The sequence below is a fragment of the Carcharhinus amblyrhynchos genome, chromosome 16, assembly GCF_965287045.1.
Source record: "Carcharhinus amblyrhynchos chromosome 16, sCarAmb.v2.hapA, whole genome shotgun sequence".
Classification (NCBI taxonomy): Eukaryota; Metazoa; Chordata; class Chondrichthyes; order Carcharhiniformes; family Carcharhinidae; genus Carcharhinus; species Carcharhinus amblyrhynchos.
In genome coordinates this window covers 3,970,710-4,114,888 of record NC_137339.1, presented here as the reverse complement: position 1 = coordinate 4,114,888, position 144,179 = coordinate 3,970,710, and the positions used below count along the sequence as shown (strand labels likewise).

General features: G+C 43.0%; 1 protein-coding gene across 1 annotated transcript; it reads right to left on the bottom strand.

Moving 5' to 3' along the window:
- Positions 1-45,648: 45,648 nt before the first annotated feature.
- Positions 45,649-104,763, bottom strand: psmf1 (proteasome inhibitor subunit 1). Its single transcript, XM_080204598.1, has 7 exons — positions 104,626-104,763; positions 99,656-99,808; positions 96,405-96,487; positions 86,382-86,585; positions 62,111-62,164; positions 50,656-50,814; positions 45,649-46,407 (listed from the first exon to the last, which is right to left on the bottom strand). The coding sequence occupies exons 1-7, from the start codon at positions 104,752-104,754 to the stop codon at positions 46,356-46,358; spliced, it is 834 nt and encodes a 277-aa protein (XP_080060724.1). The 5' UTR covers positions 104,755-104,763; the 3' UTR covers positions 45,649-46,355.
- Positions 104,764-144,179: the final 39,416 nt, after the last annotated feature.

The window sequence follows — 144,179 nt, the reverse complement described above, 5'->3', positions numbered from 1 at the left end:
CATGTCTTCCACAAAGCAACCATGTCTACCCTTCAAAACATTAATTTATTGGTTGTAAAATGATACTAAGGTTAGTAAAGGAACAAAGGGACCTTGAATGCATGTCCACAAATCTCTGAAGGTAGAGCAGCAAATAAACAAAATAGTTAAGAAGGCATATGGAATTTTACTTTAAGAACAGGGAGGATATGTTGGAACTGATCCACTTCAGATCAGCCATGATCTTGTTGAATGACGGGGCAGGCTTGAAGGGCTAGATGGCCTACTCCTGCTTCTATTTCTTATGTTCTTATGTAATTATGTTCTTATACGTGAGAACTATATGTAACACTTGTTTGGCCACAGCTATAATATACTGCATACAGTTCTGGTCACCACACTATAGGAAGAATGTGATCACATCAGAGAGAATACAGAGGAAATTTATGAAGATATTGCTAGGAAAATAAAAGTTTGCTATGAGAACAGAGTGGATAGGTCGGGCTAGTTTTCTTTAGAACAGAGAAGGCTGAGAGGAGACTTAGTTGAGATATATAAAATTACAATAAGCGAAGGCAGAATGAATTTAAAAAATCATTTCTTATAGCAGAGAGGTCAGTAACCAATAATCAAGAGATCTAGGCTTAAAATAGTTGACAGAAGGCTTAAAGGAAGTTGGAGAAATATTTTCACCCAAGTTATGGTGTGGATCTGGAACTACATAAAACCATAAGATATAGGAGCAGAATTAGGCCACTTGGCCCATCAAATCTGCTCTGCCATTCAGTCATGGCTGATATTTTTCTCATCCCCATTTCCATGGCCTGAAAGGCTGGTAGAGGTAGAAACCTTCATCATATTTTGTAAAAAAGAATGAATGTGCACTTGAAGTGCTGTAACTGACAGGATTACGGACGAATAGTTAGGAAGCGGGTTAGGCTAGATAACTTTTTAATGTCCAGAGGAAACATGATGGGCTGAAATGCCTCTTTCTGTACTGGAATTGTTCTCCATTTCTACGAAATATATTTGGATAACTTGGAGATGTGAAAGGCACTAGAGAAGTGCACTCTGTCTCAACAGAGTCGGGGAATCTAATCTGCACCAACTATCACTACATCTGACCTGGTGAGGGAGTGTGTAAGGAGTTCTAACTCTGCTCTACCTGGTATGATCCTGGGTGACAAAAATAATTATTTTTTCCATTTCTCAACACATAACAACAGCTGGTACTTCAGCGCAATACCGACAAAAAGCTAAGATTGGATGTTGGATGCTCTGTGCGTCTTAGGTTGTTCAGGGTTAAAGAGTCAAGGCAGTTTTTTAAAAAAAGCCAGATTTCCTTAGGTACCCTGACCAAGATTCTTCTGTGCAACTAACACCCTCAAAGTAGATTTTTTTGATCATTTCGATCATTATGGTCCCACAAATAGCACAGTGGGCAAAATGACTGCTGTCCTTCCCTACATAACAAAATGATTTCTTGAAGTACTTAGCACCTTCTTACATCGCAGAAATATTTCTATGTAAATGTAAATTAGTTCTTCTTACCTTCATCTTTGTCACATGCCCACTTCAACTCAAAGAATATGAACCACCTCTTATTCAAATATCAGAAAAACAGAGAATACTCATATCAGAAGCTGAGAACTTCAGATCCATGTGTTTAAGGGTTCAAATTTCACTTTTCTGTTTACAAGCTGAGGTTTCCTTTCTCAAACAGTCTGTGTCACATCTGAGGTAAATATTTTGTTTGAAGCAATGATCTGGAGGAGGGAACCGAGTGCAGGGTGTCGAAATTTGCTGATGACACCAAGATTGGGGGAAAGGCAAATTGTGCGGAGGGTGTGGAGAGTCTGCAGAAGGATCTAGATAGGCTGGGCGAATGGGCCAGGAAATGGCAAATGGAATTTAATGTTGGCAAGTGTGAGGTGGTCCACTTTGGTAGGAAGAATGGTAGGAAGGACTATTACTTACGTGGCGAAAAACTGCAGCAGGCGACGGTGCAGAGGGACCTCGGGGTCCTTGTGCATGAGTCGCAAAAACCCAGCTTGCAGGTGCAGCAGGTGGTCAGGAAGGCCAATGGGATGCTGGCCTTCATAGCGAGGGGGATTGAATATAAAAGTAGGGAGGTCTTGCTGCAGCTGTATAGGGCATTGGTGAGGCCGCAGCTGGAGTACTGTGTGCAGTTTTGGGCGCCGCACCTGTGCAAGGATATTTTGGCCCTGGAGGGAGTGCAGAGGAGGTTTACTAGGCTGATACCGGAGTTGAGGGGATTGAGCTATGAGGAGAGGCTGAATAAACTAGGCTTGTACTCGTTAGAGTTTAGAAGAATGAGGGGAGATCTCATTGAGACGTATAAGATGATGAATGGGATGGATAGGATAGAGGTGGAGAGACTCTTCCCGCTCAAAAAAGACAGTAGGACTAGGGGGCACAGCCTCAAGATAAAGGGGAGGCGGTTTAGAACGGAGTTGAGGAGGAACTTCTTCACTCAAAGGGTGGTGAATCTCTGGAATTCTCTGCCCGTTGAAGTGGTGGAGGCTGCCTCGCTAAATATTTTTAAGAAGCGGGTTGATGGGTTCTTGATAAGAGAGGGGATTAAGGGTTATGGGGAGAGGGCGGGAAAGTGGAACTGAGCCACAACAGATCAGCCATGATCTTATTGAATGGCGGGGCAGGCTCGAAGGGCTAGATGGCCTACTCCTGCTCCTATTTCTTATGTTCTTATGTTCTTATGAATTCCATATATTTGAAGCCTAATAAATATTTATTATGTACAGTACAATGTTATATTGAACAGTGAATGTATTTGGAATTGATCGCCGTTGTGGGGTTTTATGGTTGTAAGTGAGTGGACCTTGGGTTTATGCTTAGAACTCCCCATGAGCTGGGGATAGTTCATCTCAATCTTACCACAGGGAATGGGGGTGGGGGTGGGGGTGGGGGGGGGGGGGGGGAGAGTTTTTTGTGTGTGTGTGTGTGTGTGTGTGTGTGTGGGGAGGGTTCATAGGAATATAGGCATTGGAGGAGATCTTCAAATAAATAGGTCCTACCTGATCTGAATCTGAACTCCGTTTATCCACACTGGTTCCATGATCCTTTATACCCTCACCTAACAAAACTGTATTAATCATAGTTTTGAGGTTTTTGGCTGATCCAGTCTCAATAGCTTTTGGAGGAGGAGAAGTCCACATTTCCATTAACTTCGGCAAGGAGATTTATTAGGTCTGTCATCCTGGGTTATTTTCATATGTCCTCACTCTATGTATTGAATAATTGGAGGTTGGATGCGGACATGAATAGTGCTATGCACTTATGAATGGGCAAGTGTAAAATCCCTTAAATATTAGCAGGGAATGAGAGTAAGTTGTTTAACATTGAATGTGTAAGAATGAAGAACAAGATCATTCTGGATCGTTTTCAAGCCTTTCGTTTTTGTATATCACTCAATTAATTGAGGATGTTTGTTGAACAAAAACAAATAGTGCGACAATAGAAAAGCCTGTTCAGAACAACATTGGAAACTTAGTTGGTTAAGACTTGGCAAGATTTCATCAACCTTCAACTCAATTGAAGTGTATGTGTGTGTCTGTGTGTGTTCATGAGTTTGCTAGGCAATTGTTGAACACAGATAGTCTAAGGAATCTATTGAGATATCACCTGCTCCAGTTTGCAATATATTGAGATACACTACAAAAGTGCCAATTTTGTCTCTGATATGTCTTTGAAATGACAGCACAGCATTTGAAATAAAAGGAGATTGAGGCAGATCTGATCGAGATGTAGAGGATTGTGACAGATTTAGCTAAGGTTGACAAAGAAAATCTTCCCATTAGCAAATGGCATTAGGACTAGGAGATTCTAGGAGAGACTAGGAGATTAAAATTCTGTCAAACAAATTGGAGGGCAGTGAGAAAAACTGATTTAAAATTTAATTTTATTTATTAGTGTTGAAAGTAGGCTTACAATAACACTACAATGAAATTACTGTGAAAATCCCTTCGTTGCCACACTCCGGGCCTGTTCGGGTACAATGAGGGAGAACTTAGCATGGCCAATGCACCTAACCAGCACATCTTTCAGACTGGGAGGAAACCAGAACATCCAGAGGAAACCCACGCAGAGACAGGGAGAACATGCAGACTCTGCATAGACAGTGGCCCAAGCCAGGAATCAAGCCCAGGTCTCTGGCGCTGTCAGGCAGCAGTGCTAACCACTGTGCCACCAATTGCCACCGTGCTGCCCATGCATTGAGGGTTAATGATATGGAACCTGCTGCTACCAAAGTGGAGACAGTGAATGATTTAAAAAGATATTGGATTAGTACTTGAGGGAAATAAAGTTGCAGTGCTATAGGTATAAGTTTGGAAGAATAAAGCTGAACAGATTGCTGTACAGAGAACTGGCATGGATTTGATGGGCTGAATGACCTTCTGAGTCTTATGACTCAATTACACTAAAAACAAAATGTGCTGGAATTTCAACAGATCTGGGAGCATTTGTGGGGACTGAGAAACACAGTTAATGTTTCAGGTCAATGATCTTTTGTCAGAAATAGTTTGAGGTTAGGGTTTTGCATTTCTGTTGTACAATGTTTTCTACTGGTTTAAGCCCCTGGTGTAGATGGATCCTGGGCTGGAAGTTATTTGAATCTACTCAATTGCAAAACATGCTAAGACTATAGTTACGAAAGCCCCACCAATGCCTATACTTCCTTAGAAGGCTAAGGAAATTTAGCATGTCAGCTATGACTCTCACTAATTTTTACAGATGCACCATAGAAAGCATTCTTTCTGGTTGTATGAGAGCTTGGTATGACTCCTGTTCTGTCCAAGACTGCAAGAAACTACAAACGGTCATGAATGAAGCCCAGTCCATCACGCAAACCAGCCTCCCATCCATTGACTCTGTCTATACTTCCTGCTGCCTTGGCAAAGCAGCCAGCATAATTAAGGACCCCACGCACCCCGGACATTCTCTCTTCCACCTTTTTTGCAAAAGCCTGAGGTCCCATACCAACCGACTCACAGCTTCTTCCCTGCTGTCATCGGACCTTTGAATGGACCTACCTTGCATTAAGTTGATCTTTCTCTACACGCTAGCTATGACTATAACACCACACTCTGCACCCTCTCCTTTCTCTCTCCTCTATATACTCTATGAATGGTATGTTTCATCTGTATAGCACACAAAATATAATATTTTTCACTGTATTCTAATACGTGACAAAAATAAATCAAATCACATCTTTTTCCCACTAAAACAAAACCAGATCCGTGGTTTCACCTATGCTTGTGTTTACGTTCAACAATAGTCTCTTTCCAACTTGTTTTATCTTACGCTGTCATAAGATTCCCCATAAGAACATAAGAAATAGGAGCAGGAGTAGGCCATCTAGCCCTTCGAGCCTGCCCCGCCATTCAATAAGATCATGGCTGATCTGAAGTGGATCAGTTCCACTTTCTCGCTTTCTCCCCATAACCCTTAATTCCCTTGTCTATCAAAAACCTATCTACCCGTGACTTAAATATATTTAGCGAGGTAGCCTCCACCACTTCAACGGGCAGAGAATTCCAGAGATTCACCACCCTTTGAATGAAGAAGTTCCTCCTCAACTCCGATCTAAACTACTCCCCCCTTATCTTGAGGCTGTGCCCTCTAGTCCTGCTATCCTTTCTAAGTGGGAAGAATCTCTCTACCTCTACCCTATCCATCCCCTTCATTATCTTATATGTCTCTATAAGATCCCTTCTCATCCCTCTAAACTCCAACGAGTACAGACCCAGTCTATTTAGTCTCTCTTCATAGTCCAAATTGAAGGCATGTGTGCGCATTGCACATTCTAACCACTCCCTGATAAAGAAGTTTCTTCTGAACTCCCTATTGGATTGATTAGGTACAGGATTATATAGACCTCCCTGAGTTTTTAATTTTCTTGCCAGTTGGAACCCTTCCATAATTTTAATGACCTTTCTGTCTCCTTTCTAGAGGAAAAGGTCCAGTCCTTTCTAATAGTTATAATCTTTCAATTCTAGTATCCTAACATATCTTTTTGAACCCTTTGATGAGGATATCAGTGCCTTGATATCCTCATCAAGACAAGTTGTGTGCAGTTGAGAAATGTTCCCTTGGCATCGTATACCAGACTAACAGGTCAATTAGCAAGTGGCTAGAACTGTCTGCTGCCGTCTGCACACTGCAGTGGACTGAAGATGAAGCTAGCAGAGGTTGAATCAAAACTCATCGACACATTGGCTTAAACCTTAATAAACTCATCGCCTCTCATTCAAAATCAAGCAAGGTCAAAATACAAGCTTAATTCACCTTACTCCTGATTGAGAAATAGACTTGTGTGTCACAATATTTATGTAATTACCGAGCGAGTGGAACAACCTCTTTAACTTCATGTAATGAGACACCAGGCTGTTTGAGAAGTGTGATTTATTTCTGGATTGTTGCAGAAGGATTGTGATAAATCTCTCCAGTTGCTTCTCAGAATCATATTAAGGCGCTGCTGAACTGCAGGAAAATCTAATTGTAACTCGGGGAAGCGGCCAGAAATAATTTGACAGCCGAGCTTTGCAGCTTGACAGCGCCAAGCTCCCGTTGGAGCAGTGTCATCAGGCAGAGTCAGACCGAAGGTAATTGGATGAGGGAGAGGAGCTGGTAATCACTCACTAATTGTACATGCAGCAGGAGATGCAGAGTTAGAGGCTGAGGCTCCACTAGGGCGGTGGGGAAAGGACGGGGGGGAGGGTACACAATTCCCAGGCACTACAGCAGCTTTCCATTCTCAGGAAACAATATTAGTCAGAGAGGGGAAATATGTATCTTTATTTAAACATACAAAGGCACGGTGGTTAGCACTGCTGCATCACAGCTTCAGGGACCCGGGTTTGATTCCTGGCTTTGGTCATTGTCTGTATAGAGTTTGCACATTCTCCTCGTGTCTGCGTGGGTTTCCTCCGGGTGCTCCGGTTTCCTTCCATAGTCTGAAAGATGTGCTGGTTAGGTGCATTGGCCGTGCTAAATTCTCCCCCAGTGTACCTGAACAGGTGCCCGAGTGTGGCGACTAGGTGATTTTCACAGTAACTTCATTGCAGTGCAAGTCTACTTGTAACTAATAAATAAAACTTTAAACTTTAAAAAACAGTACAGCTTTATAAATTACCTACAATTAGCCTGATTATTAGCAACAAAAAAAGTAAAGAGGGAAAGATTGTAAAAGAAACAACATTTACACAGCACCTTTCATGACCTCAGAATGTACCTCAGAGCTTTACTACTGATGAAGGATTACTGAAGTACAGTCGGTGTTATAGAGTCAAACCTGTCCAGTTTAATATCCTTTCTACAGCAGGCTGACCAGAATTGTACTAAGTACTGCAGATGTGGCCTTACCAATAACTTAATATCCCAACTCCTGTACTCAGTGCTCTGACTGATGAAGGCAAGTATGCCACCTGTCTACCTGTGACACCATTTTCAAGGAACTATGTACTTGCACCCTAGGTCTCTCTGTTTGACAACTCCCCAGGATCCTACCATTAACTGTGTAAAGTCCTGGTGAAAGCAAAATAATGTGGATGCTGGAATCTGAAACAAAAACAGAAAATGCTGGAAAATCTCAGCAGGTCTGACAACATCTGTGGGGAGAGAATAGACCTGACAAAGGGTCATCTCGACTTGAAATGTTGGCTCTATTCTGTCCCCACAACTGTCAGACCTGCTGAGATTTTCCAGCATTTTGTGGCCTTGTGTAAAGTTCTGCTCTGATTTGTCTTACTAAAATGCAACACCTGGCATTTATCTGAATTAAACACCACCTGCCATTCCTCGGCTCTCTAGGCCAGTTGATCAAGAACCCGAAGTATTCTTAGTACAAAATAACTCTGACCTGAGATAGTATTTCAATCCACTATGACGCTGTGGCACCACGGGCAGTACAGTAGCACAGTGGTTAGCACTGCTGCCTCACAGCACCAGGGACCTGTGTCTGATTCCTGTCTTGGGTCACTGTGTGGAGTTTGCACGTTCTCCCCGTGTCTGCGTGGGTTTCCTCCAAGTGCTCCGGTTTCCTTCCATTGTCTGAAAAACGTGCTGGTTAGGTGCATTGACCTGAACTGGCACTGGAGTGTGGCGACTAGGGAAAGTTCACAATAATTTCATTGCAGTGTTAATGTAAGGCTTACATGTGACTAACAAATATACTTTACTTTTACTTAAGTGCTGGCTGGTACATATGCTTCATACTGCAAACTCCAATTCCGGGCGGGATTTTACGGCCTCACTCGAGCGATTCCCACTCCTGTCAAACTTTTGAATAGCCCATCGCATTTACCAGCTCCACCCTCATCCCCTCGGTGAAGGGGCCATAGGATTCCACCCCAAATCTGACATACTAAAGTGAGAGCTGGATGATCAGTGAAGCAGAGAGAGAAATTGAGGCTCTGGAGCTGTGACTTTTGAAGCCAGTAATGATGATAGCTTGGACAAGTCACATGACTAATGTTGAGGGATGAGTAAAGAACTTTGCTGACCAAAATCAGGAAGACAGTAGAAATTGCTTGGGCTTGTAACAAGAAATCATGATTTTTAAAAGTCTGATGCTGAGGTGAAAAATCAATAGGTAAAGAGATCGAGGTAGACAAAGAACGATCTTTCTAAACATCCTCACAAACTGGATGAATGTACCACCAACAAAGATGATCCTGCCCTCCAGGCAAGATTAACATGGAGATCCATAGTACCTAATGCTCTCTTCAGGCATGGTTCCTCAAGAGAGAGAGACTAAAAATCATGAGGGCTCTGGGAGTAGTTAATACAGAGAAACTGTTCCCATTGGTGGAAAGGTTGAGAATCGGAAGACACCGGTTTATGACGATTGGCAAAAGAAGCAGCAGTGACAAGAGGTAAAACATTTTGACCCAGTGAGTGGTTAAGATCTGGAATGCACAGCCTGAGGATGTGATGGAGGCAGATTCAATCATGGCTTCCAAAAGGGAATTGGATAATTATCAGAAGAGAAAAGAAATGCAGGACTATGGGAAATAGATGGGGAGGGTGGCACAAGTTGAGTTGCACTTGCAGAGAGCCAGGATAAATATGATGGATTGAATGGTCTCCACCTGTGTCATAATGTGCTGTGATTCTACTGTGGGATAAATGGAATGGAATAGTAGGGTCTGACCTGGCGTATAAACACCGGCCTGGACTAGCTGAGTCGAATGACCAGTTTCTGTGCTGCATATTGTTATGTAATCCTATGAAACTAAAACTTAAATAAGGCAATCTTTCCATTTTAGACAGGTAATACTTTCTGAGCTATCAAAGCCAAGAGTGAATTAGTTAAATTCATCTCATCTCCTCATTAGAGTGACATTTCCGGAATTGAAATGCTTGCATTGATTATCAATGTTACACATATCCCTTTCCACAGATGGACTCCTAATCAATATGAGTCTATTTGGCTGAGATGAGTTTCCACTGGCTGTAACACATGAGATTACAACATCATCACACAATGAACAATTATATCTGATTCAATAGATCTGTCAGATTAATGCTTATTTCTATCTTCAGGTGTGAGCCAATACATAGCAAAATAATACAAACACAATCCCTCAGTATACCATCCACGTAGTCCCTCAGAGTACCATTCACACAGTCCCTCAGCATACCACTCACACAGTCCCTCAGCGTACCACCCACACAGTCCCTCAGCGTACCACCCACACAGTCCCTCAGCGTACCACCCACACAGTCCCTCAGCGTACCACCCACACAGTCCCTCAGCGTACCACTCACACAGTCCCTCAGCGTACCACCCACACAGTCCCTCAGCGTACCACCCACACAGTCCCTCAGCGTTCCACCCACACAGTCCCTCAGCGTACCACTCACACAGTCCCTCAGCGTACCACCCACACAGTCCCTCAGCGTACCACCCACACAGTCCCTCAGCGTACCACTCACACAGTCCCTCAGCGTACCACTCACACAGTCCCTCAGCGTACCACCCACACAGTCCCTCAGCGTACCACCCACACAGTCCCTCAGCGTACCACCCACACAGTCCCTCAGCGTACCACCCACACAGTCCCTCAGCGTACCACCCACACAGTCCCTCAGCGTACCACCCACACAGTCCCTCAGCGTACCACCCACACAGTCCCTCAGCGTACCACCCACACAGTCCCTCAGCGTACCACCCACACAGTCCCTCAGCGTACCACCCACACAGTCCCTCAGCGTACCACCCACACAGTCCCTCAGCGTACCACCCACACAGTCCCTCAGCGTACCACCCACACAGTCCCTCAGCGTACCACCCACACAGTCCCTCAGCGTACCACCCACACAGTCCCTCAGCGTACCACCCACACAGTCCCTCAGCGTACCACCCACACAGTCCCTCAGCGTACCACCCACACAGTCCCTCAGCGTACCACTCACACAGTTTCTCAGTGTACCATTTACACAGTCCTTCAGTGTACCACTCATACTGTCCCTCAATGTACCATCACAATATGCTTTTCATAAATGGTCAAAATATTTTACTATTTAAGTATAATTTTAAAGAGCTCCGAGTTCTCCACTGCTCCCATACAGTGATCTGAACCTTTAATACTGAATAGGAGGAACATTCAACAACGATGGAGGACTTAGAATCTTCCAGCACAGAAGGAGGCTAATTCTTTAAAAGAATCATCTAATTAATACAATTCCCAGTCTCTTTCCCCACGGTCTTGCAATTTTCTCACTTGCAAGTATTTATCCAATTTTTGAAGTTCTTATTTAAGTGCATTCTTTAGATGTTAGCAATGCTGTCAAGGTCAGAATTTATTTGCCTTCAGAAAGCAATTCCCATTTAATCTCCTTTGCTGTATGAGAACAAGGCCTCTCCCCACAACACTTGCTGAATCATTGCCGGTAATTTATGTTAATTACTGTGGGGCGAAGATGACCAGCAAAATGCACCTTCCCATTCGTTAACCTGGAAAGAAAGTCAAGCAGCCACGAGAACATGAATTTCAGAACCCAGGAAAAAAATCCAGGCTTAACAGCGCTGATCCTTCAATCTGGAAACCCACTTTGATCCGCTGACTGAGGGGGTTTTCTATAGAAAGGGTTACTCCCAGATGAAGCTTTGTGTGAGCAAATTCTTTGGAAGTGTATTTAGAATGTAAAGGCTAACAGCTGACCAGTCAATGAGTAAAAGAAAGAATGACTTGTTTTTATATGGTGCTTAATGACCACCAGAGAATATAGTCACTGTTGTAATGGAGGCAACATGGCAGTCATTGTTTGCATGGCAAGATCCCACATACAGCAATGTGATCATGGCCGGGTCATCTATTTTTTATGATGTTGATTGAGGGATTGGCAGGACAACAGGAGTAACTCCGCTGCTCCCCTTTGAAACATCCACCCGAGGAGGCAGATGGGGTCTCAGTCTAACATTTAATTTGAAGAGCAGCACCTCAACCACTGCAGTGTTCCCTCAGTACTGCACTGGAGTGTCAGCCTGGATTGTTGTGCTCAAGCCCAAGAATGCTTGAGTGCTTCACTTTGTGAACTGTGTGACGCAGAGATTAAAGGGACACCAACTGAGCCCCAGCTGACATGAAACTCTGTTAATATATTGAATCCTCAAATTAGATGAGGTGATCACTAAAGATATTTAATATACAATCATTTGTGACTTTTAAGAACATTTCTCCTGAATTCCTGACTGGACTTATGAGCAATAACAACAAAGAACAACAAAGAAAATTACAGCACAGGAACAGGCCCTTCGGCCCTCCAAGCCTGCACCAATCAAGCTGCCCGACTGAACTAAAACCCCCGACGCCTCCGGAACTCATATCCCTCTATTCCCATCCTATTCATGTATTTGTCAAATCGCCCCTTAAGAACATAAGAACATAAGAAATAGGAGCAGGAGTAGGCCAACTAGCCCTTCGAGCCTGCCCCGCCATTCAATAAGATCATGGCTGATCTGTCGTGGCTCAGTTCCACATTCCCGCCCTCTCCCCATAACCCTTAATCCCCTCTCTCATCAAAAACCCATCAACCCGCGTCTTAAAAATATTTAGCGAGGCAGCCTCCACCACTTCAACGGGCAGAGAATTCCAGAGATTCACCACCCTTTGTTGTTCTTTGTTGTTATTGCTCATAAGTCCAGTCAGGAATTCAGGAGAAATGTTCTTACCCCAGAAAGTGGTGAGTATGTGGAATTTAATTACAGGGAGCAGTTGAGCTGAGTAACATAGATACATTTAAAGAGAAGCTGGATAATCATGAAGGAGAAGGGAATATAAGGATTCAATGTGATAATGAGGTGAGGAGGGTGGGAGGAATGTCAAGCGCTGCATAAACAGCAATGTAAAGCATTTGGGCCAAATGGCCTATTTATGTGTTGTAAATTCAATGCAATTTGATGTGAATGTTGAAGCAAGGCCAGTATTTATTGCCCATTTCTATTTTCCCTCGATAAGTCAGGAAGATAGTTGCACTATTCACATCTGATAGATGAACCACAGATAAGTAGATTTATTTTTGACCTTCTTCCCAATGAATCTGATTATTATAATTGATCTTTCACACTGTCATAAATTCACAAACTGTAAAAAGAGCTGAAAACATAGAGTTTCTAGCACAGAAGAGGAGTTGGTGATCTGTATCTGTGCTGGAGCTCTCTCCCCATAACTCTGCGTCTGCTTCAAGCACTTATCTGCTTTTCCCATAAAATGCACAATGGTCTCTGCCTCAATCTCTCCCTGAATTAAAGCAACCCACATTCCAACACTTCTTGAATTTTATATAGATACATATATACCCTTCTGTTAAGAAATATTCTCTTAATTGATTTCCTCACTTTCTTAATGACCATTTTAAATTAATGACTTTGCAACCAAAAGAAATGGGAATGCCCTTTTTTATAACCATTTGCAGGATGTGGATGTTGCTGATTCTAAATTGTATGCTTTCTAAGAATGTATGCTCATTCTAAGTTGTCCCGGGGAAAAATGTCACTTTAGAGGACAGCTAGGAATCAACCACTTTGCTGTGGGACTCAAGGGATATAGGCCAGGCCAGGCTGGGTCAGTCCAGGGGTTGCCTCCCCTAAAGAGCTTTACTGAACCAGTTGGGTTTTTCTGACAATTTAACAGCTTCATGTTTACTTTAAGCAAGACCAGCTTTTTAAAATTGGATTCAAATTCTTCACCCTATTAATATCCTTCATCATTTTGCAAAGCTTCACAAGAAGTTCTTCTAGGCTTCTTTACGCTAGCCTAAACAATCTCAGTAATTAAGACTCCCCTCATTCTTGGTATCATCAACTATATACTCTCTATGGTTTAACATCCTTTCTTAGTGGGAGGTCCAAAACTGTACACAGTACTCTTAAATAGAATCTAACCAGTGCTCCTCGATATTCAACATAGAAACATAGAAAATAAATGCAGGACCAGACCATTCAGCCTTCGACCCTGCACTACCATGCACTATGGTCATGATTGATCATGAACTTGCAATATCACACTCCCACTTTCTTTCCGTACACCTTGATCCCTTTAGCCGCATGGGCCGCATCCAGCTCCCTCTTGAACATATTTACTGAACTGGCCCCAACAGCTTTCTGTGGAAGAGAATTCCACAGGTTCACAACTCTGAGTGAAGAAACTCTTTCTCATCTCAGTCCTGAATGGCTTACTCCTTATTCTTAGACTTTGAACCCTAGTTTTGGACTTCCCCAACATCAGGAACATTCTTCCCAAATCTTGCCTGTCCAGTCCTATCAGGATTTTATATGTTTCAATGAGATCCCCTCTCATTCTTCTAAATTCCAGTGAGTACCAGCCCAGTCGATCCAGTGTCTCTTCGTATATCAGTCCTGCCATTCCGGGAATCAGGAATCTCTGCTGGACTCCCTCAATAGCAAGAATGTCCTTCCTCAGAATAGGAGACCAAAACTACACACAATATTCAAGATGTGGCCTCATCAAAGCCCTGTACATCTGCAGCAAGATATCCTTATTCCTACACTCAAATCCTCCTGCTATGAAGGCCAGCATGCCATTGACATGCCATTAAATTGATCCCAATTATATCATATCCGTTAATGACTGTCTGCACAGTTAGTTCATCCACCTTATTGCAAATGCTCCTCACGTTGAGACACAGAGCCTTCAGGCTTTTTTTTGGCATTTATTTCTGTCTTATAATTATGATGAAATGTGGCCTTTTTTTATCTATGGTTTCTCTGCTTCCATTTTGCCCCTTACTGCCTTTTGTTTTTGTCCCCATTTTACTTCCCTCTGACGTCCTGCATTGGTTCCCATCCCCCTGCCATATTAGTTTAAACCCTTCCCAACAGCACGAGCAAACACTCCCCCCAGGACATTAGTTCTGATCCTGCCTAGGTGCAGACCATCGGATTTGTACTGGCCCTACCTCCCCCAGAAGCGGTTCCAATGACACTACAATCACTCTCTCTGCCATTATCAACATCCTGGGTGTTACCATTGACTGGAAAGTGAACTGGACCAGCTATATAAATACCAAATAAATACAACATCAGGTCAGAGGTTAAGAATTCTGCGGCGAGTAACTGACCTCCTGACTCCCCAAAGCCTGTCTGCTACCTACAAAGCATAAATCAGGAGTGGGATGGAATGCTTTCCACTTGCTTGGATGAATGCAGCTCCAACAACACTCAAGAAGCGTGACACAATCCAGGACAAAACAACCCGCTTGATTAGCGCTCTATTCACCAACTAAACATTCACTACTTCCACACCAACACACAATGGCAGCTGCGTGTCCCATCTATAAAACGCACAGGCTCCTTCAACACAAGTCACCAAGGCTTCTTCAACAGCGCCTTCCAAACCTACAACCGCTCCCACCTAAAAGAGCATGGGCAGCATCTGGAAGCTCACCTCCAAGACACACGCCATCTTGAATTGAAACTATATCATTATTCTCTCACTGTTATTGGGTCAAAGCCCTGGATCTCCCTCCATAACAGCACTGCAGGAATAATTACGCCACATGGACCTGCAGCGGTTCAAGAAGGCAGCTCAGCACTATCTTCTCAAGGGCAATTAGGGATGGACAATAAATGCTGGGCCTAGCCAGCGATGCCTGCGAAAGAACATAAAAAAGCTGTGGCCTCAGGATTGCCTTCTACAAATTTATTATTAATGCTTTCCTTTACACCTCAGTTTTTAAAACACAAAATGCTAATGGGCTTTTTCTTACAGCTCTACCTCTTCACAATTAAAGTGAATGCTTTAAATATGTTAGCATGTATTTTAAATGTGCTAATGTGTTTTAATTGTCAGATGTGCTTCAAATGTGTTACTGAATATTATTTGAAACGTCATCTTAAACACAGAAGTACGCAGTATGATCGAGCCAAATGCTTCTAAACAGTCCACTTAGTAACAGTTGTGAAGTATGAGATGATGTGGGAGCAGAAAGCTATTTGCAGTGAGGAAGGTCACAGCACATCGTGTTCGTATTTAATGCCTTTTGGAAGCTAGCAATGGAATAAATGTTGTGTCATGAAAATGAGGCAATTTTTAGAAAATGCAAAAACTCATTATCTCCCTCAAGTCAAGGGATTAAATCAATTTATCAACCTCTGCATTCGGGTATTAAGTGATGACACTCCACACAGCCTGCTATTGAACTGTTCCCATCAATTTTACACAATGTCTGTACCTATTGGTGACCTTGACTGTAGACACTATGCAAATAATGAATCATTTTTTAAGTACCTATTTTACTAGATGTTTAAGTCTCTTTTGTCATTGCTTTTTTTCAGAAATATATCTATTATTACAATACAATTGACGCCAGCCGTGCATACAGTCTGTGCTTGTGTGTGTACCAGGTATAAGGTAGCGGGATGTAGGCTGCGATTCTGCTGTCTTAGAGACAATACTGATTTCAATGCCAACGAAAGCAAGTTAACCCCTCATTCATGGGATCTTGCTGTTACATATTGGCTGTCAGTTTACCTTCAAGGAAGAATCCTTTTTTGTTACACTCTGAGATTGCTGCACTCTGCCAGATTTGGCTTCTTGAGTGACCCTGATTTTAATGGATCCACTATTGGCAGCAGTACCTTCAGCCACATAGACCGAAGCACTGCACTCTCCCCCTTTCAGACACCTCTTAATTAATGCCTAACACTTTGACAAATCCTTTAGTCACCTCTATAAAATTGTAATAATGATAGGAGCACTTGGCACGCCATAACATTCAAGGCCAAGGACCAAATGCTGGTAGATGGGATTAGGAGGGAGTTCAGGTGTTTCTCGCATGTCAGTGCAGTCTTGATGGGCCAAATGATCTCTTCATTACTGTATGGCTCTATGATAATAAATAGCAGCAGAAATAGTCTGCTTTAGAACATTATGGATGATCTTCTACCTCAGTTCCGCTTGCCTGTCATAATCCCATATCCCTTATAAAATAGAATAGAATCCCTACAGTACAGAAGGAGGCCAGACAGCCCATCGAGCTTGCACTAACACCAACGCCACCCGGGCCCTATCCCTGTAACCCCACATATTTACCCTGCTAATCCCCCCTGACACTAAGGGGCGATTTTAACATGGCCAATCCACCTAACCCAGACATCTTTGGACTGTGGGAGGAAACCAGAGCATCTGGAGGAAATCTATGCAGACACATGGATTCATAGAATCCTACAATGCAGAAGGAGGCCACTTGGCCCAACCAGACTGCACCCACCACAATCCCATCCAGGTCCAATCTCCATAACCCCATGCATTTACTCTAGCTTGTCGTCCTGACACTAAGGGGCAATTTTAGCATGGTCAATGCACCAAACCCGCATATCTTTGGACTGTGGGAGGAAACCGGAGGAAACGCATGCGGACACAGGGAGAATGTGCAAACTCCACACAGACAGTCACCTGAGGCTGGAATTGAACCTGGGTCTCTGGTGCTGTGAGGCAGCAGTGCTAACCACCGTGCACCGTTCTGCCCTTAATTCTCTTTGTATCCAGAAAACCAGCTGTCCTAACAACTGCTGGTTTGCTGTACTTTAAACGCAAAGTGTTGTGTTATTGTCGAGCCATTTCACGTTGTCATCTGTAAACACTCCTGAGATATTCCTCTCAGCATTTTATTGCTCACTCAATTCTGATTGAAAACTATTTATCATCTCAAGGAAATGTGAATAGGAAAGCTCAAGAAATTCCTTCATGGAAACACTGAATTAAATGAACAGTTATTGGGTAGGAAGGAGTGAATTTGCTCCAAAATATAGAGTCACATTTGTTCATTTTTCAGTTTTTCATGAATATCTATCAGAAAAGTTGATTTCTATCCAGGACTTCATGTTCAGTCCCTAAATTACCTGGATGGCAGAAACCTGGAACTTATTACCTGACAGGGCAGAAGTAGCTGCAACTCTCTATAGAGTATTTGGACATCTACTTCAAGAACTATAGCTTGCATGGCTACACACCTAGTGGGATTATGCTGTATAACTTTTCATTGACTGCATGGACATGATGGGCCAAATGGCCTCCTTCCATGTTGTTGATTGTTAAGAAATTCTGTGATTTCTCAGGTCCTTCTGTATAACCCAGTTTGAAAAATCCTTGATTTGTTTTTATTCAGTAAGATTTTTCAACACAGAAAGTAATCAATATTAACTGTGATTGATCTGAATCACAGCAAAGACTCAGACACACAATAGCAACACGAATGCTAATTTAAAAAAAAATTCTCGGGTGTCACGGGCATTTTCTGCCCTTTGTGAAGGTGGCAGTGAATCACCATCTTGAATCAGTGCAATCCATGCAGAGAGGGTGAAGGTCAGTGCTGAAGGGGAGAATCCAAGATTCTGACCCAATGACTATAACAGCTAGATTCACCAGAATTCTGAATGTCAGCTAGTATTTGTGACTATAGACATTAGAGCAGGAGTAGCCACTTCGCCTGTTGATCCTGCTCCTCCATTCAATAAGATGATGACTGGTCTGATTGTAACTTCAATCCCACATTCCTGCCTACACCCCTTGTTAATCAAGAATCTATCTCGCTCTGCATTAAAAATATTCAAAGACTCGGCTTTCACTGTCTTTTGAGGAAAAGATTTCCAGAGATTCACCGCCCTCTGAGAGAAAAAAAATTCTCCTCACCTCTGTCTTTGAATGGGCGAGTCTTTATTTTTAAACAGCGACCACCACCCCTCCCCCTCAGTTCTAGATTTCTCCAGAAAAGGAGACATCCTCTACACATCCACCTTGTCAAGACCCCTCAGGATCTTACATGTTTCAATCAAATCACCTGTTATTCTTCTAACCTCCAATAGACAGATGAATAGCTGATATACCTTTTCCTCATTAGCTAACCTGCCTATTAATTACATCCTTAAATAAGGAGACCAATACTGTACACAATACACCAAACGTCGTCTCATTGGTGCCCTGTGCAACTGAAGCACAACCTCCTTATTTTTGTATTCCATTTTCGTCGCAATAAATGCTAACCTTCTATTAGCTTTCTGAATTAGTTGCTGTACCTGCACGCTAGCCTTTTTTGATTCATGCAGTAGCACCCCTAAATCTCTTTGCCTCTCAGAGCTTTGCAATCTCTCACCATTTAGTTTCCTTTTTTATCCTTCCTGCCAAAATGGACAATTTTCACATTAGATGCCATTTGCCAGATCTTTGCCTACTCACATAACCTATCTATATCTTTTTGTAGCCTCCTTATGTCCCCTTCACAACTTACTTTCCTACCTATCTTTGTGTCATCAACAAATCTAGCAACCATCCCTTCGATCCCTTCATCCAAGTCATTTATATAAATTGTAAAGCATTGATCCCCTTGCTAAACCACTTGTTACACCTTGCCAACCTGAAAAATACCCATTTATGCCTTCTGTTTGTTTCCTGCTACTCAGCTAATCTTCTGTCCATGCCGATATGTTACCCCCTCTCAGATGAACTTTTATTTTCGGTAATAACTAGTAGAGTTGACCACGGAGAACTGATGAATGTGGTTCATTTAGACTTTCAGAAGGCTTTTGACAAGCTCTTACATAGCATAATATTATGTAAAGCTAAACATAGAAACATAGAAGATAAGAGCAGGAGGGGACCATTTGACCCTTTGAGCCTGCTCTGCCATTCATTATGATCATGGCTGATCATCCAACTCAATGGCCTATTCTTGCTTTTGCCCCATAACCTTTGATCCTATTTATTCCAAGTGCTATATCTAGCCACCTCTTGAATGCAGTCAATCTTTTGGCATTCACTACTTCTGTGGTAGTGAATTCCACAGGCTCACCACTCTTTGCGTGAAGGAGTGTCTTCTTACCTCCATCCTAAATGGTCTACGTGAACAATAAAGCACATGAGATTACGGGTAATGTCTTGAGATGGATAGGAAACTGGTTAGCAGACAAGAAGCAAAGAGGTGGAATAAATGGGTCTTTTTCCGATTGGCAAGCAGTGACTAGTGAGGTATCACAGGGATCTGTGCTAGGACCCTGACTGCTCACATTATATATTAATAATAACCACTGTACCTTTCTGAAAAGCTCTAATTATTTCTTCCTTTATGTTCTACCCTGCCACATGGTTATTGTTATCAGGCCTGTACATGACTCCCATAAATGACAGTCTTTACCATTCTCATCTCTGCTGTTATGGACCAGATCAGAAACTTGAAGTATATTTTGAAGTTAATCTAGACTCCAAACTTTACTTCTGATTTTGGCAAGCAGGTGAGTATAAGTTGTTTCACTTCAGGTATGATCCAGTGACCACTAGGAAGCTTTTATCAAACTAAACTTTATTTAAGAACAGAATTAGAATATAACAAAAAAGAATTGGCATACCTTTTACCAATTAAAATACTTAAACATGACAAAATATAATTTTTAACAACAAGCAATCTCTATACTTTAAAGCAATATCTCCATAGACATATATCTTTCTTCAAAGTTAGTTAGCACAAGTATGATCACATGGTGTTAGATTTCCTGACTTTTCACACTTCTGTGTAGAGATGCAGACAGCAGTTATCAAAAAAGGATATATCCTCAAACAGCAAAACATCAGGAGAAGTAAACCTGGTCTCTGGCAGCTCCCAGTCTCCAGATTTCAGAGACAGAAAGAAATATTTCACTTTCTGCAGCTTCCAAAACAGCAACTCTCAGAGAAAAATTCACTCTCATAAGGCAGAAAGAAACTTAGTTTCTGGCAGATTCCAGTCTCCAACTTCAGAGAGGGAAAAAGAGGGGCAGCATTGAAAAAGCAACCAAGCTCACACACATACTCACAGAAACATGCACATTCAGAGGCACACACCCTCACACAAATGGACGCACACACCCATACTTACACAGACACACCCACACAAACACCTACACGCACCCACTGAGACACACCTTCACGCAAATAAACATGCAGACCCACACTTATATAGTCTACAAACATCCACACACACGTACACAAAAGTATAGATTCAAAAGCTTTCCAGTGTTTATAGATTGCTAATAAAACAAAACCTACTAGCTTGGTTTATAAGGCAGCAGATGATAAGGTGTGGTCATTTTTCATGCTTTCTAATTTATCAGTGACTGCACCTCAGAACTTTGTCACATTGCTGGCTGATTAGTTACTTCAAGAGGAACGTAAGGGTTGATGGGCTTGCAAATAGGACCCTGCATTACTTGGTGGGGGACGGGGTGGGATGGTTGGTGGAGGTGTTGGGGGGGGGAAATGGTTGATGGGGGCCCCGGGGGGTGGGTGGGGGGGGAATGGTTGGCGGGGTGGAGAATCATTGGTGGAAGAGGGGTGTAGTGTGGGTTGCAGAGGGCTGCAGACTGGATTGGACTGGACTATCCCTATGGGCAGATTTAACCCCATGAACTGCAGTTGCAGAGAGGGTTGTATATACAGAGGTTTTTAGATGAGCCCCACGGTTAGGTTCATTGATGGCTGCATAAAACAAATCAATTTTGAGCACTTCCAAAAAGCAAATCTGAGGACATGTCAAACCAAACACCTCCAAACCGTTGTACAGAATTATTGCTGCAGAGTGACTGAAAATCTATTTTTTAAATATGAAAAATTCCAGGATATTTCTGGTGTTCATAAAATAGTACGGAACAGAAGCAAAGCATTTGAAATAGATACTGAATTAGTGCCTCTCCTTGGCTCTTTCTAATTGTTCAATATTTTTTATTCTTTTTGGATATTTATCTAATTGAAAATTATTGTTGAATTTGCTTCCACTATCCTTTAGTCAATGTGTTCCAATTCGCAACAACATGCTGTGTAAAAACATTTCTCCTCATCTCTCACGGCTCTTTTGTCAATGATCTTAAATCTGGTTTGAAAGATTACTGATTCTCCTTCCAAAGGAAATAGTTTCCCTCTGTTTACTCTCCTGAAAACCCATTTAACAACTCATTAAATCTCCCTCTTTGTTTTAAGGAAATGGAACCCTACGTGTTTTTGCTGAACACAATCTCAGAACAAACTGAAACCGAATGGTCTTACCTGTAACAAGTTGAAAGAAATAGCAAAGAAAGGAAGTATCTGTGAAACATACAGCACCTTATTCAAGATGCACCAAAATATTTCCCAACCAATGTACTAAATACAGCCACAGCTCCTATGTTGGTAAAGAGACTGAACCTGTCGTGGGGTAAGAGCTCAATTACATTTGTGATTAGACTACACCAGTACCATAGGAAGAGTCACAAACATATGGCCAGTATTTAAGATAATTGACAGAAGAGCCTTGAGAGATGAGGAGAAATGTTTTATACAGTAAGTTGTTGCAAATTGGAACACATTGACTAAAAGGACAGTGGAAGCAGATTCAACAATAATTTTCAATCGGATAAATATCCAAAAGGAATAAAAACTGTTGAATGATGGAGAAAGAGCCAAGGAGTGACACTAATTCAGTATCTATTTCAAATGGGTTGCTTCTGTGCTGCATCATTTTGTAAAATCCTGCCCGAGGCCAATGAAGAATTCCGTTCTGCGAGCCTTGCCATCGATTCTAGGGCGGGTGTGATGATAAAATTCTGGCCATACTCTTTGAAGATGATAGGACGATTTGAGATAGATGTTAAGTAGGCACATGGAATTTTTGGCATCAATAAGAGATTAAGGATGGAACTTTCACCCCAAAACTCAAGTGTCGTAACAGTGAAAATAATGGAGCAATTTGCATCAGTCTGTCGGATGTGCTCTGTAATCGTCCCACACAATCACTTTCTTGGAATACACTGAGATGTGTGCCAGTACTTGGGGGGCAGCTGAACATATTGGTGAACCCAGCTTCATTTCGCCTGAGGGAGTGCCTCCTTAAAGGGGCCACACCACCACAGTAAATAACCTTGTTCTATAAAGTAGATAACCTGCATTTCTGTAGCCATCTTTCTCATTTGACCCTACAGATCTTGGGGTTAACAATCAAAATTTTGCTCAGAAACAACTCGCCTTCAGGTCCTACGGAAGGCACGTGGACAAAACACTCAAAGTAAAATCGATGGGAAGAGTCTTGGTGGATTTCCCATAGGCATTACATCAGCAGTTCCAAATGAAACCACAGACAACCTGGCTAATTCATTTACTGTCTGTCTGTTTCTTTCCTGAATGCCGTGTAGCACCACCTAATTTGAGACCCTGCTTTGGGTGGCTGGAGATCACAGCTGTGGCCAAGGATATCACAGCTACAGGTGGGTGGTAAACAGAAACCCCTTTTCCAGGCATTTCTAACACTATTGCTGCTTTCTGCACAAAGCAGAGGTTGCTCATAATTACCATGCATGGAATTAATAATTAATCTGTTCTGATTCAGTCTAATTGTTAACGAATTACAGGCATATTTTTGCTGATGAATGATTTGAGGGTGTGTTTTTTATTGTGTGACCACAGCTTGGGTTTAGCAAATTCTAGTATGGAGGGGTGTCATTAAACCTGAAAATGCTGCATTTGGATAAGGAATTGTTCAAAAAACAAAGGCTGCCCTGTTTCATACTTAGTGATAACTGGGACACAACTGAAAAGCAGATTGGGCGGCATGGTAGCAAAGTGGTTAGCACTGCTAACAGGGACCTGGCTTCGATTCCCGGCTTGGGTCACTGTCTGTGTGGAGTTTGCACATTCTCCTCTTGTCTGCATGGGCTTTTTCCGGGTGCTCCGGTTTCCTCCCACAGTCCAAAGATGTGCAAGTTAGGTGGATTGGCCATGTTAAAATTGCCCCTTAGTGTCCTGAGATGCGTAGGTTAGAGGGATTAGTGGGTAGAGATATGGGGGTAGAGCCTGAGTGAGATTGTGGTTGGTGCAGACTCGATGGGCCGAATGGCCTCTTTCTGCACTGTAGGGTTTCTATGACTCTAAGCACAGTCACCATCTTGAACGCATCCAAAATGGATTTTAGTAAAGCATTTAATAAGGTCCCTCATGGCAGGCTGGTGCAAAAGGTTAAATCTCATGGGATCAAAGGTGAACTAGCCAGATGGGTACAGAACTGGTTTGGCCATAGGAGACAGAGGGTAGCAATGGAGGGGTCCTTTTCTGATTGGAGGCCTGTGACTAGTAATGTTCCGCAGGGCTCTGTACTGGGACCTCCTCTGTTTGCGATATATATAAATAATTTGGAAGAAGATATAGCTGGTCTGATTAGTAAGTTTGCGGATGACACAACAATTGCTGGAGTTGTGGATAGTGATGAACATTGTCAGAGACTACAGCAGGATATAGATCAGCTGGAAAATTGAGCAAAGAATTGGCAGATGGAATTTAATCCAGATAAATGTGAAGTGATGCGTTTTGGTAGATCTAATGCAGGGGGGAGCAATACAATAAATGGCAGAACCATCAGGAGTATATACACACAGAGGGATCTGGGTGTGCAAGTCCACAGATCCTTAAAGTTGGCAACACAGGTGGAGAAGGTTGTGAAGAAGGCATATGGCATGCTTGCCTTTATTGGACAGGGTATAGAGTATAAAAGTTAGCATATGATGTTGCAGTTATATAGAACATTGGTTAGGCCACATTTGGAATACTGCGTCCAGTTCTGGTCGCCACACTACCAGAAGGACGTGAACGTTTTGGAGGGAGTGCAGAAAAGGTTTACCAGGATGTTGCCTGTATGGAGGGTCTCAGCTATGAGGAGAGATTGAGTAAACTAGGATTATTCTCCCTGGAAAGACGAAAGTTGAGGGGCGACCTAATAGAAGTTGATAAAATTATGAAGGGCATAGATAGGGTGAACAGTTGGAAGCTTTTTCCCAGGTCAGAAAAAACAAACACAATGGGTCACAAGTTCAAGGTAAGGGGGGGCAAGGTTCAATATAGATATGCGGGGACATATTTGACGCAGAGGGTGGTGGGGGCCTGGAATGCACTACCAAGCAAGGTGGTAGAGGCAGACACGCTGGGATCATTTAAGACTTATCTAGATAGCCACATGAGCAGACTGGGAATAGAGGGATACAAATGGATGGTCTATTTAGGAACACATGATCAGTGCAGGCTTAGAGGGCCGAAGGTCCTGTTCCAGTGCTGTATTGTTCTTTGTTCTTTGTTATTAATCACAACGTTTCTGGACCTGCATTTAGAAGCTGAATATGAGCATATTTTCATACTTATGGCCTAGATTTTAGATGGTGGCACAGTGGGTGTGGGCAGTGTCCCTGCCTCTGAGCCAGACGCTTTAGGTTCAAGACCTACTCCAGGACTTGAGGCGAAGGAAGAGCTGTTCATAATGTGGCAAAACAGGTTGAGTGTCAACTTGTAAATCCTGCTAACATAAGCCAATGGCAGGCAGTTAGAGTGGGTGGGAATGATTCCTGGTCAGCCAGGTGATGGAAAGAAAATTCAAGCTCCTATCATCACCATAGGTCTACAACACACATGTCACAATACATGTTGTGATAGCAGCTCAGACTCCTTAGGAAGCTGGTTGGCTCAGTTGTCTGATCAGCTAACGTAGATCAGTCCTAGGTTTAAAACCATTCACACTGGGGTGGATCTGGGACCTTTATCCTTGCCCTAGTCATGCTGGGGATCACAGTGCTGTGGGCCTGACCTGCCATTAGGCAGAGAAACTCGATAATGTAGATTTTGAGGCATCTCTATTCAAAACTAAACTATAGAAATAATATTTCAATGAATGGATGGTCAATCCACAGAATAGGTTCCCAAGGAGGACAATAGAACCAGTTAGTGTTGGTTCATTAAAATACAAATAAGAGAGACCTATTTCAGATAATAACAATTTGGGATACAGAAAAGAAAGGGCTGCGTGGGGGTTCTTAATTATGCCGGCTTCTTTTCCGAGGCAGCGGGAAGTGTTGACAGAGTCAACAGATGGGAGGCTGGTTTGCATGATGGATTGGGCTACATTCATGACCCTTTGTGTTTCTTGTGGTCTTGGGCAGAGCTGGAGCCCATGCCAAGCTGTGATACAACCAGAAAGAATGCTTTCTACGGTACATCTGTAAAAGTTGGTTGAGAGCCATAGCTGACATGTCAAATTTCCTTAGTCTTCTGAGAAAGTAGATGTCTTGAGACGTCCCAATGAAAGGCAAAAAAATTCATCATGCTGACATACATGAGGCCAGTTCCCAGCACCTTTGACAGAAGGGTGTAGAAAATCGAATGGAATTGATAACAACAACTTGTGTTTATATTGTCGCTTTTATCAGCACAGGACTTCACTGGAATTTTATCAAACTAGATCTGATTCTGTTACATATTAGACCAAAAGATTGGTCACTGAGGTAGTTTTATAGTAGTGTCTCAAATAAAGAGAGAGGTAGAGAGATGGAGAGGCTTGGGGAGAGAATTTGAGTGCTTGGGGCCCAGACAGTTGTGTTCCTTCAATTCTGGCTTCTTATACATCACAAATCTCCTCCACCCTACCATTGGTGACTTTAGCTGCCTAGATTCCAAACTCTGGAGTTCTCACCTGAACCCTCTCCATCTCTTTCTCCTCCCTTAACAACTTCCTCCAAACCACATTTTTATAGCTTAAGTCAAATTTATTTATTAGTCACAAGTCGGCTTACATTAACACTGCAATGAACTTACTATGAAAATCCCCTAGTTGACACACTCTGGCACATGTTTTGGATGCACTGAGGGAAAATTTAGCATGGCCAATGCACCTAACCAGCACGTCTTTCAAAATGTGGGAGAAAGCAGGAGCACCTGGAGGAAACCCATGCAGACATGGGGAGAATGTGCAAACTTTGCACAGACAGTGATCCAAGCCAGGAATCGAACTTGGGTCCCTGGCATTATGTGGCAGCAGTGCTAACCATTGTGTCACTGGGCCTCCCAAATGGCTTATGGCCATCCATCCTAATAACTCCTTATGTGGCTTGTTGTTAAATTTTGTCTGATAATGTTCTTGTGCAGAATTTTCCCAATATATAAAGCACTATATAAATGCAAGTTGTTCCAACCCACAAAGGCAATGAGAACTCAATCTATTTTTGAAAATATTGGTTAAGGAAAAGATGTCGTCCAGGAATCTTTGTTATTTTATGACTAAAATGGTGGAAAGTTTTCGTGCCGGCAGTTTAATATATCATCCAAAAGACAGCACTCCTGACAGTGCCGCACTTCCTTGGTGGTGCACCAATTCATAAATCAAATCCTTTTGTGAGGCTTAAACCTTCAACTTTTCTGACTCAGATTGCTAGCGCAGTGTCAAATAAGCAACTTACATTGCTAGTGTGTTCATCAGATAGTGAGACACATGTCAGAGAGCTTTGTAATCTGAAGAATGAGAGATGACTCATAGGAGGCAAAGTAAAATAACATTTAGGAGCGGAGCAAAAGCATTGGGCACGGTTATAGTGTAGTGATTACAGTATAGGCCTAACACTCTAGGGAATACAAGTTCAAATCCCAGCAGTTTGACAATTTGAATTCAGCTAAAGAAGAAATGAAATTTAAAAGCTTATATCAGTAAAAGTGACCATAGCAGCCACTTATATCCAAAAGATTCACTAATGACCTTCAGGTAAGAAAACCTGTTTCCCTTACCCAGTCTGGTTTATTTATAAATCTCACACTGACATGGCTGATTATTTACTACTTTCTAATGTGGCCGAGCAAATTATTCAATTTTATCAAACCTAGGCAACTCGCATTGGGCAATAAATACCAGCCTTGCCCGCGAACAATGAAATAAAAGAATGTTTTTCAAAGGCTGTTGCAGGATTTAAGGATGGAAGGATGTATTGGCCTTGGAGGGGCTGCAGCAAGTTAACACCTGCGTTAAAAGGGCTAAATTACAGGTTATATAGACTAGACCTGTGAATTGAATGTAAAGGAGCAATCTACTGGAGATGTTTAAAATAATTAAAGGATTTGATAGTTTCTCGCTTTCTACATGATTCCCTTCAGTGGGAGAGCCCAGAACAAACTGCTGCAACCTTCAAATACGAGCTTGGTAATTTACGAGTAACGACAGGAAGCACTTCTTCACATAAAGGGCCAAGGAAAGCATTAACTTTCACACACACAAATGCAGCTGGGGTGTCCACTGAAAATTTCAAAACTGAGACGTATAGACGTTTGATAGATAAGAATATTAAGGGTTACAGGACCTATAGCAGGTAAAGGCAACTGAGAAACAGGGGAGCCACGATCTAACTGAAATGATGCAGACGGCTTAGGAGCTGCATGGTGCCCTCTTAAAATCACAGAACGGTTACAGCACAGGAGACCATGCTGTGTCTCCTAGCCCTTTGATAGAATGACTCACCAAAATACCACTCCACTGCCTGTCCCCACAGCCCAGTAAATCTTTCCTTTTCAGAATAATCCAATATCCCTGTGAAAGTCTCATTTGAATCTGCTTCCACCAGATTTGCAGGCAGTGCGTTCTGGAGGGGGATGGTGGTCTGCCAGAAGGTTGGGGGGGGGTGGGGGCAGGGGTTCAGTCTCCTGTCAAAGGGATGTGCCCCTGGGGGGAGTCAAAAGGGGAAGGGGACCTGCCGGAACAAGTTGGGTGTGGGGATCGCCACTGCTGGGTGCAGGGGGCTGGACATCGGAGAGCTCCGGGGTGGGGAGGGGTCAGGGCTGGCCCGGGAATTGTTGTGGGGGCCGTCAGCAGGTTGTGGGGAGGGGGGTTGCTGGAGGGGCAGCACTGTGGGGGTCCCAGGCTGGCTGATTAGGCTTGTACTCGTTAGAGTTTAGAAGAATGAGGGGAGATCTCATTGAGATGTATAAGATGATGAATGGGATGGATAGGATAGAGGTGGAGAGGCTCTTCCCGTTCAGAAAGGATAGTAGGACTAGGGGGCATAGCCTCAAGATAAAGGGGGGGCGGTTTAGAACAGAGTTGAGGAGGAACTCCTTCACTCAAAGGGTAGTGAATCTCTGGAATTCTCTGCCCGTTGAAGTGGTGGAGGCTGCCTCGCTAAATATTTTTAAGACGCGAGTTGATGGGTTTTTGATGAGAGAGGGGATTAAGGGTTATGGGGAGAGGGCGGGAATGTGGAACTGAGCCATGACAGATCAGCCATGATCTTATTGAATGGCGGGGCAGGCTCGAAGGGCTAGTTGGCCTACTCCTGCTCCTATTTCTTATGTTCTTATGAGTCTGATAGATCGGGGCCACTGCGCATGCGCAGAGTTCCAGAACTGTCAGACTCCGGTGCAAATAGCGCCCCCACCACCCCTCAACTCCCCCGGGGTTTTAATGATATTCACAACCGGGACCTCTGTATTGCACAGAGTGGGGATATTCTGGTCTGAAGTTGTGTTGAAAAAACAGTCGTGATCTAGACCAGTTTTGCCACCAATTCAGCACTTTTGGGAGAATTGCCTGCAATGTTTCTGGTCTAGCTGGAATAGATAGAGGCATCAGGCATGCTTTGGCTGAGTTAATTTTTTTGTAAGTATATTAAAAAGATGTTTAACATCTATTTAATACTCAGAAGGTGAATGAAAGATTTAAAACATTTTTTTTAACAACTTTGTCATGGCAACTAATTCCAGTAAAAAGGTACATTCATTTATAACTATGTAGATGTCAGTGTCTGGAATAAATTTCAGCCAAAGTCCATCGGGATTTGGATTTAAGCAGTATTTATCCCAATTTTAAGAATCTCCCTGATGCAATATTGATCCCTAGAAGTAGAAAGTATGCAACCTGGTTCATTCAACTGTTTTAGGAAAGGGTATTCTTAAAGTGACTTGTGCAGGTCTCCCATTAGCTGATGCAAATTATTTCTCTGATAGGTATTGCAGAATTCAGTGCAGATCGAAAATCTGGAGTTATAGATCATAGAGATCATAGATCGTAGAACCCTACAATGCAGAAAGAGGCCCTTTGGCCCATCGGCCCATCGAGTCTGCACCGACTACAATCCCACCCAGGCTCTACCCCCATATCTCTACACATTTACCCACTAATCCATCTAACCTATGCGTCCCAGGACACTAAGGGGCAATTTTAGCATGGCTAATCAACCTAACCCATACATTTTTGGACTGTGGGAGGAAACCGGAGAACCCGGAGAAAACCCACGCAGACACGAGGAGAATGTGCAAACTCCACACAGACAGTGACCTGAGCCGGGAATCAAACCCAGGTCCCTAGAGCTGTGAAGCAGCAGTGCTAACCACTGTGCTACCGTGCCGCCCAGTGCTGATGTTCCACCACCGTGCTGATGTTCCACTACCACTGGTACATCATGCTATTAGCTTGGCTTCTTAACTGAAGTTCTTTTTGAGGCTTCACTGCAGGCACAGTAGAATCAAGCTACATGTAAAATGCATAGTGTTTATGTCCATATCTTTCCTTTTCCCACTCCCTCCTTCACCCACTTTCCCCTTCCCTCCTCCCCACTCCCCACATATCCCTCCATTACCTCCTTGTTTAGAGACAACTGTTCTTAATGTATCAGGGTTTTTTTTTATTTAGTCATGGGACATGGGCATTGCTGGCTTGTCTGCATTTATTGCCCATCCCTAGTTGCCCTTGGACGGCAGTTGAGAGTCAATCACATTGCTGTGGCTCTGGAATCACATGTAGGTCAGACCAGATAAGGACGACAGATTTCCTTCCCTAAAGGATGCTAGTGAACCAGATGGGTTTTTCTGACAATTGACAATGGTTTTCATGATCATCAGTAGTTTCGTAATTCCAGATATTTTTATTGAATTCAAATTCCACCATCTGCTGTGGCAGGATTCGAACGTGGGTCCCCAGGTCATTAGCTGGATTTCTGGATTAATAGTCTAGCAATAATACCACTAGGCCATCACCTCCTTCTTAATTTTATTGATTGCTGTTAGAGAAAAAACATATTTTGTAAGAAATTTAAAAAGCTGATCAATTAAACAAAATGTTATACTCCTGCTGCTTCATAAAATGTTGTTAAATGTTAACATGGTATCAAACTTTTGTATTCATAACTTTTTTTATTAATAAATCTTTCCATTAACTTTTACAAAATTATACAAATGCTTTATTGAAACATCAAAACAGCACAGTTAAATATGAGAATTATAAATGAAGCAAACAAGGCAGAAGAATACTAATGATAAACACACTTAGATTTTCTACAGCCCAATATGTGAATTCTCCTTTGCTCAACCTCATGCAATAAGTGATCCAAATCATGGTCTGAGAAGCCCTGACCGCTTGTCTCAGCAGGTTTGGCAGCACTTGTAAGGAGAGAAAAGAGCTGACGTTTCAAGTCCAGATGACCCTTTGTCCTGCTTTGACAAAGGGTTGGCTGCACTTGAAACATCAACTCTTTTCTCTCCTTACAGATGCTGCCAGATGTACTGAGATTTTCCAGTACTTTCTCTTTTGGTTTCAGATTCCAAATCCACAGTAATTTGTTTTTGTCTGACCTCTCATCTTCCCAATTACATTTTCAATTTCCATATTCTAAATCAAAACATATGAATATTTACCAACATGCCACATGTAGAGTTACATAATATAATGTAGATTTAAATAGTTTCACAGATTTGGAACAAATAACTAAATTTATGTTAATTTATACATTAAATAATACTCAGCTTCAGCCATAAAAAAAGTTACACTTTAAATGAGCCGATAACAAAAGGATTAACTACTTAAATAAATAGCAAAAAAAATTTATAAAGCTTCAACATATCTTTTATAACAGCAGGGAAATACTTCGGTTTTCAATGAAAATTGCTAGTTCCAAGCTGGACCTCAATGACGTTCCCAGTCTGGCCGTGTTAAAAGAAAAAGTGGTAAGAATCCTCCTGCGTCACACTGGGGCCTGCGGAGATGCAGGAGTAAGTGCGCAAAAAATATCTTATTTCTGGTGGCTCATGGCTTTCCACCACTGATCGAAAGTTATGGACCATTTGCAGAAAATCATAGAATCCCTACAGTGCAGAAGAAGGCCATTCAGCCATCAACAACCGACAACAATCCCACCTGGGCCCCATCCGCATAACCCTGCCTATTAACCTTACTAACTCCCTGATGCTAAAGGACAATTTATCATGGCCAGTTAACCTAACCAGCACATAGAACATATTAAATAAGGGTTAGAACCTCGGGAGAGACCGGAAAGGCAGGCTTGTGATTAACGTTTTTGTCTTTTATTCCGCAGGTGGAGGTCCACCTCGTTGTCAAACGAGGGGCATGCACACGGTGGGTCGTGCGTGGGCTACTCTTGGAGGTTCCGGGAGTGGCCTAGTACTTCGTGTCGGTGTGTGTGCTTGATCCTGGACCGGTAGAAGGGCGCCGCAACAGCTCGGTGACTAGCACTGCTAGCTGTGCAGATACATGGATTTGGGCCTGTGTCTGTGGGAGTTTGTGCATTCTCCCTGTGGATGCGTGGGTTTCCTCCGGGCGCTCCGGTTTCCTCCCACACCCCAAAGATGTGCTCTTAGGCTGATTGGTTTTACCAAATTGACACTATTCTCCCCTGAATCTGGCTAAGTCGGGGGTTCTATTCGTAGACACGCAGGGTAGAATAGGTGTAGGGTGATGCGGCGGCGTGGGCTTGTTGGGCCAAAGGGCCTGTTTCCCGTGCTGGGTTGTTCTTTTTTGTTTTTGTAGAACACTACAGCACAAACAGGCCCTTCGGCCCACAAGTTGCGCCAATCACATCTATACCTATCAAGCCATAGAACTATCTGTAACTCTCAATGCCATTAGATCCCATATACTCATCCAGAAGTCTTTTAAAAGACCCCAGCGAGTTCGCCTCTACCACCACCGACGGCAGCCGATTCCACTCACTCACCACCCTCTGAGTGAAAAACTTACCCCTAACATCTCCTCTGTATTTGCTTCCCAGCACCTTAAACCTGTGTCCTCTCATAGCAACCATTTCAGCCCTGGGAAATAGCTACCAAGAATCCACCCTACCTATTCCTCTCAACATTTTATAAACCTCTATCAGGTCACCTCTCAACCTTCGTCTCTCCAGGCAGAAGAGAACTAGCTCCCTCAACCTATCCTCATAAGGCATGCCTCCCAATCCAGGCAACATCCTTGTAAATCTCCTCTGCACCCTCTCACCTTTGGACTGTGGGAGGAAACCCACTCAGACATGGGGAGAATGTGCAAACTCCACACAGACAGTGACCTGAACTGGGAATCAAACCCAGATCCCTGGCACTGTGAAGCAGCAGTGCTAACCACTGTGCCACCATGCTGCCTCATTTATATTTTGTTTTTTTTTATTCTGTTATTGGCTCATTTGAAGTGTAATTTTTAGTTTTTTAATGATTGTATATGAGTGTAAATGAATACAGGTTTTGTTATTTGTTCTAAATCTGTGAAACTACTATTTAAATCCGTTGAAGGCTGCTGCTCCCATTGAGAGTTCGAGTGCAATTTTTAAACTCAGATAAGTGGCAAAAAATCTTCTTTTTCTAGCAGCCCATGGCTTTCCACCATTGATTAGAAGTTATGGACCGTTTTGTTTTGTCAATTATCTTCCATCTGTCCCCTCTGGTTCTCCATCTTTCATCAATAGGAACAGTTTCTCCTCATTGACTTTACCCAGACCCCTCATGGTTTTGAATACTCTTGTCAAATCTCCTTTCTATCTTCTGTTCTCCAAGAAAAAACTGTCTCAACTTTTCCATCTTTCTAAATAACTAAAGTTCCTCATCACTGGAACCATCCTCATAAATCTTTTCTGCGCTCTTTCTAATGCAGGAACATCCTTTTTGAAGCATGCGGCCTAAAACTGGATATGATCCTTCAGTTAATGCTGAATTAATTATTTATACGGGTTTCTCATAACTTCCTTCTGATTGGCCTTTTGGCTAAGATCAAGCCCAAGATCAGTGCTTGGATTTGTATATCTTGTCTTTGGAGACAATGACTCAATTTGAATTTGGTTTTTGGAGCAAGCCAAGAGATGGATTTGGGTTTGCCTGGTCCATTCTGAGCACTGGCTTTGTATTTTAAGAATGGAGAACTACATTTTTTTAAAAAATCCCCTATTAATAAAGCTGCAGGTGTCATATGCTTTACTAACTACATTCTCAATTTGTCCTGTCATCTTCAGTGATCTATGCACATACTTACACCCAGATTCCTCTGCTCCTGTACTCCGTTTAGAATTGTACCTGTTCCTATGAGTTCTAGGCAACCAGGATCAGAGATGTTTTGTTTGGATTGGAATCTGAGTTCAGAAGTGATACCAGAATTGTTTACTATCACCTCATCATAAATGCGCCAAAGGGCTTGGAGCTTGAAGCACTGATTTTTGTACAGTATAATGTGTTTGACCCTGCCAAAGTCTGACTAATCAAATGGTAGAATGTTTTTTATATTAATATGAATGGTGCATAAATACAGCATCATTTGTAAAAGGGTTCTGCCAATTCTGACTGACCTGCAATCCAGTTCTTTTGCTAGGCTGGAGCCAAATTAACAACCACAATGGTCATCCTGGACAGCCCTTCTCTTTAAAATCTTTCACAATAACACAGCCCAGAAGCTAAGGATTAAAAGATGTGATGCAGTTTCTCACCTCTCCAAAACCCGATAATACACAGCTGGTTGAGACAACCTGGTTCAGCACTGGCACCTCATAAATTACTAACAAGAGTGTCTTGCAATAAAACAGACAGTCAGAACAGCAGTAAATCAGGAAGGACTGCACTGCAGGTTCCTTTGCATAATGAAATGTCAGGCAACGCTCCAAACTCTCATTAAAATTATGAATATTTAACAAGATTGAAGCAGTAAATTTGAAGGTAATAGTTAAAATAATAGTCCACAGCCCACGTCTGCCAACAGGCCCTTAAATCAATGGGTAAACACAGGGAGCTGTTTTTCTTTGCTTTGGGAGTTACTGATGAGATCATGTTCATTTAAAGTTGTCAATAGTGAAGTGAGAAACAAGGGAAAGATATTGAATTTGGAGCACAAGAGTTTGGAATGCTGTTGAGGTAGTGCTACTTCTTTTAATGGGAGATCTGAAGGATGGGAGAGTGGGAATAGTTTTGGATTGCTCCAATAAACAGCTGACAGAAACAGAATGAATCGAATGGCCTCCTTCTCACTGTAATCTGCAGACCCATTTGCTCATTCAGAAGAGGTTTTGGTGCTAGTTCTCTGCACTGCAGCAACTCACCAAGGCTTTCTCAACAATACTTTCCAAACTCACAACATCTACCACTAGAAAAGTAATGGTACCTGGTACATGGGAACATCAGCAGCTGTAAGTGCTCTTCCAAGTCACACACCATCCTATCTTGGAAAATAATCACCGTGCATTTGAGGAACAACATGAGAAAGAATATCTGAATGCAATCATAGAGATAAGCCAAATGGTGAATGAGGTTGGAACTGGGAGGCGAAAAATGTTTTGCTTAGCAGACAACTGTGTTCTGTCCAGGACTGTAAGTTATGAGAGAAAATGCTGCAGACATGGCAGCAATAATTAAGTCTTTGGACATGCATTTACTCCTAACATCACTAAAAGCAAGTTATCTGGTCCTTACTTAATTTCTGTTTGTGGGATCTTGCTGTGCACATAGTGGCAAGCACATTTCCTGCTGTTACAACAGCAACTACACTTCAACAATGCTTCGTTGTCTGGAAAACACTTTGTGACACCCTGAGACAGTGAAAATCATGATATAATTGCAAGTTCTTTCCTCCTTTTGTATTCTAGAAAGTTTAGAAGAATGGAAAGACTTGGTATAAGAGACAACTAACCTTTAGGTTTTAATGTCTCTTGACCTCAATGATTGATCGCTGCTGGAAAAGGTCATTTCTGGCTGAACCTTCAGAAACACGATAAACTTCAGCCCTTGTACGTGAAGATGTGAACTCAAAAGCTCATCAACAATATTGAGGCTGTCATTGAGGTTGACAGAAACAGAATACATCTTCACCCAATAGAGGCAGATTCCAAGAATGCTATCAAATCATGGGTTCAGATAAATATAAGCTGCCTTGCTTATCCAAAACTATCATCTGAAGAGCTTAATTAAACTCCCAGTAATCACTCCCTAATGTTTATTATTCTATTTAAAAATAAGTGGCAGTGACTGCAATAAAGGTAGAAAATAGTTGTTACTGCACTGAACAGATTTTTTAAACCTTTAATCAAAGGACTTGCATATCTATCAGTTCCTTCATGTTCCTAAGAGTTCCCAAAGTGCTTTACAGCCATTATTATGTAGGCAAACTCATCAACCAATTCACACACAGCTCCCTACTATACGCCTTATACATCTATGACTGTGTGGCCAAATTCCCCTCCAACTTGATTTTCAAGTTTGCTGACGATACCACTGTAGGGTTTGGATCGCAAACAATGCTGAGATGGAGTACAGGAATGAGATAGAGAACCTGGTGAACTGCTGCGACGATAATAATCTCTCCCTCAATGTCAACAAAATGAAGGAGATTGTCATCGACTTCAGGAAGCGTAGTGGAGAAAATGCCCCTGTCTACATCAACGGGGACAAAGTAGAAATGGTCAAAAACATCAAGATTTTAACTGTTCAGATCACCAACAACCTTTCCTGCCTCCCTCCCCCCCCCCCCACCCCCCAGCCATAGCGACACTTTAGTTAAGAAAGCCCATCAATGCCTCTACTTTCTCAGAAGACTAAGGAAATTTGGCATGTCAGTTATGACTCTCATCAACTTTTACAGATGCAACATAGAAAGCATTCCTTCTGGTTGTATCACAGCTTGGTATGGCTCCTGTTCTGCCCAAGACCAAAGAAACTACAAAAGGTCGCTGGATTCCGGGGAAGTGCCGGAAGATTGGAAAACGGCTAATGTTACGCCGCTGTTTAAGAAGGGTGCCAGGCAAAAGGTGGGGAATTATAGGCCTGTTAGTTTAACGTCTGTTGTAGGTAAAATGTTAGAATCCGTCATCAAGGAGGAAATAGCGAGGCATCTTGAGGGGAACTGCTTGATAGAGCAGACGCAGCACGGTTTCGTTAAAGGGAAGACGTGTCTGACAAATTTACTGGAGTTCTATGAGGATGTGTCTAGGGCGGTGGATAGAGGAGAGCCGGTGGATGTGGTCTTTCTTGATTTTCAGAAGGCGTTTGACAAGGTACCTCACAAGAGGTTATTGCAGAAGGTCAGGCGACATGGAGTTGGGGGTAGGGTGTTAGCGTGGATAGCGGACTGGTTGTCAAATAGGAGGCAGAGAGTGGGGGTCAATGGGTGATATTCGGATTGGCGGATGGTGACTAGTGGAGTGCCCCAGGGGTCGGTGCTGGGGCCTCAGCTATTTACCATTTATATAGATGATCTGGAGGAGGGAACCGAGTGTAGGGTGTCGAAATTTGCTGATGACACCAAAATTGGTGGAAAGGCAAATTGTGCGGAGGGTGGGGAGAGTCTACAGAAGGATCTAGATAGGCTGGGCGAATGGGCCAGGAAATGGCAAATGGAATTTAATGTTGGCAAGTGCAAGGTGGTCCACTTTGGTAGGAATAATGGTAGGAAGGATTATTACTTACGTGGAGAAAAACTGCAGCAGGCGACGGTGCAGAGGGACCTCGGGGTCCTTGTGCATGAGTCACAAAAACCCAGCTTGCAGGTGCGGCAGGTGGTCAGGAAGGCGAATGGGATGCTGGCCTTCATCACGAGGGGGATTGAATATAAAAGTAGGGAGGTCTTGCTGCGGCTGTATAGGGCATTGGTGAGGCCGCAGCTGGAGTACTGTGTGCAGTTTTGGGCGCCGTACTTATGCAAGGATATTTTGGCCTTGGAGGGAGTGCCGGAGTTGAGGGGGTTGAGCTATGAGGAGAGGCTGAATAAATTAGGCTTGTACTCGTTAGAGTTTAGAAGAATGAGGGGAGATCTCATTGAGACGTATAAGATGATGAATGGGATGGATAGGATAGAGGTGGAGAGACTCTTCCCGCTCAGAAAGGATAGTAGGACTAGGGGCACAGCCTCAAGATAAAGGGGAGGCGGTTTAGAACAGAGTTGAGGAGGAACTTCTTCACTCAAAGGGTGGTGAATCTCTGGAATTCTCTGCCCGTTGAAGTGGTGGAGGCTACCTCACTAAATATTTTTAAGATGTGGGTTGATGGGTTTTTGATAAGAGAGGGGATTAAGGGTTATGGGGAGAGGGTGGGAATGTGGAACTGAGCCACGACAGATCAGCCATGATCTTATTGAATGGTGGGGCAGGCTCGAGGGGCTAGTTGGCCTACTCCTGCTCCTATTTCTTATGTTCTTATTGCCCAATCCATCACGCAAACCAGCCTCCCATCCATTGACTCTGTCTACACATCCCGCTGCCAGCCATCATAATGAAGGACCCCACATACCCTGGTCATCCTTATTCCATTGGGAAAAAGATACAAAAGTCTGAGGTCACATACCAACCAACTCAAGAACAGCTTTTTCCCTGCTGCTATCAAACTTTTGAATGGACCTACCTGGCATGATCTTTTTTCACACCTTGGCTACAACTGTAACACTACATTCTGCACGCTCTCATTTCCTTCTCTATGAATAGTATGTTTTGTGTATACAGCACGCAAGAAACAATACTTTTCATTGTATACTAATACATGTGACAATAATAAATCAAAATCAAATCAGTAAGGCCTTACAAACAACAATGTGATAGATAAGCAGCTAATGGTCATGTTGCCTGAGGGACAAATGTTGCCCAGAACAGGAGGATGTTGTTGTTCTTAAATCCATCTGAATAGTCAGTCTGGAACCTCAGTTTAGTGTCTTTTCCACGTGGCACCTCTGATAGTACAACACTTCCTCTGTACTCTGCTCAAGACTCTGGATTGGTGCTTAAACCAATGATCTTCTGACACACAGGTGAAGACCAGTCAGCTGCGTTACCACTTCAATCCAAGGAAGATCTAACCTAACCAAACAGGTATTTTTTTCAGCACAGAATTATCCCTCACGCTACTGATACTACAGAAAGATGTCAGTGATGAGACTTAACAATAAAAAAAATTATACTGTCTGTATGTTCAATAAATGAGTAGTGGATGCTTCATAAATTAACAAAACCAGCTGAGGGTCATTAATCTGTTGCCTAAGTGTGCATGGAATTCATAAAATAATCTCTAATGGCAATTATGCTCGTTGTCCATTTAGTGAACTGAATATGAATGAAGAAATACAGATTTTAAAAGCATGGCATTAATTAAAAAATACTGAGTCTTTATATTGGTGCAAAGAGTAATCGAAGTTGGGGTTGGAGGAAGAGACAAAAGCAATGCTCTTAAATTGTACTTGGAATTAAAATGCACTCAGTTGAAGAATTACATGTATTGCAGGTACCTCCCCGGTAATAAGTCAAGTCTGAAATTCTAATTACAGAGTCATCGATCGTGATGCAGCAATTTACAATATTCAAAGTCTTTCATTCTCATAGACTGGTTGGTTAATGGCTGCTGGTTAAATCAGCAAGCTAATAATTCAGCACCTGTAGGATCACAGAATTTCTACAGTGCAGAAGGAGGCCATTTGGCCCATCGAGTCTGCAGCGACTCTCCGACAGAGTATTTTACCAGGTCCACCACCGTTCTGTTGCCATAACTCTACTTATTTACCCTGTAAATCTCCCTAACCTACACATTTTGGGACACAAAGGGGCAATTTACCATGATCAATCCACCTAACCTGCTCATCTTTGGACTGTGTGAGGAAATTGGAGGAGGAAACTCCATACAGCCAGTCCCCAAGGTTGGAATTGAACCCGGCTAACCACTTTGCTACCCTTATGAATAACAAGGTTTTAATCACCATGGATACAAACCCAATAGAACTAAATCCACGAACAGAAAGTGCTGGAGGAACTCTGCAAATCTTTCAGCATCTGTGGATAGAGAACAGAGGCAACATTTCGATTCAGGATAACCCTTCATCAGCTTTTGGCTTTTCTCTCCACAGACGCCGTCAGACTTGTTGAGTTTCTGCAACATTTTCTGTTTTTGTATCAGATTCCAGCATCCATGGTATTTAATAAGTGATAAGCCTAAAAGAACAGGGCAAATTCTTCCAAAAGCCACACTGACCTGTTTTTCTTCCTTTAGATAGAGCTTTTGTTTTAAAAAGAGATGGAAATTTACAAAGGAATTGTGTACAGAGTTGAGATACACAATAAGGGCAGATTAATGTTAAAATAGAAAGTACCTGGTACCAGCTTTAGCTTAGTAGGTAACCCTCTCCTTTCTGAGTTATAAGATAGTGGGGTTAACACCAGTGACCTGAATATATAATTTAGGCATTTGAGGTGATGCTGCACTGACAGAGATGCTTTCCTCCTGATGTGATGTTAAATCCTCATTTGCCCTCACAGGTAAGATCCCATGGCACTACCTTGAGCATAGCACCTTTCACGATCTTGGTGTTTGACAACCAATAAATTACTTCTGAAGTGTAAATATTACTGTAATGTAGAAAATACAGCAGCCAATAGTGCACATCAACTTGCCACAAGTAGGAATTTGGAAATGGATTTCACGGTCTCTCAGTGCAGTGACCGAGGCCCATCTATTTCCAGCTGTTCCATCGTACAGCGATGTTTACTGATATTGCAAAGATCCCAGTTCCATCAGCAACTCCTCAGATACTGATGTCTGTGCTTCCAGAGCAAGATGTGGACAATATCCAGACTTGGGCTGAAAGTGGCAAGTAACACTCACATTATCCAAGTGTCAGGCAGTGACCATCGTCAACAAGGAAGAATCTAACTAACCATCACGCATTGATATTCAATTCCATTATCAATGTCAAATGTCTCATCAACATCCTTTGTAAACGGGTGGAGGTCACCACTGACTGGAAACTTAATTGGATCAGTCACTCAAATACTGTGGCTGTGAGAACAGCTTAGAGGTTGGGTATTCTGCAGGCAACTTGCTCTACTCCACATTGTCTGTCCACCATATACAGGGCATCAATCAGGATTACGATGGAATGTTGTCCACTTACCTGAATGAGTTTCAACAACACTAAAGAAGCCTAACACCATCCAGGGCAAACAGCATCGCTTGATTGGAACCTTAAAGATTCACTTTACCCATAACTGGTACTCAGTGACTGCAGTATCTATCATCAACAAGATGCACTGCAACAACTAATCAAGGCTCCTTCAACCATACCTTCTAAACCTGTAACCTCTATTTACCTAGAAGAACAAGGATCAAGTGGGAATATCATCATCTGCAAGTTCCCCAACAAGTCATACACCACCCTGAGTAGGCAGCACAATGGTTAGCGCTGCTGCCTCACAGCGCCAGGGACCCGGGACTTGGATGTCTGTCTCTGTAGAGTTTGTACATTCTCCCCATGTCTGCGTGGGTTTCCTCTGGGTACTCCAGTTTCCTCCCATAGTCCAAATATGTGTGGGGGTCAGGTGGATTCACCATGCTAAATTGCCCCTTAATGTCAGGGAGGTTGACTAGGGTTAATGTATGGGGTTATGAGGATAGGGCCTAGATGAGATTGTGCTTGGTGCAGACTCAAGGGGCAGAACTGTAGGATTCAATGATTTTATGACTTGGAACCATGGAGGCGATGCTCCCATCGGACACACCAATTTTTTAGCACAGTGGACTGGGAGAATCATGTTTGGACACGGAGTTCGCGCATGTGTTCCTAGTGTGTACACATGCCCGAGTGCCAAATATCCAGGACAGTTGGGACCACGCTGGAAATTGACAGGAACAGCAGGTAAGTGATTTTAATCTATTTTTAATCTTATTTTAATGTTATTAGTGGGCTTTGGACTGAAATTTCCTACCCCATCAGAGCAATTTCACTCCGGTGGGGTTTACACTAGGTTCCCACTTTTGGAGAACCAGCAGGAGACCCCACTAGAGTGAAGAGGGGCAATTGGGGTCCTCAGGGGTTGGGTGTCAGGAAGTGGTTCACCTTGGGCATGGGCACCTGGCAGTGCCAGCTTATTCCCCAGCACTGCCCAAGGAGCAAAGTGCCCATATCCAGGGGGCACCTTAGCATTTCCCACTGGGCATGATGCAGTGCCAAAGGGGTGGGGCCTGGGGGCAAAGCCTGGTGGGGCGGGGCTTAGGGGCAATTGGTGGGGGTGGAGGATCCCACTGCCATGCTGCATTGGTATCGAGTGGGACTAGAGGGAGGCCAGTGATCGGGATGGGCTGGGGAGTGGTCGTCTGCCTCCCGTGCATGGAGGGGGGAGATTGTCACTGCTGGGAGGGGGCTGGCAATCTGGGCATTCCAGGATGGGAGGGGAGCAGGGGCTGGCCCAGGAATAGTCATGGGGGCCGCGATCGGGCTGTGGGGTGTCAGGAAGGGCAGCATTGTGGGGGTCCTGGATTGGCCAGCAATTGAGCTGGCAAACGGGACCACTGTGCACTTGCAGAGTTCCAGAGCTGTCAGACTCTGGCACAAATAGGCCCCGTTCCCCCTCCCCTAGGTTTTTTATGATGTTCACAATTGTGACCTTTGCACTGCAGCACGTGGGAGATTCAAGTCTGAACTCCCAATGAAAAAACAATCATGATTTACACCAGTTTTCTCACAAATTCAGCATTTAGAACTTTTTTGGGAGAATTGCCCCCATATCACCATTCTTTCACTTTCATTGGGTCAAAATCCTGGAACTGTCTCCCTAACGGTACCATGGTTCAAGAAAGCGACTAACTACGAGGTTCTCAAGGGCAATTAGGGATGGCCATAACATGCTAGGTCTAGCCAGCAATGCCCACATCCTGTGAATTAATAATTTTTTAAAAACTCAATCAGTTTTAGTGGTGTTGAGTGAGGATAGCTATTGATTTGTATCCAAGGAAGAATACTCACTTGTCTTTGAAGTACTGTCTGTCATCATACTAACTGCACATAGAATCATAGAATCCCTACAGTGCAGAAGACCATTCAGCCCATCGAATCTGCATGGACCACAATCCCACCCAGGTCCTATGCCTATAACCTCACATACTTATCCTGCTAATCCCCTGACACTAGAGTCAATTTAGCATGGTCAATCAACCAACAGGTTGATGACATTGTTCATGCTCCACAAAAGCCTACTCCCCTAGCTTCTCACCCCATCAACGTATTTCCCTATTCCTCTCTCCCTCATGTGTTTAAGCTGCCCCTTAAATGAAACAATGCTGGTTACTTCAATTATCCTTGTGGTAATGAAATCCACATTCTAACCACTTTCTGGGTAAATGAGTTTCTTTCACATTCCCCATTGATCAGTGACTATCTTTCTGGCTCCTAGTTCTAGTGTCACATGCAAAATGCTGCTCACTTAAGAGTGTTCATCTGAAACAACGTACCTCTGACAGCCCAGGTAGCGTCATCCTGGCTTATGTGCTTAAGAGTGTGGATATCAACCAGTGTCTCATTCCAGGCCATACAGCAAGATCATTGTTCAGGTTCAGCCATGGCCTTGAGATGTTTGCTAAATGAGATTCCAGCTGCTGCACTGTTGAGTGGACAACACTTTTGATTTGATTTGATTTACTATTGTCATGTACTGGGATACAGTGAAAAATATTGTTTCTTGTGCGCTATAGAGACAAAACCTACTGTTCATAGAGTACACAGAGGAGGAGAGGGTGCAGAATATAGTATTGCTATTTCAGGAAGAGTGAAGAGGAGCCATACCAAGCTGTGATACACCCAACAGGATGCCTTCTATGGTGCATCTGTAAAAATTGGTAACAGTTGTAGTGGGCGTGCCGAATTTCCTTGTCCTTCTGAGAAAAGAGACATCGGTGGGCTTTCTTAAGTATGGCGTCAGCATGGAGAGTCTAGGATAGATTGTTGTTGATCTGAACACTTAGAAACTTGAAGCTCTCAACCATCTCCACTTCATCACTGTTGATGTAGACAGGGGCACGTCTTCCACTGCGCTTCCTGAAGTTGATGACTACCTCGTTTGTTTTACTGACATTGAGGGTGAGATTATTGTCGTCCCACCATTTCACCAGATTCTCTATATTTTCCTGTACTCTGACACATAGTTGTTTGAGGTCTGATCCATTACAGTGGTGTCATTAGGAAACTTGTTCAAATTGGAGTGGAAATTAGCCACACAGTCATAAGTGTATAAGGAGTATAGCAGGGCAATGGTGTTGAGGATAATTGTGGAAGAGGTGTTGCCTATCCTTACTCATTGCAGTCTGTGCGTTAGAAAGTTTGGGATCCAGTCACAGAGAGAGGAGCAGAGTCCCAGGCCATGGAGTTTGGAGATCAGTTTTGTTGGAATAATGGTGCTTAAGGTTGAGGTGTAATCAATAAATAGGAGTCTGGCATAAGATGTTATCCAGGTCACATCTTAACACAGAAGCACAAAGACTTACAGCATATAAAGAGGCCAGTTGTGAGCATGGAGGAAAAATCAGCATGGGGAGTGAGCTAAATTGAGATGTGCTGCATCCTCAGAGGGAAGGAAGCCATGGCTGTTGTGGGAGAGTGAAGGAAGAATGAATCAGCTGATGGGAATTCAGGGAGATCAAAGAAGAAAGTGGCTGAACACTCTGAAAACAATAACTGGATAAACTCATCAAAGAATATTATTCATCATATGTCAACACATCATCGATTTGGAGTGTTTATTTAAGTGGCTTATTTATTGAAGCAGTCAACTATTGACTAAATACCTGTTGCTGAACTCATGCAGCGTTTAACTTGCTGTGAGAGGCAACTTTCCAATACATTGTAATGGAAAACGATTAACACATTTTGGCTGATCTAAACAATGGAGTCTCAGGAATCAAGAACTGACACTGGACACCTGAAAGGAGCTTTGTTCACCAACAACACCTGGAGAACAAGTTTAAGCTCCATATTTGCAGCTGAGGTGCTGTGTACGTATAGAATGATACAGTGCAGGAGGCCATCCTAATGTGCCTGTGTATTTTTCTGAAAGAGCTACCCATTCTCTCACTCTTTTCCAAGAGCCTTGCACAGTTTTTTCTTTGGAAGTCTGTATCCAATTCTGTTTTGAAAATTAAGTTCGTTTCCATCAGCCTTTCAGTTTACTTTCATATTTCTCAGAGACCTTTCTCGAAAACATCAAAATAAATAATCTAAGAAGACGAGGCTTCCTAGGAGCTTTTCACTTGTAACCATTCATTTTTACAACAGCAATTTCCTGCTGCATTCATTCACACACATTTTTACAAAGTTCTGGGAGTGTTGGCATGGATTGGCTGACAATGTGCACATACATCAATGAAAGAATCCAGGATTTAATGTCAACCGGAAAGATACCCATGCCAAAGCAACTCTAGGATATCGTGGATATCAATCTACTTTCATTTGATGCCTTAAAATATTGACTAAAAACCCCACAGGCAATGAATTGGTACTGAAATATTGTTATGGAATATCAGGTTAAGATTCTCACACAGCATGACATGGCTTTGAAGGTAGCTATTCAGCCCATCGTACCCGAGCTGCCTGTTTGAAAGAAACACCAGTGAATCAACTCAATCATCACCAACTCAATTCTCTTTTTCATAAATCTGCAAATTTGTCTCTTTGAAGCATTTATCCAATTTGGTTAAATTCCTCCTGAACCACCTCCCACTAACTTTTCAGATGTGAATTCCAGATCACAACTTGATGCATTTAGAAAAAAGTCAACTTCGACCATCCACTCTCCCATTCCCTGCATTTCATTTATAAATTATTTTAAACTTCTGGTCTTCTGACTATTGCCCAGCTAATTGTTAAATATAGGGTACACATAGGGAAAAGGTAGAGATGGCACCCAAGGCAAAAAGATCAGGGCAGACAACACTTACAAGAGCCCTGACATAGTGCCATTCTTGGCACCAATCATTTTATTCCTCATCCCCAAAATGTGTTTCTCCCTTAACAAAAAAAAAGTTTGGTGCACTTGTAAATCAAGTCACAAACACAATGCAGTTAAATACTTTATCTAATTTTTAATTGGAAATAATTGTTGGAGTTAAAAATGAGATCAATATTAGGCAGTTTGCCTCTGGTGCCAAGCTTGTTAATTGAATGGATAGGAATCCAAGTACAAAGAAAGAGCTGTAATAGTGGGGAAAAGAAGATCAGACTGAGCTCAATGATTCTTACAATACATTGGGATAAACAACAGTCAGGCTAGTTAAAATAAAAAGGCCTGTTAGTTGTCAACAATAGAGACAGAGTCCAGCTCAGTATGGTGAAGTGCACATATATTTATTTTCTTAAAACTAATATTTACTAGTTTTTTTCCCAGGGCAATATCTGAAGGATGAGGATTTGCAGGGCTCCATGGAAATAGCAGGAGGAGTGAAACTAAATAACTTTCTCAAAGAGCTGATTCAGATACAGTGGGCCTGATAGCTTCTTTCTGTTCCAAAGATTAGATAAATTCACAAGCAATCCCCTACAGAACCCTGAACGGTGCAAGGAAATCGGTGTACAATGACAGAATGCAATCAAACTTTTTTTTTCATTTACACATCGGTTTATTAACAGGATCACCAAACTCAAACCCTCTCATGCATTTAACTTCATCTGCCTATCTCAATCACATCACATTGTGATAACTCTGTGACAATCTGCAGCACGGTCATAAGTCCTCACTGGAAGCATGTGTCAGGTACATGACAATAAAGCACTTGGCTGCTCTTAAGACTTTCACGTGTTCAGTTCATCAACTACGCCCCACTGCTAAAGGCAAGCAACTTTAGCAGAAACTGATCTTCAGACTGGAACTCTTTACACCAAGCGGCTAATTTACACAGTTCATAAAATATTCATTTCACCAAAAGAAGCGAAGGCCACAGGATTCCTCAAGTTGTGATCTACATCCGAGTTGGTTTTTTAAATAACCAAACCCTGTTTGAAAACAAAAGGGAGGCGAAGAGAAGAAAAAGAAATCACATGAACGAGTCGCCATATCCAGGAGGAGGGAGATGGTCTGGATCAGGACTGAAAAATAAGAGAAACACTTTGTAACTGTTCAGAAATCCAAACATTCAGCACAGACACCCAGCCCTCCCACCACCTCAAACCAGGGCATGTCATGTTGCAGTTTTATAGGACCTTAGTTACGCCGCACTTGGAATATAGTGTTCAATTCTGGTCACCACACTATCAGAAGGATGTAGAGGCTTTAGAGAGGGTACAAAATAGACTTACCAGGATGTTGCCTAGTATGAAGAGTATCAGCTATGAGGAGAGGTTGGAGAAACTTGGCTTGTTCTCACTGGAACAACGGAAGTTGAGGGGCGACCTGTTAGAAGTCTACAAGATTATGAGGGCATCGACAGAGTGGATAGTCAGAAGCTTTTTCCCGAAGTGGAAGAGTCAGTTACTCGGGGGGCAAGATTTAAAGGTGATGTACGAGGCACGTTTTTTACACAGAGGATGGTGGATGCCTGGAACTCGCTGCCGGGTGAGGCAGTGGAAGCAGATATGATAGTGACTTTTAAGGGGCATCCTGACAAATACATGAATAGGATGGGAATAGAGGGATACAGTCCCCAGAAGGGTAATGGGGTTTTAGTTCAGTCAGGCAGTATGGCTTGGTGCAGGCTTGGAGGGCCAAGAGACCTGCTCCTGTGCTGTAATTTTCTTCGTTCTTTGTTCAAATCACACAATTATTGTTTAAGGTTGCTATCCCTCCAGGATTGTCCTGCAATCTTCAAAATAAATGCAGGCACTGCTGAGAACAATACCTGGAAAGGATATTAATGGGCTTTTATTTCTGAAGAAGCCTTTCATTTATTAAAATATTGAATGGGAGGAAAAAGCTATTTGAATTGACAAAGCAATTGGACATGTGAAGAATCCATCAGAAATACTGACCCATTAGATTGATAATATAATGGTGCCACTTGGAAAGTTTATTTCCAGAGCAAAAACTAATCCAAGTGAAGCTGAACAGAAACCAATAGATTGCTCCAGGACAAACACCACAACAGCTAAACAGGCAAAGCTTTCATTTTTAATGCAGTAACCACCCACATTGGAGTGGACAACACAGCACAAGAGAGAAACAGTTCTCAATGGCAGAAAGACACAGATTTAAGGTCACTGGCAAAAGAGCCAAAGGCAACATAAGGAAAGTCTTTGTTACAGGGTTTCCTCTGGGTGCTCTGGTTTCCTCCCACAGTCCAAAAGACGTGCTGGTTAGGTGCACTGGCCATTCTAAATTACCTCTCAGTGTACCCGAACAGGCGCTGGAGTGAGGTGACTAGGGGATTTTCACAATAACTTCATTACAATGTAAATGTAAGCCAATCAACCCAACCTGCACATCTTTGGACTGTGGGAGGAAACTGGAGCACCCAGGAGGAATCCCATGAAGACATAAGAACATAAGAAATAAGAGCAGGAGTAGGCCATCTAGCCCTTTGAGCCTGCCCCGCCATTCATAAGAACATAAGAAATAGGAGCAGGAGTAGGCCATCTAGCCCCTCGAGCCTGCCCCACCATTCAATAAGATCATGGCTGATCTGTCGTGGCTCAGTTCCACTTTCCCGCCCTCTTCCCATAACCCTTAATCCCCTCTCTTATCAAAAACCCATCAACCCGCGTCTTAAAAATATTTAGCGAGGCAGCCTCCACCACTTCAACAGGCAGAGAATTCCAGAGATTCACCACCCTTTGAGTGAAGAAGTTCCTCCTCAACTCCGTTCTAAACCGCGCCCCCCCCCCCTTTATCTTGAGGCTGTGCCCCCTAGTCCTACTGTCTTTTTTGAGCGCGAAGAGTCTCTCCACCTCTATCCTATCCACCCCATTCATCATCTTATACGTCTCAATGAGATCTCCCCTCATTCTTCTAGACTCTAACGAGTACAAGCCTAGTTTATTCAGCCTCTCCTCATAGCTCAACCCCCTCAACTCCGGTATCAGCCTAGTAAACCTCCTCTGCACTCCCTCCAAGGCCAAAATATCTTTGCGCAGGTGCGGCGCCCAAAACTGCACACAGTACTCCAGCTGCGGCCTCACCAATGCCCTATACAGTTGCAGCAAGACCTCCCTACTTTTATATTCAATCCCCCTCGCTATGAAGGCCAGCATCCCATTCGCCTTCCTGACCACCTGCTGCACCTGCAAGCTGGGTTTTTGCGACTCATGCACAAGGACCCCGAGGTCCCTCTGCACCGTCGCCTGCTGCAGTTTTTTGCCACGTAAGTAATAGTCCTTCCTACCATTATTCCTACCAAAGTGGACCACCTCACACTTGCCAACATTAAATTCCATTTGCATGGCTGATCTGAAGTGGATCAGTTCCACTTTCTCGCTTTCTCCCCATAACCCTTAATTCCCTTGTCTATCAAAAACCAATCTACCCATGACTTAAATATATTCAGCGAGGTAGCCTCCACCACTTCAACGGGCAGAGAATTCCAGAGATTCACCACCCTTAGAGTGAAGAAGTTCCTCCTCAACTCCGATCTAAACTGCACCCTCCCCCCCGCCCTCCCTATCTTGAGGTTGTGCCCTCTAGTCCCGCTATCCTTTCTAAGCAGGAAGAATCTCTCTACCTCTACCTTATCTATCCCTTTATTATCTTATACATCTCTGTAAGATACCCCCTCAGCCTTCTAAACTCCAACGAGTACAGACCCAGTCTATTTAGTCTCTCTTCATAGGCTAACCCCCTCATCTCCGGTATTAGCCTAGTGAACATTCTCTGCACTCCCTCCAAGGCCAATATATCCTTCCGCAAGTGTGGCAACCAAAACTGCACACAGTACTCCAGCTGCGGCCTCACCAGTACCAGACACAGGAAGAATGTGCAAACTCCACACAGACAATGACCCAAGCCTTGAATCAAACCCAGGTCCTTGGAGCTGTGAGGCAGCAGTGCTAACCACTGTGCTGCTGTGCCGCCTGTGGCTGCAATTCTGGCTTTTATAAGGAAATGGGATGATTATCTGGAGTGAAAGGAAAACACAGTAAAAAGTCTGACAACACCAGGTTTTAGTCCAAACGATTTATTTGATAATAGACTCACAAGCTTTCGAGGAGAACTCTCCATTCACCTGACAAAGAGGGAAACCTTGAAAGCTTGTGAGTCTATTATCAAATAAATCATTTGGACTAAAACCTGGTGTTGTCAGACTTTTTACTGTTTACGCCAGTCCAACGCCGGCATACCCACATCGTGAAAGGAAAAGACAGGCCTACAGCTAGCAGAGACATGAAAAGATGAATAGCCTTCTTCTGTGCTGTAATCATTATATGATTCTATGATATTCTAAGTCCCAAACCAAATCAATTTTGCATTTCTTGCAACCCTTGGAAACCACATAATTTTAACCACCTTCAGTATTGTGCTAGATCCCCATTTTGACTTATTCTTCTGGTTTTATTATGCTATTCTCTACTCTTAGATTTTCATTGCCATCTGTCACACTCCCCTTACTTTAGACTATCTGCACTCCTTCAGTTTTCACAGCCCTTTCTGTTCTCTTGCTCGTGAATCTCTTCCACTTCATATTCTGTCTCTCTTTTTATGTTTCCTCTATTTTATCTTCTATTCCCTCTTTCTCTCCACCATTTCCCTCTCTCCTCCATTTGTGCCCCTCCTTCATTTCCCCTTTCTCTCTCAGTTTCTCACCCCACCTCTCTTGCTTCCATCACCTCACCTGCTTCTCCCTCTCTCTCACTCCTCCATTTTGCTCTCTTTCTCTCCATTTTGCTTGTCTACTCATCTCCAACTTGCTCTCTTTCCTCCATTTGCTGTATCTCTCCTCCATTTCTCTCTTTCATTTCTCTATCTCTCTTCCACTTCACACATGAATGTATTCCTGGACAACAGAAACACTCAACAGTTTAATTATAGACTGTAATCTTTCAGCCAGGTGGAATCTGGGAAAAAGACACATGGTACACCACTGGGATCAATCTGGTGTCACACATCAAGACGTTTATTCCAGAGTGAAGCATGTTGGTTTAGAAATGATTGTAGTTACAGTGTACGGCACAGACTCAGTGATTGTAGTTACAGTGTACGGCACAGATTCAGTGATTGTAGTTACAGTGTACGGCACAGGTTCAGTGATTGTAGTTACAGTGTATGGCACAGATTCAATGATTGTAGTACAGTGTATGGCACAGATTCAGTGATTGTAGTTACAGTGTATCGCACAGATTCAATCAACTACTTTGCATTTGTAAAGCTTCCTGTAAATTTGTATCGATAAAAAAAGAGTTCACACATACCCAGAACGTCTTGGTCCAATTGGTCCGAATGGGTCAAACCTGGCTCCAGGTGGGATTGACCCTGGGGGAAGCTGCCCTGGGATTCCTGACGAAGGGTCAAAGTCAGGAATCGGCACTCCTGACCTCAAAGGATCTACAATCATTCCACCTCTTCGATCACTGGTAAAATCCAAAACAAAACACTCTGAACTCATTGCATCAAAACCAAGAACTCAAACCTGACTCCACCAGGAAATCAGCATAACAAGCAAGGTCTAGAGTCTCCAGTCCGGGGGTGGTGGCTGATCCATTCACTGGATTTCAACTCTAATCTCAGAAAAACATTCACAGTTTTTCAGTCCAGACCCTTCAATTGTACCTTTCAGAATGAATATGAACACACACAATACAAAGACTTGACAATCCCAGTGCACCATTAAGCGTGTGCTCCCTGTCAGAGGTCTGCTTTTTGGGTGAAATGTTAAACCAAATTGCTGTTTACCCCCTGAGGTGGATATGATATGGAGATGCAGGAGCTGGACTGGAGTGGGCTCAGTAAGAAGTCTCACACCAGGTTAAAGTTTGACAGGTTTATTTGGTATAATGAGCATGAAAGCTCGTGCTATCAAATATACCTGTCGGACTTTAACCTGGTGTTATGAGAATTCTTAAGGTGGATGTAACAGACCCCCAGGTGCTATTTTGTAGAAGAGAGTAGAGTTGGGGTATTCTTGCCAAAGATTATTTTGCGATGAACACCTAAAACCAGATAATTGATCATTTATCTCCCTGTCATTGGTGGCAACTTGCTGCAGGTAAAATAGCATCTGCTTTTCAACATTGTGACAGTGACTACATTTCAAAAAGTACCTCAGTAGATGTAACGTGCTTTGTGACATCCAGGGATTGCAAAAGGCTGATTTTGGCAGATCCTGATTGAAAAGGGAATCATGTATCTGGGAATACAGATACATAATTCCCTAAAAGTGGCATCACAGGTGGATAGGGTCATAAAGAATGCTTTTGGTACATAGGCCTTTATAAATCAAAGTATTGAATGTAAGAGTTGGAATGTTATGGCAAGGTTGTATAAGACATTGGTGAGACCGAATTTAAAGTATTGTGCGCAGTTTTAGAACATAGAACATTTCAGCGCAGTACAGGCCCTTTGGCCCTCAATGTTGCGCCCACCAGTGGAACCAATCTAATGATCCTCTAACCTAAACTATTCCAATGTTATCCATATGCCTATCCACTGACCATTTGAACGCCCTTAAAGTTGGTGAGTCCACAACCGCTGCAGGCATGGCATTCCACACCCTTACTACCCACTGAGTAAAGAACCTACCTCTGACATCCGTCCTATAATTACCACCACTTAATTTAAAGCTATGTCCCCTTGTGTTAGCCGTTACCATCCGAGGGAAAAGGCTCTCATTATCCACCCTACCTAACCCTCTGATCATCTTGTATGCCTCAATTAGGTCACATCTCAACCTTCTTCTTTCCAACGAAAACAACCCCCAAGTCCCTCAGCCTTTCCTCACAAGACCTTCCCACCATACCAGGCAACATCCTGGTAAACCTCCTCTGCACCCTTTCCAATGCCTCCACATCCTTCTTATAATGCGGCGACCAGAACTGTACGCACTACTCCAAGTGCGGCCGCACCACAGTTCTGTACAGTTGCAACTTGACCTCATGGCTCCGAAATTCAATCCCTCTACCAATAAAAGCTAACACACTGTACGCCTTCTTAACAACCTTATCAACCTGGGTGCCAACTTTCAGGGATCTATGCACATGTACACCGAGATCTCTCTGCTCGTCAACAGTACCAAGAGTCCTTCCATTAGCCCTATATTCTGTACTCCTGTTACTCTTACCAAAATGAATCACCTCACACTTTTCCACATTAAACTCCATTTGCCACCTCTCAGCCCAGCTCTGCAGCTTATCTATGTCCCTCTGCAAACTGTAACATCCATCCTCACTGTCTACAACTCCTCCGACTTTGGTGTCGTCAGCAAATTACAGGAAGGATATTAATAAGGTTGAAACAGTGCAGAGAAGTTTTACAAGGATGTTGTCAGGACTTGAGAAACTGAGTTACAGAGAAAGGTTGAATAGCTTAGGACTTTATTCCCTGGAGTGTAGAAAAATGAGGGGAGATTTGATAGAGGTGTATAAAATTATGATGGGTATAGATAGAGTGAATGCAAGCAGGCTTTTTCCACTGAGGCGAGGAGAGAAAAAAGCTAGAGGACATGGGTTAAGGGTGAAGGGGGAGAAGTTTAAGGGGAATATTGGGAGGGGGGCTTCTTCACACAGAGAGTGGTGGGAGTGTGGAATGAGCTGCCAGATGAAGTGGTAAGTGCGAGCTCACTTTTATCATGTAAGAAAAACTTGGACAGGTACATGGATGAGAGGGGTGTGGAGGGATATGGTCCAGGTGCAGGTCATTGAGACTAGGCAGAAAAATGGTTCGGCACAGTCAAGAAGGACCAAAAGGCCTGTTTTTATGCTGTAATGTTCTATGGTTCTAGGTGTTATGGGGGAGGGCAGGAAATTTGAATTAAGGCCACAGTCAGATATCCATGATCATACTGAATGGCACAGCTAGCTTGACGGTCCAAATGGTGATACAGTGAGTAACATAGCTGCCTCACAGTGCCAGGATCCAGGTTGGGTCACTCGCTATATGGGGTTTGCACATTCTGTGTGTGTGTGTGCGTAGGTTTCCTCTGGATGCTTCAGTTTCCTCCCACAGTCCAAAAATGTGCGGGTTAGGTGGATTGGTCCTAGTGCTAGGGGATTATGGGAATAGGGCTGGGTGGGATTGTGGTTGGTACAGACTTGATGGCCAAATGGCCTCTTTCTGCACTGTAGGGATTCTATGATAATGGTCTATTCCTGCTCCTTTTTATGCTCTTACAAAAAATGCATGACTTTGTTTTCTTTGGTACAGGCTATGGTGGATTATCTGTCCTTGCTGCAGAAAGGCTGGGAACTGATCTATCCAGAAAATGAATGATTTCTGGGCTATCATCCATTTTAATACAGTAGGGGCACATGACAGAAAACCCATGAATTTCCAAGTTTGTCAGAGTAGCAGGCTGGGACAGGGACTGGCAGAAACGAGAGATATTGAACACAAGACGCAAAACCTACTGGATGTCATCAGCAGTTGAAAGAAATCAAACATTTAACTTAGCACTGTTTGGCACAGTGGTTTGCACTGCTGCTTCACAGCTCCAGGGACCTGGGTTCGATTCTGGCTCTGGTTACTGTCTGTGTAGAGTTTGCACATTCTCCCCGTGTCTGTGGGTTTCCTCCGGGTGCTTCAGTTTCCTCCCCAAGTCCAAAGATGTGCAGATAAGATGCATTGGCCATGCTAAATTGCCCCTTAGTGTCCCAGGATGCATAGGTTAGAGGGATTAGTGGGGTAAATATGAGGTTATGGGAATAGGGCCTGGGTGGGATTGTTGTCTTTGAAGACTTGATGGGCCAAATGGCCTCCTTCTGCACTATAGGGTTTCTATGATTCTGTAAATGCAACTTCAATGAAGTGCAGAGAAATGTCTGAAACAGAACTGGAGGCGTCATATAATTAGGAATTTTAACAACATGGACAGACTCAATCAAGCTGCTTTAATTACAAAACAGATTAAAGCTTCCTCAGGCAGCTATTAATCCATCTGCTTATTAACCAATCAATTGGTGCTATAACTGTAAAAGTGAGGATGTACATCAAGTATTGTTCAGGAACTGAAACCCAGGCAAAAAATGGAGGGAAGAATTCTCGATCCTGAAGCCTCACTCACTGAATATACCCAAGGCTGAGATTGAGAGATTTTTGGGCACCAAAAGAAGTCAGGGATATGAGGATAGGGAAGGAAAATTGAGCTGAGGTCAATCATCAGCCACACTTCAACTGAGTGACAGAGCAGACCTGAACAGCCAGAGAGCCTATTCCTGCTCTTATCTCAACACAGCAGCACTATGCAGATCTTCCTGTGATTACCTATTCACGATAAGAAGTCATAAGAACATAATATTCACTTTGGCAGGAATAATAGTAGGAGGGATTACTATTTAAAGGGCGAAAAGCTGCAGCATGCTACGGTGCAGAGGGACCTAGGGGTCCTTGTGCATGAGTCGCAAAAACCCAGCCTGCAGGTGCAGCAGGTGATCAGGAAGGCAAATGGGATGCTGGCCTTTATAGCGAGGGGGATAGAATATAAAAGTAGGGAGGTCTTGCTGCAACTGTACAAGGCACTGGTGAGGCCATCTGGATTTCCAGAAGGCATTTGACAAGGTGTTGCACCAATGACTGCTACATTAGATAAAGGTGCACGGTGTTATGGGTAATGTATTAGCATGGATAAAGGATTGGTTAACTAACAGAAAGCAAAAAGTGGGATATAAATGGGTGTTTTTCTTGATGGTGATCAGTGACTGGTGATGTGCCTCTGGGATCAGTGTTGGGACTGCAATTGTTTACGATTTACATAAATGATTTGGAGTTGGGGACCAAGTGTAGTGCGTCAAAATTTGCAGGTGACATTAAGATGAGTGGCAGAGCAAAGTGTGCAGAGGATGCTGAAAGTCTGCAAAGGGATATAGATAGTCTAAGAGAATAGGCGAGGGTCTGACAGATGGAGTGCAATGTTGGTAAATGTGAGGTCATCCACTTTGGTAGGAATAGCAGCAAAATGGACAATTATTTAATTGGTAAAAAATTGCTGCATGCTGCTATGCAGAGGGACTAGGGTGTCCTTGTGCATGAATCACAAAAAGTTGGTTTGCAGGTGCCGCAGGTAATTAAGAAGGCAAATGGAATTTTGTCTTTCATTGCTGGAGGGATGGAGTTTAAAAACAATGAGGTTATGTTGCAGCTGTATAAGGTGCTGGCAAGGCCATGCCTAAAGTACTGTGTATAGTTCTGGTCTCCTTACTTGAGAAAGGATATACTGGCTCTGGAGGAGATGCAGAGGAGATTCACTAGGTTGATTTCGGAGTTGAGAGGGTTGGCTTATGAGGAAAGACTGAGTAGACTGGGGCTATACTCATTGGAATTCAGAAGAATGAGGGAAGATCTTACAGAAACATATAAGATTATGAAGGAAATAGAGAAGATAGAAGCAGGGAAGTTGTTTCCACTGCCAGGTGAAACTAGAACTAAGGGGCATGATGTCAAAATAAGGGGGAGCAGATTTAGGACTGAGTTGAGAAGGAATGTCTTCATACAAAGGGTTGTGAATCTGTGGAATTCCCTGCCCAGTGAAGCAGTTGAGGCTCCCTCATTGAATGTTTTTAAGGCAAGGATAGATACATTTTTGAACAGTAAAGGAATTAAGGGTTATGGTAAGCAGGCGGATAAGTGGAGCAGAAAAGATCAGCCATGTTCTTATTGAAGGCTCGAAGGGGCAGATAGCCTACTCCTGCTCCTGGTTCTTATGTTCTTAAGTTGAAATTGTTTCAGTCTATCATTTCCTTCCATTTTAGTTTCCACTCCACGATCCAAATTAGCTGCCTTTTTGCCAATGGACATAATGATGCGGCCTAGGTCAGTGATGTCAATCCGCTACAGCACACTGCTAATACGATCACTGGTTGTGCCAGTTAGTGTCCATCTCATGGAACTTCCCAGCGGAGAGTAAAGCTCAAAAATCAATCAATCTGGGGATTTGCAACCATATTGACAAAGACAGGTTGGAGAAAATACTCACCATTAATATGACAGTGTCAGCAGTGTCTCATTGGTAGCACTCTCACCAATGCATCCAGCACATCACCTAGACTCACCCTTCGATGTAGCAATGAGAGGGAGCAGCACAATCATGGGTGCACCCAAAAGGGTCACACAAGCAGCAATGAGATAACAAGATAATTTGTTTTTTGTGACATTATTTGAGAAACAAATATTGACCAGTACACCAGGGAGAGGAATAAAGTTAGAGCAGGAGCCTAGGTTATGGTCCATGGGAAAGGAGCAGGTTCAGTAGCAAATGCCACAACTAATAGTGTATGGGCGCAGCCTTCAGTGATTTTGCAATAACATCTGAATACAGTAATAGATAGATTGGATAGTCAGAAGTTTTTTCCCAGGGTGGAAGAGTCAATGGGGCACAGCTTTAAAGGAGATGTATGAAGCAGATGTCTTACACAGAGAGTGGTGGGTCCCTGGAACTCACTGCCAGGGAGGTAATGGAAGTAGATACAATACTGACTTTTAAGAGGCGTTTGGACAAACACATGATAGGATGGGAATAGAGGAATATGGTCCCCAGAAGGGGGCTTTAGTTAAGTTGGGCAGCATGGTTGGTGCAGGCTTGGAGGGCTGAAGGGCTGTTCCTGCGCTGTAATTTTTTTGTTCTTAATGAATGTGACTGCCCGGTGTGGATCAAATAGCTAAAATGGTTGACTGGATATCCTATCCCTACCCTGTAAAACATGTGTTTAGTTATTTCTGGATTGGAACAAAACAATGCTGTCATGAATTAGGCAGACACTTTTCTTTACACCTCCACACTGTCACTAGTTGGATAGACACATCTGTCTCCAATATCTGCCTCCACATTCTTGCACGTTGGACAGATTTATTCTTCTCATCCCCAAACTATTTTGGGTGGGGACAGGCTCCTTCTGCACAGTCACCTTCTGCTTAAGTGAGCAAGATATTAAAAACCAGAAGCATTTAACTAAAAGTTGTTGTTGGATGACAATCTAGGTTATAGAGTCATAGCAATATACAACATGGAAACAGCATGCAACGATTCTGACCCACTTTCTGTGACTAGTTCACAGTGAATTAGTTAGCTTCACTGTACTTCAGATCAGCAATCCACTCATGTAAATGCTTTGAGATGTTTGGGTGTAAAAGGCACCATATAAATGCAAGTACTTCTTTCTAGCAAATGCTCACATGGTATAACCTTGAGATAGAGAAAGAATCAGTGACTGCCGGAAGCAGAAATAAGTAACTGCATTGAATTGCAATAAAATGCTCAAATTGCGATTTCAAACAGGAAGGGCAGGTCACTGTAATATATTCTTATAAAAAAAACTGCATATAGTTAGTAAAGGACTACAAATGCATTATCACGTCTACTGAAATATAATCACCTACTTATCCAAATTGAGAAAAAAATGCTCTGCAGATCACACTTGAAGAATCCAAACGCGGCTGGTTTGATTAAAACGGGAAGTGATTTAATGCCCTTGACCTTCATAAATTACAGAGTAATAATGGGGACTCGGGAATACACTTGGATGCGGTGTAATACAATGCAAACTGACTGATAAAGGGCAATCAGATGGAGGATCTTCCATCATACAGCACAAACTCAATTAGAAGCCGTTGTTCAACCACAAGCTGGACATTGATATTTAATTGCAGTTTAATCAGGGAACATTTGCATTCAGAAATGAACATTGTAAAACATGATGGAACATATTTAAAACTTGACACAAGATGGAGAAATGCCAAGGATAGAGGACAGGCTGGGAGCAGTGATTTTAAATTCTGTCAAGTTAATGAGACACAGTTGGAATGGAAGGTTGTGTCATTTTTTTTCAACACTGGGTAATGCTGATCATTTAAGCAAGCTGCTTTGTGACCTTTACTGTTTATCTTCACTAAACAAGCCTGTAAACCCATTTAGGTGTAAATCCCTAACACACAATCAAAAGTGGTTACAGATTTTATAAGAAGAATGTCGACCAGTTGTCTCTTTTAAGGAGAGATGGTGGAGTAATGGTAATGTCACTGGACAAGTAATTGAGAGGCCCAGACTAATGCTCTGAGGAATCCGTATACACAGGATCTGCTCAGATGAGGAGGATTGTAACAGAAACCTACCAACGCTGAAAGGTGCCCTCGTAAGAACAGGATATGGCGTTCGACTCATCGATCGACAGTTCTGACATGCCACAGCAAAAAAAAACCGCACCGACTTCCTCAGAAGACAAACATGGGACATGGTGGACAGAGTACCCTTCGTCGTCTAGTATTTCTCGGAGCAGAGAAGCTACGATGTCTTCTCCGGAGTCTTCAACATGTCACTGATGAAGACGAACATCTTGCCAGGCCATCCTCACACCCCCACTTATTGCCTTCAAACAACGGCACAACATCAAACAGACCACTGTCCGCAGCAAACTACCCAGATTACAGGAGGACAGTGACCACGACACCATAGGAACGCTGCCTCAGCAACCTCTGCAAGAAGTGCCAGATCATCGACACAGATGCCATCATCTCACCTGAAAACATCATCCATCAGGTACACGTTACATACTCTTACTACTCGGCCAAAGTTGTCTACATAATACGCTGCAGGAAAGGATGTCTGAAACATGGTACATTGGGGAGACCATGCTACAACAATGGATAAATGAACACCGCTCGACAATCACCAGACAGGAGTGTTCCCTTCCAGTCGGGAAACATAGAACCAAAGAAAATTACAGCTCCGAAAAGACCTTTTGGCCCTTCTTGTCTGTGCCGAACCATTTTTTGCCTAGTCCCACTGATCTGCGCTTGGACCAGATCCCTCCACACCCATCTCATCCATGAATCCGTCCAAGTTTTTCTTAAATGTTAAAAGTGACCCTGCATTTACCACTTTATCCAGCAGCTCGTTCCACACTCCCACCACTCTCTGCATGAAGAATCCCCCGCCTCCCCCCCACCCCCCAATATTCCCTTTAAACTTTTCTCCTTTCACCCTTAACTCATGCCCTCTGGTTTTTTTCTTCTCTAGCCTCAGTGGAAAAAGCCTGCTTGCATTCACTCTATCTATACCCTTCAAATTCTTTACACCTCTATCAAATCTCCCCTCATTCTTCTACGCTCCAAGGAATAAAGTCCTAATCTATTCAATCTCTCTCTGTAACTCAGCTCCTCAAGTCCTGGCAACATCCTTGTGAACCTTCTCTGGACTCTTTCAACCTTATTTATATCCTTCCTAACTAGGTGACCAAAATTGTATACAATACTCTAATTTCAGCCTCACCAATGCCTTATATAACCTTGTAAAACGTCTGACAACACCAGGTTTTAGTCCAACCGATTTATTTGATAATATTCACAAGCTTTCGAGGGGACTGCCTCTTCGTCAGGTGAATGGAGAGTTCTGGCCTCAGACAGAGCATATAAAGCACAGACAGTTTAGAGATTACTGATTAGAATGCGAATCCTTACACCTAACCTGCTGTTCAAGACCTGAAGTGGCTGACAATGTGAGTGGAAGGAGCACTGATCACAGGTTACAGAGATGTGTATTGTCTCCAGACAGTACAGTAAGTGAGGTTTTGCAAACCCAGGCAAGTCACGGGGGTTACAGATAGTGCGACATGAACCCAAGGTCCCTGTTGAGACCGTCCACATGAGGATCTTCAATAAGCATTCTCCAAGGCAGCCTTCATGACACATGACAACACAGAATTGCTGAGGAGAAACTGATAGTCAAGTTCCGCACACGAGGATGGCCTCAACCTGGATCGTGGGTTCATGTCACACTATCTGTAATCCCCACGACTTGCCTGGGCTTGCAAAATCTCACTAACTGTCCTGGCTGGAGACAATACACACCTCTTTAACCTGTGCTCGGCCCTCTCTCCACTCACATTGTCTGTACCTTTAAGACTTGGCATTCCAACCATTATCTTGTAAATTGAGTTTGTGTCTGTATATGCCCTGCTTGTGAACACCTGAAGAAGGAGCTTAAGACTCTGAAAGTTTGTGCTGCCAAATAAACCCTGATGTTGTGAGACTTCTTACAATGCTCTGAGGACATGGATTCAAATCCCACTATGGAATTGAAAGCTAGTCTAAGTAATGACCATGAAACTATCAATAATTATCATTAAAACTCATCAGATTCACTAACATCCTTTAGGGAAGGAAATCTGCACATGACTCCAGATCCATAGTTAACAGGGTTGATTCTTAAATATCCACTGTAATGCCTAGCATGCCACTTAGTCTAAGGGCAATTAGGGATGGACAAACAAATACTGGCCTTGCCAGTGATACCCACATCCCATGAGGGAAATATAGAAATAAGGGTCGAAATAAATATTCATCACAAGAGACAATTAATGTTAGAAATGTTGCAATGGAAAAGTACCCTTTGAATGTGAAAGAAGAAAAATAATTCTATATAATACCATTCATTCATTTAGACAGGATTCACAGCACAAATTAATCCCAAAAGCAAACGGTTTGTGTAGTTAATTATTACCCTCGTCTTTGCTGTTTCATTTTCAAATGGGGATAGGAAGGAAAGTGCTCCAGAGATTAACCTTCATGAAACTCAGAATATATTTAAACTAAATTGGACGCAGCAGCATTTCAGAGATCAAAACAAGACCTTGCTGATTCAAACTCTTCCACAGATACCAAACTATAAAAGCTAATGGAAGTTTTGGATTTGCTCGCACAGACTTCCAAATACTTTATCTGATAAATGCTAAAAGCACTGTTTTTCTTCTGTGTAATGATGGTGATGCAGAGGAACAAGGGGGCACATTTACTCTAGTACTTGGAGATTAGAGAAAGAGACTATACTCAAACCCAGGATCACAGAAAAATAAATAAAATGCCCTTTAACGGTTTTCAACAATTCATCTCCAAAAACTGGGACTGTTCAACCTAACAATTCAATTTCAACAAGTACAGGCAGAAGCCAAACAAGATGGTGGAGTAGAAGGCAGCGCATATGGAATCTGTGGGACAACTATTTTGCACAGAAAGGCAAAATGGTGCTATATCAAACACACACTATTCTTGTGGATATTGTGGGGCCGCAGTCTTACAGTGAGCATCCCCAATAATAACAACTTGCATTCCTACAGCACCCTAAATGCAGTAAAATGTTCTAGGGTGCTTCACAAGAGTGTCCTTGGACAAAAGCTCAGTCACATAACGAGAACATCAGAAATGATGCCCGTAAGTGGTAGATTTTAAAGAATATCTTAAAGGAGGAGAACGAAAGGTACAGAGGTTTAGGGAGGCAATTCCAGAGCTTCAAGCCTTGGCAGCTCAAGGCAGGAATATCAATGATTAAATTTGCAGAGGTACAAGAAGCCAGAATTGGAGGAATTCATAATTCTTAAAGGGTCCTAATGGAAGAGGCGCGAGGTATGGATAGATTTGAAAACTTAACATGTCTGTATATCTGTTACAGTGAGCACCCAAAATTACTTGGCTCAACGGTACAGAGTAATCAACCTGAAATAGACACAACCACAAGTCCAAAACTGAAGTCCGTATTCTTGCTTCAACATAGATTAACTTTAGTTTGCATCTTGTGTGTTTGTGTTAAGTGACCCTGGCTTGCAATATGTGGTCTTCACCATTGAAAACATCTTCTAAAGACTCCTGGAATTAATATTATGATGTTTGAATAAAATTGAGAGAGACAGCACTAAGTCATAAAAGGTATTTATCAAATGAATGTTTTCATACCCAAAAGGATCGAGATCATCTCCTCCTGAGACAAACGGTGCCATAGGATCAGACCTGGAAATGGGAGGCATGGGGGAAGAAAGTGCATTTATTAGTTGAGCAGAATATAAATGATAATACATTAAAAGACTTCAAACATCCCAAGAAATGTCATGTTAGTTGTAAATTTCTTAAAATAATTGAGCTGCTAAAGAATCACCCATAATACTCAACATTATTCCCAATATTAAATCCCCAATATTGACATCCTAACAGTCATGATTTACCACAAAATTAATTGGACCAGCCATATAAATACTGTGCAACAAGAGCAGGTCAGAGGCTGGGAATTCTGACTGAGCAACCCGCTTCCTGATTCCCAAAAGCATTTTCATCATCCACAAGGAACTAATGATGGGATTCTCTTCACTTGGCTGGGCAAAATCTGACATATGACTCCATGACAGCCTTAACATCATCCAAGACAAAACAGATCATTTAACTGGCACCCCATTCACCACCTTAAACATTCACTCTCTCCATTGCTGGTACACAGTGGCAGCAGTGTATACCATTTGCAAAATGCACTGTAGCAACTTGCCAATGTTCGACTGGCAGCATCTGCTAAACCACTAATCTCTGTCATCTTGATGGACAAGGGTAGCAGATGTATGGGAATAACTTCAATATGCGAGTTTCCCTCCAAGTCATACACCATCCTGATTTGGAAATCTATTGCCATTTCTTCATAGTCACTGGATCAAAATCTTGGAGCTCCCCACCCCGCAACAGCACTATGGGAACACCTTCACTGCACTGACTGCAGCAGCTCACCACCAGCTCTTTGAAGGCAATAGCTGCTCACTCTGCCAACACTGCTCACACCCCATGAATGAAACAAAATTATATAAAAATTAAACAAGTACAGACTTCCTGCAGCATTCTATAAAATGTACCTGATCAAATGTTGAAGGTAGTTACTCAAATGATCCTGCCCGGATCACAGAATATAGAGTCTACAATCACCAGCCAAAGTAAATAATGGAAGCTTGGCTTCTTTCGGAGATTTGGTATCAGACAGCAGTTGTAACCTGACAGTCATACTCTGGGAAATCTGCACGTCTTCCATTCTGATTTCTTAAGTATCTCTAATCATTATCACTGAAACAGTGATGACAGTACCTTCAACTGCTTGGGTCCCAACTTCTGGTCTTCATCCTTGGCCCCGCTTAAATTTATTCTGCCCCTCTATCTTTTAGTATATCCCTTAATCAGATTAAGGGGCAGCACGGTGGTTAGCACTGCTGCCTCAGAGCCCCAGGGACCCAGGTTCAATTCCCGGCTTGGGTCACTGTCTGTATGGAGTTTGCACGTTCTCTCCATGTCTGTGTGGGTTTCCTCCGGGTGCTTCAGTTTCCTCCCACATTCTGAAAGACATGCTGGTTAGGTGTATTGACCCGAAAAGGCGCCGAAATGTGGCGACATGGGGATTTTCACAGTAACTTCAATGCAGTGTTAATGTAAGCCTCACTTGTGACTAATAAATAAACTTTAATCCCCCTCTTTGATCAAACTTCTGGTCACCTGTCCTTATACAACTTTGTAAAACTCTAAAACTGATTGTTTCGTGAAGATTCTTGGCAGGACTAACATTCTAATTCTTTAACGCCAGGGTATCAGCGATCTCCAAAGGGTCTCAAATTGGCATGAAATTTAGCCTTTGCCCTTCCATATACTCAGAACATTTCAGCAAGCTGATGCTTATCAAGGGGAACTAATAGTTTACAAGTAGATTAAACAATAATTTGGGCATCAGAAACAAGGGAGCAGAAGAATTAAACACTCCATCTCCAGAGAAATTGGGATTAATCTCTTTCAAGCAGAGGGGGTTAGAGAGAGAGATTAAATAGAGATGTTCATAAACATGAAGGGTTTTGAATGTTGTAAATAAGGAGACATTGTTTCCAACAGCAGAGCTGTGATTAATCAGATTTAAGGCTACTGGCAAAAGAAACAGAATAGATGAGAATTCTGTTTTTATAAACAACGAGTTACGATCTGGAATGTGAGGATGGTGAAATCTGGTCCAGTTGTCATTTTCAAAAGGGAAATTGGATAAATATTTGAAGAAGAATCATTTTCAGGACAACGAGAAAGAGCAGGGTGAGTGAGATTAATTGGATGGGTCTGTCAGAGAGCTGGCATTGCCACAATGGGTCAAATGGTCTCCCTCCTTCTATGCTGCTTCATCCTATGATTACAGCTATAAAAGATTTTTCTTTGGCCCAGGCAGTGTAAGATCATGTAGAAACAATTTCTGACAATAGAGCTTTCTTTTGATAAAATCAGGTGCAGAGATGCCAACAACATTTCCACAAATTGCACTCAAAATGAGGAGCGTTGGACAGAATGAAACACTGACGAGCAGGCAGTGCACGTTTCAAGACGACCCTCCACAGCACTCAACCATGGCCCCAGCAAATACAGGATAATAACTGCCTGTTTCATTATTGGTGGCAGAATGATGGAAATCTACAGGGAGATGTTACTCATCTGAAATACGTCTGACATTTCTGTAGTCTCAAAGGCAAACAACATTTTGCAGCTTCAAAGCAAAATAGTAAAAACAGAAACTAATTAAAACATCAGTTTAGAAGCTCCACTGATGAGACTGGCTGATAACATGCATTTTAGTCATGAGGTACAATCTTCAGGGAGGCCATTTGGCTTATTGTGGCTTTACCAGCTCTCTGACAGACCCATCCAATTAGTCTCACTTACCGCTGTTCCTTTCCATTGTCCTAAAAATGATTCCCCTTCGAGTATTTATCCAATTCCATTTCTGAAAATGACAACCAAATCTGATTTCCCCCCCTCAACCCTTTCATGGCTCAGCTTTCCGTATCATAACTCGCTGTGTTTAAAAACAAATAAAATATTTCTCATCTGATCTGGCAATCGCAATATATGCTAAAGTGTAAGAATCTGTCTAAAACCCCCAACTGACCCGCCAAGATTTTAAAGAAAGCTTCAGCAAAAATGTTTTATAAATTTGAAATATTTTGAAGGGTTTTCATGGGATAAATAAGGAGAATCTGTTTCCAAAGGTAAGTGGGATAGTACCAAAGACATCACAATGTAAGGTAATTTGATAAGGAACAAGATGATCGCTGGATTCCGGGGAAGTGCCGGAAGATTGGAAAACGGCTAATGTTACGCTGCTGTTTAAAAAAGGTAGCAGACAAAAGGCAGGGAATTGTAGGCCGGTTAGTTTAACATCTGTAGTTGGAAAAATGCTTGAATCCGTCATCAAAGAAGAAATAGCGAGGCACCTAGAAAAGAATGGTTTGATAGAGCAGACACAGCATGGATTCGTTAAGGGGAAATCGTGTTTGACGAATTTATTGGATTTCTATGAGGATGTGACTAGTGCGGTAGACAGAGGGGAACCAGTGGATGTGGTGTTTTTAGATTTCCAAAAGGCGTTTGATAAGGTGCCTCACAAAAGGTTGCTGCAAAAGGTTAGGGTGCACAGAGTTGGGGGTAAGGTGTTAGTGTGGATAGAGGATTGGCGGTCTAATAGGAAGCAGAGAGTTGGTATCAATGGGTGCTATTCTGATTGGCGGTTGGTGACTAGTGGAGTGCCGCAGGGATCAGTGCTGGGGCCTCAGCTATTTACCATTTATACAGACGATCTGGAGGAGGGGGCTGAGTGTAAGGTGCCGAAATTTGCTGATGACATGAAGATGAGTGGAAAAGCAGATTGCGTGGAGGGTGTGGAAAGTCTGCAGAGGGATCTGGATAGGCTAAGCAAGTGGGCGAGGACCTGGCAGATGGAGTATAATGTTGGCAAGTATGAGGTTATCCACTTTGGCAGAAATAATAGTAGGCGGGATTATTATTTAAAAGGCGAAATGCTGCAGCATGCTACAGTGCAGAGGGACCTGGGGGTCCTTGTGCACGAGTTGCAAAAGCCCAGTCTGCAGGTGCAGCAGGTGATCAAGAAGGCTAATGGAATGTTGGCCTTTATAGCAAGGGGGATAGAATATAAAAGTAGGGAGGTCTTGCTGCAACTGTACAGGGTACTGGTGAGGCTGCAGCTGGAGTACTGTGTGCAGTTTTGGTCGCTGCACTTGAGGAAGGATATATTGGCCTTGGAGGGAGTGCAGAGGAGCTTCACTAGGCTGATACCGGAGATGAGGGGGTTGGCCTATGAAGAGAGACTAAATAGACTGGGTCTGTACTTGTTGAAGTTTAGAAGGATGAGGGGGGATCTCATAGAGACATATAAGATAATGAAGGGGATGGATAGGGTAGAGGTAGAGAGATTCTTCCTGCTTAGAAAGGACAGCAGGACCAGAGGGCACAGCCTCAAGATAAGGGGGGGCGCAGTTTAGATCGGAGTTGAGGAGGAACTTCTTCACTCAAAGGGTGGTGAATCTCTGGAATTCTCTGCCCGTTGAAGTGGTGGAGGCTACCTAGCTAAATATATTTAAGTCACGGGTAGATAGGTTTTTGATAGACAAGGGAATTAAGGGTTATGGGGAGAGAGCGGGAAAGTGGAACTGATCCACTTCAGATCAGCCATGATCTTATTGAATGGCGGGGCAGGCTCGAAGGGCTAGATGGCCTACTCCTGCTCCTATTTCTTACGTTCTTATGAACGAGATGAGTTGCTGTGATTTGGAATGCATTGCTTGAAAGGCAGCAGAAGCTAGATTAAAAAAGAGAACAAAAGCAAAATGCAGCAGATGCTGGAAATCTGAAGTAAACACAGAAAATGCCAGAAGAGCACAGCCGATCTGGCAGCATCTGTGGAGTGACAAAGGGGCAACCTTACTTTCTCACCCTGTCAGTTGATGGGTGGAGTGAGCTACTAAGATGACGAGGGGGAGACTGGGCATCGCCAAGGGGACGGGGCATACAGGGAGGGAGCAAGACCTAAAGAGAGGTGTGTGGATGCGCTGTTGCAAAGAACAAAGAGATCTGCACATGCACAGTGGTGACCTTTCCTGTAAACTACTGGCTTTCGGGTGAACTTAGGCCCCGCTTCCTCCCCCTGCTGGTGGGAAACAGATCTTCATTTTTTCCTCAAAGTGTAATAAGATTGGATTTTTAACTCGCCCTAAAAATCAGCATGATTTTCTCCCATGTTCATGCTAGTTCATCAATTAGGATTTTTTCTAGTAAGATTGTCCCCACAGAATTAATGTTCCGAGTCAGTGCCCTTTTATCAATTAACTCTCTGTGAAGTTAACTCTCTTTCTCTCCACACAGATATTGGTTAACCTGCTGAGAATTTCAAGCATTTTCTGTTTTTACTTATAAAGAAGGGCAAATGTTTGGAGATACAGGGCTGCTGGGAAACAGCTGGGTAGTGGGACAAAATGAGCAGCTCTTTGACAGAGGTAGCACTGGCATAACAGGCTGGATGATTGCCTCCTCTGACAATTAAAAATTTTAAATAATTTCAGATCACATATGTAGCCAGGCCACTGAGATTTCATCAAATTAAGTTGTTCCAACTAAAATTCCTTAAGCAAATTGTAATTCATTGCTGAGCACTTTATTATACTGCCCCTACAGTTGAGGAGGTGTAAATAGTGTTAGTTTATTAATGGCTGCCTGCAGTTCAGCATGTGCTAATTATAGTGGAATACACAACACAAATGATCTCCACAGCATTTCAACTTTTCATAGACAGACATAACTGATCACCAAAAGTAATTTACAGCACAGCAGGAGACCACACAGTCATGCGGTCCATACTGGCTCTCCTGGAGTAATCCAAAAAATCCCACCTCCCTTGTCATATCTCTGTCACCCAGCAGGTTTATTTCCTTCAGGTACCCATCAAATTTGCTTTTGAAATTACTGATATTTTTCTGCATCCTCATTGGCAGAGTCATTGGCAAGTCACTATCACTCAAGTAAAAACATTCTTCCTCACATTGCCTCTGCAACTCTAGCCCAAAATATTAACTACATATCCCCTAATCTTGTACCATCAGCTGATGGAAACTTTTTCTTTGTCTAACTTATCTAAGCCTGTTTTTTGTACACCTTTATCAAATCTCCCCTCAATCCCCTTTCCTCCAATGAGAATAACCCCTGATTTTCCAATCTAATCTTGTAGTTAAAATCCCCCATCCCTGGAATTATTCTGATAAATCTCCCTTTGCACTCTCTCAAGGACCTTCACATCTTTCCTAAAGTGCCATTACCAACACTAGATGCAATACTTGGGGGTCTAATGGTTGAGGTTTAACCAGAGCTTTATAAAGGTTCAGCATAACTTCCCTGCTTTTGTACTCAATGCTTCTATATTCGAAGACTAAGATCCAATATGCTTTGCTAGCCACTCTGTGGGTTTTGCCACCTATAAACATCAGTGCACATGGACCCCCCAGGTCCCTCTGTTCCTGCACACCATTTAGAACTGTGCCATTAAGTCTGGATGGCCTCTCCTTATCCCTTCTGCCAAAATGCATCACCTCATACTTCTCTGTATTAAATTCCATCTGCCACTTGTCTGCCCATTTGCATCACCCTGATAGTTTACCACTCCTCCAAGTCACTAGCAAATTTTGAAAGCTTTACTCTAAAGTCTAAGTATTTTACATACACCAAAAAAGCAGCAGTCTTAGCACTGACCCTTGGGGAACATCAACTTCTACCACCCTCCAGACTGAAAAACAACCATCTACCATGACTCACTGCCACCTGTCCTTAAACCAATCTTTTATCCAATTGGACAATGACACTTCTAATGCATAACCATCAATTTTGTGAGCCAGCCTTTTATGCAATACCTGGGCAAACACTTTTTTAAAATCCCTATAGTCAATAACCACCATATTCTCATCAGCAAACTTCTCAGTTTCTTCATCAAATAAATCAGATTAGTCAAACACAATCTGTGCTTGCTTTTGTTCATCAACTCAAATCTCTCCAAGTGCCTATCGATCTTTTTCCCCTTTGATTATGTATTCCAGACCCCTCACCACCACTACTGATAAACTAATTGGCCTGCTCTTGCATCCTTTCTCCAATCCTCTGGTATATCTCCCATATCAAAGGATGAGAAAAAAATTATGACAAGCCTTTCTGCTGTCTCCACCCTTCCTGTAATTGGACAAAGTAGATAGGAAAAAATTGTTCCCACTTGTAAAAGGATCAATAATAACGAGGCACAGATTTTAAATGATTTTTAAAAGAAGTAAATGTGATGTGAGTGGTTGGGGTCTGAAATACACTATCTGGAAGGATGGTGGAAGCAGGTTCAATCGAGGCATTCAAGAGGGCATCAGATGATTATTTGAACAGAAACAATGCACAGCGTAATGGCACTAATAATATTAATTTGGATAGCTGGTACAGACATGATGGGCTGAATGGCCTCCTTATGTGCTGTAACAAGTCAGTCATTCTGTTAACCTGAGATGTAGCCATCCAGACCAAGTGATTTTTCTACCCTAAGAATTGTCAGTCTTTCTAGTACCTTTGCCCTTTCAATTTTCACACAATCTCTGCTTCTATGCATTTTTGTCAGATTCCTCTTTCTTAGTAAACAACGATCCATCAAGTATTCTAGCCTTGCCCTGTGCACCTAAGCATATATTACCCTCTGAGGAGAAACAGTTGTTGACATGGGCTGGAGGACTGTCCTCTGTATCTAATCTAGGCTGACACTCCAATACCTGACTGAGAGAGTGCTGCACTGTCAGAGGTAGCATCTGGCTGAGATATCATTGCAGGGCTCCGCCTGTCCTCTTGAATGGATGTAAATAATTCCATGGCGCTATTCTGAATAAGAGCAGGAAAGTTCTTCCTGGTTTCCTGAACAATATTTATCCTTCTAACTATCATCACTAAAGCAGATTGCAGTTTGAGGAATCAGACTGTATGCAACTAAAAGAGAAAACGCTGGAAAACCTCATCAGGTTTGGCAGCATCTGTAAGGATAGAAAAGAGCTGACGTTTCAAGTCCAGATGCCCTTTGTCTCAGCTTTGTCAAAAACTGCATGCAAATTGGATGCCTTGTTTCTGATAAATCCAACAGTGATTGTGTTTTAAAAGCACCCTGCCGTCTGTAAAATGCTTTGGGATGTCCTGAGGTCAGGGTAAATGCAAGTTTGTTTTCTTGCATTTCTTTTTTCAATTCCTGGTCACTGTGGGGTAAATCCCCAAGACTGATGGGGAGTTGCAAAATCAATGAATGATACAGCAGTGAGAGGCTGTTCAGCCCATTGTGTCTGTGACAGCAATATGAAAGCACAATTCAATTAGGAATTCCATTCCTGCTGTTCTTTCCCCAAAGCTTTGCAAACGTTTCCACAAAGAGTTGTGCTAGAATGTGATGGGAAAATCAGGCTGCAATCAATTCAGAGCCTGACTCCCTCACCCACCATTGCCTCACTTTAACAAACTCCATGTTGCTGCCCACAGTCTGCGGAAATCCCTATTCTCACCGACTAAGATAAAAAGTGCAAAGTATTTTGGTAATAGTAACTTTAAACTACTGTATTTGCTCCTGCTCATCATTATTTTCAAGCAGGATGCTCACAGTTGGAGCTTGTGGCCTGGGCACACACTGTCCTGAAAACCTTTCTGATTTTTCTTAAGAAATGTATCATTTAAAAATAAAAGCATAAGAACTTGTAGTAAGGTAGTGTCTTTCATTAGCTCAGCATATCCCAAAGCATTATACTGTCAATGAAATCATTTTTGAAGTATAGCTGGTGTTGCAATGTAGGAAACAGAGCAACCAATATGTGTGCAGCAAGGACTCACAAACAGCAACATGACGTCGCCAAGATCACTGAGTACAGAATAAACATTGTCCAGGACATGGCAGGAACTTACCTGTTCCAATACTTTTTTGCAATAGTGTCATATTATCTTCTACGTCTAACTGAGAAGGCCTTGTTTAATATCATATCCGATGGAGGTCAATTCTGATAGTACATGGCATTCCCTCAGCACTGGACTGAATTAAGTATCCACACACACACACAGATATACAATTATATCTCATACCACAGCCATTAAATACAACAGCTGCAATCTCCAGAACACAAACCATTAAAATGATAAACAGTCTAACTGTTATCTGTGACACCTCAAACCAATTATACAAGTTACTGAATTCAGTTTCCATAGTACATGAATTCATACAAGGAAATAAATAGTTCTTGGCAACACAAGCACTCAGACATAATGCTGGGGGCAGGGACGCAGCAAAGCAACATTCCTGCAGCTAAAGTAATGTAGCACACCCAATTACTGTTCCTGCATTAAGTGATGAGCCAGCACTGTGAACTTGTTAGGGAGCGCACAGTTTTGAGGGAGTGCCACACTGTCTGAGGTGTCATTAATGCCAATGAGAATAGAAGATATTTCAGGCCATTACTCAAACAGCTGGTTGTTTGTCAGCCACCCCCAGTCTCCTGACCAGCACTCATGGTCAAACCAAAACAAATTACTTGGTTATTTATCTCATCTTTGTCTGTGGGGCCTTGGTATGTACAAAATGGATTCTGTCACTGACTGAGCTTGAGAAGTGATAAATTAGCGATAACAACAGGCGATAGAACTAATTTGTCAGCTCCAGAGTTCAGTAATTGGAGTGCCCATATCAACAGTCAGAATGATTTATCGGGTTCAAAGGCCTGTTTCAAAATGGTACCTAGGATATCATGGAACTGCTAGGACACAGAAAGAGGCCATTCTGTCCACTGTGTCCATGTCAGCTGTCTGCAAGAGCAAATCCCACTGCCTTGCCTTTTCTCTGTAGCAAATCTTTCCTCTTCAGATAATTATTTAATTAATGCCTTTTTGAAAGACACAATTGAATGTGCCTGCACCACATTCTTGAGCAGTGTATTCCAGATCCTAGCCACTAAAAGGTTTATTCTTGTGACACCTTTAGTACTTCTGTCATTCATCTTAAATTGTTGGTGCCTGGTTCGTGATCCTTCCACCAGTGGTAGCAGTTTCTACCTATCCATACCCTCTGACTACTTTTTCCATACCCCTCATGATTTTGAACAGTTCTATAAAACCTTCTCTCAATCTTTTCTACAAAAAGAACAGCTCCATGTTTGCCAATTTATCTACATAACAAAACTCCCTCATCTCGGGAACTATTCTCCTGAATGTCTCTGTACACTCTCCAATACCTTCACAGCCTTTCTGAAGTTTGATGCCAGAGTTGGACATAATAATCCAGTTGATGTCCAATTAATGCTTTACAAAGGTTCATCATAAATTCCTTGCATTAATATTCTATAGGGCAGCATGGTGGTTAGCACTGCTGCCTCACAGTGCCAGGGATCCTGGTTCGATTCCTGGCTTGGGTCATTGTCTGTGTGGAGTTTGCATGATCTCCCTGTGTCTGCATGGGTTTCCTCTGGGTGCTCTGGTTTTCTCCACAGTCCAAAGATGTACAGGATAGATGCACTGGCCATGCTAAATTGACCTTCAGTGTGCCCCAACAGGCGCTGGAGTGTGGCAACTAGGGGATTTTCACAATAACTTATGTAAGCCTATTTGTGACTAATAAATAAACTTTACTATGTTGCTATCTATAAAGCCCAGGATACCCATAAATCTTATTCACTGTTTTCTCAGCCTGTCCTGCCACCTTCAACAATTTGTGAACATATACTCCCTGGTCTCTCTCCTTCTGCAACCTCTTTAGAATTGTACCCTGTATTTTATATTGTATCTCCTCCTTCTCCCTACCAAATGCATTACTTTCCTGCATTGAAATTCTCTTGCCTCTTGTCCATCCATTTCACCTGTCTTTGTCCTCTGAAATCTATCATTATCCTCCTCACAGTTCACAATTTTTCCAGGTTTGTGTCAGTCAAATGCAAGTCAAGGTTACTAATATAGTTCAAGAAAACAATGGTCCTAAAAACCACCCCTGAGGAATCCCACAGTACATTTTTCCAGTCTGATAAACAATAGTTCACAAGTGTTCTCTGTTTCCCATCACTAAGCCAACTTTGTATATATGTTGCCACTGTCCCTTTTATTCATAGAATTGTAGAATCTCTACAGTGCAGGAGGCCATTCGGCCCATCAAATCTGCACCAACTCTCTGACAAAGTGAAGAGGAGAGGACCTGGGTAAGACCCTATCTCTGTAACCCCACACATTTACCATGGCTAATCCATCTAACCTAAACATCCTTGGACTTAAGTTTTAACTTCGCTGAAAAGCTTGTGGAATCTCAATAAATTCCTCTTAAAAGTCCATGTGCATTACCCTCATCAACCCTATTTGATCTCATCAGAAACTCAATCAAGTTAATTAAATCTGAAATACCCTTAACAACTCTGTGCTGGCCTTCCTTAATAAGTCCACATTTATTCAAGTGACTGTTAAATTTTGTCCCAGATTCTTGTTTCTAAAAGCTATTCCACCACCAAGGTTAAACAGACTAGCTTGTGGTTTCTGCGCTTATCCTTACACCGTTTCTGAACAACAGTGTAATATTTGCAAATCTCTGTCCTCTGGCCCCATCTTGTACCTAAGGAGAACTGGAAGATTATCGCCAGTGCCTCCACAATTTCCACCCCTACTTCCTGCAGTGTCCTCCAATGCATGAATCACTTTAATAAAGAAACAGTAATCATGTGTGTCTATAGATCTTCCATGACCTTATTAGGTCATGAATTAAATTATTAAACCTCTCTCCACTCACATTGTCTGTACCTGTAAAGACTTGGTTACCTGTTAAGACTCGCATTCCATCCATTATCTTGTAATTGAGTTTGTCTATATATGCCCTGTTTGTGAACCAAATCCTGCACTCACCTGATGAAGGAGCAACGCTCCAAACGCTTGTGCTACCAAATAAACCTGTTGGACTTTAACCTAGTATTGTGAGACTTCTTACTGTGCCTACCCCAGTCCAACGCTGGCATCTCCACATCATAGGTCACAAACCTAGTGAGGTTACAGCCAAAGGAATAGTTCTGAAATGCATTCACTGTTGTAGTGCAGGAGTTGCGGCAGCCACTTTGCACAGTGAGCTCCAGCCAGTAACAACAGAATATTGACCAGGACATCCCTATTACTGATGCTGGTCAAGGGCTAAGTATGTGCTACTGTAATGGAATGTTTTATGTCCACACAAGAGCACAGAAACAGCCTTGATTTAATGTTTCACCAGGACTTCTAATGTTTCAACACTTTCTTGGGGCTGCACTGGAAATATTAGCCTGGATTTCAGGCCCGAGTTCCTGGAGAGGGATCCAAACTCCGGATCTTACCCACCGAGCCCAAGCTGACACCTCATCAGTCGTTTATTTGCCTTTCAACTTCCATTTGATTTGGAGCTTGCAATGAAGGAGTTTTTGTTTATAACATCAAACTAAAAATGCAGCATGCAAGTATTTCAAAAATGTGTTTCTTAAACGTCATTCAGAAAAACAGATTTAAATAAGGATGCTGATGATAATTTTCAAGTCACAGCCCAAGGGCAATAGTGTGTACAATCCATCAAAGCAAAGGCCATGCACTAAACACATCTGGGCTTACTCAATGAATCTAATTAATTAGAACAGTGCATAAATTCACCTTTATTAAACAGCAGAGGCTGCATTGCCATAGCAATGTTACAGAAGCCCATTAAAAAGAAATCAATTCATTGAAGCGCTGTCCATGGAATTTAAATCACATCAACCCTGATAAAACTGAAAATTGGTTTAGTTAATCTCAGTAGAAATGATTTAAACAGCGAGCAAACTGCAACACAATACTGTGTAAACACGAAAATTATACACTGCCACAAAACTACACGCAGCAAGTTAATTCAAACCTAAAACTAAAGATCAGATGCTTGGCTGCTGCTAAACAGCCATAAAGTTGAGTGAGAGCAGGTATTGAGGGTTGCTGGTCATGCAGATAGATTATTTATCAATTTTAAACACATTTTCCTCCTAAACCTCTTGGCTTTTGCTGGGTTTATTTCATTGAGCAGCTCTCTGACACATAACCCCAGTATCCGACCTACTTGAGTAATAGCCTAGATGAAGTTTTTTTATTTTTAGCCATTCGTGGGACATGGACTTTGCTGGCTGGCCAGTATTTATTGCCCATCCCTAGCTGCCCTTGAGAAGGTGGTGGTGAGCTGCCTTCTTGAATCGCTGCAGTCCATGTTCTGTGGGTTGACCCACAATGCCATCAGGGAGGGAACTCCAGGATTTTGACCCAGCGACTGCGAAGGAACGGCAATATATTTCCAAGTCAGGATGGTGAGTGGCTTGGAGGGGAACTTGCTGGTGATCTGCTGCCCTTCTAGATGGAAGTGGTCGTGGGTTTGGAAGTTGCTGTCTAAGGATCTTTGATGAAGTGGATGGCACTTTGTGCCTCAGAGTTAGAAGGTTGGTGGCTTCAATACCCCTTCCCCCACCCCTTTGCAGGATTTGAGATCTTAATTCAAGGTGACACTTCAATGTAAAATCTGAAAGAATGCTGCATTGTTGAGGATGCCATCTTTCAGATAAGACCAAGGACAGAAGACAGATGATGGCACTATTCAACGAAGAAGAAGGAGTCCTCCTAAAATCCTGGACAATGTCTATCCCTTAGCCCAGTGCCATTAAAACAGATGAGCTGGTCATTTTTCATGTTGAGTTCTGTGGGTGTTTGCTGGTCATAATTTACCTTCGGTGTTTGTGTATGTAAAGCTTGACTAGATGGCAACAGATTTGAGCAGAAGAATTTGAGTCCATCTAGCTCACAGTGTTCCCTCGGTACACTTCTAATAATCTTGAATCTTATTTGTTGACTAGAACTGGTCTGGATCACTACTGAAACTTATTGAGGTTTCTTGCCTGTGCCGGTAAACTATTACTCAAACTTTCCACACTTTGCAGCTGAAAAAAAGCTCCTCCAGTATTTTTATTGCACTTAATTTGCAAATATATTACATTATGCTTACGTTCTGTACACAGTCCAAAAACTTACACAGATCCAATTCATCATTATTTTATTCACTTCTATTGTATTCCCTTGATAGGCCATCAATCTTTTCTCTTAAATTATTCCCTCAAGTCACAGGATCAGCTCTGTACACCCGCCAGGAGCTGAGTACCTTTTTGTAAACTGACTAAAACTGCAGGCAGTACTCCAGATGTCATCAAACAAGGACCATATATAGTTTTAAATTGGCCTCTCCCAATGTAAGTGCCATTTCTCTTGCAACACACCTCGGCAAGCCCTTTTTAATGTTTTATAAAACAGGTTTCAGTGATGTGTCCATGTCCCCATGAACCGATTCCTGCTCCTACGCGTCAAGTACACTGTTATTTGTCACCTAAAACACGTCTACTTTGCATCGACCAAATCTCATAACTGCACATTTCAGTGTTGAACTGCATGTACCATTTCTCTGCCCTCAGTTGTGCTTTATCAAGATTCTTTAGAATTTGAGCCAACTGTTATTCATCACTTGCAAATATTCTCAATTTTGTACTTTTTGCAAATATTAACATATTGAGAAATTGCAGAGGTATTTTAACATGGTGAAATGTGTTATGAAATTTGGTCATGGGAAGGTTGATGTCATTTGAAAACAAAGGTTTATTTTTGAAGTACACTAAATAGGAAAGTGTCAGTCACAGAGTGATAGAATAATTACAGTACAGAAGGCCATTTGGCCCACTGTGCTTGCACCAACTCCCTGAATGAACAATTTACTTAGGCCATTCTCCTGCTTTCTTCCTGTAACCCTGCACTTTCTTCCTTTCCAGATAACCATCTAACTCCCTTCTGAATGTGTTGATTGAACCCGCATCCACTCTCAGGCAGCAAATTCCAACTCTGTGTGAAAAAGTCTTTTTCCTCCTATCACTATTACTTCATTTGCAAGTTATCCTAAATCTCGAATCAATGACCTTGCATTCTTGATCCTTTCATGATTGGGAACAGGTTCTCCCGATCAACTCTGTCCAGATCCCTCATGATTTTGTATATCCTGCATTACCTACCTGTCTTCTCTTGGACTTGCTGGTGGTGGCCCTTCTTTCCACTAGCTCATTGAGCTGCGATGGGACCACCTCTTTAAACAAACTATCCACATAACTCTCAGCTTCACAGATATGTCACACTGTCTCCGGCTGTTGCTTGAGCTCTGAAACCCAGAGCTCAAGTTTCTGCAGTTCAGAGCATCTCCTGCACATGTGGCCATCTAGGATGCCAGTACGGTCCACGACTTCCCACACATGACAGGCCATACATTCCATTTGGCTGACTTCACCTGCCGTGTCTTTCAACTTAAAGGTACTTCATCTTATTTGCTAACTTTTCAAATTATTTAGTCTTAAAAGATACTCCTCTGACCTTAAGTCAGTTGCCTTGTTTAATTCTATTGCAGCTCATTTATTCTTGTATTATTTGTAATTATTATAATTACTGATCACTTTATTACGCTGGCTCTGACTTTTACTTAGCCTGGGTGTTTCTCTGTTAATCCCTTAATATGACATTTTTCTAGTTTACTGCTGTTTCAGGCCAGTCCCTAATGGTGGGTCTAAACCAGGCAAATCCAAATCACCCAACATCATCCACCCAATCAACTGCTTGCTGTTACCCTCCATCACTTTCTCAATCCTGACGTCACCTCACGAATTCCAACCCTGGATTCAGTGAACGCTTGCCGCATTGCTCCTTTTAAAGTGTTATTGCTGCTCCAATCAGCTGCTCCTTACTGGGTTCTCTTCCTCTCTGGCTCAGGTGCTCTGTGCCTCTGGCCCTTACCATGCTGCTGTAATAAAAGTGTCCTCAGGGATTTCCTGTAATGTGACTTTTTTTCCCCCACAAGAACTGACTGCAGGACACTATTCCTAACCTGCTTCACTGTGACACTGACTGCAGGAAACTATTCCCAGACTGCTTCACCACAATGTTAACTGCAGCACGTTATTATGAGGCTGCTTCTCTAAAACAATTTACTGTTCTTAAAGTCACAAAGCCAATGCACACAGAGAAGACCAGGCAAATCCGAATCCACCTCCTTGATTGCTCCAAAACTAACTTCAAATCGAATCCAATTCATGGTCCCAAAAAGAGAGACATAAATATCCAAACTGACAAAAAAGGCATTGCACCCCTTCTTGGGCTAGATTTGATTCTTGATCTTAGCTAAAACATTGAGAAATGTATTTCATGGACTGGCAGTAAGACACAGCTCCCATAAACTGCAAAGAAATAATTATCACCTAATTGGCATTTCCTTTCATTGCTGTTTAAAAGATGAATTTTGGCCTGAAATCCTCTGCTAATCTTTGAATAATGCCACTTGATTTTCTATATCTGCATGCAAAGACAATCTGTGCTTGATTTAATGTCTCATCTGACAATGTCTCATCTCATAATACTGCATTGGAAGGTCAGCCTAGACAATGTGCACGAGTCCCTGCGGTAGGTATTGAATCCATGAACTAGCTGCTGGACCACTCAGAAGAAAATTCATCTCTATACTCAGGAGCTGGCATTACAAGAACAGCGAAAGAGTTCCCTTCCAGGGGCTTCTTCCATACTAAGTGCCAGTGCAACATTGGCAGACCAAAGTTACCTGGGAACAGGAGGAAGCCATTTAGTCCTGGGTGTGTTCCATCAATGAGAACATGACTGATCTGAGAACTAACTCTGGATACCCTCCGTTGCCCCTTAACCATTAATACCTGCCACAAATCCATCAACCTTCGGTTTAAACTTAACAAATGATCTGGCAGCAATTGCCACATATGGAAGAGTATTTCAGACTTCTACCATCCTTTGTGCGTAGAAGTGATTCTAACATCACTTCTGAAAGTTAAGAATTCTCCAAGCAATGAAAATAATTTTTCCCCATCTCCCCCATAACGTACGAAGACTTGGATCAAATCTCCTCTTTAGTCACCTTATTTCTGGTGTTGTGATCCTTGGCCAGACCCTGGGACATGGGGTGAGATTGATTAGAGGCCAATAACATTTTAAATAAAGGTTGAGATTCCAGATACCTATTTTTGAAATTAAGCCGCAAGATTTCACGGATTTTGAAAACAAAAAAATATTTACTATAGAAGTTGAAACAGATAAAACCATTTACAACGTGAATCTTATACTCCAGCATTCAAAATGATTATATGTCAATTAACAGATGAACCCTGGTCGAGCACACCACATTACAGAGTAAGCAAGAGATGAATAAGGCACAGGAGCAGAAGTAGGACATTTGGCCCATTGAGTCTGCTTCGCCATCCAATAAGGTAATGAGTGATATGATGATCTTCAACTCCATTTTCCCACCTCATCATCATAATCCTGGATTCCCTTATCGATTAAGAATCTGTCTATCTCAGCTTTGAACATACTTAACAACCCAACCTTTACAGCCCTCTGTAGTAAAAATCCACAGATTCTCTACCCTCTTGAGATAAGAAATTCCTCCTCATTTTGGTCTTAGATGGAGGAGCCCTTACTCTGAGATTGTGCACTCTGGTCCTAGACTCTCCCACAAGGGGAAATAACCTGTCAAGCCTCAATAAGGCCACTTCTCATTCTTCTAAACTCCAACAAGTACAGTCCCAATCTTCTCATAGGAAAATCCCTGCATATCCGGGATTAACCTAGTGAAGCTTCTCTGGTGTGCCTCCAACGCCAGGATATTTTTCTTTAGATTAAGAGGACCAAAACTATTAAAATTGCAATCAAGACAGAGTCCACAGATTTCTTAAGAATCAGCCACACATCAGTAAATACCATGTTGAACTATCTTGTTGAGACTCTGTCCCCTGAGGGAATTCCAGCTTCAACTTCAAAGATTTCTTCTTGGAATTCTCTCCAGAAGTCGCTCCATATTGGACAGCTTTTATAAAGGCTCACTTTACTGGGTTTCAGTCTCACTTTCCGAGATTCCTTCTTACAGGAATACACTCAACTCTGGCTTAAAAGTATGTTTGCAGATCTATGGCAGTGCCAAGCATAACACCACTGCTACATGGGGTACGCTTGCCCCAACAGCCCTACATTCTGCTCCCTGCAGCTCTTGTTTTAACTTAACTGGGGCCTGTTTCTGTGCCCTTTGTCTTGGTGATACATGTAGGCTGGCACACTGCCTCAAACTTACTGCCTTAAGGAGAGTTGCTCATCCTTGAACTGATCTGGTGACCGATTAGAACACTCCCAGAGAGTCCCACCCTTGTTACTAGGCAGGAACCTAGTGACAGGCATTCTGTGGATTAAGTGTTACAATCTCCACAAACTAATTTAGTACCCAAGGACATAAAGATCAACAATCTCATGACATCAGAGATACAACTCTAGCTTGTAAAACTTCATTTTGTAGCTTAATCCTTGGAACCCAAATATCATTCTGTTAAAAGTACCCTGCGTTCCCTCTACGACCAATATATCCTTCCTCGGATGTGGTAGCCAAAACTGCTCATTTTACACCAAATCTGGTCTAACTAGGGCTTTGTATGATTTTTGGCATATCAGGACTATTTTAATTCTCTGGATATAAAGGCCATGATTCCACAGAAACCCTACAACACAGAAGGAGGCCATTCGGCCCATCAACTCTGCAACAACTCTCCATTCGCCTTTTGATTATTTTCCATACCTAGTCATGACATTTTGATGATCGATGTACATGGATCCACAAGTCAGCTGGGATTTCCACTGTTACTAGCTTTTCACCATTTATAAAGCCCCTGTTCTATCTTTTTAGTTTCAAAGTGGATGATCCCACATGTACTTACACTGAAATCCATTTGTTTCCATTTACACTATTTACCGTGCTGCCTATCTTTGTGTTCTTGGTATCTTGGATATGTATCTTTCTTATTCATCATCTAAGTTGTTAATACACATGATGATTATTTGAGGCCTCAACATTCATCCTTGTACAACACCATTAATTGCAATCCGTCTCTTCCCACTCAGTCAATTTCCTAACAAGGTTAACAATTTACCTTCAATTACACAGGCTTCCACTTTAGCTAACAGTTTTATTGCATTAATAAGTCATTTAAGTTACCCATGTTCCCTCATGAAGAACACACAGTGTTAATCTAAACCAACATTTTCCAACACAAAAGACAACCGTTCAATTCATTTTATCTGTCTGAAACAGCAATCTACTTAGTTCCACTTCCCTACACTTTTCCCAGAACTGATTCACTTTTAGAATTTACTTCAGAATCTGGTTCCACCATCCTCTGAAGCAATGCATTCTAGATCACAATTTCTCACAGCAGAAAAATAATTCTCCTCGGCTCCACTCAAAACAATTTTGTGAACAAATTCTAAAAATGCTTGACTTCTGGAAGGAGAAACATATGGAAACCTTAAAATAAGGAACTTGTTCTTAAAAAGTGTGTGGGCAGACAGTGGTGAGTTTCTCATTCTCATATTAAGGATACTTCCAATCACACCTGGTATGCCACAATGTTCATCACAAAGGAGTTCCTTGGTGAACGAAACAAGCATGAGGGGAGAGAAGTAACGCAGTGTTCAAATTTTCACACTTATGCACAGTTTGCAAAAACTGTCCATTAATTGCATAATAACAAGCAACGACTGGTCTGTTGTATTTAGGCATCAGCCCTGGCTCTGTGGTACCATTCTTGACTATAGGTCAGAATGTTGTGAGTTCAAGATCATAAAATCTAGGCTGCCGCTCCATTGCACAGAGAGTACTATACCTTTGGAGGTGCTGTTTTACTTATTAGACATTATCTGAAGGCTTCATCTGCCCTTTCATGTGGACACAAGAGATCCCATTGCTTCTATTCAGTTCACAAAAACAGGAACTCTGGTCATTGATTTGATTGCTGTATGTGGGATCTTACTGTGCACAACTTGGGCACTCTGTTTCCAATATCATAAAATATAAATCTTTCTTTCCTGTGCAATTTGTAAAACTGGGAGTATTTTGTTTCAGCCTGTGTTTATTGTTAGAAATTTTTAACAAGTAGTTTAAATCTGAATACTCATGAATGCCAGTCACCTAGTTTTAACAACCACCATGAGGAACCTCACAATGTGAGGGGGTAGCATGATAGCACAGTGGTTAGCACTGCTGCCTCACAGTGCCAGGAAGCCTGGTTTGATTCCCAGAGAATGTAATTAGTTATGGCCACTCAGCCTCGTGGCACATATCACTGGTAATCAATCTTTCCACAAGAAGTCTTAAATATACGATAGTCACTAACAGACAAAGCAAATAAAAAAGGAAGAATTTCTTCACATAGAGTGGTGGGTGGCCCAGTGGTTAGCACTGCTGCCTCACAGTGCCAGGGACCTGGGTTCGATTCCTGGCTTGGGTCACTGTCTGTGTGGAGTATGCATGTTCTCCCTGTGTCTGCGTGGGTTTCCTCTGAGTCCTCGGGTTCCTCCCACAGTCTGAAAGATGTGCTGGTTAGGTACATCGACCCAAACAGGTGCCGGACTGTGGCAACTAGGGGAATTTCACAGTAACTTCATTGCAGTGTTAATGTAAGCCTAACTGTGACTAATAAATAAACTTAACTTGATTTCATGTGCAATAGGCCAATCATAATAAATTGCACTAGCCTGGCGGTGGCACTGGGTCTGTCTCCAGAGAAGTGGGTTAAGGACAAAACGCAGAAAGAGAGGGATAAATGAATTATTATATAATCATGCTAGTGAACAGCCTCAAAAGTAGTGCAAGCTTAGTTGGCATTAGATTGAGAGAGCAGGGGAAAGCCCGCAATTTACTGTAGTGACACAACTCTCACCTGGTCAAAAGTGGAGAAGTTATTTCTATTCAGCATACCTGCCATGTAAGGGCCAGTTAATCCCTTTAAAAGGGGAGGAGAAATGTAACTTCAACAAAGGAAATTTTGGTACAAAGGGAGGTTTTTCTTGCCTGTGTTGAATTTATGACCCTCCGGGCACTGTTTTACAGGATGCAGAATGAAGGTGTTACAGCCACAGTGAGGGTGTAGAGAAAGATCAACTTAATGCGAGGTAGGTCCATTCAAAAGTCTGATGGCAGCAGGGGAGAAGCTCGGTTAGTAATGACTTCAGATTTTTTTTTCCCGATGGAAAAAGGCGGAAGAGAGGATGTCCGGAGTGTGTGGGGTCCTTGATTATGCTAGCTGCTTTTCCAAGGCAGTGGGAAGTGTAGACAGAGTCAACGGATGGGAGGCTGGCTTGGGTGATGGATTGAATTCACCCAGAGGAGGACTTTGCTGAGTTCACAATTGCCATTTCCAGTGCCTAGTTTGATGCCAGGTATCTGGTTTCAATCCTTTGAGGCTTTATTGCAGTTTGATAGCACTAAGTGACTTTCTAGACATTGCTAGAGGGCATTTTAGAGACAACCACATCGCTGTGGGTCTGGAAATCACACGCAGGCCAGACCAGGTAAGTATTGATAGATTTCATTCCCTAAAAGACTTTAGTCAAACAGATGTTTTGTTTTAAACAATTGGCAATGGTTTGATGGTCATCATTAGACTTTTAATTCTAGATTTCTATCAAATATAAATTCCATCACCTGCCACAGTGGTATCTGGACCCAGCCCCAGAGCATTAACCTGGGTTACTTGTCCAGTGACAAAAGCACTGAGGAACTGCCTCCCTTCTCTGACATCAGTTACAAATCTGCCTTTCATGCATTTCAACTGATGGTTCCTGATACCTCTACTAACATTGATGCTTTGAAGTCATGTTCCATTGTGCAGTTTTGGGCGCCGCACCTGTGCAAGGATATTTTGGCCCTGGAGGGAGTGCAGAGGAGGTTTACTAGGCTGATACCGGAGTTGAGGGGGTTGAGCTATGAGGAGAGGCTGAATAAACTAGGCTTGTACTCGCTAGAGTTTAGAAGAATGAGGGGAGATCTCATTGAGACGTATAAGATGATGAATGGGATGGATAGGATAGAGGTGGAGAGACTCTTCCCGCTCAAAAAGGACAGTAGGACTAGGGGGCACAGCCTCAAGATAAAGGGGAGGCGGTTTAGAACGGAGTTGAGGAGGAACTTCTTCACTCAAAGGGTGGTGAATCTCTGGAATTCTCTGCCCGTTGAAGTGGTGGAGGCTGCCTCGCTAAATATTTTTAAGAAGCGGGTTGATGGGTTTTTGATAAGAGAGGGGATTAAGGGTTATGGGGAGAAAGCGGGAAAGTGGAACTGAGCCACAACAGATCAGCCATGATCTTATTGAATGGCGGGGCAGGCTCGAAGGGCTAGATGGCCTACTCCTGCTCCTATTTCTTATGTTCTTATATTCTTATGTACCTTAAGATGTAAAACTATGGCTTAGTGGTTGCTTTTGAGTCAGAAGCTTTTGGATTTAAAACTCATTCCAGACACTTGAGCACAAAATCTATATTGAAACTTACAGTCCGGTCAAAGGAACGCTGCAATATCTGAACTGACATTAAAGTGAGGCCTCGCCTGTCCTCTCAGGTTGATACGAAAGATCTGGTGGTACCATCTTGAAGAAGAGTCCAGGAGTTCTGGTTCCTCCCCAATATTTATCCCTCACCTAGCGTCACTAAAACAGATCAGCTGATAATTACCACACTGCTGTTTGTGGGAGCTTGCTGTGCACAAACTAGCAGCTTTTTTTTTCTGTTTAGCACTGATGGCAATTCAAAAGTATTTTATGGACTGGAATGTGCTTCAGGGTATCATGAGACTGTGAAATGTTATGTAAATGCTAGTCTTTCTTTCTGTAACTGTAAGTTATTAAATCATAAGTGCAGTGTAATATATTCAGGAGCTATGCCAAGGAAAGCTCACTGTGCTACTGTACCCCATCAACATTCCAGTGTGTATGGCAACAGAAAAGGCTACTTGCCAATCAAAACACACCTTCCAACAGTATCTATAACTATGTCAAAACAGACTCCCCCACAACCTAATACACTCATTTTCTTAACTCCTGACTGAATCAAACAGCTGTTAACATCTCTGCAAGCCGCAGCCCATTTCTCCAACTGGTTTTGCATCAGTACCCTTCTCAAGGCATCAATGTCACCTAGTTGCCGCACTCTATTTGTTCTACCTCCTTCTTACCTGATCACTTCTCATTTTGAATCGTGCTGGAGGCTTTGCCCATTTTGTCATTTACGTCCTTGGTTTTTATGTTAACTAACTTGCTTATCTTTACCTTTCATTGTTTTGGGGAACAGTATCACATCTCCTGCCAATCTTTCCTGCTCTTGCAGTTTAAGCTTTCTACCCCTACAGAGATGGCCACTGAGGTCCTTCTGTCACAGGATTGTCTCATTACTGTCACTACACACAAATTATTGACCAAAGTTCCCACGACTGTTGATTGGTGATGAACCAGACAAGATAGAATGAAACTCTTGCTGACAGGAGCGAACGTCTACAGCATGGGAATAAACACCAGCTTCAGAGAATTCAAATCAAGAGCACATTCTGTCCTCATATAAAAAACAAGAATGATTTATCTCTTTCAAAAGAACTAGAACAGGCAAGATAGGGTGAATGATCTCCTTCTGCGGGGTTAAATGTTTTATTTTCATTCGACATCCTGTGGGATAGGCGTCCCAGAGAGAGCAGCACTGTCTTAGTGAAAATTTAATGAGGCATCCTCAGGACATGGAAGGTACTAAACACAAGGGCATTTCTTCCTTATCTAACGCTATTTGCAATGCTGGAATGAGTTAGAAGGGCGTGGATTTGAGCCACACCTCAGAAACATGAGCATATGATACAGGATAACACTATAGCACAATGTTGGGAGAGTGCAGCATGGCTGAAGATGTCCCTTTTCAGAGGAGGCGGGAAATCAACGTCCAATCTGCATTCTCAGCTGGACTAAAATGTTCTCAGGTAACATTTCAAAGATGTGGGTATGCCGGCGTTGGACTGGCGTAAACACTGTAAAAAGTCTGACAACACCAGGTTTTAGTCCAACCTATTTATTTGATAATATACTCACTATAGTGAGTATATTATCAAATAAATAGTTTGGACTAAAACCTGGTGTTGTCAGACTTTTTACAACATTTCAAAGAGCAGGGGAGGTTCTCCCATTTTGGGAGCTTGCTGTGCACTAATCGGTAGCCTCATTTTCCTGTAGTTTTACAGTGACTACACCTCGTTAGTATTTAATTTGATCCAATATGCTTTGGAATTCTGATTTCATGGCGGGTGCTGCATGAATCTTTTTAAAAACTGCTGCAAGTTATTGGATCCTCACCTCTTGGCCAATCTTACTTTTGTGCTCCAAGGTTAAAGTTGATCCAGTCACCCAATCTTTGAACAGTAATGAGATTCACAACTCACCAGGGAGGTTGCCTCTGCCTCTGCGGTGCATTTGGTGGAACGAAGAGTGGGTTGGTGCCTGTGTGTGGTTGAGCACCTGGAACAGGATGAACTGATTTCTTTTCTTTCTGTGGCCCTCCTCCAGCCCTCTGTTTTGTGCCAATTAAAGGAGAAACTATTGTCGATGCAATCTGATTCCGCAAATCCTCTTTCTTCTTGAAGACTCTGTTTGGCAGAACAGAACAAAACATTTTCATTTGAGCAGCAACAAATGCTTGATAAATGAGGAAAATGACAAACATGGGTGTATTTATAACACTGAGGAGAATTACTTGAATATCTTCTTAGAATGATACCGCACATAAAGAGGCCATCTGACCCACTGGGCCTGTGCAAGCTCTTTGGATTTGCAATCTGATTAGTCCCACTCCCCCTATTCTTTCCCCATAGTCCTGCAAATTCCTCTTTGAATGAGGGAGTACAGTGAAGGTTTACCAATCTAATCTCTGTGATGGCAGATCTGTCATATGAGGAGAGACTAAGCCAGTTAGGATTATATTCACTGGCGTTGAGAAGAGGGGATCGCGTAGAAACTTATAAAATTCTAACATGATTAGACAGGATGGATCCAGAAAGAATGTTCCAATGGTGGGGGAGTCAAGAACTAGGGGTCATAGTTTGAGGATAAAGGGTAAATCTTTTAGAACTGAGGTGAGGAGAAATTTCTTCACCCAGGTAGTGGTGAATGTGTGGAAATCACTACCACAGAATGTAGTTGAGGCCAAAACATTGTGTGATTTCAAAAAAGAAATTAGATTTAGCTCTAGCGGCTAAAGGGATCAAGGGATATGGGGAAGAAGGGGGAATCAAGATATTGAATTGGATGATCAGCCATGACCATGATGAATGGTGTAGCAGGCTTGAAGGGCCGAATGGCATCCGCCTGCTTCCAGTTTCTATATTTCTATGAATGCTATCAATGAATCTGCATTCCAGATCACAACAGCTTGCTGTTTAAAAAAGACTTGGTCTTCATCTCCTCTTCCATTCTTTTTCCAATTATCGAAAATCTGCATCAACTGATTACCAATTCTCTCTGCACTGAAAACAGTCTGGCCTTATTTTTCCTATTGAAACCATCCATGATTGTGAACAGCCTTATCAAGTTTCCCTTCATGGCTCAAAGGAGAATAGCAACAGCTTCTCTAGTTTTTCCACACAGCTGAAGTGCCTTGTCCCTGGTACCCTTCTAATAAATCTCCTCAGCACGCTCTCCAAAGCTTCCTAGAATCAACCACAATTGAACTGATCTCTAATGGGGCCGGCACATTGGTACAGTGGTTAGCACTGCTGCCTGACAGCACTGGGGACACGGGTTCGATTCCTGGCTTATGTCACTGTCTGTGTGGAGTTTGCACGTTCTCCCCATGTCTGCCTGGGTTTCCTCCAGGTGCTCTGGTTTCTTCTCGCAGTCTGGAAGATGTGCTGGTTAGGTGGATTGGCCGTGCTAAATTCTTCCTCAGTGTACCCAAACATGTGCCAGACTGTGGCGACTTGGGGAATTTCACAGTAACTTCATTGCAGTGTTAATGTAAGCCTTAGTTGTGACTAATAAATAAACTTTTACTTTTAACTAGCACTTCATAAAGGTTAAGTAAAACTTCCTTGCTTTTGAACTCTACCACTCCATTAATAAAGCCAAGGATCCAATTAGTCTTATTAAACAGGTTTCTCTACTTGTTCTGCCACTTTCAAAGAAAAGCACAACTGCAGAGATTTTGGTTTGCAATCCTTGCTACAACTATGAAAGTCTCATATCTTCCAACAATAGGATTAATTTTTGCATAATCTGCAAACATCTTAGCCATGTCTCTTACATTTAAATCAATCATTTAAAAAGCAGAGAACTAATACAGGGCCCTGTGGAACTCCAGTCACAAAAATACACGTCAACCGTGACCCTCTGCTACCAGCTTAAGCCTAAATTCTCCACAGCCACAGGCCCATTATCTCGGAAGATGAAATGCAAGTTCTCCAAAATTGACAGAGAACCAGTAAAAGGTGCAAAACTATCTGCTGAGCTCAAGGTCTCTGATACATCTGAAGAACTCAGGGGAATACTCAAATTACTTATTTCCTCAGATTGGAGAATTCTTTCCGAGCTCCTCGAGACAGGATCGATTTTTTGTCTGTGATAAAAAAAAGAAGCTTCTTTCTTTTAATGTTTGTGTTTTCCTTTCCCCCCACCCTCCCCCTCCAGCTGTTTATTTCCCATGTTATTTATTGAGTTCCTTTGACCTTTATTTCCTGCTGCTGCACATGCACAACTAGACAACGACAACTTGCATTTAGATAGCACCTTCAACACAGTTAAGGATGCAAAATCACTTCACAAGACAGAGGGGAAGGAATGGGGAATAGAGAAGGGAGGGGATGTGGGGGAGCGGGGGTGGAACAGACAGATGTGGGGAGACGAGTGGACAGTGTTGGACAGATGGAAAGGGTGTGGGGGTGGGGGCGGGGGGGGCAGAGGAATGGGGTGGGCGGATGCGGGCAAATGGAAGGGGGTTTATTTATTTAAAGTTTTTATTTATTTATTAGTCACAAGTAGGCTTATATTAACCCTGCAATGAAGTTAATGTGAAAATCTCCTGGTCGCCACATTCTAGCACTTGTTTGGGTACACAGAGGGAGAATTTAGCATGAGCAATGCACCTAACCAGCATGTCTTTGGACTGTAGGAAGCAGCCGGGAGGACGGATGGATGGACAAGCAGGTGGCACAGATGGACAGGAGGGGCGGATGGGGGGTTTGATCGGAGGGGGAGGCAGAACTGAGGAGGGGGCGAAACAGGGAGGGGGTGGACGGAGGGTGCATAGAGGACGGAGGGGGGGTGCAGGATGAAGAGAAGGGCGGACAGAGGAAGGGGGCGGACGGAGAGGGGAGTGGCAGTCGGGAGGGGGCAGGGGGGTCGGCGGTCGGACACGGGTGGAGGATGGAGAGAAGGGCGGACGGAGGGAGGGGAGGGATGGACGGGGGGACACGGGGGGGGGAGTGGACTGGGGGACGGATGGATGGGGGGGCGTACTGAAGGAGGGCAGACGGGGGGGGGGTGGACAGAGAGGAGGGTGGATGGAGTGGGGCAGATGGGGGGTGGGATGAGGGAGGGGTGGGCAGGGGTACGGACAGAGTTGGGATGGACAGAAGGGGGATGGATGGAGAAGGTCCTTTTGCACTATAGGAATTCTATTCTACAAGTTCAAGCCCTATTCCAGTAAATTGAATGTAAAATCTTGGCTGCCATTCCAGTGCACAGTACTGAGGGAGTGCTGCATTGTCAGAGGTGCCATCTTTCAAACGAAACATCAAACCAAGATGCCACTTGCCTGCTTAGGTGGACATAAAATATCCAGCACACGATCTGAAGGAGGGGAGTTGTTTTCATATTCAGGCCATTATGAACTATATTTATCCCCTGACCAACATCACTGGAGCAGCTGATCAGGTTGTTACTCTTCTTGCTGCTATTAAAAAATTGGTGCTGATTTCCCCTACATTATAGCATGGGCCCCACTCAATAATGTCCCATCAGCTATGAAGCGATATGGGACAGTTGTGGGTCATGAGAGGCACTGTAGAAATTGCTAATCCTTTCTGTAATCTTTTTACAATTGTCTCATTCTGTTAATGACATGTGTGCTCTTGATCTAAGGTCTTCATCCAGAGAAAGTCAAACCCTGCTGTCCAATTGCTGGACTGCTGCCAAAGCCAGCCGAATATCGAGCAGTCCTGCAGAATGCAGCATTTCTGGCCTGTCAAAATGGTAAAGGCAGTGCTGCCGCAGAGAAATCAGTTGGCTGTGCTGGGAGTGGAATTATTCTGACACGCAGTTCCTAACTGACAAGCACAGCAAATTACTGTTACACACAGTCGGTGCTGCTGGGCTACTGTGAGCAGCGATTTTACTTCCAATCTATCTTCCTCACCAATGATGGGATCCCAGCCTGCCAGTTCAGGCAATAAAACATTTCCTTCTTCCTGGGTTTCAGTTATACTCCTCGTGACCCAGAGGGAACAGACTAAAGGCTTTATATCCTTTGGACTTCAAGTTAAAATGCATCAAAGGTCAAAAGGGCTGCCGTTTAAAGTTTTTTTTTATTAGCATCACAAGTAGGTTTACATTAACGCTGCACTGAAGTTACTGTGAAAATCCCCTAGTCGCCACATTCTGGCACCTGTTCAGATACACTGAGGGGGAACTTAGCATGGCCAATGCACCTAACCAGCTTTTAGTCCAGGAAACCTGCGAGAACATGGAATTGCTGCGAATTGGGAGCTGGGCATCTTTTGGAGAGAGTGGGACCTGGTTTACTGCTACTTCTGAGTTCAGAATAAAACAATTTTAAGATTAGAGCCAGGCTGTTTGGAGGGAGTCCAGGAAGCTGTTTTCCCCATTCTCAAGGGTGTGGGAATCTGGAATATGTTTTGCCCAGAGCGTAATGGAGGCTGGGGGAAGGGGTGTGTAAAATTATCTCCAATGTTTCAGGAGAGGACAAAGAAAATGATTCGAAGAAACTCTGAAGGGCTCCTTGAAGTGTGGTAGGATTGATATTAATGATTGCAAGAAGCATGCTAATCAGTCAAAATGTTGTCAATCTGTCAATCAAGATGCATTCATGCATTGGGTCCATAGGCCTGAATGATGAGACAGAGTGGCAGCAATGAAGGAAAGAAAAGGAAGCAAACCTGAACACCAGATCCCACTATCTCATGGTCCATATATTTTCAGAACCTGAGTGGTCGTCCAAATTGAAAGGAAGTAAAAGGACAAAGAACAGTACAGCACAGGAACAGGCCTTTCGGCCCGTAAGTCTGCACCAATCACGTTGTCCTATCTAGGCCAACTGCCTGCATCCCTCTATTCCCCGCTTGTTCCGGTGTCTATCCAGATAGGTCTTAAATATTGCTGACGTATCTGCCTCAACCACCTCACTTGGCAGTGCATTCCAGGTCCCTGCCATTCTCTGTGTAAAAACTTCCTTCACACATCTCCACTGAACCTTTCCCCCCTTACTTTGAACTTGTGCTCCCTTGTAATTGTCATTTCTGACCTGGGAAAAAGCTTCCAACTGTCCACCTTATCTATACTCCTCATAATTTTATAAACTTCTATCAGGTCACTCCTTGGGGAGAATAATCCCAATTTATTCAATCTCGCCTCATAGCTAATACCCTTCATACCAGTCAACATCCTGGTAAACCTTTTCTGTACTCTCTCCAAAGCCTCCATGTCCTTCTGGTAGTGTGGGGACTAGAATTAGACACAGTATTCCAAATGGGGCCCAACCAACGTTTTATACAACTGTAGCATAATTTACCAACTTTTACACTTGATGCTCCGTCTGATGAAGGCAAGCATGCTATATGCTTTCCACCTGTGCTGCCACTTTTAAGGATTTGTGGACCTGCACACTCAGATCTCTCTCTGTGTCTGTGCTCCTGATGGTTCTGTCATTTATTTTATAGCTCCCACCTGAATTGGATCTACCAAAATGGCATTATCTCACATTAGTTCAGATTAAATTCCATCTGCCATTTCTCCGCCCAATTTTCCAGCCTATCTATATTCCGCTGTATTCCCTGACAATATTCATCACCATCCACAACTCCAGCAATTGGTAACAAGTAGTAGCAATAGGACTAGAAGACAGAAGAAAAAATGACAAGCATTGAATATGTTTCAAACGCAGAAATATGTCAAGGGCACTCTACCCAAATGTGCGCAGCATTCATAACGACGTGGATGATCTAAGAGCACAAATAGAGGTAACATGGCTGTAAGGCGACCAATACTGAGAACTGAATATTCAAGGATTTAACGTTTAGAAAGGACAAACAAAAGGGAAAAGGAGATGGAGTTGCGTTGATAATAGGGGATGAGATCAGTGCAATAGTAAGGATGGGTCTCAGTCATCAGAATAATATGTGGAATTTGTTTGGATGGAGCTAAGAAACAGCAAAGGGCAGCAGCAGATGTTAAAGTTCTTTACAGGCAACCTAATAGTAATGGTAATGTGTGGCATGGTATTAATCAGGTGAGACGAGCATGTAGCATGGACAATACAGTAATCATGGGTGACTTCAAAATGCATACAGACTAGCTCAACCAAGTGAGCGCTAATGCTGAGGAAGATGAGTTTCTGAAGTGTGTTAGGAATTGATTTCTAAAGCAGTGAGGAGCCAACTAGACAACAAGCTATTCTGGGACTAGTATTATGCAATGATAAAGAGCTAATTAATGACATTATTCTAAAAGAATCTTTCGGGATGAGTGACCATATTATGATAGAATTTGACATTGCATTTGAAAGTGAGGAGGTTCAATCTGAAGACAGGTGTTAAAAGTTGAATAAAGGAACTTATGGAGGCATGAGGGACAAATTGGCTGAGGTGAATTGAGAAAATACATTGAAGGGTATGACCATGCATCAGCAACAGATAGTCTTCAGAAAACTATTACATAGCTTACAGCACCAATACTTTTCTTCAAGGTGTAAAAACCCCAAAAAAGCCAGTCAACCATGGCTGAAGAGCGTGAGGATTAAAAGAAAAGGTTTATAAATTTTAAAAAAAAGGAATAAACTTAAGGATTGGGGGTTTTTAGAATATAGTAAAAGGCCAAGAAACTGATAAAGAAAGGGAGAATAAGGTATTAGTACAATCGAGCAAAAAAACATAAAAAGTCAAGAAGTTTCTACAGCATTAGGCGAAGACAAATGTGGATCTGACAAAGGCAGTCAGGAGAATTCATAATGGGGAAGTGAGAAATGGCAGAGAAACTAAATGACTTTGTGTCAGTTTTTCACTGAGAAAAATAAAGGAAATTTCCAGATGTAGAGATCCAAAGGACGAGGGAGAAAGAAATCACTGGGACCTGATATAATGCATCCTAGAGCATTGAAAGAGGTTGTTATAGCGTTAGTAAATGCATTGGTGACATTTTTCAAAATTCTATAGATTTAGAAATGGTTCCTGAAGATTGGAAGGTAGCAAATGTCACCCCACTTTTAAGAGAGGGAAGAGAAAACAGGGAACTACAGACCTGTTAGCCTTACAGCAGTGGTGGGAAAATTGCTGGAATGTATTATAAAGGATTGATAAATGACATTTGGGTAATCATAATTCGATTAAGCGCTGTCAGCATGGATTTTCGAGTGAGAAATCATGTTTGACAAACTTATTGGCATTTTAAGAAAGTTACTAAGAAAACTGATAAAGGAGAGTCAGTGGACGGAAATTTGGATTTTAAGAAGGCTTTTGATAAAGTCCCCCACCAGAGGTTGATTAGCAAAATAAAAGCACATGAAGCAGGAGGCAATATACTGCCATGGACTAAGGACTGGCTAACAGGCATAAAACAGAGTAGGAATAAATGCTGGCGGGCTGTGGCGAATGGGGTACTGCAAAGATCAGTTCTTGGGTTCCAGCTATTCACAACATAGATCAATGATTTGGATGTGGGGACCAAATGTAATATTTCCAAATTCACGCATGATACAAAGCTAGATGGGAATGTGTGTTTTGAGGAAGATGTAAAGCAGCTACAGAAGGATTTTGACAGACTTAGTGAGCGGGCAAGGAAAAAGTAGGTGGAATCTAATGTGGAAGGAACAGATGTGCAGATTATTCCTAAATGGTAAGAAACTAGAATGTGTACATACACAAAGAGACCTGGGTGTCCTTGTCCATAAGTCACTGAAAGCAGATATACAGCTGCAAAAAGCTATTAGGAAGGCTCTTGGAATGTTAGCCTTTATCACAAGAGGATTTCAGTACAGGAGTAGTAAAGTTCAATCGTATAGAAGCTTGGTTAGACCACACCTGGAGTACTGTGTGCAGTTTTAGTCCCCTTACCTCAGAAAGGATATTACTGTCAGGAAAACAGAGGCTGTTTTAGTGATCTATATTTGTACTATTAAATATTAGAAAAACAGTATAGATTTAAATGGGTTTAAAATTTAATGGTTTTGCAGAGGAAAGGAAAGGATAAAACACTAGATTCAAGTTAAACAAAGGTGCCTGCAGTTTGGGCATTTCTCTAGTTTCCTTAACTAGCTGTTCTTTAGGTTTATGTCCCTTACACCATTATGCCCTCGGGGCATTTGGGTTTCAGTTCAAGCTGTGGCTGGAATTTTACCGTCCCTCCTGCCATGGGAATCAGAGCAGGCGAGAGGCAGACCATGGGAAGGTCCGTTGACCTTGGGTGGGATTTTAGTTTCAGGATGAGCGAAGCCGTAAAATTCTGTCCTTTGTTTTTATTGTGCTGAGAGAGTTTATGATGGGAAAAGTAAATACAAGTTGGGAGGTGAATTGAGATGTTGCTTAGCAACCAGGGGCACTTTTAGGAGGCCTTGTTGTTATGGTTTTAACTGGAAGCCAGAGCAGAAGGAACTTTGAAGGGAGAGAGGGACCATCTTTCATGGCTTTGCTAGAAGAAAAGCCATACAAAGGCATAAGGGACAAAAACCTAAAGAACAACTAGTTAAGGAAACTAGAAAAATGAAGAAAAGCTTCCAAAAAGTCTAAAGTTAAAGGAACAAAGGAAACTGGAGATAGAACAGGTTTCTGTTCATTGACATAAGAGAGCTGAGAAAGCATTGGCTAGTGCGGGTTAGGTTGATTGGCCATGGTAAATTGACATTAGTGTCGGGGGGGATTAGCAGGGTAAATACATGGGGTTATGGGATTGTTGTTGATGCAAACTCGATGGGCCAAATGACCTACTTCTGCACTGTCAGGATTATATGATTGTATATGCTGGAGATTAGAAGAATAAGCCTCAACTTGACTGAAACTTTTAGAATCTTGAGAGGTATTACCAGGGTAAATGTGAAGAGGATATTTCCTCATATGGGAGAATACAGAATGAGGTGTCACTGTTTAACATTAAGGGGTCACCCATTTAGGACAGTGATGAGGAGAAATATTTTCTCTCAATGGTTGTTGTGAGCCTTTGGGACTCTCTTCCTCAAAAGGCAGTAGAAGTAGAGTCTTTTAATATCAAGATATTCTTGATAAGCAAGGGGGGGTGAAAGGTTATTGGGGACAGACAGGAATTTGGAGTTAAGGTTACAATCAGATCAGCCATGATCTCACTGAATAGTGGTGTAGGTTGGAAGGGCTGAGCGGCCGCCTCCTAATTCATATGTTCACATCATCCCATTATAGCAGCTGGAGATTCAAATTCAATCAGTTCACTGAATCTGGACTGAAAAGATAGTCTTAGCAATAATGACAATGAAATTACCAGAGTGTCATAAAAACCTACAGGTTCACTTGTGCCTATCAGGGAAGAAAATCTGCCATCCTTACCCTATTTGACAAATCCAGACCAACAGTAATGTGGCTGACACATAACAGATTTCTAAAAAGTCCTAGCCACTCAACTGTATTCAAGAAGGCAGTTCATCAAAACCATCCCAAAGGCAAATAACGACAGACTACAAATGTCAGCCTAGACAGCAATGTCCCACATCCTGTGAATAAAAAAAGGCTGGGACAGGCTTGATGAACCACTTTGGATTTTAAAAACCTATAAACTAGAGGAGGAGGAGAATACTGAAGGAACTCATTTAAGGTCCTAAAAAGGAATGATTTAGAAACAGGGCAATGAGTTTTAATTTCATCATGCCAAAGACCTAGGAATCAGAATCAGAACAGCTTTGACAAAGGATTGTCTGGACTTGAAATGTCAGCTCTTTTCTCTCCTTACAGATGCTGCCAGACCCACTGAGATTTTCCAGCATTTTCTTCTTTGGTTTCAGATTCCAACATCTGCAGTTATGAACAGTGCTTTGTGCAGAAAGTCTAGGACAATATTTGGCACTTAGGAGAGCAAAGAGTCAATATTAAGAGGAACACTGACCACCACTGGTTAAATAAAGACTCCAATTCTCGCCAATATCACATTCTGCCATTTTCCTAATTGTTAAGCTGAATGCAATATGCAGTTCTGTCAGAAACCAACCGTTCTCGTATATTTACCTGTCATACTCGAGCAGGTGATCTGAGCTGATATAGTCATTTAAATTCACTGTCAAATCTACAACCTGTTCAGACTGGCAATTCTGGAAAAGAAACAAAAGCAACAGAATGAATAAATACAAGATAAAATAGATAGACAAGGATAAGAAAGGCCATTCTGTCTCTGACACAAACTGCTTTTCCTCCTCTAAGCTGATCTTCCTGTCAAATATTCATATCAGCCCCGCATTTTTACTTTGCTGTTGCACTGGGTTCATCTGAGTTACTGCCCCATTTGTGATGTTTGGATTTACCCCCATCAATACTTGTACAATCTTAATGGCCTCTGCTTGGTTCCACCTCATCCCCTTTCCTCATGGGTTCAAAAACCAAAGTCACTGCAGTTATTCTTCACAACTCTGTCCCTTGAAACTACACAACCAAAACTTGCATTTATATTGCGCCTGCTTCATTGTAAATCCCTGGATTGACAATGAACCAGGAAATTAGATATTAGAGCAAGCGACCAAAAACCTGCTTAAAGAGGTGGGTTTTAAGAAGTGTCTTTAAAGAAAAGTGAAGTAAAGAAGCTTGTGAAGGGAATTTCAGAGCTTGGGTCCTAGTCCGCTGACGGTTTGGCTGCTGATTTGGAATGATTAAAATCAGGAACATGTAGAACTGAAAGTGCACAGGGGGATCTCAAAGGTTTTAGAGCTGGAAGAGATTTCAAAGATAGGGAGGAAAGGTGACCATGGAGGGATTCGAAAACACGATGAACATTCTGAAAAGAATTTAAACGAACATTCGTTCTCAGGCTGTTCAACACACAATTTACAGGACTTAAATGTCTCCCTGTCCAGAACCGAACTCTGTCCACAAGGTGTGGTCCAATTATACAGTTCTGGAATGAATTCCTCCAACTTGCATTCTATTGCTTTGCCTATGTATCACAAAATTCTGTTTGTTTTGTTGATTACTGCTCTGGGATGACTGGGATCACGTGGCAAATCGACTATTATATTTCCCATAACAGAGTCTTTTTCAAAAATACTTCACTGACTGGAAAATGCTTTAGGATATGAACGATGGCATGTAAATGACGGCAAGCTGCTTTTTTTAAAAATAATAAATCACGTTCGGCGACACTTTCTTTGTCCCAAATCTTCACTGAATTTCATTGGCCACTGGTTAGTTCACGTGTTTTTAACCACAAATTTGGTGTCGTCTAGTTCAGTGGTTTTCAAACTTTGTTTTTCAGACAATGCACTTCCACCAAATGGTTCACCCACAGACCCCAGTAATCTTCAAACTGTTCACTAGAATTCCTGGCGCTCCATTCAGAGCTAGCATTGGTGCTGCTCTGCCTTGGCATGAACTCAAAGAACAAAAAAAATTACAGCCCTTCAGCCCTCCAAGCCTGCACCGACCATGCTGCCCAACTTAACTAAAACCCACTATCCTTCTGGGGACCATATCCCTCTATTCTCATCCTATTCACAAATTTGTCAAGATGCTCCTTAACAGTCACTACCGTATCCGGTTCCACTACCTCCCCTGGCAACAAGTTCCTGGCACCCGCCACCCTCTGTGTAAAAAATCTGCCTCGTACATCTCCTTTAAACTTTACCCCTCGCACCTTAAACTGCCCCCTGACTCAGTGAAGCTGCTAACAGTCTCTCCGACAGATTTAAATGCGAGATGCTGGCCAATAGATTTAGCAGCTATTTGTGTCTCTGGCCCTCTCTCTTGGACAATAAAATGATCCATGGGTTACATGCAACTTGTCATTGATGTGTAACACGGAAAGAGTGTGAATCAACTTACTAGAAAGGGAAAGAAAGTCGGGATCAATTGCACATACAGGTCATGGTGACCTGTTTCTTGCCTCATTTGGTAATTGTATGTACTGCAGAAAGCATATGTATTTATCCAGAGAAAACAAGTCAGGGAATCTTTGCAAAATCAATTTTGGTGGCCCATTTAGTAACATTCCGCAGCCCTCACTTCGTAAACCACTAATCTAATTGGCAGTATGACTCTCAACCCAAGATGGTAATCTATAGGAATGTTAGAAATGCCAGCACCAAAAAACAATTTGCATTTTTAAAGCACCATTAATGTCGAAAAACACTGCCTCTTCATGACTGTGGCACATTATTCCTCCTTGAGTGCCTTGACTTCTCTGCTATCTTTGACAAGGTCAATCACAACAGCCTCCTCTACAGCCACTTCCTCTACTGCTTCAGGTCAGTCTGATTGCAATCATTTCTCTTCTTGTCACCACACTGCTATCACTGGAGTCCCCAAAGGCCATTCCATGGGCCATCAAAATAGAACTCCCAATAGGCTGGGTTCCCAATAGTGCAGAAGGTGAGAGGGATCTTGGAATGCATAGAGAACCCTGAAGATGGCAGGACAGATGGGTAAGGTGGTTAAGAAAGCTTACGACATACCTGCCTTTATTAGCCGAGGCATAGAATGTAAGAGCAGGGAAGTCATGCTGGAACTGAATAAAACACTGGTTAGGCCATAACTGGAGTACTGCGTGCAGTTTTGATCATTACATTATAGGAAAGATATGACTGTATTAGAGAATGGGAGAAGGTACATTGATTTACGAGGAAGCTGCCTGGGCTGAAGGATCTGAACTATGAGGAAAGTTTAAATGGGCTGGGCTGTTTTGTAGAATCGCTACAGCGCAGAAGAAGGCCATTCATCCCATTCAGTCTGTACCGACCTCAATCCCATCCAGCCCTATTCCTGTAACCTCACATATTTAATCCCCCTGACACTAGGGTCAATTTAGCATGGCCAATCAACCTAACTCGCAAATCTTTGGACTGTGGGAGGAAATGGGAGCACCCTGAGGAAACCCATGCAGACATGGGGAGAACAAGCAAACTCCACACAAACAGTGACCTGAGGCCAGAATTGAACCCAAATCCCTGGCGCTGTGAGGCAGCAGTGTTAACCACTGTAAAGGTTGAGAAGGAAGCTGATGGTTGAGTCAGAAACTCTCGTAATATTTAAGAACATTTAGATATTAATTTGCACTGCCATAACCTCCAGGGCTATGGGCTTCGTGCTGGAAAGTGGGATTAGTGTAGTTTTTTTTGAGCAGCAAGGACATGGTGGGCTGAATGGCCTCCTTCATTGCTGTAAATGTCTATGAGGTTCAATGCCAGTGGAGCCTAATGGACTCCAAATCTGTCTCTACATGTTGTGGAAGGTAATAAAATTTCACTGAAATGCTGGATTAATTATACACTTACCATAACATTAACTATCAGACTGGAATCAACAGTGATTGCCTTTAACAGGAGTACTTTTTGATCATTGTCTGAGCTGTAACGCAGTGTGTACAGCTCTTGATTGACATTCCAACCCGTGGGTAACAGCTCTTTCTTCTTCTCATCAGATGAGGCCTGCAAAGTAGAGATACATAAAATCTGTCAGAGTGACAAGATCTCAATGTAAAATATCCATTAAGGACAAAAATTTAACTTCTCCTGAATTATTTTAAATATTGCCTTTGATGCCGCATTTACACTGGTGTATTGGAGAGGGAAGCTGGATAAGTACATGAGGGTGACAGGAATAGAATTGCTAGGATGAAATAGGGTGGAGGGAGGAATGACCAATTGGCCTGTAATATTCTAAATCTGGAGTTGGGTGTGAAGCAATTTCTTAGAAAATTACGAAATCCCAATAGCACAGAACCAGACCCATGCCAGTGTTGATCCTCTGCATGAGCCTCTTCCCACCCAGCCCTGCTATCCACCTAATCCCTTCACCCTCATAGATCCCCTAAATATACTGATGTTCTCTGCGCCAACCATTCTACCTGGGAGAGTTACATATTCTCAAAATGTAAAGTTTATTTATTAATCACAAGTAGGTTTACATTAACACTACAATGAAGTTACTGTGAAAACCCTCAGCCACCACACTCTGGCACCAGTTTGGGTACACTGAGGGAGAATTTATCATGGCCAATGCACGTGGCCAACACGCTTTTCAGACTGTGGGAGGAAACTGGAGCACCCAGAAGAAACCCACGTAGACACAGAAAGAACATGCAGACTCCATTCACCGAAGCAGGGAATTGAACCCGGGTCCCTGATGCTGCGAGGCAGCTGTGCTAACCAATATGCCGCCACTATTCTATATGAAGAAATTCCTCCTTTCTTACTTACTTCATCAATTGATTATCGTACATTTAAGACCTTTTGGAAAGATTGATTATCAGTGATATGTGCCATTAGGCTGGACGGTCATGACTAATTACATTCATTGCACACACTTCAGTCATCCACTGCCTTGGCTGTTGCTGAGCTTTCTCCACTAGGGAAAGCAGGATCTGCCTATTTGTTAGCTTCAATCAGTTGGTAGCACTCTCATCTAAGTTGCAATTACAAGCCCCAAACCTGAGAACAGGATACAGAATCCAGCTCCACACTCCCTGAGCAAGTCCTGCATGTTAAACCGAAGTTCCGCCTACCCTCTCCGGCAGAGATAAAATGTCCAATGGTATTACTTCAAAGAGCAGGATCATTCTTCCCAATGTCCTGACCAATACTTATCCTTCAATCAACTTCACTAAAACAGATTTTGGCCACTTATCTTATTGCTGTTTGTGGGATCTCGCTGTTCACAAATTGTAACAGCCAATACATTTTAGAAGTACTTCATTGTCTGTGTTTTAGAATATTTTTTACGACTATTAGCTGAATGTGCTTTTTCAGTTGAACATTTGGTTTTTGAGTTTTTTAGATAAATGCGAGGTGATTCACTTTGGTAGATTAAACCAGGGCAGGACATACTCAGTTAATATAGGGCTACAGGGAGAGTTACAGAACAATGACATCTAGGGATACAGGTTCAAAGCCCCTTGAAGGTGGAGTCACAGGTGGACAAAGTGGTGAAGAAGGCATTCAGCATGCATGGTTTCATTGGTCAGAACACTGAATATGGAGTTGGGACGTCCTGTTGAAGTTATACAAGACATTGATAAAGCCACACTTGGAATACTATATACAGTTCTGGTCACCCTATTATAGAAAGGATATTATTAAACTAGAAAGGGTGCAGAAGAGATTTACTAGGATGCTACCAGGTCTTAATGGTTTGAGTTATAAGGAAAGGCTGGATACACGGGGGCTTTTTTCTCTGGAGCATAGAAGACTGAGGGGTGATCTTACAGAGGTCTATAAAATGATCAGTTGTCAATACGTAGGGGAGTCTAAAACTAGAGGGCATAGGTTTAAGGTGAGAGGGGAGAAATACAAAAGTGTCCAGAGGGGCAATTTTTTCACAGAGGGTGGTGAATGTCTGGAGCAAGCTGCCAAAGGTAGTGGTAGAGGCAGGAACAATTTTGTCTTTTAAAAAGCATTTAGACAGTTACATGGGTAAGATGGGTACAGACGGGTATGGGACAAATGCAGGCAATTAGGACTAACTTAAGGCTTTAAAAAAAGGGCAACATGGACAAGTTGCGCCAAAAGGCCTGTTTCCATGCTGTAAACCTCTCTGACTCGAAGTGCTGTCTATGATTTCAGGTGTCACTGGCAGCATTGTTCAGGAGATCCATCTTAAATTGCTGAGACTCCAGGACAATTAATTGGAAAGACACGCATTTATATAGCACCTTCCACAATATCTCCAAGCATTTTGTTTAATGAAGTACTTTTACAACTTAGGAAATGTAACTGCCATTCTGCACACAGCAATGTGCTTTGGCAGATAAGACAAAGGAGAATCCAAAGAGCTTCTACAAATACATAGAGGGCAAAAGAGTAACTACGGAGAGTAAGGCCTCTTAAGGATCAACAAGGTCATCTACGTGTGGATCTACAAGAGATGGATGAATCCGAAATGAATATTTCTCATCAGTATTTACTGTTGAGAAAAGCGTGGATGTTAGAGAATTTGGGGAAATGAATAATGATATCTTGAGTGTACATGTTACAGTGAAGGAGGTGCTGGAAGTCTTAAAGGACATCAAGGTAGATAAATCCCCGGGATCTGATGAAGTGTATCCAAGGATATTGTGGGAGACTAGGGAGGAAATTGCAGCTCACCTAGCAGATATCTGAATCATTGACAGCCACGGGTGAGGTGCCTGAAGATTGGAGGGTGGCAAATGTTGTGTCTTTGTTTAAAAAGGGCTACAGGGAAAAGTCTGGGATCTACAGGCCAGCAAACCTCACATCTGTAGTGGGTAAACTGTTAGAAGGTATTCTAAGAGACAGGATCTACAGGCATTTAGAGAGGCAAGGACTGATTAGGGACAGTCAGCATGGCTTTGTGAGTGGAAAATCAAATCTCACAAATGTGATTGAGTTTTTTGAAGGTAGATGAGGGCAGTGCAGTTGATGTTGTCCACATGGACAAGGTACCACACAGTAGGTTGTTGCATAAGGTTAAATCTTATGGGAGCCAGGGTGAGGTAACAAGTAGGTACAAATTTGGCTTGATGACAGAAGACAGAGTGGTTGCAGAGGGTTGTTTTTCAAACTGGAAGTCTGTGATCAGCCAGTCCCTCAAGGATTGCGTCCATAGTTATTTGTCATCTATGAGGCATGGTTAGTAAGTTTGTAGATGACACCAAAATTGGTGGCATTGTGGACAGTGAGGAAGGTTATCTAGGATTGTAATGGGATCTTGATCACTTGGGCCAGTGGACTGACAAATGGCAGATGGAGTTCATTTAGATAAATGCGAGGTGAGGGGATCAGGGGTTATGGGGAAAAAGGCAGGAGAATGGGGATGAGAAAAATATCAGCCATGACTGAATGGTGGAGCAGACTTGATAGCCAAGTGGCTTAATTCTGTGCCTACGTCGTATGAAGTACTTTGGTACATCAAACCAGGGCAGGACCTACTCAGTTAATGGTAGGGTGATGGGGAGAGTTATAGAACAAGGAGATCTAGGGGTACAGATTCATAGCTCCTTGAAATTGGAATCAAAGGTGAACAGAATGAAGAACGCTTTTGGCACGCTGGGTTTCATCGGTCAGAACACTGAATGCAGGATTTGGGACATCTTGTTGGAGTTGTACAAGACATTGGTAAGGCCACACTTGAAATTCTGTGTCCAGTTCTGGTCACCCTATTATAGAAAGGATATTAAACTGGAAAGAGTGCAGAAAAGATTTACTAGGATGCTACCGGGAGTTGATGGTTTGAGTTTTAAGGCAGGGCTGGACAGACTGGGAATTTCTTCTCTGGAGCATTGGAAGCTGAGGGGTGATCTTATAGAGGTCTATAAAATAATGAGGGGCACAGATCAGCTGGTCAATATCTTTTCCCAAAGGTAGGGGAGTCTAAAACTAGACCGCATAAGTTTAAGGTAAGAGGGGAGAGATACAAAAAGATCCATAGGGGCATTTTTTTCACACAGAGGGTGGAGAGTGTCTGGAAAAAGTTGCCAGAGGTAATAGTAGGGCTGAGTACAATTTTGTCTTTTAAAAAGGGTTTAGACAGTTAATGGGTAAGATGGATATAGAGAGAAATGGGCCAAACACAGACAATTTGGGACTAGCCTAGTGGTTTCAAACAAAAGGGACAAGTTGGTTTGAAGGGCCTGTCTCCATGTTGTGAACCTCTATGACTGTATCTCTCACAAACAGCAATGAAACATCTGTTGTTTTGGCATTGTTGGGGACTCCCCCCCCCCATGTTAAAGGTGCTCTGTAACAGAAACTGGATGACTCTGCTTGAAGACTCTTCAGTAAGGAGGGGAGGGATGGCCAGAGATGGCCAAAGTAGATCACCACCTTTGTCTCTTGTGGGCTTGAGGTGAGTTGCACTAAAGTGGGGGCAGAATCCCACATCCCCAACAACAGGTTTATTATGTTGAGGCACTCAGTGGGGCTGCGGTTGCCTCTGCGGGGGCTGGGGTCACCCCTGTAGGGAGGGAGGGGGCAGCTGGGGCCTCCCAGAGTCATCTCTGTAGGGGGGGGGGGCTGGGGTCACCTCACCTGCCTGCCTAAGGTGGGACCTCCACACCTGTATGGGGGCGGGGCAAAGGTCAATGGGAGGGAGCCCGGGGGTGGGGGTGGGGCAGGTGAGGGACGGGGTTAAAGTTCCTGGGGCCTGGGGCCCGGCTCCTTCAGCCCAGCAGCGGGCCTCCGGCGCCCTCACTTTCGCTTTCTATTCCTGAGGAGAGCGCGGCCGCCGGGGCCCGGGGCCTCCTCCTCCTCCTCCTTCTCCTTCTCTAGGCCTCGGGCCTCTCGCTCACCTGGTCCCCGCTCCCCAGGCACTGGAATCCGGCCCTGACCAGCTCCCAGTGGATGAAGCAGATCAGAGCGTCCTGGGGAGAACGCACGTCCCGGGCCACCGAGTGATAGAGCAGCTCCAGGCCCGCCATACTGCGGGGGGGGGGGAGAGGCGCGCGCCGAGCGGGGACGAGCCGGGCGGGCGGAGGGAGGCGCGCGCGGGCAGCCGGGAGCGCGCCCAGCGTCACCACAGCAACCAGTGGCCTCCGGAAACTGGCACCGTCCCAAATACAGGTAAAAAAAAACCAACAAATACACCCTGTGGTTAAAAAAAAATCCCCCAATATAACACCCTGAGAAACACAACATTACACCTGGAAAATCATGAGTAAATTAGTACTGTTTATTAGTAAAATAAATTAGGATGGTATGGGGCCTTGATGGTTTGGGTTATAAGGAGAGGTTGGATAGACTGGGAATATTTTCTGAGGGGTCGGAGGCTGAGGGGGTGATCTTATAGAGATCTACAAAATAATGATGGGCGCAGATCAGCTCGATAGACAATATCTTTTCCCAAAGGCTGGGGAGTCTAAAACTAGAGGGCATAGGTTTAAGGTGAGAGGAGAGTGTCCAGAGGGGCAATTTTTTCACACGGAGGGTGGTGAGTGTCTGGAACAAGTTGCCAGAGGTCGTAGTAGAGGCGGGTACAATTTTGTCTTTTAAAAAGCATTTAGATAGTTCCATGGGTATGATGGATATGGAGGGATCTGGGCCAAATGTGGGCAATTGGGACTTTCTTCAAGATTTAAAAAAAGGGGTGGCATGGACAAATTGGGCCGAAGGGCCTGTTTCCATGCTGTAAACCTCTTTGATTCTGTGACTCTACTGTGGTTCATTATCATTTATTTGTGGTTGATGCGGCACCAGGCCGGTTCCAGGGATGGCGGCACTGATGTTTTAATTTGATTTGATGTATATTGTCACATGTATTGACATACAGTGAAAAGTATTGTTTCTTGCACGCTATATGGACAAAATGTATGACGAGAGATTGGCTCAGTTAGGATTGTTTCCGCCAGAGTTCAGATGAGTGAGGGGGCGATGTCATCCACTGACTCTGTCTACACTTCGCGCTGCCTTGGCAAAGCAAGACCCCACAACCCGGGACATTCTTCCGCCTTCTTCCTTTGGGTAAAAGATACAAAAGTCTGAGGTCACATACCAACCAACTCAAGAACAGCTTCTTCCTTGCTGCCGCCTGACTTTTGAATGGACCTGCCTTGCATAAAGTTGATCTTTTTCTATACTCTAGCCATGACTGTAACACTACATTCCGCACTCTCTTGTTTCCTTCTCTGTGAATGGTATGCTTTGTCTGTATAGCACACAAGAAACAATACTTTTTACTGTATGTTAATACATGTGACAATAATAAATCAAAAATCTCATAGACACTTGTAAAATTCTAACATGGTGTGCAGTGGTTAGCATTGCTGCCACACAGCGCCAGGGACCCAGGTTCAATTCCCAGCTTGGGTTACTGTCTGTGTGGAGTTTGCATGTTCTCCCTGTGTCTGTGTGGGTTTCCTCCAGGCGCTCCAGTTTCCTCCCACAGTCCAGAGATGTGCAGGTTAGGTTGATTGGCCATGCTAAATTGATCCTTAGTGTCAGGGGAATTAGCAGGGTGAATATGAGGGGTTACGGGAATAAGGCCCGGGTGGGATTGTGGTTGGTGCAGACTCGATGGGCCAAATGGCTTCCTTCTGCACTGTAGGGATTCTATAATTCTGTGACTGATGTATGAGGAGAGATTGACTGGGTTAGGATTGTTTTCACTGGAGTTCAGACGAATGAAGAGGGAACTCATAAAGACTTAGAAAATTCTAACAGAACTAGACAGGGTAGATGCAAGGAAGATATTCCTGGTGGTGGGGGAGTCCAGATTCAGGGGTCACAGTCTGAGAATTCAGGGTAGACCATTTAAGAGGTGAGGAGACATTTCTTCACTGAAAGAGTGGTGAGCCTCTGGAATCCAATACCACAGGAAGTAGTCGATGCCAAAACATAGAATGTAGTCAAAAAATGGCTAGATGTAGCACTTGGATCAAAGGTATGGGGAGAAAGCAGGATTAGACTATTGAGTTAAACAATCAGCCAAGATTGTGATGAATGGTGGAGCAGGCTTGAAGGGCCTAATGGCCTCCTCCTGCTCCTATCTTCTATGTTTCTGTGTGTAAGTGGCTTCAGCTGGTGATTCAATCATGGTAACCAAAAATCATAGAAGCGTTGGTGAAAGTTTACAGGGATGGTATCAGAACTGAGAGATGACAGTCATCACCAAAGATTGAAGATCTTTACACCAATAAAGGAAGACTCAGAGGTCAACTAATTTGAATCTTCCTTTAATAAAACAGTACTCAATAAATTAAACAAAATAACAATGACAGGGGTGATAGTTCCTGGTGGGGTATTTTAACTAAAATAAAACATCAAAAAGAAATTTATAACTAATTAAAGCAAAATACAATTCTCGGGGATTGATGAATCAAGCCAGCCCCTGCACTGCCGACTGGCTGTGAAAGGCCTGAAGTGTGCCAATGGACATGGCATGCTCCCTCTTCAAGGCCACCCAGACATGAATGTCATCATGGTAGTGGGATCAGACACACACCCCTCCTGCCCCACCTTCCCTGAGCACCCGCTGCCTGGACCTGCTAATAGCCAGCTTGACCAAGCCTAGGAACAGACCTATGAGGAGATCCTCTTCTCCGCCCCCACCCCCTCCAAAGTTGAGGAGTAGTCTCTTCAAAAAAGGTCTTAAACCTCAGGCAATCTATATAAATTTATATGAACATGGAACTCAGATACCCCTGGCCACAGAACAGACATGCAATCTGTGAAGCACCATAACCTATGGTTTCATGGCATTGCTGTATGCAACATGCTCTATGTCAGGCCCTCTGAGCAAAAAAGGGGACACTCATGTAGCGAGCCCTCCAGGACTGCCAGGGGTTATCCAGATGATGGAGGAGGTCAACAGCAGGCCATACAGGAAATCTCTTCGCACCAAATGGAAAGGCACGGAGGGAATTTCTGCGAGACGGTACAAATTGTGGGGCTGCAGCTCCCGAGGGAGGTGTGAGGGTGCAGGACCAACATGGAATTCTCTCTCAAAGGGGATCAGTTTGAACGGGTGTTCACTGCAAACTTTTGCCCCGTCCAACACCACGAGTGCTGTTGGGGGCAAGGACCATGGTTTTCAGGATGGCTTTAACTGTGAGCTGGACATTAACTGAAGCAAGCCAGCTGGTTCTTATGGTATCACCCAGCCCGCTGCTCTGAGGTCCAATACGCCCTGACTCTGATTACCTCAGTGAACCTGAGCCCTCTCTTCCACCAGCCATGTGAGTCAGTATTGATGGAAGTGTAGATTCCTGAGTAGCGGCTCTCTGATGCTAGCCACTCCACCTGAATGGAGAGCGCTCATGCATGAGGCAACCATGTTTGAGACTTTAATCAATTCTTATGGAGGACAGACAACTCTTGCAACGAGGCATAGAGATCTCGTAGTCTATAAACAGGAGCTGCAGGTCATAGTTGAGATTGTGCACTTGGCAGAAGGAAAACAAGGCCAAGGCATGCCACTGGGGAGGACGTGTAAAGGTCTGGAAATAGAAAGTTGCCACTTGGTGCGAAAGAATACCAGCATTTGACCACCCTCCTCTCCGTTTTTAGTTAATTTTTCTTTTGAGGTGTTAATCTGAGTTGGCACACCAAACATCCACGCCATACTGAGTCCGTCCCAACTGAATTGGGCTGATCATGTAGCCAGAAAGCCTGACACTCTCAATAAAGCAAATCTTCTATCAAGAGGTGGAAGTGTGTTCTCATGGTGGTCAAAGGAAATGATAAAAGGACAGTCTGAAAGCTACACTTAGGATTTTTGTACCCTTCTTCCAGCAGAAGCTCATTTCAGATCACTGCTCCTGGCGCAATCAAATTAAGAACATTATAGCATTCTTCAAAAGTGTATTTCAGAGGCAGAGGGAAAGTGCAAGGAGAGGAACTCCAAAGACAACAAAGTCAATCATTTGCAGTACCCTGCTCTATTTGTGATAGATTGGCTTAAGTAATCACCTATATAATTACTGAAACCCTATCAAACACCCTCGATAATGAACATGGTCTTCACCTTAAAGGAGAAGAAGAACTCTCTTCAGCCCTGCAACCCATTACAATCTCTCTGTTCCCCTGATTCTGGCCTTTTATGTATCTTTCAATTTTCACTGCGTTAATGTTGGTGGCCCTGCATTGCTTCTTGGACACTAGGTTCTGCAATTCCTTCCCAAGTCCTGATGCTTTTCCACCTCTCTCCACCTTCAAGACACTTCTTAAAACCTACCACTTTAACCAAACTTTTTGATTGTCTATCATCATTTGTCCTTATAAGAGTCAGGGTCAAAGTTTTGTCTGATTTATGCTCCAGTGAAGGGTCTTGCAACTTCTTAACTACATTAAAGTTACTATATAAATGCAAATTGTTAATCTTCTTAATTTCCTTTTGTAAAAGTACAATAAACAATTTTGTGATCAATAACCTTTTAGATATGACATTTTTTACCACTATATTTTGCTGCAGCTAATCAGGTGACCAACTGGCTCTATATGTTCGTATATGGAGGTGACTTCTGAAGTTTCTGGCTACACATTGCTATAACCAGGAATAGCAGAATGACAAAAGTTAAACCAATTCTTCCTGGGTTGTAAAAAGCAAATGCTCTTCAAAAGAATTTTGCCAGAAGTGGGAAGTAAATTAGAACATGCAACAATGTTTTCTCCCAGTTTGGTTTAAAATGAAATTTATTTCACAAGTAAGAGATTGACAGAAAGTAGATACATGTGCCACTAAATAAGATTCTGTAATAACTTTCAAAGTGCAATTAGGCATGCACTTGAAAGTGATTAATTTGCAGAGTTGTGAAGAGAAAGCTGGCCAGTGGCTCCAAATAAATGGTTCTTTCAAAAAAAAGCACAGACCCAACAGGCCTGAAGGCCTCCATCCATGCTGCATAAGATTTTGAGGCACCATGGTGGGGGGGCTAGCTGACTGGTCCTGAAGGTCTTCTTCATGGCCCAATGAATAAGAAGGTGGCCAGTTAGAAGGTTGCCTCATCAAAGTTGGGTCAGTGAGATGTGCAGATTCAGAACCCCCAGATGGTTTTAGCATCAGATCTTCGATGCCCAATGAAAATTCCAGGCAAATGATTCTACATTGTAGGGTATGATAACCCCCATGATATGTATGGGGGAACCACTAAATGACCTTCCAGTTGGGCTCATTGAATACGAGCCCCCTGGGGATTAGTAACCAGCCAGCCAGGTGGAGCTTGTATACCAAGCCCTGTATAAAGCAAGACCCTGAGAGGATCCATTAACCTTTTAGTCCCAGTTGCAACTGGTTGTGTTCACTATAGGCCTATGGTTATTGTGTATTTTCATTTTGTGCAATAAAAGCACAGTTCCTTCACAGCCAACACCTGGAGTTACTATATACAGAAATCTAGCATTCCATTTCCATAGGGCAAGAAAGTTATTGACATCACTGACACTTATTATTCATCACTATTAACCCTGTGATATAATTAACTCACTACTTTAGAGAAGAGATAAGAATAAACCATGTTGGTATGGATTTGGAGTTACATATAGACCAGTCTTGTAAGAACAACAGGTTTCCTCCTCTAACGGGCATTAATAAACTGATTGTTTATGTCAGGCAATCCAATAGCTTCGTAGTTACTTATACCGACATTTTATTTTCAGATCTTTTTGAAACTATATTCACATTCTCAAACTCTCATGCTGGAACTTGCACTCTCGATATTGGCCCAGTAACATAACGATTACTGCAATATTTATTTCATTACTGACTCTCAGTAAAAAGTATGACATCCTTTACTGGTTTGTGAACCCCACGTGCATTATGTAGGAAAGATATGAGGCAAAATTATAATACAGCAAACAGTTTATTTCTATCATAAGTAATAATTTGATTTTGAGTATGAGCATGGACTGTGTTTCTTCTGGAGTGGTCCCACTTTGCACAAATTTGAAAATGATTGGAAGGCAGTGGGTGTAATATCCATTTCTGTGGCATGAAACACGTCCAACAGGGGGCAGTCTTCATGCATGAAATTAATCCACTTCTTAACTGGCCACAGTGATTCTGGAGGTTACTAAGTCTTGTCAAGTTCATAAATAAAAAGAAATAGTTTTGAGACTTTTCACACATTTAATTGTTAACTGCACACTCTAGTTAAGGTCTTCCTGTTCCAATAGAGATGTTTAAAATGAATAAGGGTTCAGTAGGGTAGAGGTAGACAATGTGATGCAACTGCTCAGAAGCTATTCTCTTCCATATATCCTCCACAGCTACACCGAAACTCTTGAAAGCTATTAAGCACTGAATAGGCTGTGCAGAATAAAGAAAATATAGAAGGGTCTTTGGAGATGGGTGGGGAAATCTAGAAGTGACACAATCTGAGGGGTGATCTTATAGAGATCTATAAAATAATGAGGGGCATAGATCAGCTAGATAGTCAATATCTTTTCCCGAAGGTAGGGGAGTGTAAAACTAGAGGGCATATGTTTAAGGTGTGAAGGGAGAGATACAAAAGTGTCCAGAGGGACAATTTTTTCACACTGAGGGTGACAAGCTGCCAGAGGTAGGAGTAGAGACAGGTACAATTTTGTCTTTTAAAAAGCATTTAGACAGTTACATGGGCAAGATGGGTATGGAGGGTTATGGGCCAAATGCAGGCATTTGGGACTAGCTTCGGGGTTTAATAAAAAAGGCTGGCATGGACAAATTGGGCCGAAAGGCCTGTTTCCATGCTGTAAACCTCTATGACTCTAATGTCAGGCACTAGGCCATTTAGAACTGAAAACAGGAACTGTTTTTTGCACAAAGGGTCGTGGAAATGTGAAATTCTCTCTCAGAAGGCTGTGGACGATGTAGTCAATTGTAACTTTCAAGACAGAATTCAAATTGATTATATCTGTAATTTTTGCCAATTGTGATAAAACCCCCAAACCTGAGATGATGGACTAAATTTTATGTTGGAGATGGATGAGGACGTGGGAAAGCTGGCAAAATAACACTTGGTGGCAGGCTGCACCACCATGCTCCACCATGCCATTTCCCAGTGGCAGGAAAGATGGCAGATCATTGAATCATAGCATCTTACAGTGAAGAAGGAGGCCATTCAGTCCATTGAATCTGCACTGACCACAATCCTACCCAGGCCCTATCCCCATAACCCCATGCATTTACCCAGCTAGTCCCCCTGACACAAAAGGGCAATTTAGCATGGCCAATCCACCTAACCCGCACATCTTTGGACTAGCTTTGGAGATAGCTCGCCCAGAGTCCAGTTAAACCCTTCTTGGTCAATTACGGGCCACTTCCCACCTTTGCAGGAATTTGCCAACAGCAGATGTTGAACCAAGATCCCAATTTCTCTCTCAAGTGGATGATCCTGTGGGATTATTTAAATAAAGAGCCGGGAAGTTATCTCTGGGAATCTAGCTGATAGTTATTCCTTAACTAGAGTGCTGAAGTATCTGGTCATCATCAGTTTGCTGTATGTGGGAACTTGCTGTGCACAAATTGGTTGTTGTCTTTCCTACACTATAGCACTGACTGTTCTTCAAAAGTACTTTATGGCTTAACGTGTTTGGAATGTCCTGAGGTTGTGAAAGGTGCCAAATAAGCACAAATTTTTCTTGTAATCTAGAAGCCTGGCAACGTGAGCCATTCAAAATAGGCAAAAATTAAGACCCGAGAGGTAAAAACAGAAATCTAACACCAGGTTGCAGGAACATAAAGTCAGTCAGCTCCTTGAGCATGATCCTTAGAAAGTAGAGGCAAAATATCGCAGATGCTGGAAATCTGCCAGCCTGTACATGCAGATACCTCAGGTGAAACCTATCTACCTCCCACAGGGCACTGGAACTGTGAGGGGAGGCATATATCATGGCCCATGGATGGGGTAGTAGTGGTTGCTCCTGCAGCAAAGGCATTGATTGTCCATCGAGACCTGAAAACCCTCCGACCCCACCTCCCCAATTGCCCAAGGGCCTGCCCACCAGGTTCCACCTGCCCCTAGACCACTCTGTGATCCCAATCCTCATTCTGCAGTTACAGTCCCAGCCAGAGACACAGCCAGTGTGTGTGCTGCTGAACTGCCCTGTCCTGCTGTCCACTGAAACAGGCGTCCTCACCTCCCCCCTCCCTGCCTTCAGCACCAGCAATCGGTCTTCTGCTACCTTCATAAATTAAAACCCATTGACTGTCCTGTCTTCACAGACACTGTCAGATGTGCTGAGTAGTTCTAGTAAGCTCCCGTGTACAACAAAATGATAATGACTAGATAATTAATTTCCTCCCTGACCAGAATCCTGAGGATAATTGCCGTGTTCATCATTTAACTAGTGCCACAGGCTCTTTTACCTGTGACAGAAATTGGTTTAACAGCTTATTTAAATGTGCGGTCCATACTACTCGATATGACTGAGTCCTCAACATAAAGCAACTCCCAATTTTGCAATATGTCAGCAGTCTCACTGCGGAAGGGACAAATATTACATGCTGGGTAACATGCAGTATCCTTTAGGAAATAGAGATAGTTTTAAGTAAGATATATTTGTATTTATGTGTATTTGGCATAGCTTTAGTTTCATTTTTAAAAGGGGCTTGTGAGTTTGTAGGTGTGTTTGATGCTGCCTTTTAATGAGGGTGTTACAACTTTAAAGCAAGTACAAGGTATCAAACAAACTAAGCTGTTACCCAGTAACCAGGTGCTCATTAGGATAGCAATAGCAGTTTGCTTTCAGTTCGACCAAGGTAATCAGAGGCACAGAGCTTTTCACATAATCTGCTGGAACAGGGAAACAAAGCAACTCCCGAAATGAAGAACAAAAGGCTCCAGAACCAGGGAATGGGACAGATGTAAGTTCCAGGAAGACTGTGAAGTCAAGGAGTAAGGTCAGGGTTGAAAACAGGCCCTATTGAGTGAAGTTAAGGAGAGGGTCCAAGCTACAAAGACAATGTTGCAGGAAGCAGATGCAAAATGAAATGGGCTTGTGAGGAGCTAGAGATCCAAAGTGACCATTGACTATAGGTCTGCGAAGCAGTGGTGTTGTGTTGGCACGGCTGGGTGTTTAGCCTGCTGGGAAAAGCAGTGTTTAGCCTGCTGGGAAAAGCAGTGTTTAGCCTGCTGGTGGTGATCGCAAGTTTTCACGACATATGTTTAGAGACTTAAAGGAAAAAAAATTCAGCATGTGTTCTGATTTGCCCACCCTGTCATCAGCTGAGAACTTTAATCGGCGGGGAGCTCAGTTTAAAGACCACCCAACAGGCCCAAGGTCCAAGGCAGAGGGTGGCAGCAAGGACGTCAGCACCTAGATTCTCAGAGGCCAGGCTCTTCAGAATGTTGGATGCCATGAAGGTGCACTTTGACATCCTGTACTCATGCATAAGAGGAGACCAGCCAGCAGGGACACCAACCCAGTATGGGAGACAGTGGCAGCACCGGCCAGCATCAACTCCCTGAAAGGAGGATGGATATCCAGCGCCAGAAAGGATGAATAATCTCCTCCATTCTGCCAGGATAATCACTCGTCTCATCACTCTCAACTCACATACTCAGGCATCCATCAGACATCCGCAGAGAGCTCATTCACTGACAGATCAGTGGAAACCACTTTCTCTCCCACACACGTCAACTGTAGGTCATCTTCTCATCACCTCGTTGCTGCAACTCACCATCCTCACATGCCAGGTATCCTGACCACCTGGCCTAGCACGCATCCTGCTTACACTCTCCATCTGTCTCCATGCAGGAAAAGCTGGCACATAATGAAAAGGAGAGATCCCAGATGTTTGAGGAATGATTGAGTTAAAAGAGTTCACTGAGTTTGAGAAGAAAGCCTTCCAACTGGCCTGGAGAAACTTGACTGCTACTGCTTCGAGGGTGAGTTGGGCAGCAACAAGCTAAATGAGAATCCAGTACAACATCATCCAGCATACCAAACTGACATGAGTCATGTCTCCTGTATCGATCTGAACATCCCTGCCAGGTACAATTGAAATCTCTCTTTCAAGCACATCAGAGGAGCAGCCCAGAGCTTTTATCAGACAGGCACCTCAGAGGCCAGCAAAGAGGATTTTTCAGAAGTGCAGATCTAAGAGCTGTCACAGATTTCACTCACACCTCACTTGTGCAGAGACACACACTTCGGTGGGACTTAACATTAGAGAGGCCTTGGGGTCACAATCTAGTGAGCACCTCACTCTCTCTGATCCACAGCAGACAGAGACAGGAACATGCAAAACCGCTGGCATTTGGAGGGTTGCTGAAGGCCAGGAATTCGTTGAGTCCCAGTCAGATGACATATCTCTGGACTTGGCCTTGCCTCAGTTGCTGGATCTCCAAAGGCAAAGTCGGGAGCAGCAGGAAGGGATGTCTCAGATTGATAGACAAAATGGAGGAATCCTACTGTTTACTGTCCAAGGAGATAGAAACAACCAGGTCAACACACTGAACATGTTGGCCACAGTGGAACTTGGTGCAAGATGTCTGTCCTACACTGCTGCAGGATGTGCACTCCCTAGTACAGGACATGCACTCTCCCTGATGCAGGACATTCACTCACCCCCATGGTATGGGACGTGCACTCCCTGGTGCAGGAACTTATGGGCATCCATAAGTATCAAATCCAGAGGATGGCAGGGCTTCTCGAGCTCACTCCAGCTGCCCTGTATCCCAAGGAGGAAGCAAGAGACCCTCACACACCCATAGAGAGGAAGAGCAGCCTAGGGCATCCTCCCAGGTGATTCTGAGAGTGTCCAGCCCAATCGAATCTCCTCTTCCTGTGACCACTTCAGCTCTTGCACCACCGGCCGAGGAGAGTCATAGCAGGACCCCAAAAGCAGGCTGGAGTCCTCCAGGTGTCGGCCCACTAGAGGATCGCTGACAAGGTTATCACAGACATCAAGCTGGCTCCACCTCTGCTGTGGATCCTGGGGATACATAGTGGCCTGGTTAAACAGGTTAAGATGGTCTAGTTGTGTAGCATGGGCATGGGTGTTAGGCATGTAAATAGAGTTTGCATGTGTGCCCTCCCTAGGGCTCCTTGTTTTGATTCACTAGAGCAAAGAATTGCCTGAGGAGGAGATGGAGAAGAAGCATGTTGCTTCCAAAGATCTCTTCCTGTAGTATCATTCAGACAACTGGACAGAAAGGCTGGCCACTCAGTTCAAACCCTCCTCTATGTGCTTCCCCAATATAGCCTGCACATCGGTGACACCCCTCACAGTGACTGAACACAACAGACATCTTTATAGGGAATTAGGACATCTCTCACAATGTACAAAGCTACTGACACTCATCCCAGTAATAGTCAACTAAAAGAGAAAATGCTGGAAAATCTCAGCAGATATGGCAGCATCTGTAAGGAGGTAAAAGAGCTGATGTTTCAAGTCCATATGACCCTTTGTTAAAGCTGCCAGTCATTGTCAATGTGGCCTCTTTGCACATATTGCTCTGGTGCTTCATCCCATAAAACATCAGCCTCAGCATCCAGTGACACTGAATCTCAAGGGCATGGGTCATAAAGGAGGACCTTAGATCGGGAGAGGTGAAAATCTCACGCAGCATTGCCATGATATTTGCTGGAGCAGACGAGTGAAGGAGCAGAGAGAGAGCTAAGATTTTACCTGTTAAAAACCTGTTTAAAATAAGTTTAAAGCACTTTGTTCTTTGTAGAACTGTTTAAAGCATTTATTTATTGTATTTACTGCTTTAAGAATTCTGAGGGAGTGGTTAGCAGGCAGTTGTGGGCCATCAGATTTAAATCAGCGCCAGGTTTAAAAGGAGGCCTGGTGTAGACAGCGGGCAGCGTCTGAGCGGGCAGCGGAGTGAGAGGGAAGCAGAGTGAGCTACTAGGGCTTAATATCAAAAAGGGCTGGAAGGAAAAAAGGCCAGGTGAGTTCGTTTGAAAAACAAAAAAAACAAAAAAAAAATTTTTTCAAAACTACTACAGTAAATAATGGAGGGGCATGTGATGTGTGGTTTCTGTATGATGTGGGAACTGGTGGACCCTAGGGTTCATCCCAGTGACCATGTCTGCAGTAAGTGCAGGTTGCTGGAGGAGCTCCAGCTCAGGGTAAATGAGCTGGCCTCTGAGCTACAGACACTGAGGCTCATCAAGGGGAGAGAGGGTGCCATTGTCAATGGGGTGCAAGTGACATCCACCCCCCCTAGACTGGCTAAATCTAAGGGTCAGGGACAAGAGGGGGCTACTGGGAAGAGGAAGGGGGGTGAGGAGCGGAGGCCTCAGCCTCTTAATCTGCATAACAGGTTTGAGGTTCTTGCTTCCAGTCTGGAAGAGGACGAGGCAGGTGAGGTCGGTGAGCAAACTGCACACGGTGCAGTGCTGCAGCAGGACATAGGCAAAGAGAAAGGGAAAAGGAACGTAGTAGTTATTGGGGATAGTGGGGTGAAGGGTATTGACACTGTCCTTTGTCACAATGACAAAGTGCACAGAAGGGTGTGTTGTCTGCCTGGTGCTCGGGTACGGGATGTCGCAGCTGGGCTGCAGAGGAACCTGGAGTGGGAGGGTGAGAATCCGGTCGTTGTGGTACATGTGGGTGCCGGCGACGTAAGCAAAATGCAGACTGAGGATCTGGGGAGGGAGTATGAAAAGCTTGGAATGGAATTAAAAAGTAGAACCGACAAGGTGGTTATCTCTGGGCTACTGCCTGAACCGTGTGCAGATGGGCGTAGGGTTGACAGGATTAAGGAAGTGAATGGGTGGCTCAGGGATTGGTGTGGGAGGAATGGGTTTGAATTTATGGGGCATTGGCACCAGTATTGGGGTAGGTGGGACCTGTTCGGGAGGGATGGGGTTGGTCTGAACCGTGCTGGGACCAGAGTGCTGGCGAATCGAGTAAAGAGGACTGTAGACAGGGCTTTAAACTAATTATGGGGGGGGAGGGTGTGAGGGTAGGTGACCTTACGAGGTCTAAAGTTAAGGAGAGTGTACATGTAAGGGAAGAGGCCGAGGATGTCCCAATAATAGAGGGAGTAGGGGACGTAAGTATAGTTGGTGGCGTTGCGGCAAATAGGGTCCAGGTGAAGGCTGGGATGAAAGCACTTTATCTGAATGCACGAAGCATTCGGAATAAAGTGGATGAGCTGGTGGCGCAGATCGACACAAATGGATACGATCTGGTGGCCATTACAGAGACGTGGCTGCAGGGTGACAGGGACTGGGAGCTGAATGTACAGGGCTATCAAGTGTTTAGGTAGGATAGGCAGGAGGGAAAAGTGGGGGGCATAGCTCTGCTGATTAAGGATAGCATCACGGTGGTAGCAAGGGATGATATTGGAGCCAAGGAGCAGAGGGTGGAATCGTTGTGGGTGGAGATTAGGAACAGCAAAGGGAGGAAGACGCTGGTGGGTGTCGTCTATAAGCCCCCGAATAATGATCTGGAGATGGGGCGGGCTGTTAACGCGCAAATAAATGCGGCGTGCAGGAATGGGACGGCCGTAGTTATGGGGGATTTCAATCTGCATATTGATTGGTTGACCCATGTTGGACGTGGGGGGCTCGAGGAAGAGTTCTTGGAATGCTGCCGGGATAGTTTCCTCGAACAGTGTGTGTTGGAGCCGACGAGGGAGCGAGCTATCTTGGATCTGGTGCTACGTAATGAAGCGGGTAGAATTAGGGACCTTGTGGTGAAGGATCCTCTTGGGGAGAGTGATCATTGTATGGTGGAGTTTCTGGTGCAGATGGAGGAGGAGAAAGTGGGTTCCCGGACACGCGTCCTTTGTTTGAATAGAGGGAAATACGGTAGGATGAGAGAAGAATTGGCGAATGTGGACTGGGAGAGCGCGTTGGAGGGAGGGTCTGTTGAGGAGCAGTGGAGGATCTTTAAGGTGATCTTTCTTGGTGCTCAGCAGAAATTTATTCCGATGGTCAAAAAGGATAGTAGGAGGAGAGGTAATAAGCCGTGGATAACAAAGGAGGTGAAGGAAAGTGTTAAACTAAAAGCGGAGGAATTTAGAGTAGCTAAGAGTAGTGGGCGAGAAGAGGATTGGGAGAGGTTTAAATGTCAACAAAGATTGACAAAGAAGTTGATAAGGAAGGGTAGGAGAAACTATGAAGCTGGGCTAGCGCTTAATATAAAAAAGGATAGCAAGAGTTTTTATAAATATATAAAAAGGAAGAGGCTGGCTAGGGTGAATGTTGGTCCTTTAGAGGATGAGAAAGGGGACCTAGTGGTAGGGGATGGGGATATGGCTAAGGTATTGAATAACTTTTTTGTTTCTGTCTTCACGGAGGAGGACGTGAATAATTTGCCGGGTGTTAGCGATAGAAAGGTGGTAGGACTGGAGGGTCTTAATGACATTACTGTTACTAGAAAGGCGGTGCTCGACAGACTGGAGGGGCTGATTGTGGACAAGTCCCCAGGACCGGATGGAATGCATCCGAGGGTTCTGAAAGAAATGGCGGAGGTGATAGTGGATGCCTTGGTGGTTATTTTCCAAACGTCACTGGATTCCGGGGAAGTGCCGGATGATTGGAAAACGGCTAGTGTTACGCCGTTGTTTAAGAAGGGTGCCAGGCAAAAGGCGGGGAATTATAGGCCGGTTAGTTTAACGTCTGTGGTAGGTAAAATGTTAGAATCTGTCATTAAGGAGGAAATTGCAAAGCATCTTGAAGGGAATTGCTTGATAGAGCAGACGCAGTATGGTTTCATTAAAGGGAAGTCGTGTCTGACAAATTTACTGGAGTTCTATGAGGATGTGTCTAGGGCGGTGGATAGAGGAGAGCCGGTGGATGTGGTCTTTCTAGATTTTCAGAAGGCGTTTGACAAAGTGCCTCACAAGAGGTTATTGCAGAAGGTCGAGGGACAATGAGAGGAGATCTCATTGAGACGTATAAGATGATGAATGGGATGGATAGGATAGAGGTGGAAAGACTCTTCCCGCTCAAAAAAGACAATAGGACAATAGGGGGTAGGGTGTTAGCGTGGATAGAGGATTGGTTGTCAAATAGGAGGCAGAGAGTGGGGGTCAACGGGTGCTATTCGGATTGGCAGATGGTGACTAGTGGAGTGCCCCAGGGGTCGGTGCTGGGGCCTCAGCTTTTTACCATTTATATAGATGATCTGGAGGAGGGAACCGAGTGTAGAGTGTCGAAATTTGCTGATGACACCAAGATTGGGGGAACGGCAAATTGTGCGGAGGGTGTGGAGAGTCTGCAGAAGGATCTAGATAGGCTGGGCGAATGGGCCAGGAAATGGCAAATGGAATTTAATGTTGGCAAGTGTGAGGTGGTCCACTTTGGTAGGAAAAATGGTAGGAAGGACTATTACTTACGAGGCGAAAAACTGCAGCAGGCGACGGTGCAGAGGGACCTCGGGGTCCTTGTGCATGAGTCGCAAAAACCCAGCTTGCAGGTGCAGCAGGTGGTCAGGAAGGCGAATGGGATGCTGGCCTTCATAGCGAGGGGGATTGAATATAAAAGTAGGGAGGTCTTGCTGCAGCTGTATAGGGCATTGGTGAGGCCGCAACTGGAGTACTGTGTGCATTTTTGGGCGCCGCACCTGCGCAAAGATATTTTGGCCTTGGAGGGAGTGCAGAGGAGGTTTACTAGGCTGATACCGGAGTTGAGGGGGTTGAGCTATGAGGAGAGGCTGAATAAACTGGGCTTGTACTCGTTAGAGTTTAGAAGAATGAGAGGAGATCTCATTGAGACGTATAAGATGATGAATGGGATGGATAGGATAGAGGTGGAAAGACTCTTCCCGCTCAAAAAAGACAGTAGGACTAGGGGGCACAGCCTCAAGATAAAGGGGGGGCGGTTCAGAACGGAGTTGAGGAGGAACTTCTTCACTCAAAGGGTGGTGAATCTCTGGAATTCTCTGCCCGTTGAAGTGGTGGAGGCTGCCTCGCTAAATATTTTTAAGAAGCGGGTTGATGGGTTTTTGATAAGAGAAGGGATTAAGGGTTATGGGGAGAGGGCGGGAAAGTGGAACTGAGCCACGACAGATCAGCCATGATCTTATTGAATGGCGGGGCAGGCTCGAAGGGCCAGATGGCCTACTTCTGCTCCTATTTCTTATGTTCTTATGTTCTTATGTTCTTATAGGATAGAGGTGGAAAGACTCTTCCCGCTCAAAAAAGACAATAGGACTAGGGGGCACAGCCTCAAGATAAAAGGGGGGCGGTTTAGAACAGAGTTGAGGAGGAACTTCTTCACTCAAAGGGTGGTGAATCTCTGGAATTCTCTGCCCGTTGAAGTGGTGGAGGCTGCCTCGCTAAATATTTTTAAGACGCGGGTTGATGGGTTTTTGATAAGAGAGGGGATTAAGGGTTATGGGGAGAGGGCGGGAAAGTGGAACTGAGCAGCGACAGATCAGCCATGATCTTATTGAATGGCGGGGCAGGCTCGAAGGGCTGGATGGCCTACTCCTGCTCCTATTTCTTATGTTCTTATGATATGACCCAGGTCACTCAAAGTAAGTAAGCTGCCTTCAGCCAGACAGAAGTCAGACATTCACAGTAGCTCTTCAAAGATGCATTGTACCCATTGCAAATCATCATTATCCTCCTACAACATGGAGACTATGGAAACCGCACTCTCTCTATCACACAAGCCTCAGAATGTGCCATCAGTTAGCTGAGAGAACAGTGCTCATAGGAGGAACGTGAAGATTATGAATATGTTGAGTTGTTCATGTCATCATCATCCATGAATAGGGTGATGATGAGCATGTTTGAACTTGTCTGGCCATTTGCACTGCCCCTTCACCCTCCATGTCCTCCTGTTCATCGTCCATCTACTCATCCTCCGCATCTGAGGAAACATGCTTCTCCATCTCATCCTCAGGCAATTCTTTCCCACATTGGACCAGCAGATTTTGAAGGGTGAAGCAGATATCCATGATGCGCAACACCCTTTGCAGACTGTACTACAGAGCTCCAACAGATGGGTCCGGGCACTGGAACCACATTTTCAACATACCAATGGTTGACTCCACCAAAATGCGAGTAGCAGCATGACCCTTGTTGTATCTGATATCTGATCTTAGCTGCATTCTTTGTCCTTTGCCAGGAGCCCACCACCCCTGAGTCCTCTGCCTGGAATAACCCTATCCCCCTCTCAGTCCTCTGTTGGGACCCCATCCCTGAGCTCTTTGTCAGGACTCTCCTGATTCCCCCACCTTCCTCCAGGCCCTTTGTAGGTTCTCCCTCAAGGCTCTTTGCTGGTTCAATGACAATCATGGTGAGATTTTCCCACCAGCCTAAAAAGCAAGTTAGGTCTCTCGTAAGATTTTCCATTCCCAACATCATTCCCTTCTGAAAAAACATGAGCAAGGCATGTTCTTTGGGAGTAGAGATTGGAATCCCTCATGTGAAAGCTCCAGTGAGACCAGTTGGCTCACAGTATAACAAGGGGAATCGATGAAAAGTTCACAGAAGTCATTTTGGGCTTCAAAGTGTGATGTGTCTGATCAATTTGCCTATTGCTTAACATGGACCATGTATTTTAAAGTGAACATGAGAATATAAGGTAGAGTTTGTCTTATCATTATAACTCTGTAAAGGTGTAGTTGGGATGAAGAAGTAGTGTATTAAAATTCATTTTTTATTGTTTAATAAACATTTTATTCATAAGAACATAAGAAATAGGAGCAGGAGTAGGCCAACTAGCCCTTCGAGCCTGCCCCACCATTCAATAAGATCATGGCTGATCTGTCGTGGCTCAGTTCAAAGTCTGACAACACCAGGTTTTAGTCCAACCTATTTATTTGATAATATACTCACAAGCTTTCGGGTTAGTCCCTTCGTCAGGTGAATGGAGAGTTCTGGCCTCAGACAGAGCATATAAAGCACAGACAGTTTAGAGATTACTGATTAGAATGCGAATGTAAGGATTCGCATTCTAATCAGTAATCTGTAAACTGTCTGTGCTTTATATGCTCTGTCTGAGGCCAGAACTCTCCATTCACCTGACGAAGGGACTAACCCGAAAGCTTGTGAGAATATTATCAAATAAATAGGTTGGACTAAAACCTGGTGTTGTCAGACTTTTCACTGTGTTTACGCCAGTCCAACGCTGGCATACCCACATCGTGGCTCAGTTCCACATTCCCACCCTCTCCCCATAACCCTTAATCCCCTCTCTCATCAAAAACCCATCAACCCGCGTCTTAAAAATATTTAGCGAGGCAGCCTCCACCACTTCAACGGGCAGAGAATTCCAGAGATTCACCACCCTTTGAGTGAAGAAGTTCCTCCTCAACTCCATTCTAAACCGACCCCCCTTTATCTTGAGGCTGTGCCCCCTAGTCCTACTGTCCTTTCTGAGCGGGAAGAGTCTCTCCACCTCTATCCTATCCATCCCATTCATCATCTTATACGTCTCAATGAGATCTCCCCTCATTCTTCTAAACTCTAATGAGTACAAGCCTAATCTATTCAGCCTCTCCTCATAGCTCAACCCCCTCAACTCCGGCATCAGCCTAGTAAACCTCCTCTGCACTCCCTCCAAGGCCAAAATATCCTTGCGTAAGTACGGCGCCCAAAACTGCACACAGTACTCCAGCTGCGGCCTCACCAATGCCCTATACAGCCGCAGCAAGACCTCCCTACTTTTATATTCAATCCCCCTCGCGATGAAGGCCAGCATCCCATTCGCCTTCCTGACCACCTGCTGCATCTGCAAGCTGGGTTTTTGCGACTCATGCACAAGGACCCCTTTGTTAAAAGTTTAGCAGCTATCTCTTGTGACTCTGTTCAGTAGCAACCTTCGTATCTAAACAAAAAAATCAAAAGTTAGGATCTTTCTAGCTGGGCTTCCACCCTGGGATCTATCCTATTGAGAAGTAACATCAGCTGGGATCATAACATTATGCAACCAACATAAACAGTAATACACTTAAGATAAAAAGCAACAGAATCTTTGAGAATTATTTTACAGAAATACCACAACTTGCAGAGTTCAAAAATAGAAAATGCTGGAAGATCTCAGCAGGTCTGCGGAGAGAGAATAGAGCCAACATTTTGAGTCTGGATGATCCTTGTATTGAGTTCTCCCCATTGTCCTGGTCAATATATATCCTTCAACAAACGTTGCTTAAAAAAAACAGAAAGTGCTAGACTCAGCAGGTATGACAGCATCTGTGGAGAGAAAAATAATTAACATTTTGAGTTTATATGACCCTTCTCAAGAACTGATTCCAGTATCCACAGTATTTTGTTCTTATCATTTGAAAAAGCTCAGTCGTCTCTTATTGTATTTGGGAGCTGGCTGGGCATAAATTGGCTACTGCATTTCCTGCATTACACTTCAAAAAGTAACTCACTGTAAAGCACTTTGGAATGTCCTGAGGTTTTGAGAAATGCTATATTAATGCAAGTTTGTCCTTCTTGAAATATTAACCAAAAGGATTATTGGAAAGGGTTAAAGCAGGTAAGTGTATGCGTGTGTGTGTGTGTGTGTGTGTGTGTGTAGCTGTTGTTGGCTTTTAAATGGATTAACAAATAGTTGTTGGTTAGCTGAGACTCCAAATAAAGAACACTTGTATTTTGAGAGAAAGGTAAAGAGAATCCAAGAATCTTCATGATGAAATGAATCAACAACCTGCCAACACAAATCACTAACAGAAGTCTACTAAACATTTACTAGGAAATGTGGAAAATTAAAGAAACAATAGGCTAAAGAGCTTCAGATTCTTTAAGAGTTTCATCATTTCTTCAGACCCCTTCAGGATGATTGCATGTTGATGAACAGAATCAATAACTGTAATTTGCATTTATATAGCACCTTTAACATAGTAAAACATCCAAGGCACTTGTAGGAGCTTTAACAGGCACAATTTGACACTGAATCATAAGGTGACATTATGATAGGTTGTCAGAAGCTTGGTCAAAGAGATACCTTTTTAAAAAATCAAAGCAGGGAAGAGAGTTTTAGGGAGGGAATCCTTGTGTTTAGTGCCCAAACAGCTGAAGACATGGTTAAAAGAGAAGGATTAAAATCAGGAATGCTCAAAAGACCAGAAAGGAAATTGCATTTATACCAAACACAGTCCTTTGGGGTTGAGGACGACTTGTTTCCGGGTTCATTGGGTTCTAAGGTGTCTGATAAATTCCGTGAACAATCTGTAGACTCTGCCGCGTGTAGGGCAGGGTTGTGTACTCTCACAGATGAGTTGTTTGGAGGTTTGTGTGCTCTCTGACCCCTTGGGCATGATTGTACCATCAAGTTGTGCCCATTTATGGGTGCAAAAACTTGGAAAGTCGGATGTGAGGCGAGTAGTGCGATCCGCGCTCTCCTCTGCACTGGTTCCCCCTTTACCAAGGGCCGACAATGGTGGCAATTGGGACTGCGCCTGAAATGGGCACGATGGCCATTTAAGTGCATTTTGCATGCATTTAAATTGACTTAATGGGCTGCATGCCCAACTTTACTGGCACTTTCCCCTTTACCACCACATTTACCCATCCACATTCGGTGCGAAACAGACATGCTTCACAAAAGTCTGATTCAGGTGCTCCAGTTAGTGAGGAGATAGGAGCCTAGCATCCAATGGCTCTCTGCTTGAGATCGGTGGGGCGAGGGAGGATGTGGGGGGGGGGGTGCGTTCTGCTGCCACTCTGCCTGAGATCAGTGGTGAGGATGGGCCTGTGATTGGTCTGGGTAGGGGAGGAATTGGGGGAATAAGGGGGTCAGGAATGTTGAGGGCGAGGGTGGGACAATGTCGGTGGGGGACAAGGGGGCCCAGGAGGGATGTGGCAAGGGAGCTGCATTCTACTATTTTTTTCTGCACGTGCGCAATTGGAGGTGCTGATCAGAGCTGCAGGATTTCAGGAGCATAAGCCCTGCCCACTGGCTTCTGCAGCACAATTCGGAGTTGCTGATATTTTTGCAGGCAGAGTGTGTAGGGGTGCCTCAGAATGGGTCTAAAAGTCGGATCCGGAACACTCCCAGCATTTAGAATCAAAATGGTAAAATAGGACCACTTGACTTCACCTCTGCACATTCGCGCCAAAGTATTTCCGTGTGTTCAGTGTTGGCCCAGATATACCTTTTTTTTGGCTTGCCACATTTCCGATGTGTTGACAGGGTAAGTTTGGCCTCTAAAGGGATGCTTTGAGGACATTCCTAAAAAATTTCCATCATCCCCTGGGAGTATCTTTCTATGAAGGAGTTCAGAATAGAACAAATACTTCGGGAGTCTGTTGTCGAGCAATGAGCAACATGTCTCCCCCAGATTAACAGCTCGATGCTGGGCAAGTTTTCTCGGGTGAAGATGCTGTTTCAGACCACATTTGTAAAGTCCTTTTCACAACTGGATGTCCCAAAGCACTTGACATCCAGGTATAGTTGGGTTTGTAATGTCAAACATGCAGCAGCCAATTTGCACACAAGTAAGCTTCCACAAACACTAAAGATGTGATGTTTCAGTCCAAGTGTGATTCTATTGACAAACTGGGAAACTTTTATCAAAATGAACTTTATTTAATAACACAATTTAATTATAACAAATTAATTAGCTTATCTTTTAACTGTTAAACAACACATAAACATGACAGGACACAATTCTTAACTGCTAACCTATCGCTATGAGTTCCAATCAAGCAATATTTCTCTTATAGACTTAAACCTCTTTTTTAAATTAGTTAGCAAAATATATCAGGCATACTTGCTTTGACTTAGGTTACCAGGCTTGGAGATTTCAGAAAGACTTTGGAGAAAGAGACACACACAGAGATATTGCTTTCTTCTGGCAGCCCAGACAGCAACTGCTTATACTTTAAAAATGAAAATGAAACTGTACTTTCCTGCAGGCTGATCTTCTCCCATTAATCACAATACTCTGCATACCTAGTCTAAAATCCCAGGTGAACCTAAATAAACAAAAACATCCATTAACTTTACAAAGTAATACATTCCTTAGCTAAATTAGCTAAAATCAGTTATTATTCTGCATTCTTAGCATCTGCTGCATGTTTACCAGACAAATCGACTCTTGTAACAAAACACTTTCTCTTAAAGCAACCCTACCTTAAACATAAAACATATCAAAATAGCACAGTATCATCACACTCTTACCCACTCTCATCCTCATCCCCCAAATAAACACTCTCAACCCCATCCTCGCACACTTTCACCCACTCTCAGCATGCTCTCACTCTCCTCCAACCAGCGCCCCCCCCCCCAACCTCGGCATCAGCTCTTCTCAGGCCCCAGCCCTTCTCCAGCCTCCTCCCCGGCCCCAGCTCTCCTCAGGTCCTGCCGGCACTGTCTGTTCTCGGGCTGCATCATCTGGACTGACTGCGGAACCATAGGGCAGCAAAAGGAACTCAGTTTGGGAACCCATGTTCAAGTTCTGAACAATTTTGTTTTAAGTTTTCACTTTTTTAAAGTTTTCACACACTATTTGAAATAGGTTTCATTGGATTGCAGTCAGCAATCCTTGACTGATTTCCTCCTCTTTGACCTGAAAGTATTGAGGTTAATTGTAGACCTCCAATTGTTGGCCAGCACATCCAAGGATAATTTAGTTACAACACTGGACTACGTGCATGCCAAGCAGCATAACCAGAAAGGAATAGCTAAGCAATTCCACAATCTATGGATCTGGTCTAAGCTCTGCAGTCCTGCCACATGCAGCTGTGATTGTTGATGGACAATTAAACAACTCACTGGAGGAAAAGGCTCCACAAACATCCCAATCCTCAATGATGGGGGAGCCCAGCACATCAGTGTAAAATATAATGTAAATGTTGAAGCGTTCCCGGTTTGGTTCACTGTGCAGAATCTACATGTTCTCCCTGTGTCTGCCTGGGTTTCCTCCAGATGTTCCGGTTTCCACCCACAGTCCGAAAGATGTGCTGGTCAGGTACATTGGCCATGCTTAATTCTTCCTCAGTGTATCCAAACAGGCGCCGGAGTGTGGTGACTACAGGATTTTCACAGTAACTTCATTGCAGTGTTACTGTAATAAATAAACTTGTGACAATGATAAATAAACTTTATAAGAACTTTATTTGCAACAGTCTTCAGCCAGAAGTGGCAAGTGTATGATACATCTTAGCTTCCTCCGGACGTCCTGAACATCACAGACGTCAGCCTGTAGCCAATTTAATTCGCTCCATGTGATATCAAGAAATGTCTGAAAACACTTGATACTGCAAAGACTATGGGCCATGACAATATTCCAGCAATAGTACTGAAGATTTGTGTTGTGCTCCTAGCCAAGTTGTTCCAGTGCAGCTAAAACATGGGCATCCACCTGGTGATATGGAAAATTGCCCAGATATATCCTGTATACAAGAAACAAATTCCAACTTGGCTAGTTACTGCCCCATCAGTCCACTCTTCATCATCAGTAAAGTGGTAGAAGGGGTCAACAACAGCACTATCAAGCAGCACTTGCTCACAGATGCTCAGTTTAGCTTCCACTGGGGTGTCTCAGCTCTTGACCCCATTACAGCCTTGGTTCATTGGTGGACATGAGCTGAATGCCAGAGGTGGCTGAGAGTGACTACCCTTGACACCAAGGCAGTATTTGACCAAGGAGCCTTAGCAAGACTGGAGTCAGTGAGAATCAGAGGGAAAGTCCCCCCTGATTGGAGTCATACCAAGTGCAAAGGAATATCACTGTGGTGGTTGGAGGTCAACCATCCCTTCGCAGTTCCAGGACATCACTGCAGGAGCTCCTCAGGGGAATGTCCTAGGCCCAACCAAGTTCAGCTGCATAATCAATGGTCTTCCTTCCATCATAACGTGAAAAGTGGGGCTGCTGGCTGATGATTGCACTATGATCAGCACCATTCATGACTCCTCACACACTGAAGATGAACTAGCTTGGCGACGCCATGTTAATCATTTGTTGTCATCTCAAAATGATTCCTCAGAAACATCTCCAGAAGCATCAACTTCTTTAGTCCCTCATGTTATGAATGATACAATGGAAGACTTGTTTGAATCTGAGTTGCCTGATGATTACGTCTTAACTGCTATACCACGTGAGAATAACACAGAATTCATTCTAAGAGAAGTGCCTACTGGAGTTTGAAATCATATTTCTAGGGTCAAGGACATCCAATCCCAGAATGTTGCACACAATCAAAGAGGAATAGACATCTTCCTGATCAACTTTCTTATTGACTATGCGTAATGATTAATGGTGCATAATACTGTGTCTGGAATATTATTGACTCTATGTATAACATTGTAATACTTTGTTGTCATGACCACAGAAGTAAAAGAGGATATTTTATATTTAAGTAGTTGCATGATTGCTTTAAGAGCAGGTCACATGATTTGATAGTGATGTCAGTGGGGTGTTTCAGAGGCTCTTGCTTTTCGTTTCAGTTTTTACTCTGTAAAGGCCACATCTCTTTCAATAAACCTGTTATGTGCTCCTTTGAATCTGTGTGTGCAAACCACATCTTTACTTTTAGTTTAAAACCCACAACCCCTAAAATAGTTAGGATATTACCTTAAAGTTGAATTACTACTTTTTGGTGGAGCAAGTTTCATTTGACTAATGCTTGTTTCACTGGCTATCTAAGCGGCGGTGAACTTATAACAAGTTCTGAGAGGTCTGAATAGTGTCCTGGGTCTTTCCAAAAAATTGCTAACCTGCTGCCAACTCATTCAAAGGCCCATTAGGATTGTCTCCCAACCCCTACCTAGACCTCATTAATAGCCAATTTTTCTATTGGTTCACAACAAATTAGTTGCAGGATGTCAAGTGGGGCAAGACTCCTGTACTTCGTGTGACACCAGATGATTATTTCCCTTTTATTAAGCAGTAGAACCTTCACTGTGAAAGAGTTAAATGTGTGATGATACTGTGCGTTAAAGAAATGTATTTCAATCATGTTCCTTTCCAGGATTTTGTCAGCATCATGTTGTCTGTAGCTGGTGTCCTCTAATTGTTACTGAAGTAGTATAAGTGATATCATGCTGATTTTAATCTGGGCAGTGTTCTGTGGTTTAATGTCATCTGGGGATTGCTGAGTGGAGCTTGATTGAGGATCGTTGACTGTTTATGTCATGTGTCTAAGGACAGTCATTCTTCATAGAAAAGTCCAGTTTTTCGTTTTGCTTTTCAGTGACAGAGAAGCAGCAGCACTTTTACCCTCTCTCTGAAGTTTTTAGTTTTGTTTCTCTGTTGCAGCTAGAAGCTGGTGAAAGAGGGCAGTGTCTCTGTCTCTCTCTTTCTCTCTCCAGAGATTTTGCCAGAGGTTTTTAGAAAGTTCCAGGACTGGGAAGCTTCAGAGATTTGATCAAACATTCAAAGGACCGATTCACAGCAGGTGTTAAAAAGCTGCAAATCCACCAGCATCATGAGCTTTCTTGCTTCTATGCCAAGACTGAAGAAAGGTGTGTGTCTGTATAACTTGGAACAACAGAGATAACTAGCTGTTAGGAGCACATTGTTTTATGTTTAAGCTTGTAATTGGTAAAAGCTATGCTGATTTGTTTTATGTTAACTGTGTTCTTAAATAAACTTTGTATGATAAAGGCTTCCTTGTGGATCACTTGAATCAAACCTGGAGTGAAACCCTTGTGCTCAGCCATGCGAAAATCAATGTAAAACTTAGGGTCGAGGCTAATTTCACAAAATACTTTGGCATTTCTGACCTGGGCCTTAACACTTTGTAAAACCATGAGTTTTTGTGCATGAGTCGCAAAAACCCAGCTTGCAGGTGCAGCAGGTGGTCAGGAAGGCGAATGGGATGCTGGCCTTCATAGCGAGGGGGATTGAATATAAAAGTAGGGAGGTCTTGCTGCAGCTGTATAGGGCATTGGTGAGGCCGCAACTGGAGTACTGTGTGCATTTTTGGGCGCCGCACCTGCGCAAAGATATTTTGGCCTTGGAGGGAGTGCAGAGGAGGTTTACTAGGCTGATACCGGAGTTGAGGGGGTTGAGCTATGAGGAGAGGCTGAATAAACTGGGCTTGTACTCGTTGGAGTTTAGAAGAATGAGAGGAGATCTCATTGAGACGTATAAGATGATGAATGGGATGGATAGGATAGAGGTGGAAAGACTCTTCCCGCTCAAAAAAGACAATAGGACTAGGGGGCACAGCCTCAAGATAAAAGGGGGGCGGTTTAGAACGGAGTTGAGGAGGAACTTCTTCACTCAAAGGGTGGTGAATCTCTGGAATTCTCTGCCTGTTGAAGTGGTGGAGGCTGCCTCACTAAATATTTTTAAGACGCGGGTTGATGGGTTTTTGATAGGAGAGGGGATTAAGGGTTATGGGGAGAAGGCGGGAAAGTGGAACTGAGCAGCGACAGATCAGCCATGATCTTATTGAATGGCGGGGCAGGCTCGAAGGGCTGGATGGCCTACTCCTGCTCCTATTTCTTATGTTCTTATGTTCTTATTTTTCTTAAAACCAGGGTACATGGATCCCAGTTTAGAACCTCTGTGCTAGCCAGAGTGGCAGGCTGCATCTGGCTCCTACAGATATTTTGCCCATCACTGATCTTTAGCAAATGAGGTATTAAAAGCATCAGATATTACAGGGGCTGATGGATAGATTAATTAATTAGGACCATCAAATCTTCAAATTGGACAGTTACTCTGGGATTTATTGGTAAGCAGTATGCATCAACGGTTAGGGAAAAGGTGCAGATTGGACAAAATCTGATGTTGGAGATGAGTAAAACAAAGAGACGTTTTATGTTTCACATCTGGTTGGAGCGGGGGGTGCTGTGGAGATGGAGAGACAGCGGTTAGGAAGCAGATTGTCAGGTCAACCCCATCATTGAGTGATCTAAAATAAAACACCAGAGAGAGAAAGTATTAATGAGACACTGTGGCTAATGGTCTGACTGCAAAAAGGTTCCAGTTACAGTACTTGCTAATTATGCAACTATCCCTTTATGTTGTGCTTCATTGCAACATGGCTCAGTGTCTGTTTGCTCACAAGGGGTGCTTCATCTGTGGCATATCTGATATGAGTTTGTGCATTTTGTAGAATGTCCCCCAGTTAGTGCAGGAGGTTGAATGGAAAGTGTGCCAAGGAAACAGAACAGGCATTTACTGTTCACAGCATTTTAGTTTCTTAATCCGAATAACATTTTAACCATTCTGAAGAAATGAAGTCATGTGAGCCTTATAATTAAAGTTTGAAATTTGTGGTTGAGAAATACTCTGTCATTAGCACAGGCCTCCTCTGGGCCTGCTCAGTAATTCAGTTGGTAGTAAACCTCTATTTTGTTTGAGAGCAAAACAAATTAAATCCTAAAGTGTCAGTGACTCATGGGCTTTATTGAAAGGTAGAGGATAAGAGACAGAAAATTGTGTGAGTTTGATCTTTGACGTTGATGCAGGAATAAATTGAGACTTTCCTACGCTTGTGGTTTACATCACGGATATTGTCACGGTCGTCTCTGTGTGTTCATCCCAATGGCAATTGACTAACCACCTAATTCGACTTGCCCTGCTGTCATTGAAATTGCTCGTCTGTATCTATTTTTTAAAAAACTCTCATATTCCATCACAGCCAAACACATGGACCAAAAGTGAAAATTCTTCTTATTCTTTCCAGCTTTTCCACAAAATATACTTTATTCAGAAAATGTGTAAAGGTGGTGTTATCAAGTGTTATTGATTTACTATTGTCACACGCATTAACATTCAGTGAAAAGTATTATTTCTTGCGCGCTATACAAACAAAACATCATTCATAGACAAGGAAACAAAAAAGTGCAGAACGTAGTGTTACAGTCATAGCTAGGGTGTAGAGAAAGATCAGCTTAATGCAAGATAAGTCCATTCAAAGGTTTGACAGCAGCATAAAGGAGAACCAACTTGGTTCTCCTTTACACTTCCTGAAGTCAATGACATGTCGATGATGGAAGCGTCTTACAAGTTCAGTATGATACTGATACCTTTAGTGAGGGTGGGCATTTTGTTAGAATGTAACCAGTGACAACTTTGTATTGGATGTAATGTGACCAATGGTAACAAGCTGTAAGAGTCAGCTGATCCAGTAAACCATGAAATCAATTACACCGTGAAGTAATAGTCAGCTGACCAGCTGACTCACTATAAATAAGGACCTTTTTAGAATTGTGCAGAGCTTGGAATGGCCCAGGGCATGGCCCCAAGTTTGGAGCAATGAAGTCTCTTTATTAAACTCTTTCTTTGATTTATAAGTTGGAGTAAGTTTTGTTATATTTTTATTGTCTGCGTTTGAAGAGTGCGAGTGACATCATTGGTAGCACAGACTTTTGCATGATTTGTCTTACCTCAAGGGATACGTGTAACTAGCTGCTTCTAGTTCTGAGTCCTTGTTGTATTTTTATAAGAGGATTGAATATCACAATGTGTCTAAGCTGCGACCTTTAGCTAGCTGAAGCTTTCCAGCAACCCTCCCCCCTCTTCCTTCCAACTTCAGACCATCTCTCAGAACATAGTCCTGGACCTTTAACTATGCTGGTCTTTAGCACTTAATCATAGACAGCTCTTCACATTAGACAATAGGAAAGGAGCGCATGTAGCACAACATGGACAATATTCAAGCAGGGGCTGATAAGTGGCAAGTATCATTCTTGCCACATGTAGAAGGCAATAATCCCTTCCGAAACAGAGTCTAACCATCTGTCCTTGAAGTCCAACAGCATTAAAATTCTGCATCTCCTGCCATTAACATCCTGGGAGTTACCATTGACCAGAAACTTTACTGGACCAGCCATAGAAACGGTGGGGATTCTAGAACTTGGGGTTATAGTTTGAGGATAAGGGATAAACCTTTTATGGCTGAGGTGAGTACTTTCTTCATCCAGAGAGTGTTGAATCTGTGGAATTCACTACTACAGAAAGTAGTTGAGATCAAAATGTTGTGTGATTTCAGGAAGGAATTGAATATAGCTCTTGGGGCTAAAGGGATCGATGGATATGGGGGAAAGGTGGGATCAGGGTATTGAATTTGATGATCAATCATGATCAAAATGAACAGCGGAGCAGGCTCAAAGGGGCCGAATGGCCTATTTCTGCTTCTATTTTCTATGTTTCTCCCTTCCGAACTTGGATATGGTGGGCCAAATGGTTTCCTTCAATAATGTACCACTCTCCGATATTGTGTGAAACTATCTGCTGATTTGTTATCACCGCTTTTATATCACCACATAAGGTCACAATCTACACCTCTGGCTCAGTATCTAAGGTAGATTTCATTCTTTTAAGCAGCTCGTATTAGAAGAATACATCCAGATAAACAGCAGTGTCACATTTCTCCCTCAACTTGGAATTTTGCAATGAGAATGTTATCATTGGTCCTGTAACAATGATTAAATCTCATCTCTAAATGTCAGCAAATAAATACAGAAACACTTACATACACACTGCCACACACACACGATTTGGCCCTCTGGGAACTATGCTAAAATATTAGATGGAGTATCTTCAGTGATGTTCCTGATGTTACTGAAAACTTCATGGTGTATACTTCATTGGAGGGTAACAATGAGCTCTCAAATTTCTGTTTCTCAAACATACAGACACACTGAGACAATAATGTGGAGATGCTGGCGTTGGACTGGGGTGGGCACTTTAAGAAGTCTCACAACACCAGGTTAAAGTCCAACAGATTTATCTGGAATCACAAGCTTTCGGAGTGCTGCTCCTTCACCAAGTAACTTAGGCACACAATTGGAGAGTCACACCTGTATTTAGATACACACAAACACACAGATGATTTATTTGTTTATTGGTTTCTGGTAAGGCCAGTATATAACTCATTGCTAATTGCCCTTGAGAAGGCAGCAGAGAGTTTCCTTCTTGAATACATCGTTATGGTTCCATGAATGGCTTACATCGGCTGGTATTCTCCAATCTCATCCGTGGCTGAGATTTTCTGGTCCTGTTGCAGTGAATAGAGACTTAGCTGAGTGTCAAATACTCCGTTCTCACTGGCAGCAGTGGTGGGGCATCTGGCATCAGAGAATTCTGCCCCTGGTCATTTCAGAGGATAGCTAAAAGTCAAAGGCATTGCTAAGAGCTTAGTATAGGCCAGACTGGGTAAAAGAATATTAATGAACCAGGTTGGCATAACAACAATCCAGCAGTCTCACAGTCTCCATCATCAGCTTTTTATTTAATCTTTGGGTTTCCTTTAGTTCTCCTCTCTTCATGGAAACATGCCTTCAATAGGTCCTTTATGTTTGCTCTGGAAACCATGTATGTCCAATTGATAACCAGCCTCATAATTATCTTTTTCACTCACTTTCTTCATAACAGATTTTGTTGTTTCATTATTTTAAAGTTTAAAGCTTATTTATTAGTGTAATAAGGAGGTTCACCTTAACACTGCAATGAAGTTACTGCGAAAATCCCTTAGTCGCCACACCCCGGCACCTGTTTGGAGGGAGGGAGAATTTTAGCATACCAATGCACCTAGCCAGCACATCTTTCGAACAGTGGGAGGAAACCAGAGCACCCGGAGGAAACACATGCAGTCACAGGGAGAATGTGCAGACTCCACACAGACAGTTACCCAAGCCGAAAATTGAACCATCAATGACTGATTTCCCCCCAATGTCTCTCAAAGTATTAATTCCTTGCTTTGTTGGAGGAAGGGAACATTTCTCCCTTTGAGAAAACAATCTCTATAGTCTCCAGCAACCTGACTAACTTTAGCAGTATTCAATGAAGAGGCCTGTTGACCACCCTAAGCTGCATTCCCCAGTCCAGTAGGTTCTGAGAGAACATTTTTCACTTCTAACTTTGCCGCTATTTTAACATCCATTTCCTTTTCTGGTGCAGCCATTTCTGAAGGCTCTTTAAGCATTCCAATTACATAAGAACATAAGAACAAGGAGCAGGCCATCTGCCCCTCGAGCCTGCTCTGCCATTCAGTAATTTTTGTGGACTCAGTTCCACTTACCCACCTGCTCCCCATAACCCTTAATTCCTTTACTGTTCAAAAATATATCTATCCTTGCCTTAAAAACATTCAATGAGGGAGCCTCAACTGCTTCACTGGGCAGGGAATTCCACAGATTCACAACCTATTGAATGAAAATATTCCTCCTCGACTCTGTCCTAAATCTGCTCCCTCTTATTTTGAGGCTATGCCCCGTAATTCTATTTTCACCTGCCAGTGAAAACAATTTCCCTGCTTCTATCTTTATCTATTCCCTTCATAATCTTATATGTTTCTATAAGATCTCCCCTCATTCCCAATGAGTACATTCCCAATCTATTCAATGTCTCTTCATAAGCTAACCCTCTCAACTCCAGAATCAACCTATGAGTCTCCTCTGCACACCGCCCCCCCAACACCCCAGCGCCAGTATATCCTTTCTCAAGGAAAGAGACCAAAACTATACCCAGTACCCTGGGTGTGGCCTCACCAGCACCTTGTACAGCTGCAACGTAACCTCCCTGTTTTTAAACTCCATCCCTCTAGCAATGAAGGACAATATTACATTTGCCTTCTTAATTACCTGCTGCACCTGCAAACCAACTTTTTGTGATTCATGTATATGAACAATGAGGTTCCTCTGCACAGCAGCATGCTGCAATTTTTAATCATTTAAATAATAGTCCATTTTGCTGTTTTTCCTATCAAAATAGATGACCTCATATTTACAATCATTATACTGCACAAGTTACCAGTCAGCTTCCATCAGTTGGCCTTGAATAGCGCTGTCTTATGGCAATAAAAGCAAACTGGTTTCTTCACATCACTCCTAGCCTCTATACTACACTATCATTTTTATTGACTAGAACAGACTCTGCCTCCCCTCAAAAGCTAGACTGTTGTTTCTTCAGGTTCCCTGCAGGTTTACAAATAGAGATCTGTTGCTACTGATGTGATATATTGGGCTCACCTGCCAGAACCATTGATTCAGTTATCTTAGAAATATTATTGAATTTCACATAGCTATTGGGGTGCTGTTTCAAAATTCATGTGCTATTATGAGTTCTCTCACATTCTGAAAAGTTTATTCTAACTTCAGTGATCAAAACCACTTGTCAAACAACTTTTCTTTCCTAAAAATTCTGCATATGTTTTATTCAGTCTTTTCTTTAAAGTCAAAAATTTCAACTGTTCTGCTTCAGGGACAAGCTTGTCAGATCAAGTACTGTAGTTCTAACGACTTATAATGAGCATTGTTCTTCAGGATTGTTCTTCCAAAAGGCCAGAATGCACATCCATAGCTTTCCCAACCTTCAGTTCTTGAAAATCCTGCTGCATGATATGTCAGAAAGGAACTACAAAAGGTCGTGAATGTAGCCCAATCCATCACACAAACCAGCCTCCCATCGAATGACTCTGTCTACACTTTCCATTGCCTCGGCAAAGCAGCCAGCATAATTAAGTACCCTAGACATTCTCTCTTCCACCTTCTTCCGTCGGGAAAATGATACAAAAGTCTGAGGTCATGTACTAACTGACTCAAGAACAGCTTCTTCCCTGCTGCTGTCAGACTTTTGAATGGACTTACCTTGCATTAAGTTGATCCTTTTCTACATCCTAGCCATGACTGTAAGACTACATTCTGCATTTTGTCATTTCCTTCTCTATGAACGGTATGCTTTGTCTGTATAACATGCAAAAAACAATACTCTTCACTGTACGCTAATACATGTGACAATACTAAATCAAATCAAAGTCATACATTCTGATTGACTCAGGGTGGTGAGGCTGGAAGAAGAGTATCCACGTGCCCAGCGTTCCAAGGGGATGAATGTGCTAAGGATGAATTCCCACCGAATTTGAGAGTTGACTGCTGCGCTTTCACAATCTCAGATAGAGGACTGAGTTCAGTGAAACACACTGTATCCGTTCTTCGAGGCTTGAGGTCGATCGGAGGTTCCGATTGTCTCCTCAATTTATGCTGTCTTTGGTGTTCATCCAGGAAGCAGTTGAATATGTCAAAGAACAAAGAAAATTACAGCACAGGACACACCCTTCAGCCCTCCAAGCCTGCACCAACCATGCTGCCCGACTGAACTAAAACTCTCTATCCTGCCAGGGACTATATCCCTCTATTCCCACCCTATTCATGTATTTGTCAAGACGCCCCTTAAAAGTCATTATCATATCTGCTTCCATAACCTCACCCGGCAGCAGGTTCCAGGCACCCACCACCTTATGTATAAAAAACTTGCCCCGTACATCTCCTTTAAACCTTGCCCCTCGCACCTTAAACCTATGCCCCCTAGCAATTGACTCTTCCACCCTGCGAAAAAGTTCAGAACCTCAACACCCACCGGGGCCTAGGCTTTTCTTTGCTGAGGCTTTGAGACGACGACATGGCGGAGACATAGAGGCTTCGGTGAAACTCTGGATGGATCCTGGATGTCGCTATCAGATCTTTGACCTTTTTGTGCTTCTTGGATGGTACATTATTCTGCAGTTTGTCATTAATACTTTGTTCCCTTGAGATTTTAATGCTGATTTTATGATTTTTTTATCCTGACAAGAGAAATAATATATGAGCTTACAGGCATTTGTCACCTGCCATACTGTTACGCCATGAAAATCAGAATTGTTTACTTTTTTTCTTTTTGATGGTGTTTGTCCATCGATGTGCTCCGGCGAGAGAACAAATTTCACCGACTATTCTGCTTAGAATCATATTTTGCAGTTCTTTGTTAATCCGTGTTCACCATTGAATGTAATTCCATTTCTTAATTGATCCTGTTACATGATTTATCACATTGATAGGGGCAATCCTATGAGTGCACACGATAGCGAATTTTCACTTGTTATCCTGATAAGCTGATATCTTGGTGTACCCAGGAGCATTCATTTATCCTCAATAGAGCTGTGTGATTTTTATCCATTTTCTTTTTCTTGTCTTGTAATCCTGGTGTACATAGTGTTGGACTTTTTCACGAGATACCCTTTGTTACAATTATGACTGAGAAGTGTAGAACTAATGTAGGGAGATTGGCAAGAGGGTTAATATGAACATAAGAACATAAGAAGTAGGAGCAGGAGTGGGCCATCTAGCACTTTGAGCCTGCCCCGCCATTCAATAAAATCATGGCTGATCTGAAGTGGATCAGTTCCACTTTCCCACTTTCTCCCCATAACCCTTAATTCCCTTGTCTATCAGAAATCTATCTACCCGTGACTTAAGTATATTCAATGAGGTAGCCCCCACTACTTCAATGGGCAGAGAATTCCAGAGATTCACCACCCTTTGAGTGAAGAAGTTCCTCCTCAACTCCGATCTAAACTGCACCCCCCCCCCACCTTATTTTGAGGCTGTGCCCTCTAGTTCTGTTATGAAGGTGGTGGGTAGGGCCTGAGGAGCCCTCACAGTTGATGAGGGAAAACCTCCTGGGACTTATGGGCTTGCTTATTTTTTGTATTTCAGTTGTTTTGGGGTTATAAAATCTTTGCTTAACTCCTGTTAAGGTTCAGACAGACTGTATATCCTGGGAAGAGATGTCGTATTGTATCGTCGTTGCCTCCGCTGTGGCGGAGAATGGGGAAAACTTTCTTTGGTAAGTGCCCAAGTGTGCTGCAAAAATCCATGGCAGCTTAATTGCCAACTAACTTGTGTTAATATCCTGTATGCATCGCTGAGCCAATTCTGGCTGTATTCTGTTGTCCTGTTATCCTGATATCCACCCCCCCCCCATCCTTTGATATATATATTTTTAGCTTGTATGGTGGGAAGCCCTGGATACAATGATTAACATTACGAAGTCTCACAACACCAGGTTAAAGTCCAACAGGTTTATTTGGCAGCACTAGCTTTCAGAGCTTAAGACTCTGGTGTTGTGAGACTTTTTACTGTGCTTAACCCAGTCCAATGCCACCTCATTATAATGATTAATCCAAACTGTGTTTTTCTTCTCCCCTGTATTTATTTGAAAATGATCCTGTTGTACTATACCAGTTGTTGAGAATAATTTGCTTTTTTGTAAAAAGTGAAAAATCTTTTGATAAAAATATAACTTTTAAATCAAAATTATGACCAGAGCCTTTTGTGCTAGTAATGTCCGTTCTGTATTCTCCCTGGTCTCTGGCTGTAACTATAACAGAATCTCTGGCAGAGTTTCCAATCCTCCTGCGTCAACCCTTTACAACTCGATTGAAATTGCCTCATTTCACACAGGATGCCTGAGTGCTGATTCACTGCTCCTAACAGTGGCATTTACTGCTCCTCTGGTTACCTGGAAAGGCACTTCCTGTGTGGGTTCGACTGGGGCCTCAGTACAATGTGCTGCTTTCAAACAAAGAATGGATGTATTATCCCGAGTGTGGGCAAAGGTGTAGCTGGCTGCTGCTTTTAAAAACTTTTGTGTTTGAGTGTGTGTGTGTGCATGTGTGCATGCATGCATGTGTGTGTGTGCATGTGGATGCATGCAATGCTTTTGCGTCTGCTTGCACATGTATGTGCTTACGTTGAATAATTGTTCCCTGTATCACTCGCACACATCAACAGCAACAACTTTATATTGTGTCTTTATTGTATTTAAAGTGCTTCTCAGGCTCAGTTATCAGAGAAAATTCATTAGAGGATATTAGGAAAAATTAACAAAAATGTGATCAAAAAGATATGTTTAAGGAGCATCTCAAAGAAGGTGAGAGTGGTTAGAGAGGGAGTTCCAGAGCTTACGTCTTCAGCAGCTGAATGGACACTACCAGCCGTGGAGTGATTTAAACTGGCAACACTGAAGAGGTTAGAATTGGAGGATCACAGATATCTCCAAGGGCTGTAGAGTGGGAAGAGATTACAGAGATTGGGATGGACAAGGTCATAGAGAGATTTGAAAATATGGAGGAGAATTTTTTAAAATTGCGGTACTGCTGGAGCAGAAGTCAATATAAGTCATTGAGCGCAGGGCTGATGGATGACTGCGACTTGGTGCAAATATAGGGCACAGACAACATAGTTTTGGACAAACACGAGTTTACAGGGTGAAAGATGTATGGCGTGCCAGGAAAGCAATGAAATAGATTGGTCCAGAGATAACAAAGGCATAGATCAGCATTTCAGCAGCAGCTGACAAGGCTGGGCTGGAGACAGGAAATATCAGAGTGGAAATGAGTAATCTTAACTACAACACTTACCCCCATCCCTACCACTTACCGTACCTAAACTGTTGGGTTAATGTGAAAGTGAAGTATTTTTAGTGCACATTTGTTCTTTGTGGTCTAATCACTATTCTTGTTTCTTAAATATCTGAAAACAAAACTACATCAAAATCTGTTCAAAGAATTTATTGAATTCAAAGTGACTCCAACTGGTTACATGGCATTGCAACATTTAACAGTAGTTGCATCCAAAGTAGTTCTCCTGCATGTACTATCCATCTGTTGTTTAAGGGATTATAACATTAGAAAGCATTTTCTTCAACTCAATAATGTTGTGTTTGTGAACATTTTGCTTTCAACAGAAGAATTCAATTATCTTTGAAACAGAATTAAATCCAAACAGTATGGAAATTCATAATGAAAACACAACAATCATTTGACCAATCTTTTTCTCATTTGCTACCATAAAATGATGAAGGCGTATGGCATGGTTGACCTTTAATTTTTTGCTACCGCTTCCACCCCCACCTTCTTCAAAGAAACCTCAGCTAAACACAACCTTTGGAAGTTTGCACTGCTTTGAGTGGAAGAAATGATTGAGGGAAGTCTCTTAGCCTCCTCTGTCTCCTTCTACAGCTCCCCACTGTGTCCTGATCAACTGTTGAGCAAAGCTAAAAGAAGACAGAGGATCTTTCTTTAATCACACACCAGTGACATCTTGAGAAAGAGGAGCAGGGACTTACTTGTTCTTTCTCTAGCCCGAGCTGCCCCAATGTAGATTGTGGTTCAGAAGAGACCCAGGGAAGAAAAAAATTTGCAGTGCTCTTAAAGTCTCGCAAGGAGGATTTAGGACTCCTGATAACTCCCTTTCACAACCATATAGCTCTCCACCTCCAATCACCATTTCCCTCTTACCCCAACCAACCACAGAGATTCCCCTCTCTTCTCCCATCACACCAATTCCCCCCTCCTCCCTAAATCAGCAAACTAGCTTCCCATCCATTGACTCTGTCTACACTTCACACTCCCTCAGCAAAACAGCCAGCATAATTAAGGACCCCACACATCCAGACATACTCTCTTCCATCTTCTTCTGTAAAAGGTACAAAAGGCTGAGGTTACATCCCAACTGACTCAAGAATAGCTTCTTCCCTGCTGCCATTAGACTTTTGAATGGACTTACCTCACATTAGGTTGATCTTTCTCTACATCCTAGCTATGACTGTAACACTACGTTCTGCACTCTCACATTTCCTACTCTATGAATGGTATGCTTTGTTTGTATAGCATGCAAGAAATAATACTTTTCACTGTATGTTAATACATCTGACAATAATAAATCAAATCAAATTAAATCAGTCATTCGCCTTTCCTTCCAGAATCACAGCTTGAGAAACCCTTCCCCCCACCCCTCACCCTTGTTTAATCAGGACCAGAATTCTCTCAGTCATCCCAGTTGATCAGTGACCAATCCTGCAGGTCCACGGTTGTGTCTATATTATCTGTGTTTCTTGTTCTATTCAGATGGCCAGACCTTGAGCTCCAGCTTGAAGTGAAAGTCAACATGCCTCGGTGAAGGTGAGTAAGGTTTCAGGTTAATGGGTTGACTAAGCATTGCAGATATCTAACTAACATCAAGGTTATCATAGAATTTTATATCACAGCAGGAGGACGTTCGGCACATCATGCCTCTGTTAGCTCTTTGGAAGAACTTCTCAATTAGTCTCACTCCTTACCCACTGCTCTTTCCCCCATAGCCCTGCAAATTTCTCCTTTTCAAATATTTATCCAATTCCCTTTTGAAGGTTACTGTTGAATTTATTTCCTCTGCATTTTTGCACAGTGCATTCCATCTAGATCATAACAACTTGCTATGTAAAACAAATCTCATTTTCCTCTGGCTGTTTTACCAATCACCTTAAGCCTGTGTCTTCCTGCCACTACGGAAACATTGGTCAACGTTTCCTGTGCTCACTGGCCTACACTGTCGGCAACTCTTCCATTTAAAAATTCTCATCCATGTGTTCAGATTGCTCCATGCCCTCATCCTTCCCTCATCTCTGTAATCTCCCCAGTTCTACAACCTTCTGAGATGTTTTTGCCCTTACATTTCTGATCTCCTGCTCCTCTCCACTGGCAGCCATGCATTCAGTGGCCCCAGGCATTAATTACGAGGAGAGGTTGGAGAAACTTGGTTTGTCCTCACTGGAATGATGGAGATTGAGGGGCGATCTGATAGAAGTCTACAAGATTATGAGGGGCATGGACAGAGCAGATAGTCAGAAACTTTTTCCCAGCGTGGAAGAGTCAGTTTCTAGGGGTCATAGGTTTAAGGTGCAAGGGGCAAGGTTTAACGGAGATGTACAAGACAAGTTTTTTACACAGAGGGTGGTGGGTGCCTGGAACTCACTGCCAGGGTGATAGTGGAAGTGGATATGGTAGTGAGTTTTAAAGGGCATCTTGACAAATACATGAATAAGATGGCAATAGAGGGATATGATCCCCGGAAGGGTACAGGATTTTAGCTGAGATGGAGAGCAAGGTCAGTGCAGGCTTGGAGGGTTGGAAGGCCTTCTCAGTACTGTAATTTTCTTTGTTCTTTGTTCTAAGCACTAGAATTCTCTCCATAAATCTTTCTGCTTCTCTACCTCTCTTATCTTCTTTAAGATATTCCTTAAAACCTGATTTTGATTACTTGTCTTAACATCTTATGTGGTTCAATTTACCATTTTGTCCGATGACATCCTGTGAAGCACCTTAGGAGGTTTCATTATGTTAAAGGCATTTTCTAACTGTAAGTTAGTGGTGTTGTGTGCTGCTAAATGGAACTCAGTTTTGACCATGAACCTTATTCACAACCAGCTGGTCGGACGTGGTGAGCCACCCTGTACTAATAGATGGGAAGTAGATGCTTTGGCATCTGCAGCACATGTCTCCAATAATTACAATGAAAAGACATGCTTTGTGGTTTATTCTTCCTGGTACTTGGGCCTTGAAAAGACACAAGGGAACTATGTTTAATAAGTTCCGGATTTGGGAGGGGAAAACACTAACACTGAGGGTGGAAAGTTGGATTATTTACTGAGATGCAACGATGGAATAGAAAATGACCTCAGGGAGCTGAGTGAGTCCCAGTGAGGTCAGAAAAGAACCAGTTGCAATATATTCTGTGGACAAGGAATGAGTAATCTGTGATCTAAGGTGAGTGGAGTGATGAAAATGCTTTGATGCAAAATTGATGGGAAACTATAAAATTGGAAATGTATTGCACTTCTGAGTCAGAAGATTGTGGTTTCAAGTCTAAGTTCAGGGACTTCAACACAAAATATAGGCTAATATTTCAGCACAGTACTGGGGTAGTGCTATACTGTTGAAGATATTAGGGCGGCATGGTGGCACAGTGGTTAGCACACAACTCCAGGGACCTGGGTTCGATTCCCGGCTCAGATCACTGTCTGTGT

Bases quoted from the DNA above. Each gene is read 5' to 3' on its own strand.
- psmf1 (XM_080204598.1), bottom strand. From the start codon at position 104,754: ATGGCGGGCCTGGAGCTGCTCTATCACTCGGTGGCCCGGGACGTGCGT. The intron at 96,488-99,655 runs GTAAGTGTATAA...TTTCTTTTCCAG, and splicing joins GTCTGATAGTTAATGTTATG to AATTGCCAGTCTGAACAGGT. The intron at 86,586-96,404 runs GTAAATATACGA...TCTGCCAAACAG, and splicing joins CACCTGCTCGAGTATGACAG to AGTCTTCAAGAAGAAAGAGG.